This window comes from Melospiza melodia, chromosome 25, assembly GCF_035770615.1.
Source record: "Melospiza melodia melodia isolate bMelMel2 chromosome 25, bMelMel2.pri, whole genome shotgun sequence".
Taxonomy (NCBI): domain Eukaryota; kingdom Metazoa; phylum Chordata; class Aves; order Passeriformes; family Passerellidae; genus Melospiza; species Melospiza melodia.
In genome coordinates, this window is record NC_086218.1 from 8,139,194 (window position 1) to 8,269,641 (window position 130,448).

Sequence of the window (130,448 nt, forward strand, 5' to 3'; positions counted from 1 at the left end):
GGGGATGACCCCACCCACGGTACCCCAATTCCTACTCACCAGGTGCCAGCCCCGTCTCTGTCCCCACAGTGCCCGTGGCCAATGCCACCATCACCCCCGGCCCGCTGCCACACCAGGTGTGTTCAGGTGACAACGTGACACTGTCCTGCTCAGTGCAGGTGGGCTCAGCCCTTGTTGCCTTCACCTGGCTGCACAACGGGCAGGAGGTGGCCCGGGGTCCCCTCCTGGAGCTCAGGGACATCGATGTGGGACATTCGGGCACCTTCCAGTGCGTGGCCACCAACCAGCTGGGACAGGACGGGCACCGCGTGTTCCGGGCACTCAGCCCTGAGCTGGCCCTGGAGGTGACACCTGGCTCGCCCTGGGTCACAGGTGGGGTCACATGGGGTCACCAGGGAGTGCTGGTCTCCTGGGCTAATGGGTGACCTTGATGTGTCCCCCTCTGTTTCTTGCAGTGGCAGCAGGTGTTGGTGGAGCCCTTTTCTTCCTGCTCCTGCTTGTGGGTGTCATTGTGACCTGGCACCGGTGGCATCGTGTGGGTGGGTGACAATGGGGGGACAGGGCTCCCAGGGAGATGTAGAGGCCCCCAGAGGTGAGGAGCGATAGGGCAGCACCCACAGCCCCAGAATTGTGACCATGCCTTAGGGTCCTTAAGCAACTGGGGAGACCGTGGAGGGTCCTGCAGGAATGTTGAGGGTTCTTTCAGGAGTCCTGGGGGTATCTGGGGGTCTCTGTGCCTGCTAGGCTTTGTGCTCTTGAGACTGAGTTGGTCGAGGGCACTGGGGATGTTCAATTATTCTGTGGGGCTTCAGGGATGCTTGGGGGTCCTGAGGGGAATCGAGGGTTCAGTGGGGGTTCAGGAATCCTGAGAGGGGTCAGGGCCCTGGGGACCCCACAGTCACCTCTTCCCTCTTTCCTCTGCAGCTGCCAGGAAGCAGCAGGAAAGGTGAGTGGGGGGCTCAAACCACACTCTCCCATTTTACCCCAATCCCCAAGACCTCCCATTCCCTCCCCCACATCCCCTATATTCCCTCAGCACCCCCCGGATCACCCGGCTCCCCCAGAGGAGGGGGAGGTGCTGTACACCCACGTCGTGGTCACCAAGAGGCCCGGGGGTGAGTACGGGGGGACACACGCAGAGGGACACGTCACCCACCAGTGTCACCCCACCCAGATCCCACAGCCCGTGTCTCTTGCAGCGTCCCTCCGTGCCACCACCCTCCAGGATGCCCAGGTGACCTACGCGGAGCTGCGGAGACCCCAGGGGTGACCACGGGAACCCGGTGACATCTATGAGAATGTGCTGTGACACTGGGGGGAACTGGGGGGCACTGGGGGTCCCCACCCATGGGCACCCTCTCGTGTGTGTGCTGCCACTAAAAACTGCCCCTCTGCCTCCCTGTGGAGGCAAAAAATCCCAAAGTGCTCAGAGAACAATTTCCTAAAACAGCAATGAGAGCGAATAAAACCAACTGAAACAGACAACAAGGTTCAGAGTCCAAATGATCACACAAAGAAGGATTTCCAGGGAAAGCCACCAATAAGGAACTGGGATTTCCCAGAAATTTCCCCCACCACGTTTCCTCCAGAGGAAACCCAGCATTGTCCTGGACCTGCATTGCTCTGATGGCCAAATCAGCCTTCAGGAGGCTCTAGATTTTCTTCTCCCCTGTCCCAAACCCCTCCTCTGCCGTGTTCCCCACATCAGGATGACACAAAGGCCCTGAGGGGGTTCCAAAGCCTCCCCCTTTTACAGGACAGGCAGGATCAGTGCAGGGCACAGGGTGGGGTGTCAGAGACAGGAAAAGTTTCATGTCTGAAGACATTTTGGAACACCTGTGTGTGGCAGGGATGGGTCAGGCCTTGCTTTTGGTGAGACAGGGCTCCATCTGTCCATCAGTCTGTCAGCCGTGGCACACTGGGGACAGTGTGACGCTTTGCCAAAGCCAGCTCCTGAGTGGCCGAGTGACCAGACGTGCCGCCTGAGAATAGGGCCCTTGGTGTCCCAGCTGGCTTAAAAGGCAGAGCATGAGGTGGGCAAGTGCCTGACCGTGTCTCCTCTTCGGGTGTCTGTCCCATCCACGCTGGAACCCAGGAGTTGGCACCTCATTTAAATGAGAAATATCTGCCAAGGAAAGTAGGAACCTTCCTGGAATAAGAAGACCCATCTCTAAACCTCCTTTTTAATTTCCAAGATTTTGGGGATATCAGGCAAAAGTGTAGGAAAAGGAATACCAGCTCTGTAGTGGGAAATTTACAAAGCAGATCAGAACAAACCACACAAACCCAGAACTTTCCCTCCCACTCAGCGCTGTTGGTTTCTGTGGCAGTTATAACCGCGGCCAGCAGGGGGCGCTGCAGGGAGCACTCCCGGCCAGCAGGGGACGCCCCGGCCCAGCTCCATCCCCTCAGGGGCCATGGCGGACTCGGGCAGGAGGCAGGAGGGGAAATCGCTCCTTTTGCAAACTCACAGGCACCAATCGCTCCCGGCACCACCACCAGCAGTAGACAGAAGCCGCCAAGGGAGCAGGTTGGATCCCAGTGCCCACTGGCAGCGTAGCAGTGTCCCGAGGTCAGGCACGTGCCCTACGCAACACCCGCGTCTGCTCTCCATGATCCCCAATGGAAGGAAGGCAGCACCTGAGCCCAGGCAGGTTTTGAGTGCACAGCAGCACCTCTGGTGACTTTACACCACAATTCCTGCAAACCCTCAGCCTTTCACGCAGGTGAGGAGGGCAGGGATGGAGCAGCTTTGGGGACACCTGGAATCCACACAGCCACTCCCCACAGCCCCACCACGGCCACGGGTAGAGCCACTGACCGATACTTCCACACTTTTCTCTCTATTTTTGTGGACAAAGTCGGAATCCAAGCATTCTTTCCATGAGGTTCCTCAAGGCTGAATATTTTGTTCAAGAAGGAGGTTCCCAGGAAGGTTGTTGGCATATTGTTGTGCAATTTGCAGTAGTTTTGTGGTTCTCTCTGTCCCTTACAAAGAGTAACAAAGGATCAGTTGCTACATTTCCGGGCTGGTTCTCCCACAGCTGCCCCTGCCGGGAGGGTTTCCAGCCAGCCCTGCTCTGAAAACCATCAAAGGCCCTCACAGAGACACTGCTTGAGCTCCCTTTGGGTTGTGTGCTTCTTGCAGAGCTGAGCAAAACACCGGAAGGCCCTTTCCGCCCCCACAGAATTCTCACCTCTGCAGCAGCTCTGAAGCTGCCAGAATCAAAGCCAAGGGGCCAATGGGGACCCTCAGGTGCTGGCTGCCCCCTGGGGCTGGCCAGAGCAGGGCTAGGCAATGGCCATCCCTGTGCAGTGGGGCTGGGCCATGGCTTGGCCCCACCCTTGGATGGCCCCTGGCTTCAAGGGGCAGGAGTTTGGGACCTCCTTCCTGCCCAGGGTTCCATTCCCCAGCTGCTCTTGCTGGCTCAGATCCAGCAGGGGACGAGCAAAAATGGAGAAGTCTGGACCCCTCCAAAGCTGCCAAGCTCCAGGACAGGACCCTCTTCCCCAGCATGTGTCCCCCCTGGGACAGGATCCCCCCAGGACAGGAGCCCCCTGGATGTGCCCCCTAAGGACAGAACCCTTCCCCCATGTGAGATAGGTGTCAAATGGCCTTTTCCTTCTTCTGCAGTAGACAGAAAGTGAAAGTGTTGGGGGGTAAAAGCTGCACTCCCCCATCCCCCACAGCCTCCACAGCCCTCCCTGCAGACCCCTCATCCCTGCTTCCCCCACCCTGGGCTTCCCCCAGCCTGATTCCTGCTCCAGGTGCCCCCAAGGACCATCAAGGCACGAACTGGGGGGGATGAGAAATTGAGGGGTAAAATGATGGAAATGGATTAAAGAGAGGGAAAAATCACTGGGGGCTGGGGGACACAGACCCAGAGCAGCCCAGAATCTGTCTGGGGTGACACCCTGGACACCGGCACCATGTGGGGCTGGTGCTGGCTCTGGGTCACCCCAAAATCTGAAGCACCCAGGGAAGGAGCTGCAACCCATGGGCTCACCCAGCCACTGCCCATCCCTGGCACCCCCATATCCCCCGGGAACCGAAACATGGGACCTCCATTCCTTATGTCCCACTCTCTCTGCAGCCCCCATCCCAACACTGACATTCCCTAGCAACTCCATGACCCAGTACCCCATTCCCAAAGAACCCCTTCTCCTTCATTCCATCCCCTGAAATCTTCCTAGGACCCACGAATCTACCATCCCATGAAGTCAAATCCTTGGAGCCCACATTCCCCTGGGACTCCCATCCCTGAGTCCCCCCAGGTATGGAGACGCCCATTCCAATGGCACCCCCATTGCCGGATATCCCCCCTCCTCAGGACCCCATTTACCAGAGACCCCATTCCTGCCTCCCCAAAACCACCAAATTTCCAACTCCTGGGAACCCCATGACCCATTTTTTCCCACCCATCCTTGTCCCCAGCCTGTCCCCAGACTGTCCCCACCCTGCCCCCACCAAGGGCCACCTACACATGAGGTCGAGATGTGACCTCGCTTCCTTCCCTTTCATCCGAAGAGCCGCCAGCCAGGGGAGCAGTGGCCACAGCAGCGAGTGACAGCCAGTGCACATGGCTGGGGACACCGGGATGGCTGGGAAGGTGGCGCTGCTCCTGTGGGGTGAGTGCCCCAGGCACGGGCCTGACACCCTGGGGATCGGGAAGGAAGGGGGCACAGGGGTCTGTGGGGTCCCCTGAGGTCCCCATTGCCAGCAGAGCCAGTCCATGTTACCCACAGTGGAACAGGGTGTTTCTGGGGATGTAGGGTGGCTTTGGGGACAGGAAGAGGGGGCAGGAATTTGGGGATGGGGATGTGGGGACAGGAATGTGGGGACTGGCACCTTTGGGCTCAGGCAGCTCCAGGGATAGGGATGAGGGAACTGGGATGCAGGGACAAGAACCGTGAGGATGTGGCCATGGGGATGGGATCACTGGGATGGGATCATGAGCAGGTGGGGGTGACCTGGGCCAGCATGGGCTGTGTCCGTGGTGTCCTCATGCCCGGGGTGTTCTCAGTGTCCCCATGTTCTGCCTCAACCCGGGGTGGCCTCGGCGTTCCTGTTCCCAAAGTGTCTGTGCCACAGGGATGTGGTACACGTGTGGCTGTGACACAGACATGTCCCCCTGCCTGTCCAGACCTTTGGGGACCACCACACACTTTCCCACAAGAGCATCTGTCCCCACGGGGACACTTTGGGGACAGCCACCACACCCTGTACCCCGTGTGCCTCTGTCCCCATGGTGACACCCCCACTGAGCCCTGTCCCTTCTCCCTTCCAGCCCAGACCCTCGGCCTCGCTGGTGAGTCCTCAGGGGATGCCATGTACCCACCCCGCTGTCCCCAGCCCTGCAACGGCCCTGGCAGGCTGGTGTCCCCTGTCACCCGCAGGTACCCAGACCACCCAGCTCCTGGTGGAACCCTCCTGGAGGCCAGCGGTGCTGTGGGACCGGGTGACACTGACCTGCCAGGGCTCGGGGACTGCCGGTGCCACCACCTGGTACAAGGACAGTCAGCGTTGGTGGCAGGAGGGACAGGACCGCCTCACTGTCACCGAGAGTGGCACCTACACATGTGACAGACCCGGCACTGGGCGCAGCCCCCCCGTGACAGTCTTAGATGGTGAGGGGAGACCTTGAATGATCATGGGGGCCCCAGAGCGGTAAGGGTGGGCTCCATTCCGTGGATGGCCTCACACCCCTCGTGTGACAAGAGCCAGTCCCCTGCACACAGGGACATCCCAGTGCACCCCAGAGCACCCCAGGGCACCCACATGTCCCTAGTGCTATGGGCACCCACCTCAGACCAGTCTCATAGTGAGCTGTGACCTTCCTGTCCCACAGACCCACTGGTGCTGCAGGTGCCAGCGCGGGCACTGCTGGAGGGGGACACCTTGACACTGCGCTGCCGGTGCCGGCAGGGCAAGCATCTCAGCAGGGTGCGATTTTACCGGGAGGAGAAGGATCTCAGCAGGTCCCTCAAGGATACTGTGCTGTATCTTTCACCTCTGCAGCTGCACCACAGCGGCCGCTACAGATGTGAGGGCTTGGTGGGGTCTTGGCAGTCACAGTCAGCAGCAGTGACAGTGACAGTGCATGGTGAGCACCCACATGGCTGGAACTCCAATATCTTGACACCCCCAAAGCCACTTCCCAGTGCTCTCAGAGTCACAGTCCTCACCTCTCCTCTCCTTCCCAGAGCTCTTCTCGGTCCCAGAGCTGGAGGGTCCCCGCGAGCTCACTGAGGGGTCCCCCCTGACTCTCAGCTGCCTCAGCACCCCCAGCCCCCTGCGGCCCCGAGCCCCCCTCCTGTACGTGTTCTACCAGGATGGGCAGGTGGTGGGGGGCCCCCAGGGGTCCCCGCAGCTGCTGGTGCCCGCTGTGAGGGTCTCCCACTCGGGGAATTATGTCTGTGAGGTGCGCTCCCGGGGTGGGTCCGTGCGGAAGAGCAGCAACCGGCTCCTTGTCATGGTGTGCAGTGAGTGCTGGGATGGGCACGGGGAGCCCCCACAGATGCCTCGGGTCCCTTATACTGCCTGGCACCCTCCAGCCCTCCCTGACGCCGCCTCTGGGGCACCCAACCTTTTCCAGATCCCTCCCTGCCCCTCCCTCATCCTTTCTCGGGTCTCTCCCCAGGACCCCCAATCCGTACATGTGTACCCTCATCCTTCCCTGGTGCATTTTCTGTGTCCTGCCGTCGCTGCCCCGGGTTGCTCCTAAGCTTCCCCCATTCCTGGCTTGTGTTTCCCTCCATCCTTCGTTGGGTCCCCTCCCCCATCCCTGGGTCCCTCCACCCCTCTCTGAGGTCTCTGCACATTGCTCAAGTCTCACCATCCCCACCCATGGTCCCCGTACCCTTCCTGGTGTTGCCCACCTCCCTCTCCAGGTGTTCCCTCCCTGACCCCCTTATCATCCCTCGGGGTTCCTTTCTAAGCCCCCCTCCCCCAATCTCTGCACCCCCTCTCCCTCACTGGAATTCCCCTCCCCCTCCTTGACACCCCCCTGGTCCCTCACTGTCCCCTGGTGTCCCACTCTCCCGCAGGGGTCCCGCCCTCGGGGGTGTCCCTGTCAGTGAAGCCCCCCGGGGGACAGGTGGCACTCGGGGACAGCCTGGTGCTGAGCTGTGAGGTGGCCACAGGGACAGGTCCCCTGTCCTTCTCCTGGCACCGGGAGGGCTCAGGGGCACCGCTGGGCACCGGCCCCCGCCTGGAGCTGCGCCACGTTGGGGACAATGACAGCGGCCAGTACCGGTGCCGGGTCAGTGACGGGAACAGCGTGGCCGAGAGTGACCCCCTGAATGTCACCGTCCTGGGTGAGTGGGACCCTCGGGCTGGGGGTGACCCCACCCACAGCAACCCCATTCCACATCACCAGGTGCCAGCACCGTCTCTGTCCCCACAGTGCCCGTGGCCAATGCCACAATCAGCCATCGTCCCCTGACACACCAGGTGCGTGCAGGTGACAACATGACCCTGCGCTGCTCAGTGCAGGTGGGCTCAGCCCCTGTCACCTTCACCTGGGTGCACAATGGGCAGCAGGTTGCCTGGGGTCCCCTCCTGGAGCTCAGGGACATCGATGTGGGACATTCGGGCACCTACCAGTGCGTGGCCACCAACCAGCTGGGACAGGACGGGCACCGCGTGTTCCAGGCACTCAGCCCTGAGCTGGCCCTGGAGGTGACACCTGGCTCACCCTGGGTCACAGGTGGGCTCACATGGGGTCACCAGGGTGTTCAGGACTCCTGCAGTTCAGAGTGACCCCAATGTGTCCCCTCTGTCCCCAGCAGTGGCTGTGAATGTCGGCAGGACCCTCCTGTTCCTGCTCCTGCTCCTGGCTGTCATCGGGGGCTGTCACTGGTGGCACCGCCGGGGTGGGTGACAATGGGGGGGGAACAAGGTCCTACAGGAACTGGGGGGAAGCCCCACACACTGGGGGTCCATTGGGGCATCACCCAAAGCCCCTGAGCTGGAGGAAGCTGAGCCCCCAGTGACCTTTGCTTGGGGGTCTTTTGGAGGGTCCTGGGCTGTCCCAGGAAGGGCCTTGAGGAATATTGGGGTGACTCTGGGATCTCCTGGGGGCTTTTAGGGAGGTGTTGGAGAGTTGTGCAGGGATGTTAAGAGCTCCTCAGGGATTCTGAAGCAGTTTGGAGGCTTCTCTGCATTCCATTCTTGGGGTTCCTGGAGGCTTGAGGGGTGCTCAGGGGTTCAGGGTTCCTGGGGAGGGGGCTGGAGTACCTGGGTGCCTCAGGTGTCCTGGGGCTCCTCAGGGGTGCTTTGGGGTGCAGGGGCCTGGGAGTCCAATAGAAATCAAGTGTCTGGTGGGGGCTCAGGGGTCCAGTGGGCATTTAAAGGTCCCAGGTGGGGTTGGGGCCCAGGGGACCCCATGATCACCCCATCCTCTTTTTCTTGCAGCTCTCAGGAAATCCCAGGACAGGAGAGTGGGGAGTTCCAGCCATGACTCTGCCTGACCCCCTCCCCAGACACCCCTCAGATCCCCCTTTATCCCCACAGGGCCCCCCAGAACCCCCTTATCCCCTGCAGGTGGGGGAGGGGCTGGACATGAGGGGGCGGGGGGTGAGTATGGGGGATGGGTGGGGACATGGGCATGTCACCCATGGGTGTCACCCCAAGCCAGGTGTCTCTTACTGTCCCCCCCAAGGACCCCCAGGTGATCCACGCAGAGCTGCCAGGACCACATGGGTGACTGCAGGACACCAGTGACATCCATGGGAACGTGCTGTGACAATGGGGGACACTGGGAGTCCCCATCCCATGGCTCCCATGGTGGCCCATCCTGCCTGGGGTGATGGCCACAAGTCAGGGGGGCTGCACAGGGCACCCAGTGCTCCCCTTTCCCCCTCCCAGTGCTCCCAGTACACCCATGGCTCCCCAGGCTCCTCCCAGTGCCAGGGGACACTGGACCCATTTCCTTTGTATTTGGTCCAAAATGCAGCTTTTTGGTTAAATTGGCAGAGATGTTGTTTGTTCAGCTTTGTGGGGCTTTAGGAATGGGATTCTCCAGTTCTGGGCTGCCACTAAAACCAAGGGCTGCTGCCCCTTTCCCTCCCCATGGAGGCACAAAGATCCCAAAGGGCTGAGAGAAGAACAATTTCCTGAAACAGCAACCAGAGAACAAAACCAACAGCAACAAGGTTCAGAGTCCAAAGGGTCACACAAGGAATGATTTCCTGGCAAAGCCTCCAATGAGTTCCTGCTGGGGCTGGGCCTAGGAGGGGGCTCTGCTGGCTCGGCTCCGCGCCCTGCGCTCCACCTGGGCAAAATATTTGTCAGGAATTCCGGTGGCTCTGCAGAGGAAAGAATCCATCAGGCTGTAGTATATGGTAGAGATAATTCATGCTATTAATGTATAAAATATTGTAAAATCCAAGCTATGTCTTTTGACCACCCCAGCTGGGAGCAGAGTCTTATTTTCATTCAATTAGTTCCCGGACTACGTAAAGAAAATATCGAGTTTGTAAACGTAAAATGGAACCTTCCTGGGCCATGATCACTGACTTCCCTGGAATGTCTGGGCTACTCAAGAGTGATCTGCACCTTGAAGATAGTATCTACTACCATCACCTCCCTGTTACTTGTGAATGTGGAGTGCTCTGACAACATCTAGACACGTGGAACCAGACTTTTGTCTAACCCTGCACATGTATAGCCCCGATTCTGCATGTGAAGGGACACAAAGGAACATTCAGTCATCTCTGCCTCAGGTGGAATCAACTGTATAAGAGCTCGCTTCGTGTGAACCAGGGAGACTCTGACACCCAGAGGTCAGATCTGTGTTCACCCAGCACCAAACCCCGGCTCGACACTGCCTTGGCTGTGGTGGTTTTTTTTCCCCGATTGAAATTCTGCTTCGCTGACAATTTAATAAATCATTGCTAAATTTTCTTTTCAATTTGGCTCTCGGTTTGATCATTTATAACAAGGCTCCCGATGGATCTGGGACCGTGGCCCCACAGGATGGTCCCGTTTGCTGAGGATGCAGAAGGAGCTGGGTGGTCCAGCTGGGGCACCAGGAAGGAGCCCTGAAAGCAGCACTGACCTGAACTCCTGCAGCTTCTGCTGTCTGAAATGAGCGAGGCGCTGGCTGCGCTGCCGGATCTCCTGCTGCAGCCGCCGGCCCTCCTCAATGCCGGCCGCCCGCTCCCGCTGCCGCTGCTGCTGCAGCTCCTGCATCTGCCGCCGGAGATCTTCGGCATGGGCGCGCTGCCGGAGCTCCCTCTGCTCCTGCTCCAGCTGCTCCCGCTCCAGCTGCTCCTGATGGGCCCTGTGGGAGAGCCAGGCTGGCTCAGGGACCCTGCCACAGCCCCTCACACCTGGCACAGCACCTGGGCTGGCACTGGAGCTCCTAGAGCCACCAGCTGGAACTGGGAGCCCCCTGGCCACCACCTCAGCCATGCCTCGGTCCTGTGTGCCTCACCTGAGCATCCTCTGGAATTCCCGGTGGTCCTGCTGCACCTGCATGGCCAGGTACTGCTCCTTCTGGGCCACCTGCTCCAGCCGGTCCTGCTTCAGCTGCTGCTCCAGCTCGGCCTTCTTCCGTGCCTTCTCCAGCTCCCGCCGCCGCCATTCCCGGTCTGCCACCTCTTGGTTCCTCTTGGCTCTCAGAGCATCCTGCCCAAACAGGGGACAGTGCTGAGCTTCCCTCAGGGGCACCTTTGGAAGCCCTTGGCCTTTGGCTCTGCTCCAGGACATATCCTGGTTCCAGGGGCTGGTCCTACAGACCCCCCACATCCAGGGGTGCTGCCCAGTCTGGGGACAGGGACGGTGGCAGGGGAACACATCACCTGTTCCTGGGCCACTCACCTGCTCTGCCTGCCAGGCCTGGGCCCGCTCCTGTGTGGCCCTGAGCCGGGCCAGCTCCTTCTCCTTCTCCAGACGCAGTTGGTGCTGCTCTGCCTCCAAGGCGGCCTCACGCTCCTACGGGGGTCAGAGGCCCAGGGATGGGACAGAGCCCTGGGATGGGACAGAGCCCCAGGGTGTAGGAGAGAGACCCAGGGTGTGGGACAGAGCCCTGGGATGGGACAGAGCCCCAGGGATGGGACAGAGCCCCATGGTGTGGGACAGAGCCCCATGGTGTGGGACAGAGCCCCATGGTGTGGGACAGAGCCCCAGGGTGGGACAGAGCCCTGGGATGGGACAGAGCCCCATGGTGTGGGACAGAGCCCCAGGGATGGGACAGAGCCCTGGGATGGGACAGAGCCCCACGGTGTGGGACAGAGCCCCATGGTGTGGGACAGAGCCCCAGGGTGGGACAGAGCCCCAGGGATGGGACAGAGCCCTGGGATGGGACAAAGCTCCATGGTGTGGGACAGAGCCCCACGGTGTAGGACAAAGCTCCATGGTGTGGGGCAGAGTCCTGGGGTGGGACAGAGCTCTGGGGTGGGACAGAGCCCGAGTGGGACAGAGTCCTTGGATGGGACAGAGCCCAGGGTGGGACACAGCCCCAGGGTGTAGGACAGAACCCCAGGGTGGGACAGAGCCCCAGGGTGTGGGACAGAACCCCAGGGTGGGACAGAGCTCCGGGGTGGGACAGAGCCCCAGGATTGGACAGAGCCCCGGGATGGGACAGAGCCCCAGGGTGTAGGAGAGAGCTCTGGGGTGGGACAGAGCCCTGGGGTGGGACAGAGCCCCAGGATGTAGGACAGAACCCTAGGGTGGGACAGAGCCTCAGGACAGGACAGAGCCCCAGGGTGGGACAGAGCCCCAGGGTGGGACAGAGCCCCAGGGTGGGACAGAGCCCAAGCACAGCTCCTGCAGCCCCTGCCCACCCCACCAGGAGCCCTCTGCTCTTACAGCCTTCTGCCGCTGCTGCTCCAGCACCTGCTCATCCTCCAACCTCTCCTGCTCCCGCTGTTGATCCTTCAGCCTCTGGCTCTCCATGTTGAAACGTTTAATATCAGCATGGATTTGCTTTTGTCGCTCCTGTTTCTGCTCCCAGGCCTGGAAATGCCATGCAGGGTTGGAGACCACCAAGTTGAGTGCTCCTTCCTCCTCCTCCTCACCCAGGGCAGGGAGGCTTTGGGCCACCTCCTTGGGATTTCACAACATTCCCAAGGGACCAAAGCTCTGATCCTGCTGGCTGCTGTCCCCACTCCCTGAGTGTGGCTGATCCAGCTCTGCCAATCCCTTTCCAGCCAGGTGGAAACCTCCCTGCACCCCCTATTCCCTGCTCCCACCTTCTGATCCTCTCTTTTCATCTGCTCCAGTCGCTCCAGCTGCCTCTGGCCCTCCTGGTACAGCTCCTCAGCCCTCAATGCCCGCTCCTCTGCATTCTGCTCCATCTGTTTCACAATGTCCTGCCGGGCTCTGGGAATACAAGAGCAGAAGGGTTTCCTGTGGCTCCATCCTGCTCCCCATCATGGGCATGCTGGCATGGACAGGGCTGGTGTGGTTGGAATGGGCCAGATGCCTCCATGGGGAAGAGGGAGCCTCCTGCTCACCTCATCAGCTCCTGCTTCCTCTGGCGCTCCAGCTCCTCCTGGACCTCCATGCCCTTCTCCCGCTCCATTTCCATCATCTTGTCCAGGCGCTTCTCTTCCTCTGCCAGTTCCTTGAGGATCATCTGCTTCTCCAGGACTTGCTTGTCCCGGATCATGTTGCACTTGGCATTGAGGAACAGCTGTGGGGACAAGAGGTGTCTGTAGACACAGAGAGCAGGGAGGGCCAGGGAAGGAGAGGAAGAGCCTGGGCGCACAAGGAGCAGGGGAGGCTCAGCAATGCCAGGTGATAGAGGGGAGCGCCGGCCCTACCGCGTTCAGTTCCCGCACATCTTCCTCCTCCTCCAGCCTCATCCTCATCGCTCGCTGCAGCAGCTTCTGCTCCTCCTGCTGCAGCTCCTCATCCACGTCTCTCCAGCGGTTCCTCTTGTCCTCCAGCTCTGCCTTTCTCTGCTCCTCGATCTGGGCCTTTTTTAGGGCTTCCTATGGGTACAGAGAGCGCTGCCCAATCCTGGGCACCTTCCCAAGGGCTCGCAGGGGTCACACTTCAGGTGCTGCCCTCCTGACACTGAGTGGGAACATGTCAGGCTCCTGGCATGTCCATGGGCACCTCTCCCCACACCTCTGGGCAGACACCCCGTGCCCTTGGAAGGCTGGAAGTGCTGGGCACAATTTCAGGGATGCTGCCCAGCTCTCAGAGGAGCCCTGAGCCCTGCAGCCTCCCCTGTGCCCCAAAACATCAGGGACAAAAGGGACCCCCTTGTTGAAGCCACCACCCCTAGAGCCTGCCGGGGAGGGGGAAAAGGGAGAAGCAGGAAGGGAAATGCCTACAAAAGCAGCGTCCTGTCTGGCTCTCAGGGTCTTCAGCTTGTCCCAACGCTCCACCTCAGTCAGGGCTCGAGCTGATTCCTTAAGTTTCTCATATTCCTTTTCCCCAATGATGAGACACGGTTGGGGCTTCTCCTGGGGAATGCTGGGGAGCACAGGGAGAGAGCTCAGTGGCACAGAAACCCCAACAGGTCCTTGTGCTCCCTGAACTGCCCACTCAGCCAACAAACCAGGCCAGATCAATGTGGGAAGTGCTGGGGAAGCCGTGGGGACCCGGTTCTCTTGTTTTGGGGCGAGGCAGGAAGGGAAAGTGTGGTGAAAGTGGCACCAGGCTGGGATGCAGGGGGCAGGATCCCCGGCGGTGGTCAGAGCACACTGCCAGCCCCTGCTCCCCAGACATTTTGAGACGCTGCACTGACACCTGCTGGGCCCCAAAAACCCCTCAGGGCTGGGGCACAGCCTTACATGAGCTCCCGGATCAGGTCCTTGGTGATCACTTGGATGGTCTTGAGCTTGGGCTTGAAGGAGAGCAGCTCTCGAGGATGTTTTGGCACATCCTTAGAGATCACCACAGGGTCGCTGGAGCCCGTCACCTGCAGAATAGAAAAGTTTGAGGGATCTGAACCCCTCCCCTCTCCTGGCGCTCCCCGGACACCGAGGGATCCCAGCGGGAGCTCTGGGCCCTCTGCCGGGATCGGCCGCGGGGTGTCGGGGGCACGTCCGGAGGGGACAGAGGGGCCGGGGCTCAGCGGGAGGAGCTGGACATCCTGCGGGGTGTGGGGGTCTGGGGGAGCCATCGGGACGGACGGACTGAAATCCCGGCGGTGAAAGCTGGAGACGGCGGGCGAGGAGGGACCTCCGGGACGAGCCCCGGGCGCGGAGGGACCGGGATCCTGTGCCGGCAGTCACGGCTGCCATCCCGCTGCCACTGCCGGGGCTGTCGGTGGTATTTTTCCTGTTGTCCTGGAGCCACAATGTGGTGGAACCGACGGCTGGGATGTGTCTGAACCGAGGGTGACAGCGTGTCCAAAGCCACTGTCGCGATGTGTCGGGACGGACTGTTGCCATGGCAACGCCCCAACAGCTCGCAGGGCGTGACGGGTAGGGGTGGGGAATTGGGGGTGGTGCCTCAGGCAGGAGGGGCGGGACTTATGCTGAAATAGGCGGGGCTTGGCAGAGCTGTGTGTCCCCCCCCCTCCCTGGGGAACATCGGAGAGTCACCAGTGACGGCCCCGCCCCTCCCCATAAGCCCCACCCCTTATCCTTGCCCCGCCCCTCAACTCAGTTCTGCCCCTCCACCCCAGCCCCGCCCCCTCACTGCCCCGCCCAGTCCCTCCTGACTCCGCCCAAACCACGCCCCCCGTTGTGGTCCCGCCCCTCCACGCGGCCCGGGGGTCTCTGCACCCCCAGTCAGGGGTCTCCCCATTGTAACCCATCAGGAGCCCCCTGCCCTCCCCCAGCCCCAAATCATGACCATCCAACCCTGGAAAGAAGAGGATCCGTTTATTGGGGCGGTGGGGTGGGCGCAGCGGCACCGCACCCACCCAGCCAAATAATATTAATAAAAATTACTTTGGTCCTGACAAAACTGCGGCCGGGGCACACCCGGCTGGTCCACGGCGGGGGTTAAGGCAGGCAGAGCCCCGGAGGGGCTTAGAGGATCCGGCGGTCCCGGGCGCGGCCGGCGCGGTCACACAGGCGGGGTCGCCTCACCCTCCGTCCTTCCGCTGGGCTCCTGCAGGGCGGGCTGGGCGAGACCACCCTGCTGAGCGAGGGGGGCTCACTGAGCTCTGCCTCTACGAGTCGAGTTCGCCCGTGCCATCTCGCATCCGCTGCCTTCCGCATGCAACGGGGAGGCAGCAGCGAAACGTCCACTCCGCGCCCAGCCCCGCGGGACCCGCCGCTTCTCCTCCGGGGCTGTGCAGGGTTCCGTTCCTCCCCTCCGCACGGCATTGGGTGCGGCGGGCTCTCCGCCTCCTGCATTCAACGTCACTTCCCAGCCGAGCGCGCCATTGACGGCGGCGGCGGGGGGGGGGCGGTGTGGCGGCTCCGCGAGGCTCCAGAAGGTTCCGCCGCGATGATGGGCCCGCGCCCCGTCCTGGTTCTCAGTAAGTTCCGATCGGTTTGTCGTGCGCAGAGAGCGCTGGTTATTAGTGCACCTCATAGCTACGGTGGTGAAGGGGTAGTGGAGGTTATTTGATGCTGGGTTTATTGGAATAGTGGTTCGTATGATGCCGTAGCCTCCGAGCTTTAGGAGAGGGGCAGCTAGTAGCATGGAGCCGGCAATGGGGGCTTCTCCGTGGGCTTTCGGGAGTCATGGGTGTAAACCGTATAGGGGGGCTTTAACTATGAAGGCTAGGAGTAGGGCTGGGCTTGCCGCTAGGCTTGATCAAGAGGTTCAATGTGCGATGTGAGAGTTTAAATATTGGGAACTGTAATGCACCGATTTGGTTGTGTAGGTGGAGGATGGCAATTAGCAACGGGAGTTAGCTGGCGTGCTTGTAGAATAGAAGGTAAATGCCGCGTTTAGACGCTCTAACAATAGAGCGGGCCCGGCCCGCACTGCCGGAGCGGAGGGGCCGGTCCGGACCCCCGCCCCGCCGTGCCGCCATGTTGCGGCTCCTCATGGCCGGGCTCCCTTTCACGGCCCGTTCCGGCCGGGCCCGCCTGTCCTGCCGGGGATCCAGCTCTTGGGCCTCCGGAGCTGCTGGAGCGGGTCTAGAGGAGGCCACGGAGAGGCTCCAAGGGCTGCAGCCCCCTCCGGGAATCGCTGCCGCTCGGCGCGGCCCGAGCTCCCCCTGGCAGCTCCCTGCCCACGGCCGCTGGGATCCTGTGCCGGCAGGAGCAGGATCCCGGAGCCCCGCTGCCCTCGGACATTTTCTGGCAGCGTTCCGTGCTCTCGGCTGCCCTCGCATCTTTCTTAGCGCGTTGCTTTGTGTTGCCCCGTCTGAACCCCATGTGAACCCCAATTCTTGAGAGCTGCTGGAGCGGGTCTAGAGGAGGCCACAGAGATGCTCCAAGGGCTGCAGCCCCTCCGGGAATCGCTGCCGTCCCCGGCGTGGCCCGAGCTCCCCCTCACTGCTCCCTGCCCACAGCACAGAGCCCGCTGCCCTCAGACCTTTTCTGGCAGCGTTCCGTGCTTCCCGCTGCCCTCACATCTTTCTCAGCACGTTGCTTTATCCTGCCCCGTCTGAGCCCCATGTGAACCCCAGTTCTTGGGGAGTCAGTCCAGCGGAGGCCACAGAGATCATCCAGGGGCTGCAGCCCCTCTGCTCTGGACACCGTCTGGGAGAGCTGAGGGTGTTGAGCCCGCAGAAGTAAAAGCTCCAGGGAGACCTCAGAGCCCCTTCCAGGGCCTAAAGAGGCTCCGAGGGGGGTGGAAAGGGACTTGGGGCAAGGGTATGTAGTGATAGGATAGGAGGGGATGGTTTCCCACTGCCAGAGGGCAGGGTTACGTGGGACAGTAGGAAGAAATTCGTCCTTGTGACAGTTGTAGGGCCTTGGCACACATTGCTCAGAGAAGATGTGACTTCCCCATGCCTGGAAGTGTCCAAGGCCAGGTTGGACAGAGCTTGGAGCTTTACTCTAGTAGGTGTCCCTGCCCATGAAAGGGTTTTGGAATGAGATAGTCTTTAAGGTCCACTCTAGCCACTCAAACCATTTTGTGATTCTCTCAGCATCCACCAACATAAGGTATTCCTAGAGTTTTGGTCTTTTTTCTGTTTGGGTATCTCATTCTCTACTGCGTCTGTTCTGTTCTCTGTTAACCCAATAGGCAGCAATAGGCAGACTGTCATAGCCTACCACTCCTTTTCTGAGACTGCTTGCCTGAGATGTGGTGCTGCTCTTGCTGCTGTTTCCTTTTGTTCTGTCTTACACCTCCCTGTGCACGTGCATCTGCTCCTGAATAAATCGGGGCGTGTTCGGGCCAGGCTTGCAGTAGCAGAAAAGCATCCCTGAGCCCAAATATGCCCTAGGGCTGAGTTTGTGGATAGCTGCTCTCCAGCTGAGGTTGTGAACTCCAGCTGCTGCTCACCCTCATGTGCCAAAGTAACATTGATGGATTAACTGTAGATCACTCAGTTCTGCTTACTGTACCTGAACCTCTGTAACTTTTCTTGACTGAGCACTATTGTACAACAGCAGCTCCTCAGCTTTGTGAGAGCTGGCAGATCCTAGGGAGTCACTGCAGTTTGATTTTCTGGGGTAATAGGTTCTGTTTTGGGGTTGCAAAGCTTTGTCTCAGGATGCTAACAGGGAGTTCTGTTATAATAGGGAATGTTGGTTTTCACTGACAGTTTTCTATCAATGTAATTCTCATCATAACTGCAGTATTTGTATTGTAAACTCTGAATTTCAATCTGGTCACGTGTTGAATGTGTGACTGAGAGGTGACTGCATCCTTGATGTTTTGTACTTGATTAATATTATTTTTTCTGTATTCTTTAGGTCAGAATACAAAACGTGAGTCTGGAAGAAAAGTCCAGACAGGAAACATCACTGCTGCAAAGGTACCAAATTCTCAGGCTGTGTGTGTATTCATATATTTCAGAGGGAAAACTGAATATTTTCTCTATTTGATATGAATGTAGAGTAGAAGAAGAAGCAACGTAGAAAATAATTTTCTGTGTTAGCAGAAGATTTCTGTACTATTACATAAAAATTCTGTATCTAAACCAAAATATCTGCATTGTTCATGTAATGGGTTACCCTATAAATAACCATGGAGGGATTTAGCCAACCAAACTCCTTTTCTCTGCAAAGTCTGAAAGTCTCTCAGTTTTGACATCTGACTGAGATAATAATTTAGTGTGGTTCCAGTGTCTTGATAATCCCCATATTCTCATTTCCATACAATTCTTAACCTGCATCTCAACAACTCAATCAACTCCACAGCAGAGTTGTTGGATGACTTCAATTTTGCAGGGGCTGCTGATTTCACTGTGGGGGTTTTTTAGACTTTTTGCTGCCCTCCTGTATTTTACCTCATTTCTTTGATTCCTCCCAGACTATTGCTGACATTATCCGAACATGTTTGGGACCGAGAGCAATGATGAAGGTAAGAACTTGTCCTGCAGCTGATTAGAAGTGACACACACATGGGACAGAGCAGTCAAGTGTTGGTTCTCTTGTGGTTACAGATGCTTTTGGACCCCATGGGTGGAATTGTGATGACCAATGATGGCAATGCTATTCTTAGAGAAGTAAGTTTCTCCTAAAGGATTTTCTTGCTTAACATTAAGTCAGTGTGTGCCTGAATTTTGGGTGACAGTGGAACTGTGTGATCCCCCCACCTCTCCTGAGAGCCAGCAAGTGCTAACCAGCTGCTCCAGGAAAGGTTCTCATTGGGAAGAAATGAAACATACCCAGCAGGTATTCTTGCTCTACAGAAATGTAGATTTGATCCTAGAGTGGGAAATTTTCATGGAGTGTTTACAAGACTGATGCAAATTCTTTGGTAATTTGAGCTATTATAAACTGCATTGAGACTTTTTGAGTAGATGGTGTTCACAATGCCACATGAGGAGAGCTAGAAATCATTATTGTGTGTCTGTTAAAAGAACATCCTGAAAACTGAAATGCCTGAAAAACAGTGAAGAGACACAATCCTGTCAAATACAAGGGCTTGGTTTTGGTCTCGAAAAGGAAGAGAAAGCCTTGCTGTTGTTGGACAGAATGCCTTTGATTGTATTAAAGGTGTGGTATTAGTTCCATTGAGTGACATGAGCCATTTCTGCTTTAATATTCTGAGACAAATCCATGCCCCATCCTTGCTCCTACCTAGATTCAAGTCCAGCATCCAGCTGCAAAATCAATGATAGAGATCAGCCGCACTCAGGATGAAGAAGTTGGAGATGGGACCACATCTGTCATTATTCTTGGTAAGGAGAAAGACTCAAACACTGCATAAAGGCTAAAGTTCACCCTTTTTTGTAAGCAGAGCCCATGATGAGACACATCCTAATTATTTACTAATCTTGAAATGGAGAGGGGTTTTTACTGTGCAAGAGCATGCTAGGTTGATGACACTCAAAGGTGATCAGCTCCACACTTTGGAAAGTTGTTCTTTCCCCATGATAACCACAGTTAAGTGTAAAGAAAGGTATTGGTGATGTTAAAGCTCTCTCTGTGGATAGAAGAGATATTTTTTTTCTGGTATGTGCTCTCCTTTCTTGACTGTTGATTGTCCTACTAACTTGGAGAATTTTGACTTATTTTTATTTTTTTTTTTAGCTGGAGAGATGCTCTCTGTTGCTGAACACTTTCTTGAGCAGCAGATGCACCCAACTGTGATCATCTGGGCTTATCGTAAGGCTCTGGATGACATGATCAGTATTCTGAAGAAAATTGGGTGAGTATGGGCTGGTGGAAGTTAGAGAGGAGGGATGTGAACTTCCTGTACTGCTTTGAGCTGCTCCTTCAGGCACTTGTGCCAGTCAAACACAACTTAGCAAAACTGGAGAGGGAGTCAGAAGGGTTAGATTGTTGCTTGGAATTAACACTCAGTTTGCTCTTTGGTTTTTCCTTTATCTCAGCACTCCAGTGGACGTGAACAATAAAGAGATGATGCTTAAAATAATTAAGAGTGCAATAAACACCAAGGCAATAAACCGCTGGTCTGACTTGGCCTGCAGCATTGCTCTTGATGCTGTTAAGACTGTGGAGTTTGAAGAAAATGGCAGAAAAGAAATTGATATTAAAAAATATGCAAAAGTAGAAAAGGTGAGTTTGTCCTGAACTGTTATTTATCCCTGTGCTCCTTTCTTGTTCTAGACTAGTTTATTGTAGGGTGTGTTAGGAAGAATTTTGTGTTACAGAATTTTATGTCTGCAGTCTGCAGACATAATCCTTGAGGACATTTCAGTCAGTGTTGTCAGCCATGCTCATTTACAATGCCAACAGGGGCTGCTATTTCAACTCTTTTAAAAAGAGTACCTGTCAAAAATAAAATTTCAGTTGGATTTGGAAGATGGAAAATTAAACATGTTGTCAGCAGAATGTTTAAAAATTCTTAAGTTCTTTCATGGCTTCCCACTTAAAATCTAAATTAGTGTGTGCTTAAAATTAAACTTGTGTAGTGATCTGGATGCACTGGGGTTACTTGGGAGATGTTTTTGTAAACTAAACAGACTCACCAGATTTTCTGCCTTGTGTCTGTCAGATCCCAGGTGGGTTTAGTGAAGACTCGTGTGTTTTGCGTGGAATTATGGTGAATAAAGACGTGACCCATCCCAGAATGCGTCGCCTGATTAAGAATCCGCGCATCGTCCTTCTGGATTGCTCACTGGAGTACAAGAAAGGAGAGAGCCAGGTAAGAGACATCTGCAGGTCTTGATTTAGGATGAGTAAAACAAACAAATGCAGATGGATTTTTAAAACTGCAGGTGGAGAAAGGCTTTCTGTGTTCTACCTTTCAGAGGTCTGTTGAATGTGGGGGCTAATTCTGCTGTGGGCTCTAGAAAAATAGGAGTGAGGCTACAGCATTTTGACTCATTGAAGCAGCTACAGTGATTTGTGTATCTTAAGTGCTGGTCAAGAGCAAAAGAAATATTTCTGAGCTTGAAATAAGCTTAATGCTCAACTGGCACAGTGTCATAATTTATTTGATCGCTGGTTTTCATCCCTGACTCTTTCCCTGGTTGTACTGGAGGAGTTGAGCTGCTTGAAGCTGGGGAAGGTGTGTCTAATACTGTGAAGGTTGGAATGAACACCTCAGCTGTTTACACCTCTTTTGTACAGACTGACATTGAAATTACTCGAGAGGAAGATTTTGCCCGAATCCTGCAGATGGAGGAAGAGTACATTCAGCAGATGTGTGAGGATCTGATAAGAGTCAAGCCAGATCTGGTCATCACAGAAAAAGGAGTTTCTGGTAATGGCACACGTGATCCTTTGTGTTGAATTCATCTCAGTGAGGTTCACTGTGTTAAATGCACTGCTCAGGAACTTAGAAAAAACCCAACCAAAACTAAAAACACAACAGCAAACTAATACAACTCCTCCCAAACCTGGTGTACACCAGCAAATAGGGCATTGGAGTTCATCCTTGATGTTGCCTTTTGAAATTAGGCTCCTACAGTAATATTTTGCTTTTCCAGCATTTGGGAAAGATACCAAAATACAAGTGAAGCTGAGTCTTAACCCCTGGAGAGCTGTGCTACCATTTTGCCTTGCGGCCTGGTTTTAAAAGCTACATTTGGGTGCTTTTCTCCTGCATAACCCTTTTTGCTTCAAAGACTGGAATTAAAATAGCTGGGTTGATAACTGATAAACAGATGAAATTTGACATGATATTGCTGGTTCACTACTGAAATTCCACAAACCTGGTTTCAGACCTGGCCCAGCACTACCTGATGAGAGCCAACATCACCGCCATCCGCAGGGTGAGGAAGACTGACAACAACCGGATTGCCAGGTGGGTGTTGGCTCCTGTCTGGAGCCCATTCCCGCTGTGCCTGACACGGAATTGTTGTGCTCTCACTCTCTCAGCTCTGATTTTGAGTCTGATGCTGTGCTTTGCTGTGCCAGGGCCTGTGGGGCTCGCATCGTCAGTCGCACCGATGAGCTCCGGGAGGAGGATGTGGGAACTGGTGCCAGGCTCTTTGAAGTGAAAAAAATAGGAGATGAGTATTTTGCTTTCATCACTGATTGCAAAGATCCTAAAGCTTGCACCATCATCCTGAGGGGAGCCAGCAAGGAAATCCTAGCGGTGAGTGAGTGAGTGCATGGGCTGCTTCATCTCCTGTGCCAGCCACCTTCGTGGTGAGTCATGGCCAGCAGACTGGGCTGGGCTTTCGGCTGGTGTGGTGCTGCAGGTAATAATGGGAAGGGCAGTGGAGTGAGGAAGGGTCTGGAGCACAAGGAGGAGCTGGGGGTATTTCAGCAAGGACCTTATTGCTCCCTGTTCAGTACTACATCACAGAAGGGTCTAGCCAGTGGGGGCTTTTCATCCTAGAAACAGGGCAAGAGGTTTAGATTGGATATTAGGGGAAATTTCTTCATGGAAAGTGTGGTCAGACCCTGGCACAGGCTACCCAGGGCAGTAGTGGAGTCACCATCCATCCCTGGATGGATTTAGCAAATGTATGGATGTGGCACCTTGGCACTTGGGTTAGTGGCAGCCTTGGCAGTGCTGGGGGGAGTGTTTGGACTTGATTATGTTAGGAGAGCTTTCCAGCCTCAAAAATGTTGTGATTGTGTCCCTGTTGCAGGAGGTGGAGCGCAACCTGCAGGACGCCATGCAGGTGTGCCGCAACGTGCTCATGGATCCGCAGCTGGTGCCCGGCGGGGGAGCCACTGAGATGGCCGTGGCCCATGCACTGACAGAGAAGTCCAAGGGCATGACAGGAGTGGAGCAGTGGCCCTACCGTGCAGTGGCCCAGGCCCTGGAGGTCATTCCCCGCACGCTGATCCAGAACTGTGGCGCCAGTACAATCCGTGTTCTGACTTCACTCAGGGTAAGGAATGTGCCACCAGGAGAGACTCAGCCCTTTTCTGCTTCACCAGCTCCACCTGGGATCAGGCACCGTTCAGAACAGTGCCCTTGTTGTGCTATCAGTAACATGTTCTTGTATAAACTCCAAAAGCAAGAATATTCTCATGACCTGTTACAGTTTCCTCAGGCCATAGTTGTGGTGGGGTTCACAGGGGTCCCAGGATGAGGGAAGAGATGAGAATCTTGACTCCATGTTTCAGAAGGCTGATTTATTATTTTATGATATGTATTATATTAAAACTATACTAAAAGAATAGAAGAAAGGATTTCATCAGAAGGCTTGAAAGGAAGAGTAATGGAATGATAATAAAATCCTGTGACTGTGATTGGCCATTAATTAGAAACAACCACATGAGACCAATCCCAGATCCACCTGTTGCATTCTACAGCAGCAGATAACCATTGTTTACATTTTGTTTCTAAGGCCTCTCAGCTTCTCAGGAGAAAAAATCTTAAGGAAAGGATTTTTCATAAAACATGTCTGTGACACGTAGTCAGTTTAAAACTCCAGAGGGGAAATTGCCATCTCACCCACCCTGTCCTTCTGCTTCCAGGCCAAGCACACTCAGGAAGGCAGCCAGACGTGGGGGGTGAATGGGGAGACTGGAGCCCTGGTTGACATGAAGGAGCTGGGGATCTGGGAGCCCTTGGCTGTCAAACTTCAGACCTACAAAACAGCTGTGGAGGTAAGGAGAGGTGGAAACTTGAGTCTCTGTGGGTATCATCTGGGACAGGAGGACGTCCTTGCCTGCATGCTGGGGTGTTTGGGTGGGCATCACACCCATGCAGGGCATGCTGGTGTCTGAACTCATTGCTGGAGGTTGGATAATGAGGGATGTGGGAGCCCAGCCTCAGGCTTTCCCAGGGCTCTTGATCCTGCAGCTGAATTTCGTCATATTTCATCCCACCTTTTCCTGTAAACAGTGCAGAGTGCTCTCACTGCTTCCAGTGCCAGACAGAGCTGTGCCTGAGCAATCCTGTGCCAGCAATGTGCTGGAATCATTAGTGGTTGTTGGAGCTTTGTCCCTCTGGCTGGCTGGGGCTGCCATGTCTCTGCTGCCCTTCTCACTACGGATCCTTCCATTACCTTGCTGGTGTTGGATCAAAGGCTGTTCCTCTAGGGATACTGTGTCCCTTCTGTATCAGTCAACAAGAAAAAAGAGTGTCCTTGTTTCCATGGTGGTGGGAGAGCAGCCCCTTGCTGCTCCCACAACCTGAGACACCTTCCCCTCTCTTGTGCTGAAAGAGCCATTTCAGCCCAGGCTGATGATTGTTGGTGTGAAGGCTGGGCAGGTTGGGTTTTGTTTTTTGTCATGAGCTCTAAATGAGCTCTGGGTTTGGGGTTTCTCTGCAGACTGCAGTCCTCCTCCTCCGTATTGACGACATCGTTTCGGGACACAAAAAGAAGGGTGACAACCAAAGCAAGCAGTCTGCAGCACCAGAGACAGCCCAGGAGTGAGAGGTTGAGTCTTCCCAGGGGAGAACCAACTGCCTTGACCTTGGCATGGAGAGCAGCTCAATGCAGTGGCTTCAAGGCTGAGCCTGGAAAAGTTTGTTTCAAGTCCAGGAGGGATGGAAAACACCCTGGGCATGGGGAAAAGGCAGTGACAAGACTGCACTGCTTGTGGGGTGAGGGTTACTGACTGAGAATTCTCTTCACCTCAAAATAAATATGTTGTTTCAGGCTGTTTCTGTCTTTAATCCTTGTGCTGGGATGGGCTGGGCAGGGGGTCTGTGCCAAGCCCCGGAGGTTCAGCCAGGCCAAGGGCAGGTGCTGCACCTGCATTGGGGCACCCCAAAATACAAACAAGCTGGGGAGGATGGATGGAGAGCAGCCCTGGGAAGGATTTGGGGGATGGGACATTGACAAGAAGCTCAGCACGCCGTGGCAACGGGCACTGAGAGCTCTGAAAGCCAAAACTGCCCTGGGCTCATCTCCAACAGCGTGAGCAGTGTGTGAGGGGGAGGTTTCTGCCCCTCTGCTCTGTCCCCTCTGGAGACACCCCTTGTTAGAGCTTCCTCCAGCTCTGGGGTGGGGCCAGAGAATGAGATTCTGGGGAGGAACTCCTCCCTGTGAAGAGGGTGAGGCACTGACACAGGCTGAGAGAAGCTGGGGCTGCCCCATTCCTGGCAGTGTTTAAGGCCTGCTTGGGAGAAGACTTAGAGCAACCTGGGCTAGTGGGAGGGGGTTAGAACTGGACAGTCTTTAAGGTCCCTTCCAAACAAAAGCAGTCTGTTATCCTCTTATTCCATTATCACTTTACTCTGATTCTACAAGAGGAAGAAGAAACCCCCGTTGTGAGCCTGGCTGAAGAGATTTACTCTCACTGCACTCTGCAGATAACCTGGCTTTGAGAGCACAGTGGTGCAACCAACGTGTCACAGGGAGATTTTATGATGATGATTTATTCCCTTATCTCAGCTTTATGCCCAGAAAACCAATGCTGCAGCTTTAAGATGGAGCCAGAGGTGGGGTGGGCAGCCCTGAGCTCCTGGGCAGGCTCTGTTCAAGCTCCTCTCTGGGTTCTCCGGGAGGACCGGGACATTGTTCCTTTTCTTGGATTGGGTTGGTGTTTTCTGCTACTAAAGTGAAGCAAAAGGGTTTTTTTTTCCCTTCCCATCCCCTGCCTGGAGGCTGTACCGGGAATCCTCGGCGCTTTGTTATTTTTCTCTGAGCTATTCCCGCTTGCTTTTTTCTTTTTCGGCCGCTCGGGGGAGCCGGCGGGACCGGGACCGCCCCGAACCCGAGGCCTCGGAGGAGCTGAACCGACACAAGAAAGGAAATTAAAATTTAATCTTCAGCCGCTGCAAGAAGACCCTCGCCAGAAATCCAACAGGTTCCAGCTCCTATGAACACTTTTCTGCTCTGTCCTCATAGACAAAAAGGGCAGACACGACCTCTGCCTCTCAGCCACACAGTGAGGTGGGGTGCAAGTTTCAATTTTTTTCCCCCTCTTTTCCTTTTTATTTTTTTTTTTGTTGTAGTTTCTGTTTTTTCTGTTAATAAATACGGGTCTTTTCACTTTCATCCCCTGGTATCCATTTCCCTCACTGGCAGAAGAAAGAGGACTTACTGAAGCCCTCTCTCTTTTGACAAAAACAATCATTTTAAAGCATATTTCTTCTAGAATTTTCTCCAGACCAAGACACAAGGTTTGGGCCGGGCTGGGCAAGCCCAGGATGTTCAGTGAGGCCAAGGGCAGGTGCAATGCACACTGTCATGGTGTTCCTTTTATATTATTACAAAATCCTCAAACCCTCCACACACCAAACTGTGTGCAGAACAAAAAAGAACAGCAAGAACACAATCCTCTGCTCCACAAAACACATCATGGCCACCCAGAGAACACCAACAACCTCCCTTAGTGCTCCTTTTGGGCAAAGCAGCAGCTGTGACCTCCTCTGTCAAATCAGGTCTGTGGTGTCACCAGAGCCATCTCGGTCCCACAGGGTGGCAGCACCTGCAGGCGACCCTGAGATATGATACTGTTAGAGATACACATTATAATATTGGCTTTTTGCAAATATTTAAATTGATTCTATATGTGTAATAATAAAGTAAATTTGTTATAAAGATGTAGTTTTTATTTCTGTTGTTAATTAAGCTTAGACATAGCAGTGAAATAGCTGATATAAGGATGCTTGTGTTAAAATGCCTGCTGGGATGGGATAACATCCAATGAACACAGGAGGAGGACACCTCTACAGATCAGCCAACTATCAGCACCCACTGTCTGAAGAAAATATGGACCAAGGCCCAAAAAAACTGGAAGTGATAAAGGAGCCAAAACTACAGCCAAGAAACAGGCAAGCTCTAAAAAGGCAGACCCAAGGAGGAGCCATGTAAAATAGTTTCTGGAATATGTAAACTAGTTTATGGAGATGCATAAGGGTCTATGAATATGCTGATGTAATGGAAAATGTATTTAAGGGGTTTCCCCAAAGGTGACAGGGTGCTCTTGGCTCAGTGTCAAGATGCACCCAGCCATAATAACCTTTGCTCTATGGTCGTTATTTCCTACTGTCCTTTATTAAAAGTTTTAAATTTTCACAGAACAGGGAAGGTGTTTCAGAAAGCTGCAGCAGGCAGAGGAGAGCTGGAGGCAGCACAGGGGGCAGAGCCCCACAGACAGGCCCCTCTGGGCACCAGCACACTGCACTGCTCAGATTGCTGCAGCTGCACACGAGAGAGGGGCTGGACAAGGCAGTTTGGGACTTCTGCTTGTTCTCTTTTCTTGTTTCTCCATTAGAACACAGAGGACACCTCACAGCTGCTGCTGCAGCCACCGAATCCTTTGCCCAGAGGGCTGAAGCACCAGGCAGGCAGCACCTGGCAGGGGATGGATCCCAACCCAGCTGCTCTTCTTGGGGGCTTGGGGGTGTCCTTTCCCGAGCTCTGGGCTGCTGCTGCTGGCATTGGGCTCTGCTCAGTTCTTTTTGCTCTTGGGGGTGTCATACTTCCTCTTGCTCGAGTACCAGAGCAGCAGAGGGATCCCGATGGAGGGCAGGGTCATCACGCCAAACGCTGCCCAGTCCAGCTAGAGGGAGAAATTGTTAAAGGAAAAGTCAAAACAATCCAGGCCAGGGGAATCTTAGAGCAATGAGGTCAGAGGAGGAGAGGCAGGAGAGACCTCACACTGTCTGCAGCTTCCTCACATGGGGAAGCAGAGGGGCAGGCGCTGACATCTGCCCTCAGTGACCATGACAGGACCCAAGGGAGCACCCACAGCTGTGTCAGGACAGGCAGCATTAAAGGCTCTTTCTCCCACAGGATGCTCCCCCAGGCACTGCAAGAGGCTCCCCAGGAAAGTGGCCACAGCACCGAGCTTGACACGAGCCCAGGCCGTTTGGATAGGGCTGACAGGCACATGGTTGGCATTCCTGGGGTTGTCTCTGCAGGGCCAGGAGTTGGACTCCACAATCCTTGTGGGTCCCTTCCAGCCCAGGAGCTTCTAAAATTCTGCTCTCAGATTTTCTGCCTCAAATGCCACAGTGCAGCTCCTTCACACAGGGAGCTGGGATGGAAACTCAGCCGCTTCTGTGACAGTTCTCTGGAGAACTGACAGGAACCAACTCCAGCCCCCTCTGGAGCTCTCCAGGTGACTGCAGGCCAAGCCACACACCCCATGTGCAAGCAGGAAGCCACCACACTGGGCTGCAGCTGCCTGCTGCACTTTTCCATTGTCCATGGAAAGGTACTCACAAAGTGAGGGGAGAACCTCCTGTCGAAGTCACGCTGAGCCAGGATTCCTCCCTGCCCAGGAGCACTGGTGAAGCCAACCTGGAAAAGGCAGGGCAAAGACTTTGCCACCTTTCCTGCTCACTCCAAAGCTGGGCAGGCTGAGAGCAACACAGACATGCATCACCTCGACCATGCAGCTCTGGGAGCACAGTCAGGTGTGTCTGCAGGTGTCACAGACACGTTTTATGAAAAATCCTTTCCTTAGGATTTTTCCTCCTGAGAAGCTGGGAGGCCTCAGGAACAAAATGTGAACAATGGTTATCTGCTGCTGTGGAATGCAACAGGTGGATCTGAGATTGGTCTCATGTGGTTGTTTCTAATTAATGGCCAATCACAGCCAGCTTGCTCAGACTCTCTGTCCAAGACACAAGCCTTTGTTATCATTCCTTCTTTTTCTATTCTTAGCCAGCCTTCTGAATAAATCCTTTCTTCTATTCTTTTAGTATACTTTTAATATAATATATATCATAAAATAATAAATCAAGCCTTCTGAAACATGGAGTCAGATCCTCATCCTCAGACCCCTGTGAACACCCCCACATGCAGGGATCCCACAAATCAGGCACTTACCACCACCTGGGCACCCTCCTGTGCCAGGTACGTGATGGTGGCAGAGGTGAAGTTGAAGTACCCAGCCTTGAGAGGCCGCAGAACCACGGTGTGGGACACGTTGCTGGCTCTGGGAGCTGGATGTCAAGGAACACTGCTGCATTGCAGGAAGAAAAGGGAGGAGATGGGGAAGAGCAAGCAGGAGCCAGGTGAAAAAGTCAGTGCTGCTGACAGATCTGAGTGAGTGCTCGTGGTCACAGCCAGCCAGAGCCAGCCAAGGCTGACCCAGCTGCTCCTCCACAGGCACAGCAACCACCCCAGCACCTGCTCCTGTCTGCAAGGAACTTTGTTTCTACACTGCACCATCCAGAAGAGCAAAAGTTTGGATCTGGCACCCTGTCCAGGCTCTGGAAGGAATTTCAGGGACAGCAAATGAAGACAGGATGAAGCTGCAGGATGCTCAGGGGCAAGAGAGAGAGTTGGGAGAAATTTCCAAACATGAAAAGATACGGAGCAATCCTGTCCCACTTGACGTTGAGCATGCCAGAGACGATGCCAAAATCTTCTGGGGGGAAGGAATCATCCGACAGCTCCACGTCCAGGGCAGCACTGAACACAACAAAGAGAGGGATGAGACAGGAACCTTAAGCTTTGCCATCTGCCCACAGGCTCTGCAGCAAAGTGCACTGACACTTCCATCTTGACCAAATGGAAAAACTGATTTTTCAGAGATAAAATGTCATCAGTAGAAGGTGAGGAGGAGAGTTGAGGTTTCTTACAGGGAGACTGCAGAGGGAGGAAGGCAAAGCTGAGAGAAACAAACACAAGGACAGGAAAAACACCATTTTTTCCACAATACAATTTGGCAGTTTGCTGAACTTCAGATACCATCCCATGGATACACATGCTGGCCTAAATAACAACCAAATCCCACATATAAAATTACAGGATCTCATTAGTGTTGTATCAATTCAACATTACAGCACCATATATTCTTCTGTTAGCAGTACTGCACTCAGTATGCATTATTCTGCCTTTAAAAATAAAATATCTAAAAAAAACCAAAATCTCAAAGCCCTTTAATAGTGTCCTGCATTTGTTCATTCAGCTTTTCATTCTGCAAATGAAGCTTTTTACCAGCATGGTGGAAGTTCTGTTTTACCTTTGACAGGTCCTTAGTTAATCCTGACAGCAAGAATGAATTTTCAGAAAGCCAGGAAGGGAGCTGCATGCGTGGGGAACAGAGTGTCACAGGACAGGGCTTACCTGGAGCCAACATTGTAGATGTTGTACTGCAAAGTCAAGTCCTTGCCCTCCACTGCATATCTGTTTAACAGGGATTTGGAGGCCAGGAGCCTGGCACCATCCTCACAGCGAGCCACAGACACCAGAGCAAGCAGGGCAAGGAGAGGGAGCTTCATCTAGAAACACAAAGAAATGGAAGTGATCATCTGAAATCTCTGAACTTGCTTGTGAGGGTGTAAGAATTGGCACAGCAGTGTCCCAAATCTGCAGCCATGGAAGAAAAGCTCATGATCTTCTCCCCTTTCAAAGCCCTGGCCAGTACAATTCCCTTTTACAGAAGAAGGAAAGGAAAGGAAAGGAGGAAGGAATCAAGAAAGGGAGAAGAAAGAAAGAGAGGAAGGAAGGAAGGAAGGAAGGAAAGAAAGAAAGGAAAGAAAGGAAAGAAAGAAAGAAAGAAAGAAAGAAAGGAAGGAAAGAAGGAAAGAAAGAAGGAAAGAAGGAAAGAAAGGAAAGAAGGAAAGAAAGAAGGAAAGAAAGAAGGAAAGAAAGAAGGAAGGAAAGAAGGAAGGAAAGAAGGAAAGAAAGAAGGAAAGAAAGAAAGAAAGAAAGAAAGAAAGAAAGAAAGAAAGAAAGAAAGAAAGAAAGAAAGAAAGAAAGAAAGAAAGAAAGAAAGAAAGAAAGAAAGAAAGAAAGAAAGAAAGAAAGAAAGAAAGAAAGAAAGAAAGAAAGAAAGAAAGAAAGAATTCCAACATTATTCTTCCCCATTTCCAGCCACTGAGAACCACCAACTCCCTCCAGTGGCTTTTATGATCCTCTGCACAAGTCCCTGCCTCAGGCCACACGTTCTGACTGATCCAAACCCAGCGCTGAGAGGACCAGGGGACAACAGGAACGCCACAGATGTGACCGGTGAGGACACCTGATGGTGTTAAATGCAAAACCTGCTTCAATGTCAGGGCCTCTGCCCTCCACAGTCACGGGGAGGTGGTTGGGGTTGGACAGGGCAATAAAGAAAATGCAATTGCACCCCCCTGTCATGGGCAAGGACAGCTTCCACTAGCCCAGGCTGCTCCAAGCCCCATCCAACCCGGCCTTCCAGGGATGGGGCAGCCTCAGCTTCTCTGGACAACCTGTGCCAGGGCCTCACCTCCCTCACAGGCACCAATTTCTTCCCAATATCCCATCTAACTCTGCCCTCTGGCAGTGGGAAGCTTTGTTTTGTCACCCCAGGCCCTTGTCAGAGTCCCTCACCAGCTCTCTTGGAGCCCCTTTAGGCCCTGGAAGGAGCTCTGAGGTCTCCCTGGAGCCTTTACTTCTCTAAGCTGAGCACCCCCAGCTCTCCCAGCCTGTGCCCAGAGCAGAGGAGCTCCAGAGCCCTCAGATCATCTCTGTGGCCTCCCCTGGGCTCACTGCAGCAGCTCCTTGTCCTCCCTGTGCTGGAGGCAGCTCTGCAGGGCAGGGTCTCAGCAGAGCAGAGGGGCAGAATCCCGGCCCTGACGCTCCAGTCGGTCCTTCCTGGCCCCTCAGAGCCGATCCTCTCCTACAGACCCGTCCCGAGGGCCGAGGACACGGACTCCAGCGGCCCCGAGCCTCCCGTCCCTCACCGTCCTTCCCGCCCCTCACCGTCTCTGCCGCCGCCAACGCCGCAAAGACGAGTCAGCGCCACCGAGGCGGAAGTGACGCACCCGAACCGCGCCTCAGGAACGCCCTATGCCCCCTGGGAAATGGAGTCCTGTGCGCACGCAGGGGCTCCGCGCCTGCGCAGAGCGCGTTTCCTGCGCTGCCTATTGCCCACGGTGGCGGAAGCAGGGGCGGGCGCTGCTCTTAGTTATAGATGGGACTTTTAGTTGTACTGGGGACTTTAGTTGTAGTTGGTGCTTTTAGTTATCGTTGAGACTTTTAGTTATAGTCGGTGCTTTTAGTTATAGTTGGTGCTTTTAGTTGTAGTCGGTGCTTTTAGTTATAGTTGGTGCTTTTAATTGTAGTCGGTGCTTTTAGTTATAGTTGGTGCTTTTAGTTATAGTTGGTGCTTTTAGTTATAGTTGGGACTTTTAGTTATTGTTGGGGCTTATAGTTGGTGCTTTTAGTTATAGTTGAGACTTTTAGTTGTGGTTGGTGCTTTTAGTTATAGTTGGGACTTATAATTGGTGCTTTTAGTTATTGTTGGGACTTTTAGTTGTAGTTGGTGCTTTTAGTTGTAGTTGGTGCTTTTAATTGTAGTTGGTGCTTTTAGTTATAGTTGGGACTTTTAGTTATTGTTGGGACTTTTAGTTATAGTTGAGACTTTTAGTTGTAGTTGGTGCTTTTAGTTATAGTTGGGACTTTTAATTATAATTGGTGCTTTTAATTATTGTTGGGACTTTTAGTTGGTGCTTTTAGTTGTAGTTGGTGCTTTTAGTTGTAGTTGGTGCTTTTAGTTATTGTTGGGATTTTTAGTTTTAGTTGGTGCTTTTAGTTATAGTTGGGACTTTTAGTTGTAGTTGGGACTTTTAGTTGTAGTTGGGACTTTTAGTTACTGCTGCCCCATCCAGACTAGATCCTGTAGTTAGAGCATGAGCCATCTCCTGCAGGAAACGAAAACCTGTGAAATACAAAGCTGTGTTTGGTGTCAGGTACAAACAGGCGACGTGTGTATTTGTGATTGCGAAATGTGCAGAGACTGACAATGGGACAGTTGCGAATTCTAATAATAACTGAGGAAAGTAAAGCATGGAAAAAGGCCTCTGAACCTAGCTTTTGTTTGCAATTAACCTTGGTTGATTTGGGAGCATTGGAATTAAAGTGCTAAAGGTGTTGCTCTTTGCTTGTAGTTAATCCTTACAGAGTTCTGCAATAATAACCTTTTGAAGAACAATTTTAGAATATTGCTTGTATCCTTGAAACTATAGCTTTGGAATACAGATAAAGGAAATATGCTTATCTCACACCTTAATAAAGCAGAGAAAAACAGCTTGAGAAGGGAAGATGAACATCACCTCAAGGGTTTATGGTTTTGACCAAGGGAAGCTGGATATCACTGTTATGAGATTTATAGTCCTTGCAATTAAAAGGGGGACATGCATCTGGGGAGCTGGACCCCACCAGAGGGGATACATCCTGAGAAAAATTAAATCACAATAGTGTATAGAATTGTGATGTAAAAATCAGGAATAGGAACTGCTGACGAGTAAAAAAATTGGAATAGAAATTGCTGAGGAAGCTCATGAGTACCCCTATAAATACCTGTAAGCCTCAACTATCGGTGTGCAGAGGGAAAACTTCCCCCACTGCACCCAGCACTGGATTGCTCGTACTTTACCATATTAATTAATAAATTGATTGCTGCTTGAATATTGGCCTAGTCAAGCTTCTTATTGATAACACTTCTGCCTGGAACATCACTTCTGAGGATGGCACTAATTCACCAGTTCCTCAGCTGATGGCGCCGTGCTGGGCCGGGCTCTCACAGGAAGGCTCTGCAGAGGAGCAGCAGGTGTGTCTCGGCACCACAAGGAGCTCTGGCCACGCCAGCAGCCTGCCCAGGTGCACGGGGGATGTGTAAAGCACTGGGGAAGCAGTGAAGGAGAAGGAGCAGGACCAAATTCCTCAAAAATCAGGTGCACAGAACGCCAGGGCCTCCCTTCCTGCACTCAGGCCTCCCTGCTTGACTCACTCCTCAGAGAGTCAAACAAGACGTGTCCCCACCTCCCTGGTGCAAAGCCAGCAGCACAAGAAACCTTCTGGTGTTTCCAGCCCCGCAGGAAGCCCCCAGAGCTCCCCTGTGCCTGTGTCTATCAGGCAGATTACCTCTGGTGGGAGAAAGGCCTCAGGACCCTGCTCTGGACAGATTTTGCTCCGCACACACACGTGGAGCAGCAGCTGGGTCTGTTTGTTGTGTTCAGTGCTGCCCTGGACGTGGAGCTGTCGGATGATTCCTTCCCCCCAGAAGATTTTGGCATCGTCTCTGGCATGCTCAACGTCAAGTGGGACAGGATTGCTCCGTATCTTTTCATGTTTGGAAATTTCTCCCAACTCTCTCTCTTGCCCCTGAGCATCCTGCAGCTTCATCCTGTCTTCATCTGCTGTCCCTGAAATTCCTTCCAGAGCCTGGACAGGGTGCCAGATCCAAACCCCTGCTCTTCTGGATGGTGCAGTGTAGAAACAAAGTTCCTTGCAGACAGGAGCAGGTGCTGGGGTGGTTGCTGTGCCTGTGGAGGAGCAGCTGGGTCAGCCTTGGCTGGCTCTGGCTGGCTGTGACCACGAGCACTCACTCAGATCTGTCAGCAGCACTGACTTTTTCACCTGGCTCCTGCTTGCTCTTCCCCATCTCCTCCCTTTTCTTCCTGCAATGCAGCAGTGTTCCTTGACATCCAACTCCCAGAGCCAGCAACGTGTCCCACACCGTGGTTCTGCGGCCTCTCAAGGCTGGGTACTTCAACTTCACCTCTGCCACCATCACGTACCTGGCACAGGAGGGTGCCCAGGTGGTGGTAAGTGCCTGATTTGTGGGGTCCCTGCATGTGGGGGTGTTCACAGGGGTCTGAGGATGAGGGAAGAGATGAGGATCTGACTCCATGTTTCAGAAGGCTTGATTTATTATTTTATGATATGTATTATATTAAAAGTATACTAAAAGAATAGAAGGAAGGATTTCATCAGCAGGCAGGCTAAGAATATAAAAAGAAGGAATGATAACAAAGGCTTGTGTCTTGGACAGAGAGTCTGAGCCAGCTGGGCTGTGATTGACCATTAATTAGAAACAACCACATGAGACCAATCTCAGATGCACCTGTTGCATTCCACAGCAGCAGATAATCAATGTTCACATTTTGTTCCTGAGGCCTCCCAGCTTCTCAGGAGGAAAATCTTAAGGAAAGGATTTTCCATAAAACATGTCTGTGACACCTGCAGACACACCTGACTGTGCTGCCAGAGCTGCATGGTTGCAGTGATGCATGTCTGTGTTGCTCTCAGCCTGCCCAGCTCTGGAGTGAGCAGGAAAGGTGGCAGAGTCTTTGCCCTGCCTTTTCCAGGTTGGCTTCACCAGTGCTCCTGGGCAGGGAGGAATCCTGGCTCAGCGTGACTTCGACAGGAGGTTCTCCCCTCACTTTGTGAGTACCTTTCCATGGACAATGGAAAAGTGCAGCAGGCAGCTGCAGCCCAGTGTGGTGGCTTCCTGCTTGCACATGGGGTGTGTGGCTTGGCCTGCAGTCACCTGGAGAGCTCCAGAGGGGGCTGGAGTTGGTTCCTGTCAGTTCTCCAGAGAACTGTCACAGAAGCGGCTGAGTTTCCATCCCAGCTCCCTATGTGAAGGAGCTGCACTGTGGCATTTGAGGCAGAAAATCTGAGAGCAGAATCTTAGAAGCTCCTGGGCTGGAAGGGACCCACAAGGATTGTGGAGTCCAACTCCTGGCCCTGCAGAGACAACCCCAGGAATGCCAACCATGTGCCTGTCAGCCCTATCCAAACTGCTTGGGCTCGTGTCAAGCTCGGTGCTGTGGCCACTTTCCTGGGGAGCCTCTTGCAGTGCCTGGGAGAGCATCCTGTGGGAGAAAGAGCCTTTTCTGAATATGCAGCCTTTAATGCTGCCTGTCCTGACACAGCTGTGGGCGCTCCCTTGGGTCCTGTCATGGTCACTGAGGGCAGATGTCAGCGCCTGCCCCTCTGCTTCCCCATGTGAGGAAGCTGCAGACAGTGTGAGGTCTCTCCTGCCTCTCCTCCTCTGACCTCATTGCTCTAAGATTCCCCTGGCCTGGATTGTTTTCACTTTTCTCTTAACAATTTCTCCCTCTAGCTGGACTGGGCAGCGTTTGGCGTGATGACCCTGCCCTCCATCGGGATCCCTCTGCTGCTCTGGTACTCGAGCAAGAGGAAGTATGACACCCCCAAGAGCAAAAAGAACTGAGCAGAGCCCAATGCCAGCAGCAGCAGCAGCCCAGAGCTCGGGAAAGGACACCCCCAAACCCCCAAGAAGAGCAGCTGGGTCGGGATCCATCCCCTGCCAGGTGCTGCCTGCCTGGTGCTTCAGCCCTCTGGGCAAAGGATTCGGTGGCTGCAGCAGCAGCTGTGAGGTGTCCTCTGTGTTCTAATGGAGAAACAAGCAAAGAGAACAAGCAGAAGTCCCAAACTGCCTTGTCCAGCCCCTCTCTCGTGTGCAGCTGCAGCAATCTGAGCAGTGCAGAGTGTTGGTGCCCAGAGGGGCCTGTCTGTGGGGCTCTGCCCCCTGTGCTGCCTCCAGCACCCATTTGCCTGCTGCAGTTTTCTGCAGGGGGTCATATCTCAGCGTCCCCTCCAGGGGCTGCCTGCCCTGTGGGACAGAGATGGCTCTGGTGACACCACAAACCTGATTTGATCGAGGATGTCACAGCTGCTGCTTTGTCCTGTCGATGGTGTTCTCTGAGCCACCAGCCTGCCCTGGTCCATGGTGGCCTTGTAAAGCCATGAGGGTGGTGTGCAGGAAGGAGGATCAGGGATAAATTCCCCAAGAATCAGGTGCACAGGCTGGGAAACTCTCCCTGCACTGGGGATGCTCTGCTTACCTACACCCACCCACAGCCCCCTCCCCACGACAGGCTGCAGCTTTCTGCTGACACTGGATCAGGACACGTCCTGACCTCCCTGGTGAAAAGGCAGTAACAAAACAACCCTGCTGGCATTTCCAGCGCTGCAGGAAGCTTTCCCTGCGCCCTTGTTCCTCAGGCAGCTCCCTCTGGTGGGAAAAGTGCCCCAGGGCCCTCTTCTGTTCCCATTTTCCCCTTGCACACACCCAGATGAGCAGCCCATGGGCACCAGTGCAGGGCCCTCTCACTGCTGTGTGTGCTGGGAAAACCCTTTCACTGGAGGTCCCAGGCTGTACCAGCACCTCTTCCTACAGCCACTTTCTTCTTTCCCTGCTGCTTCAGGCAGAAATTCTCCAAGCTGCAGACAGTGAAATGCGGGACAGAAGTCCAATCCCTGTTGGCCGTTGAGGCCACTAAAGTATTCTCTCTCCCCTCTCACCCAACCTCGCTGTGTGGTTTGCTGCAGCCAGGGCAGCTCCTGGCAGTCTTGAAGCACTGATTCCACCCCTGTCCTGGCTCTTAGAACCTCAGACCCTTTTCTGTGGAGCAAGAGCATTTTTGGGAACTGTTTCATTCCCCCCCCAGTGAGCCCCTGTCTTGGTGCTGCTGGTCAGTATGTGATGGCTTTCAGGCCACAAGAAATCCCACAGCTCCATTGCCACCCACACAACTGTGTTCTGGAATACTCTGCCTTGGGTTAAGGAGCGGGGAAGCCACACAGAAGGGGTTCCAAGAGGGTTCTGTGGTTGCTGGCTGGGTCTGAGAGCAAAGAAAGATAGGATTTTTGGTATGGGGGTTATGGGGACAAGATGGAGGAATCTGGGCGTGTCCAGCCTTTCTTCTTCTTCTTGTTCTCCATTTTCTGCAGTGATGTTGGCACTTTGAGATTGGTTTAGAGTAGAAGTGCACTGTCTAACATAGGTGATAGGTATTGGGAATTAAGTGTAAATTTGTTATATTTAGAATATAAGCTCACTGTCTAACATAGGTGATGGGTATTGGGAATTAAGTGTAAATATGTTATACCCTTAGTTTGTAGCATAAAAGGACAACACAGAGAGTGACTGTGGCTGCCTTGCTGAGCAGATCTCAGCTGGGCAGAAAGAAAATTTCATAGATAAGAATTAATAAACAACCTCAAGACCGAAAAGTGAAGAGTCCAGACTCGTTCTTCATTTGCACGGGCCGAAGCAGAGACATCCTGCACATCTCAGGGCAGCAATTATCAACACAACCCGAGACTCCTGTGTGTAGTTTTGACTTTGGTGGGAAAGAGACCCCAGTGCAGCACATCTTCCAAACGTGGCTGGCATTGATTCTGCATTAATGGTCTCACTTCCAGTGTGTGTGTCCCAGCAGCATCTCTCTTGGCCAAGTGCAGATGTCTCTCCTAACTGTGTAACACAAAAACCCTTAATCAGGATAAAACTGTGTATTTTGGGGGAGAAAATTTATCAGTAGCAGTTTACAGCTGTGCAAGTTCATTTAATGCAAAAGGAAAATCAAAAACTTCTGTCATAGGAGTATTTTTACTAGGTGTGTATAACCACACACACCTCTCTCCTCAGGATAAAGTGAATTACTGAGATTTGTTCCTCATTTTACTCTTTAAGGTTTTACACTTCAGTTCCAGTTTTACTGTCCAAGCAAGAGTGGGGTGCAGCAGCAGTGCAAGGACTGGAGCTGCTGGGGGTGGGGATACCTCCCCTTGTTCTTGCAGGGGAGGAGTTTCTTAATTTTGAGTGGCATTGTTAAAAATAACGATCTGCTGGTCAGAGCTGTTTCCCTTGTTTTGTGCCTCTTTGTGAGGCTGGGGTGAGATTATGTCTGTTGGGACATCTGAATGTCAGAGTGGGAGGTGGGCAATGAAAGAGCAGGGGTGAGGAGGATGAGGGGATGTCCACCCCCAAAAGGTGCCTGTGGTGGTTTCAACAACAAATGAGGAGCTCAGCTTCAAACAAGCCACTGTCCTTCCCCTCCTGCTGTCAAGGGAGGGACAGTAAATCAGAGATGATTACTTAAAAATAACAATTTATTAAAGAATAAAATCATAAAGCAATGGAATGAGACATACACGACGGAAAGAAATTTGTACAGAAATAAAGGAAAATGTTTTAACCAGCAAAAATCAAGGTGTTTAATAGTTCCCTTGTAACAAAGAGAAAATGGCTGCTGCTTTCCTTAGCAGCTCTTGTGGCCCAGGAGGACAGAGGGTGGTGGTGAGGCTCTCTTGGCTTTTCCTCCCTGGAATTAAAAACCTGTGGTGTCAGGGGCTTGTGGAGTAATTCTGATGGTGGATGGGAGGTGCTGGCATTGCCTGGTGAGCTCCAGAGCTGCAGCATCAGTTTCCCTGCTCCCTCTCAGTGACAGCAGCAGAGTTTTGGCACTTCCCTGCCTCTTCCTGCCCTTTCTGCAGCAGCTGGGCTCTCCCTCAGCTGGGTTGGACTCAGCTGGGTTTGGGCTCTTCTGCTCTTGGAGCAGGAAGGAATTCCCAGTGGGGGAAGCCAGGCACTGAAAAATGCACCCCTGGCCCCACAGGAAGATCTTTCTGTCCTTGCTTCTCTTCTCTGGGAGTAATTCTTGGATGTAATAAATTTTGGAGGCAGTATCTAAATATCAGGGGTGGTTACCTCACAGAGAATGAATCTGGCTTTTGTCTGCGAGCAATCCTTGGGTGTATGGAATTTTGGAGGTGGAACCCAGTTTTGGCTATGGGCTCCTGAATGATAATGACACCATAGGAAGTTTTCCTGTGATAAGTGGAAGTTTCAGACAAGCCCTGACTTAGCCTCAGATTTTGGTTTAAACAGTTTAAATTTAAGGGATCACTCTGGACTGCAAATTCTAACAATGGCAAATCAGATCTATTTATAAAAATTAGTTATTTATCACACAGACAAGAGACAACAGATGAAAGATCCTAATCAGAATTACTTACTACACAGTAGAAAACTAAAGACCTACTAGTAGATTATAGCATAATATAAAACAGTGCACTATATCAAGGTAACTGTATTAAAGCTAGCAGAAGAAATAGTATTGATTAGGAGGCAAATGTAACTTACCACCAAAATGGCAATAATGCACAGAGATTCCTTCACTTAACCCCTGGGGAGTAACTGTGAAGCAGGTGTCTGCATACTCACAAGAGAAACTCCACACATTTCCATGGAAATGTATAGAAGATTTGTGAAAGTTTGGTATGGCTTTTAGAGTTTGTAAAGTGAGGTGTCTGTCAGTCAAAAATCTGACTTACATTGCCAGATCTCACTTCAACAGTAAGATATTTATTGGCATTTGGGGGATGCCAGAGCATTGTACCAGAATAACTCCCGACAAAACAGCTTTTGACAGTCCTGTTTGAGTTATCTGACTGTTAACAAACAATAAATTGTTTGTTAGCCCTTGTGGGAAGGTTGGACGCCCTGCTATGGAAGGAAATGATGTAGGCCTGAAGTTTCATGTTGTCCTAGGTTGCAAGGCAATGTGTATTCTATTTGCCACCTGTTAGTGGTGGGGCAGTTATCTTCTGTTCATTGGGCAGGTTTCTTTATCTCTTCCACAAACCAATCCTCCCTACAGGGACACATCTGCTGTTAATGGGCCAGTGAGTGTCACTGCATGGCTGATAAAAATTACAGCATCCCATGGGGAGATGCTCTGCCCAGAGGGAGGAGCCAAGCATTCCCAACTGGATATAACCTGAGATTTTGGGTCACCAGCACAGCCTTTCCACTGGATTCCTAGAGGAGGAGCTGCCTTTTCCACTGGATCTTTAGAGGAAGACTGCACCTTTCTACAGGATCCCTGCTCCAGCAGAGCCACCCCTGGCACTGCAGGAGGGCTGAGCCACAATTCCAATGGGACTGCTGCCAACAGCCTGACCCACAGGGTGTCAGGTTGGGTTCTGACTCTGGCAGTGTTGGTTTGGTTTACTGCATTGGTTTTTTTATTTATTTTCTTCCCTAATAAAGAACTTGTCTTGGTTTGGAAAGACAGGAGTCTGCTAAGGAAGGCAGGAGCCTCCCCTGAAATGGAGAATGTAAACCCTCCCCAACTGTCCAAATTGCTATAAATTTTAAATTAAGGGGCTCTCAGGCAAAAATATGGGAACAGGAAATAATAGTTCTTTAATAGGGAAGAAAAATAAAAGGATAAAATAAACAATGCAGTGCCCTAGAACAACACTGCCAGAGTCAGAATCCAACCTGACACCCTGTGGGTCAGGGTGTTGGTGGCAGTCCCATTGGAATTGTGGCTGCAGCCCTCCTGCAGTGTCAGGGGTGGTTCTGCTGGAGCAGGGATCCTGTAGAGAAGGATGTATTCTTCCTCTGAAGATCCAGTGGAAGAGGCAGCTGATGTTCCTCTGGGGAATCCCATGGAGAAAGCCGTGCTGGTGTCTCAAAAACCTCTGGATTATATCTGGGTAGCAATGCTTGGCTCCTCCCTCTGGGCTCACATCTCCCAATGGGATGTTATAGTTCTTATCAGCCATGCAGTGACATTCAATAGCTGTTATCAGCAGGTGTCCCCTCCCGAGGGAGGTGTGATTGTGGTCACTCAAAGACAGAGATAAGGCAAACTGCCCACTTGACAAAGATAATCTGCCATACAGATGGTAATTGAAAACATCTTGCATTGCAATCTGGAACAGAACTGTTATTCCCTGCTCCCATATCTTTGCCTGAGAGCCCCCCTTAATTCCAATTTTATAACAATTGGGAGGGAGGGGGTTCACAGTTTCCAGTTCAGGGGAGGCTCCTGCCTTCCTTAGCAGACACCTGTCTGTTCAAACCAAGACACAGGTGTAGATGAGAAGCAGCCCAGGGGAGGCCAAGGCCAGCCAGACCCATCTGTCCTGGCAGCTTTCACCTGGGAACAGTTCTCGCATGTGCTGCATTTTGGAGGTGGAACCAAAATTTCAGTCATGATCTCCTGGACAAGAATGGCAGTTCTTTTCCACAGGAAGGGAAGCACATAGCCCCAGTGTTGCAGGGGCAGATGAGAGGAAGCCCAGAAGGGATTAATGCCAGGCAGACCAGTCTGTCCTGGCAGCTTTTGTCTGGGAGCAATCCTTGGATGTACTTCTCGTTTGCTTTGCCTTGTGAACCCAACCTCTGACTTGCTTTGCTTACCTTGCACACCCATCCCCTCTGTCCTGACCTGTCTACTGCTTTCATTCCTGGCCTTCTCCTGCAAGGCTTGCCCCTCCTTGGATTTGCCTTCCCATGCCTACCCCAACCTTGCATTTCTTTGTGGACCCCTCTGTGTTCTTCCCTTGCCCTTCCTCCACTCCGCTGCCTTGCACTGCCTTGCTCACCCCTCTCCCAGGCTTGACAAGAAAAGGGCTCTTGCAGGTTTTACTCCTGTCCCTGTTCCACATTGGTTGTTTTTCTGGGGGAAGAGGGAGTTCTGTAAATCCAGAAGGTGCTTTGCTGTTTGTTTTTCATTTCTTCTCCTTCTCCACCACATTGTCAGAAGAAATGGACTTCTCCTCCATCCTGTCTTTGTTCCCTGGGCTACGTGGTCTTCTACAGAGGCTGCCATGCTGGGTGAGGGGGCTTCCCTGCCACACTGTCCTTGGACAAGGGACAAAGTCCAGTCCATCTTGGAGAGTGGTTTCTCTGACATTTTGTTTTCATTGTTTCTGGGGAACTGTTTCCGTCCTTGCTTTAGAGCCTTTGTATTTTTTGTTATTGCTGTTTCCTTATTAATTGATGCTTTGTTTTTTAGTAAACTGTTTTTGTTTTTTTTTACTTTTATCTTCTCACATTTGCCTCTCCTTCTGTTGAAAGGGGAGTGCTTAAAACTGAAGGAGAGGGTGGCTTGTTTCCCAGGCTCCACCCCATAAATAGTCTTAAACTAAGACGAATTTGGTGCACAGCTAAAGGGGCTTGAGAGAGAAAATTACAAAATAGCAATATTGTCCAAAACATTTACATATTGGGTACAGAACTCCCTGGTCACTGTGCTTCTGGTTATATGGATAACCAGACTAACTTTGCGTATGTGTTTGTACCTCTAGAGCCATTTGCCCACCATGGGGGATGTCATTTTTCAGATCAGGGAGAGAGAGAAACCAAGGTTGCTTTGTGGATACACTCTGTGATATCCGTTTATGGAAAGTCAACATCAGTGGCAAGGAAGATCATTTTGGGTGTGTTTTCACTGTTGTTTGCCTGTCCTGGTCTGGGGTGCTGCTTCTGGGGGTTTATTAATGATTGCACCCAGCCTACTGGGAGAACAGGAGAGGATGATTTTCCCCAGCCTTTCACCTCCTTCTCCCCTTGCAGGTCTGACACATCACTTTTTGAGAACGTTGACTTCCCTTATGACAACCATAATTTGTTGCTTCTTGTGGAGCAAATACAAGTTTCCACACATAAGGGGCAAAGTCCAAGAAAGCCTCTTTTCCTGGCAGACATTTATCTGTGTGAGATGCAGCTGAAAACTTTTCGGTTCAGAATCTGACTACAAGAGTGGCAGAATGTGATGGTACATAGATGTGAGAAGGAAAGTGCATGGCACTGGTGTGTCTTGGCAGAAGCAGTGTGCTCTGTGGCTCCTGTGCTGGCTCACTGTCCTGTGTGAGGAGTAGATGGGCATTTCACCCTCTGGGAGAATGAAAATGTGTGATGTTACACAGAATGAAGAAGGAGCCTGCAGAGCACCATGGCTGTGCCTTGGACCATGCCAAGGACCATTGCAGTGTCCTTGTGTGTGGCTGCCACTCAGCCGCCTGCCCCATCCAAGTTATCAGTGCCAGGGGGAAGGTCTACCACAGCTGCCTATGCTGATAAATATTCCTAACTCAGCCCCGTGTGGAAACAATTCCATTTGGCTTTAGGCTCTGGGATCCAGGGAAGGTGGTGGTTGGGGTAGCCAGGAAGGGCACAGGAGGATGAGCACGACAGGTGCTCCCTGCCTGAGCCCAGGAGCAGCAGGGATGTGCAGCCCTGGTCTGGAAGCTGGGGCAGAAGTGTCCAGCAGAAGGAACCAAAGAGCTGCTCACACCTTTTTCAGCAGCAAAGCATATTGTGATGAGTGAGCCCAGCAATGCATAAGCTAAAAATGAATGTGGCTGAGCTGACAGTCTCATGCTATAAAAGGCCAATCCCACATTTTCACAGAGAGGATTTCTAGCACACCCCCCTAAGGTGTGGGTGTAGATCTTTCCCATGACTGGGGATGCCCCCCAAGGTTACACCTCAAGGCTCAGTAAAAGAGATTTGCCCACATTTGCTGATGGAGGTGAGGAACATCAATCTCTGCTTAAAAACTGGGGTTTTCTCTAGCTTTAATGAAATTGCTTCAATATTGTTTCAAAAATAGAGCATTATGCTAGAAGTTACAGCTACCTGTCCTGTGTACTAGATAATTCTGACTAAGTTCTCTTTGTCTAAGCAGCATCAATATTGTAATAAAATTCAAGAAATTATTTTATTTGTATAAATATATTTGGTTAGCCATCCTTAATCCCACAAGACAAAGTTGTATAAAGGTAGGGTTACATCTGTGTTCCTTTAGAGATAAACCTTTGACCACATCTGGGCCTGGGACTGGATTTAGCCACACCCAGGCTCTTCTTCTACGAGGAGTTTAGAAAGCCAGGGCATCATTTCTGCACCTTGTGACACAAGCTGAGGGCTTCTCTAATAAATTTTGTCTGAAGCTCCCATCCTTCCTGTGACAAAGAGGGAGGTAGTTCATCAGTAATCAGTGTTAGAAAGTTACTCAGTGTGGAGCAGTCACTCTCAAATTCAAGGCAAGCTGCCCTGGATACCTAAGTGAAAGCTTCCATGCTAGCTGCTCCACAGTCACAACTCTGAAAAATACCAATAGGTTAGTTACAGTAAAAATCTACACACAGTTTTTATACTGTACTTGCAGAAATATATTCAAGTTGTGTGTTTGCTGTGTGGCCTACAAAGCACAAGGAGCCAGCTTGTGATAAAGGAGGAAAACTGGAGTGTCATCTCTGCCCAGTTAGACATTCAGTTTTGCCCCAGTTCCTGCAGCTAATACTGCTCTAGGCTCAGGAACTGGATGTGGGATAATTGCCCACAATGACTGAAGGGCTGTGAATTCTGCTTTTACAGACTGAACTTCATATTTGGTTTGTGACACCAATAACGGGGTTCCAGTGCTATCCCCCCTAAATGAAGCACAGGAAATCATCAAAGATACCTAAAATGCAGGAACTTGAGAATATAGCACTAACAGAGGATGTAGAAGGGGAGAATGCAGAGTGCAGGACCCTACTGCATTGTCAGGGGTTGTTATGTAAATGGTCATTTTTAAATTAATAAGTTGCAGTCCCAGCACAGAATCCATTGGTGTAAGCAATTCCACTTATTCTAACTTTTTGGAAAAGACACCATCTGAAAGAATTTCAGTCCTCACCATGTTTTATACTGGAGATACAGTCACAGTATTTCAGCCTGTAATTCTCTCTGTTTCTTGCAAAGCCCAAATTACAGCTTTAATTTATTTTTCCATTGGGTTATAATGTATAGCAGAGCTTAGTAATATCTTGGACCAAAATCCTAGAGATTTTTTCTGACTCTTCAGCCCAGTTGTCTGCCACAACCCCTGTAAGATTTTATCACCTAGAATTGTTACTTTCAATTCAAAAGGGTTTCCTTGCCTAAGAGTATGTAATTTGGCTTGCTCAATCCAAACTTTTTTGCAGGCATCAGAGGCTTCTTCTTCTTTCTTTGTCCATTGCCAAACAACTTTCTTCCTGGTCCATTTCTGCTGTTACAGCATTTACCATAGTGTCTTGCTGTGAGGTGAAGGGGGGTTGAAAGAGAAGAATTTTTGTGTATTAGCATTGACTTATGTAAATGATTAAACATTTTTGCTGTTAAGTTCCTATTTATTTCTGATCACGGGACGCTAACTTGCACAAGATCGTTCCACATTTGTTTCCCTGTCACACATCAGGTAAGTCTTCAGCTTTGCCAGATGATTTTCATTCACCACCCGCACAGCTGGTTCCAAAATTAGAGCCCAAATTTCCCATAAGGTACTTGCTAGGACACCTCTAGTACTGGTAGCACTGTGGTGCCTGGTGTAATCAAGGTCTTCAATGAAACAGGCACCTCTCTCAAAAGCTGTATTTTGATATTTGTAGTTACTACTGCCCCATCCAGACTAGATGCTGTAATTAGAGCGTGAGCCATCCCCGTCTGCTGCAGGGAACTAAAACCTCCTGCCTGGAACATCAGCTTCTGAGGGATGGCACTGATTCATCAATGCTGTTAGAACTGCTGCCCTTGATACAGCATGGGAGTGGCAAAGTCCTGCCAAACAGGACCCCTGACCCCACTTTGTCCCTGAGCACGTCCCCCCTACAGCGGATCCTTACTGCCTATAGGACTTAATAGATTTTTGCACCAATTAATAAGTGAACAGACACAGCCCCACTATTCCAAGCTCACAAAATCTATTATCAGTTTGTCTTCTCCTCTCTTCTGCTGATAGATCTCCAAAAATTACATGTGTAAGTGCACCCCTCCATCCAGGAGATCCCTCCATTTGTATTAGAGGTTGTGCTTCTACCACCTTCCTTCCTGCTAAATCTGGCTGAAGCTCAGCCTTGGAGTCTGAGGACTCACTCAAGACTTTTCCATCCCATTCCTCAGGATCCTGTGAATACGATTGGGAAATGGAAATCTTATTTTTCCCATATCTGTGCCTTTGCTTGTGAGCAATATGTGGCACCACATTTTGCTGCTCTACGCTGCATTGCTGCTCATAGCACCACTGTGCTGGAGTTTAATTAGATCTTGTGTGATTGTCTTTGCATTTTGTAAAGTCCTGACTTCCTTTTCCAACTCTCACATTGCTCTGCAAGGCTGTAACTTCATGGTCCAAAGCTCTAAGAAGCAGCTAGCAGCCATCTCCACCTGCCCACTGACTTGCAAGAAGGCTTTGATGCCCTTCAAGAGGGCACACACACAGTAAATATTCGTGCTCTGGATCTTTAAGAAGAGACAAAGGAAGTTTCAGCCCCTGGCTACAGCTAATCCATACCTTATCCACAGTTTTGGATTGTGGTGTTTATGGGAGATGTGGATCTTTGAAGTGCATCAAAGTAGGTGACTGGCACCTGAGGATTCACCTGAAGATGGATGGATGGGGGATGGATGATGGATGGATGGATGGATGGATGGATGGATGGATGGATGGATGGATGGATGGATGGATGGATGATGGATGGATGGATGGATGGATGGATGGATGGATGGATGGATGGATGGATGGATGGATGGATGATGGATGGATGATGGATGGATGGATGGATGATGGATGGATGGATGGATGGAGGGATGATGGATGGATGGATGGATGGATGGATGGATGGATGGATGGATGGATGGATGGATGATGGATGGATGGATGGATGGATGGATGGATGGATGGATGGATGGATGGATAATGGATGGATGGATGGATGGATGGATGGATGGATGGATGGATGGATGGATGATGGATGGATGGATGATGGATGGATGGATGAATGAATGATGGATGGATGATGGATGGATGGATGGATGGATGGATGGATGGATGGATGGATGGATGATGGATGGATGATGGATGGGTGGATGGATGGATGGATGGATGGATGGATGGATGGATGGATGATGGATGGATGGATGGATGGATGGATGGATGGATGGATGGATGGATGATGGATGGATGATGGATGGGTGGATGGATGGATGGATGGATGGATGGATGGATGGATGGATGGATGGATAATGGATGGATGGATGGATGGATGGATGGATGGATGATGGATGGATGGATGATGGATGGATGGATGAATGAATGATGGATGGATGATGGATGGATGGATGGATGGATGGATGGATGGATGGATGGATGGATGATGGATGGATGATGGATGGGTGGATGGATGGATGGATGGATGGATGGATGGATGGATGGATGGATGGATGATGGATGGATGATGGATGGATGGATGGATGGATGGATGGATGGATGGATGGATGGATGGATGATGGATGATGGATGGATGGATGGAAGGAATTACTGGATTGGCAAGTGCACTGTTGTTCTTTTTTCCTATTGCTTCTGCAAAGGTGTAGATTCATCAGTGTAACTGATCAGTGGGATCAATCTCCATGTAAGTCACAAGGAAACACTGGGCATTGGGCCTTGATCAATCAGTGGGATGGGAGCAGTGTAAATAAAGGGCCAAAACTTTTTACTGTGGAAGAAAAAAGAATGGTGTTAGAGAAGGAGAAAGAAGAGGGATGGGGTGGAGATTCAGGGGTCTTTGCCTGAATTGCTATCTGTTGACAGAAAGGGGTCATTATAAGAGGTAAATGTTATGATGGTGGAGGATTTTGACAGTGAGGGAAGGGGACCAGGGGAAAATATCAGGGCATGCCCAGTTGCAACTCTGGTTCCAGTAAAGCTGGGGAATGGAGCCACATCTTCAGAAGTAACTGGCTGCAAGGGCCTGCTGAGGAAAGTTCCAGTACAGATTGTTGGGGCAGCAGGAAAATGAGCTTTGTGACCACTCCTACCACCCATGGCATGTATAGTTGGTGACACTAAAACCAACTAATCCATTTCTCTATCCATTTCTATATATGCCATCAATGACCCCTTCCCTTGCTGGAATGAGATATATTTTTTAACTTAAATGCACAAAACCTTAAATCTTTTCTGAGAATACCATGGAGATTCACATTCCACCTGAGACAGGCTGGAAAGCTCAGATCTGCCTGTTAGTGTGTAAACCATCAGAGGACATTGGAGAAAATGTTCTGGATGCCATTTGAAATACAGTGATCTGCATGGGCCATGGAAAATGAGGTAAAGCAAAGAGAAAAAGCTCAGAACCAAAAGTTAAACCCTTAAGAATAAATAAATATCCTATAAAGACAGAAGCACAAAAAGGTCTGGAACCATGGACAAACACACTATTACCATTTGGCATACTCAGACAATGTCAATCTGAGTTTTAGATGCCTTCCTCCAGGTTTCAAAGAAGCCTCATTCTCAAGAGTGCAGATTAGTACAAGTTTAAGAGCAATCAAACATACACAGATATACACCCAAGCATACTAAATCCCTATGGCTTGTTAACCTCTGTGCTGGAAACAAACTCTTATTTTACTGTTTTGGCCTTAAAGGATATTTTCTCTTGTATCCCAATAGATGAGCAAAGCCAAACAATCTTTGCCTATGAATGAGAGAATCCTGTGGCTGGAAGAAAGATGCAGTGGGAAAGGATGCAGCGTTCCCTCAAGGATTCAAAAAATTAGCCCACTTTATTTGGTGGTTTTGGCAAAAGAAGGAGAGAAATGGAAAAAAGGTAACGGTGTTCTTTTATAGTGTGTAGGTGACATCCTAATCGAGGCTGACAAGGAACAAACCTGTTTGAGAGTGACCTGCTTGAAAGCCTACAGAACTTTTGGGACTTGCTGAAATTTCCAGAAAAAAAGGTAAGATTAATACCTTAGCTTTAAGGTACCAAAAGGACAATGAGCTCTGGGTGAAGGAAAAAAATAGTGATATTCCAAATTACAGCTCCTAGGACTAAAAGGAAACTATCAGGGGTTTTGTTAGTGGCAGGATTTTGCCCCATACATGTTCAAAATTTTGGACTAATAGCCAATCCTTTTTATTTTTCAATCAAAGGTCCTGAAGAATTCCTGGAATGGCCCCGACAATGTTGCACCAGTTTTAACACCATAAAGGATGCTCATGGAAGCACTGGCTTAAGGCCTTCCAGAAACAACTAAACTCTTCATGATGTGTGTAGAAAAGGCAACAAGTAGCTTTTGTTGTGTGTGACACAGCTTCTTGGAAGTTGGGAAAGGCCAGTGGCCTCCTTCTCCAAGCAACTGGATGGTCAGCATGCTTCTGGGCCGTAGCAGCCAGCACCCTAAAGATGCAGGAGGCACAGAAATTCACTTTGGGATGATCACTCACTGTGCTGGTCCCACGTGCCATTGCTGCCTGTTCGGAATCCAGAGGGACATCACTGGATCTCTCTAAGCTGACTGGCAAAATACCAAGCTGTGCTAATGGACCAGGGAGAGAAGTAGTCATGTGTGTGATATCAACCTCAAATGAAGCCATTTTGCTCCCTACTGAGAAGCAAGAACCTTTTCAATGTGACTGCCTGTACACTGTGGAGCAGTCAAGATGCCAAGATTTAAGGGATGAACCTTTACAGGAACCAGGTAAAAACTGTATGTGGATGGCAGCAGATTTGTGGACACAGGTAAGTTAGCCCTGGTGGGATGGAAGAGATCAGTGGTATCTCTGAGGGTCTGTGTCAAGGACCCCCAGGACGGCATTCACCCACAGAGCATCACCCTGTGCCCACAAGTCTCCTGCCCGCCACCAATTCCTGGGCATCCATCTGCCTGACCTGTGGAGCAGCCGGGTTTCAGCACCTGCATCCCACCCAGCTGCAAAGGCAGGAGCCTCCACAGCCTGGGGACCCCCTCCCCAGAAAATTCCCCCCTGACATCCCCATTTTCCACAGGGCTGTTTTGCAGCGACTGCTACAGAACCCTGAACAACATCTGCTCCGTGTGCATGGCCCCCCTGAGCTACCCGGACTCTGGGGACGAGGAGCTGTGAGCAGAGGGGTGCTGGGAGCCCACCCGGGCCTGGGGGGCTGCAGGGGGTGTGGGAGGGGGGGCTGCAGCTCAGCCCTGCCCTCTGTGCCCTGCAGGGACTCGAGTGAGGAGGAGACAGCAGGGCTGGGGGTGGTTGTGTGAGGGCGGCGGCTGCTGCAGTGCACTAAGGACATCATCAGGGGCTGGAGGGTCCCCTGCAGAACAGCTGCCCAGCTGTGAGCCCAGCTGTGAGCCCAGCTGGAGGAGGTGGAAAAGAGTGAGGAGAGGGATGTGGGCAGCAGTGGGGTCAACAAGAGCAGATTGCTCTGCGGGTGAGGGCTGGCTGTGGGGTGGCAATGCCCCTAGTGCTCCCCAGCACTGGGAATGCTGGATGCCAGCGCTGCACTCCAATCTCCCAAGAAGACTTCAGCTACCATCAGCAGGCCAAAAACAGTGAAAGAGAGGGCAAGGGCCCAGTGACAGCAGGACAGTGCCATGGGGCAGCAAAACCTCGGGTCCAGGTGCTGGGGTGTGCCTGGAGCCAGCCCCACCAGTGCAGCAGAAGCTGAGAGCCACTGGGTGGGGAAGGGCTGGTGAATAAACCACCTGGTCCTCAAGGCACCTGAATCCTGCTACTCTGAGCTGGCATCCACCATTCCATGATGTTCCCGACCTTGTGATACCCCCGCTCCTTGCTGCCCCAGCTCCATCCCTGCTGTGACCCCAGCCTCTCAATGCCCCCAGCCCCATCTCCACACCCACTGTGCCTGCAGCCCCTACACATCCCTGTCCCCAGCCTTTACGGTGTCCCCAATCCCACTCCTGTGGTGCCCCCAGCCCCATGGTGACCCCCACCCCCCGGTGTCCCCCTCCCCACACACGGTGCCCACTCCCCATCCCCATCCCCAGCCCCACAGTGCCCCCAGCCCCGAGCTCTTCCAGGGCAGAGATGCAGAATATGCAGAATGGACAGACAGCTGGACGCGGGGGAAGTCCCTGCTTCTCCGTTTATTACCAAGCAGCCTTCGTTTAAAAAAAAAAAAAAAAAAAAAAAAAAAAAACAAAACAAAAACAAAACACAGACATACAGACAGGCAGAGGCGGCCCGGCGGGGCGGGGGCCGCCCGCCCATGGTTTTTGTTTGGTTCCTGACACCAGAGAGGTTCAAGTAGCCGAAAAAGGTTCAAGTTCACCATAAGGCACTTTAAAGCCATGACGGGAGCAGAGCCCCCCCGGCCCCATCACCCCTGCGGGCACCCCATGGCACACGTGGGGGCCGGGCAGCGCTGGTGGTTGGCAGCGGAGGGGCTGTGGGGGGGAATATATTACATCATCTTTTTTTAAATATAGATAAAACTCTTATTTGTAGACAAATAGTGCCGGTCCCCTCCACCCCCGGGGAGGCTGCGCCCTGCGGGGGGCATGTGCAAAGGACAGAGGGGTGACCGTGGGGGCCCGGCCACCCCAGGGAAAGGAAGGGGGTCCCACAGGGCCGGGGGGATTTCGGAAGGGGAAAAGGGTCCGGGGGGGGCCGGGGCTGCCCCACACCCGGGTGGGCTCACCCGAATAGTGCAACCAAGAGAAAGCAGCCGGGAGTGCAGGGGCGAGGGGGGCTCGCCGGGGGGGGGGCTGCTCGGAGTGGGGAGGTGGGGACAAGCTATGCACAGCGTAGGGCAGTGCCCCCCTCCACTGGGGAGGATCGGGGGGCTCTCCCCACCTGGGGGGGGGGCCTTGGTCCATGGGTGCCCCTGCCCGGTCCTGGCACCCACGAGGGGTTTGGTGGGGGGGACATCCAAGTCCCGATCCCCCCATCATCACCCGCCCTGGGCATGACCAGGTGGGCCCGGGCACGGTGGTGTGGGGGGGGGGGTGATAGGGGCCCCCCACCCCCTTGTGCAAATCGGCCGAGGGGATTTTCCCCCTTTGCATAACTAGGAATGAACCGTGACGGGAAAAACAGGAACAGAAACCCCAGTGGGCACGGCACAGCTCGGCATGGAACGCCACGACACCTGCCGCCGCCGCATCGCCCCTACGCCGTCTCCACCGGCACGGTGCCGTCCGGCTGCGGCCCTTCCTCACCCTCCTGCTCCTCCTCCTCCTCCTCGGGCTGCCCTGGAGCCCAGTAGCGGGCAATGGAGAGGCGCAGCCCCTCCAGGCGCCCGTTGGAGAGGTCGAGGCCTGCGGGCCCGGTGGGCGGCGGGGCCGGCTCGTCGCGGCGGCGGCGGCGCGTCCGCACCTCCAGGCAGTTCTGGCCCTTGAGGTGCCGCTGGAGGTGGTCGTCCTTGGCGAAGGCCTTGTGGCAGAGGTAGCACTCGTAGGGCCGGGCGCCCGTGTGCAGGTGCATGTGGTTCTTCAGGTCGTAGCTGTGCAGGAAGCGGGCGCTGCAGTGCTGGCAGGAGTAGGGCCGCTCACCCGTGTGCTTCCGCATGTGGATCTTCAGTTTGTCGTTCCTGGAGGTGGGACAGACAGGGAGACATTGGCGTTGAGGAGCCAACATGGCATCCAACCACCAGGGGGAGGGGAATGGTGCTGGAATCCCGAGAGCAGGGGTGCTCTGTGGGGCACAGGGCTCTGGGTGCTCTGTGGGCACAGGGCTCTGGATGCTCTGCAGGGCTCAGGGCTCTGGAGGCTCCGTGGGCACAGGGCTCTGGGTGCTCTGTGGGCACTGGGCTCTGGATGTTCCTCAGGGCTCTGGGTGCTCTGTGGGCACAGGGCTCTGGGTGCTCTGCAGGGCACAGGGCTCTGGATGCTCTGTGGGCAACAGGGCTCTGGATGCTCTGTGGGCACAGGGCTGTGCAAGGCAAAGGGCTCTGGGTGCTCTGTGGGGCACAGGGCTCTGGATGCTCTGAAGGGCACAGGGCTCTGGGTGCTCTGTGGGGCACAGGGCTCTGGATGCTCTGAAGGGCACAGGGCTCTGGGTGCTCTGTGGGGTGCAGGGCTCTGGGTGCTCTGTGGGGCACAGGGCTGTGCAAGCTCTGTGGGGCACAGGGCTCTGGATGCTCTGAAGGGCACAGGGCTCTGGATGCTCTGCAAGGCAACAGGGCTCTGGATGCTCTGTGGGCACAGGGCTGTGCAAGCTCTGTGGGGCACAGGGCTCTGGGCACTCTGTGAGGCACAGGGCTCTGGATGCTCTGTGGGCACAGGGTTCTGGATGCTCTGCAGGGCTCAGGGCTCTGGGTGCTCTGTGGGGCACAGGGCTCTGGGTGCTCTGTGGGGCACAAGGACCATTGCACGGCTGCATGGCTGAGATGCAGCTGGCTGCTGGCAGGGGGGATGCTGTCCCAGGCTGCTCTGGCAGTGCTTACATAGAGCAGAAGACTCCCCTGAACCTGCACCACAACCATGAGAGATGAAGTGCTATGGGTGCCATCAGGTGTCAGGCCTTGTGTGATCTGGCAGCACTCACAGAGTGCAGAACACCCCATTGACCTGACTTCACCAGCAGCTACGGCAGAGGGACAGCAGCAGGGATGCTCCTGGGTACCTCAGGAGATGCTGCTGGCTACCCCAGGCTGGTCTGGCAGTGCTTACGTAGTGCAGAAGACTCCCCTGGACCTGCACCACAATCATGTCAGGGCTGACAGATGAGGTGCAATGGGTGCCTTGGGTGATCTGGCAGCACTCACAGAGTGCAGAACACCCCACTGACCCGACTTCACCAGCAGCTACAGCAGAGGCACACCACCAGGGATGCTCCTGGGTACCTCAGGTCAGCCCAGCAGCACTCATGAGGTGCAGAAGACCCCACAACCCCACTGCACCACAACAGAACTTACAGGGGGTGCCATGGAGGATGCCACTGGGTACCTGTGTTGGTGTCCAGAGCACTCATGGGATGCAGAAGACGCTCTGAATGTGCACCCCACTGGCAGCACTGGCAGAGGGGTGCTGTGCAGTGTGCCATCAGTTTGATCTGGCAGCACTCAGGGGATGCAGAAAACCCCATGAACCATGCCAGGCCTGTCGCCAGTCCCTGGTAGGACTGGCACAGGGTGGGGGTGCCATAGGGGATGTCATTTGGCACATGTCAGGCAGGGAGGGCCCATCCAGCAGCACTCAGGGGATGCAGAAAACCCCATTAACCCTGTGGCCAGGCCCTGGTAGGACTGGCACAGGGTGGGGGGTGCCATAGGGAATGTCATTTGGCACATGTCAGATGGGGAGAGCCCGTCCAGCAGCACTCAGGAGATGCAGAAAACCCCTGGTAGGACTGGCACGGGATGGAGGTGCCATAGGGGATGCCCTTTGGCACACCTCAGGTGGGCAGAGCCCATCCAGGGGCACTCACCGTGTGAACCGGACCCCGCAGACCTGGCAGGCGAAGGGTTTCTCGCCCGTGTGCGTGCGCATGTGGCGGGGCAGCTTGCCAGCACCGTGGATGACCTTGTGGCACACGGGGCACTCCTGGGGCATCTGTGAGCGCCTCTTCCTCACCAGCTTGTCAGGGCTGTCCAGCCCGGGCGCCAGCGACTCGTGGTGCAGCGAGCTCAGGTACGCCATCAGGTCGGGGTCGATGGGATCCTCGTCAGAAGGTGCCTCCTCAGGGGACAAGGGGGGCTGGTAGGGGAAGGGGAAGGAGTGTGGGGGCAGCTCCTCTTCCTCAGGCAGCTCAAAGCTGTCGTAGGGCAGGGAGAGCCCCTCGGGCAGAGGGGGTGAGGGCAGCTGGGAGGAGGGCGGCGGGGGGCTGCCGGAGCCTTCGGCCTCAGCTGCGGGCGGCGGCTCCTCGGCGGCGTGGTTGTTGAGCTGGGCACCGCGGGCTTGCAGGAACTTGCGGGTCTTCTTGCTGCGGCGCGGGGTGGGGCGGGGGGGCGGCGGGGCAGGCACCTCACCCTCGGGGAGGCTGGAGAAAGCCTCCAGGTAGCGGCGGGCGCGTTCGCAGTCGCCGTCATCGGGGCCGGGCGCCTCCAGGCCGCTGCCCTGCAGGATCTCCACGCAGGCAGCGATGACACAGGGGATCTCCAGCAGCCGGGCGGCGCGCAGCACCTCGCCCATGTTGGCGCTGCTGATGGTCAGCGTGGCCGTGTACGCGAACTCCAGCAGCGCTCCCAGTGCCTCCGGCCCCACAAAGTCCAGCTCGCAGACCTCCTGGCCCGGCCCCGGCCCGGCGAAGAGCTTCTTGAAATAGCGGCTGGAGGCAGCCAGGACGGCACGGTGGGTGCGGTACTCCAGCCCCTGCGTCTTGATGGTGACATCGCAGAGCAGCCCCAGCTGCCGCTGCTCGTTCAGGCAGCTCAGCAGCTCGCTGCTGTGCTCAGGGAAGGGGATGCCGATGAGGTCGTCCTCTGGGCTGGCCATGGTCCTCACCTGCAGGAAGAACAGGATGCTGCTTGACTGACAGAGGAACAAGCTAGGAGAGAGCACTTGGAAGGAACTGCAGCTGGAGTGTTGCTGCCATGAAGCCAGGGCACAAGGAACACTGTCTGTGCTGACAGAGGAACAAACTGGGAGAGAGCACTTGGAAGAAACACTGCAGCTGGAGTGTTGCTGCCACGAAGCCAGGGCGCAAGGAACGCTGTCTGTACACGCTGGGTGGCACTGGAGTTTCAGTGGGACACGAACTGGGGCAGGTTTGGGGCCCAGGGTCTGTGCTCAGTTCCCTCCACGCTGTACAGAGGTTGGTGGGTGTGGGCCCCCCACCACAGGCCCCCCACCACAGGCCTCCACGCTTCCTCCACTACCACCAGCACCCAGCCGCCCGCGCCGCCACAGCAAAGGGAGAAATCTCAGCGTGGTGCCTTTGAACAGCAGCGAGGTGCAGCGTTTCCTGTGCCAGCCCACCCACAATCCCCCCCAACCCACCGCCACGGCCCAGCACACCCTCTGGCTCCCAGCAGCCCCGTCCTGGGAACACGGGCCTCGCTGGCAGAGGCATGGTGGGCGGGCGAGCGCTGGGAAGAGCAGCCCGAGGGCCAGGGGGCCGCCCCGTGGAGCCCAGCTGGGCTGGGAACAGGGGCCACACTTCCTGCCACGGCAGATTAGGATCAGCACCTGTGCCACCGGTTCCTGCCCCCGCTCCTGGTCGGGACTGGGCCCCCTCCCTCCCTTCCTCCCTCCCCCCTGTGCCCCAGCCCGGGGCCACTCCTCGCCCAGCCAAGCCCAGCCTGCACCAGTCAGGCCTTTCCCACGCTGCAGCTGGCAGAGCTTGGCCTCAACGCTAAACCCAGCACGGCTCACACTCCCACTGTGGTGCCCGTGGTGCACCACCAGGGACACACGTGCTCCTGTGCAGCCAGCACAGGTGGGAAAGGGGAGCCCGTGACCCTCACAACCTGCAGGCAGCAGCGGCAGCTCCAGGGCTGCAGCCTGCCCTGTGACACTGGCACTGCTGGGTGACAGTGGAATGGGAGTCCAGCACCTGCAGCCTGGGGGAGGCAGATACCACCTCTCAAGCTGTGCCATGGTGGACAGCAGCATGTGGCACCGGCCATTGCCAAGCCGTGCCAGGCAACACTGAACCACGCCATGCCCATCCACCCCAAACCCACCAGGCCATGCCAAACCACACTGTGCTGGCACTGCTGCATGACAGTGGAATGGGAGCCCAGCAACTGCAGCCTGGCAGAAGCAGGTACCACCTCTCGAGCTGTGCCATGGTGGACAGCAGCATGTGGCACCGGCCATTGCCAGCCATGCCAAGCAACGCCGAGCTACCCCAAACCCACCGGGCCGTGCCAAACCACACTGTGCTGGCACTGCTGCGTGACAGTGGAATGGGAGCCCAGCAAGAGCCTGGGGGAGGCAGAGGCGGGTACCACCTCTTGAGTTGTGCCATGGTGGACAGCAGCATGTGGCACCGACCATTGCCAGTCATGCCAAGCAACGCCGAGCCACACCAGGCCCACCGGGCCGTGCCAAACCACACTGTGCCGTCGGCAGGCGGGCGTGGGGGACGTGCCCCCTCTTGCCCATGGAGGGGCGGCGCGGGCGACGGCCCCCGGCGCAGGGGCCCAGCCCCAAGCCGGCCGCTCCCTGCGCTTGGGCGGCCGCCAGCTGGGGCTGCCTCGGCAGGCAGCTGGGAACGGCCCCGGAGCAACCGGCTGCGGAGCCGCCCCAGCCGCTGCCGAGCAGGCCCGACCGGCAGGGCAGGCGGCAGCCGCCCCTGAAACCGGGAGCCAGCAGTGCCGACCGCCTGGGATGCTGGCGCCAGCAGCCACGGCCAAGCCCCCCTGGCTGGCAGGAGCCCATCCCGGCGCTGGTTGAGGTCCCCTCTGCCTGCCGAGGTGGGGGTGATCGGATTAGGGGTGATTAAACCATCAGGGCCCCCAGAGCCAACAGGCAGTGACAGCCCCCGGTGGGATTAGGCAGGATTAGCTGCAGGGGCAGGATTAAGCAGGGGGGTAAGTATCCCATGCCACAGCTTGGGCAGCTGGAGAGGGATGACAGGGATGGGGCACCTGCCGTGGGTGGGCCAGAGCCCCACGGACCCCCAGGACTGTCACAGGGAATAGTCACAGGATGGGGTGGCAGTGTGTCCTCCAACACTGCCTCCCCCAGTGATGGCACCAGGACAGCCTCCCTTCTGCCCTGGTCCCCACGAGAAACCTGGGCACAGGGCATTTACAAGACTGATGGCACCCAGTGGAGGTGTCTGGGCACAGGACAGCAGCTGAGACCCCATCACATCCCAGCAGGTGGCACGGTGCTCTGAGGGACGGGCACTGCCCTCACCATGTCCCGGTGCAGATGGGCACAGCCTCAGCGCTGCCAATGTCACAGAAATCACCAGCAGAGCTCTGCTAAGGCAGCTGGGACCCCACGGGACTCGGTGCCACCAGACAGAGCTGCAGGGCTGTGGGGCAGGCTGGGGGCGAGGCGGCGGCGGGCGGGCAGGAGGGGGATTTTCCATGGCCCCAAACCGCCCCTTTACGGCTCCTTTGCTGACACCCCCACCCCCCCGCACATCCTCCTCACTGGAGCGAAGAAATCACATGCTGAGCGGCTGCTGTCGTCGAGGAGATCACCGCAGTGATAAGGAAATGGCAGAGGATGAGGTGTGAGGGGACAGGAGCCGCCCCCGGGCCCCCAGCATTCCCAGGCTGCTGCTGGAGGTGATGGCCGGGAGGACACAGGTGGTGATGCCCATGGCCTGGCCATGCCAGAGCTCCCTCGGTCACCTCAGCGCTGTGGCTGGGCACATTTTGGCTGAACTGAGGAAAGGAAAGGGGGAGCTGCTCCCCGTGCTGAGCTGGCTGCCATGCAGGGCGGGTGGCAGCAGGAACAATGTCTGCCCAGGTCACCCTGACATCCCTGTGCCAGCCCAGGCTGCCTGGGACAACCATGGCCAGGCTCCACCCATGTGCCAGCTCCTCTGTGAGAGGGGTCCAGGCGCCCAGGCAGGGCCATGGGCAGCGGGCTGGGGTCCCTGCAGTGCCCCTCCTGCTTGTGTGCCATGCCACCAAGCAGGGATGGCACCTGGGTGAGGGCACAGCGCACTGGGCCCGGCTTGGGGACGGTGGGAGGTGGAAAGGGGTGTCCGGGGGGGATCTCCCGACATGGGGAAGGAGAGAAGGAGAGCAGAGGTCCCAGGGAGCACCGTCCCCACCCTGGACTGCTGCCAGGAGCCCCTGCTTTCGGTCCCAAGAGTCACAAATGCTGTCGAGGGACTTCACAGCCCCATGGGGAGAATGAGTCACCCCGGAAGGGGAGCGCAGCGCGGAGCTGCCCCGGCCCCTCACCCCGTGGGGCCCTTCACCCTTTGGGATCCAGGACGTGGACCCAGGGGTCTGGGCTGTGCAAGCCCCCCACCCTGCTGCTGCCTGGAGCCAGCTGGGAGCAGCAGTGGCCCTGGTGCTGATGGCCACGGTGTGGATGGAGGGTGGTGCAGGGCTGAGCAGCCCCTTTGTCTGCCCAGCAGGGAAGGTGGTGGCCGGGGTCTGGCTCAGCTGGTGACCCTGTAGCAGCACATGCTGAGGGTCCCAATGCTGGAGGAAGTGGGGAGAGCAGCAGTGCTCTTTGAAAGAAGAAAAGAACAAGTAGAGACAAAAGGAAATGGTTTGGAGATGAAAGAGGATAAACAGTCCCCCACCCCATAGCGCTGAGAGTGAGCCCCATGGCACTGCTGAGGCCCCCTGACACTGCCCAGCTCTCCCAGAGCTCCCAGGGACAGCCACCAGCACTGAGAGGGGGCTGAGCACCCTGGCACAGGGCTGCCTCAGTGCCCAGCCAGCACTGCACCTGGGGCCAGTGCCAGCCTGGCACAACAGCTGCCACGGAGGCTGGGCACAGGGCATCCCTGCCACGGCGCAGCAGGACTGGTGGCGTTGCCAGAGCCGCTCCTGGCATTTGTAGCAGGGAAAGAGGAGCAAAGTCTCCATCTCACCCACCCAGCCTGCTGGCACTGTGCTGGCATCCTGGCCCCCTCCTGCCTCCAAAACAACCCCACTGCCACATCCAGCTGCCTGGCATTGCCACTCTAGGATGTGGGCCCTGCTCTGCCAAACCAAAGTGACCCAGATCTCCCCACTCGTCCCATCCCACCCCATCCCATCAGCAGTGAGGGCAGCGTAGGGCTCAGGCAACACCAACGTCCCACAGCCTGCTGGTGTGAGGCACCTGGCCCAGATCTCCCAGTGCCACACTGGGTCCCCACCACCCTGGCATCCACCCCAGCAGCAGTGACGGCAGGGCGGGTCTGTGGCTCACCTGCCCCGTGTCCCGGCGTGGCTCCGCGCTCGTGGCGGCCCCGCTGGCGGCCCGCGAGTGGCAGGGAGGGGAAGGCAGGGTGCTGGTGCTGTGTGAACTTGGCCCCGCTCCCCGCTGCACTTGAGCTCAGGATCCCACCTCAAAAGGAGTCGACGCCCACACCCCGGGTCACGCACCTCCCAGCCCCGCTTCCCAGAACACACACGGCATTAACTCTTTGCGGCCGGCGCTGCTGCTGCGCCGTGGGGCGCCAACCCGGAACGGGGCAGGGGGCATCCCCGGCCCACTCCCACGGGACAAAATCCCCAGCGCCTCTAGGACAGGCACCCATACCTTCAACACGCCTTCCCCACCTCTAACAAGGTCTCCGAGCCGTCTGCCCCTGCCCCCCCGTGCCGTGGCACATCAGCCGGGCCCTCCTCACCTCCTCGTGTGCCCCAAGGCAGGGCGCTGGGTGCTCGCCACTGGCCATGGCCAGCCCAGCCGGGCTGCCAGGGCGCCTGTGCTCGGCGGCAGCAGGGCAGGGCTGGGTGCAGCATGCTGCAGCCTGCCCGGCCAGCCCTGGAGCCACCCCCCGGCCCTATGGATTCCTGTCCTGCTCTCCCCTTGGAGCAGGTTCCCGAGATCCCCGTGGAGAATGTGGGGAGCTGTGACGGCCCAGCTGGGCTGTGCTGCCTGACCCTCTGCGCTCCCTGGGCAGGGGCACTCGTGGGCTCCCCAGGCCAGGCTGCACATTCATGCAATGCCCCCATAATTACACCCTCGGTGTCCCCAGCTAAACAGCAATTAGCAGCCCGGAGAGCTCGCCCCACACCCCACCACCAGCACCAGCACCCGCCCAGGCAACCCACGCCAGACCGGTCAGGGGCACCGGCACTGTGGCACCCTGGCATGGCCCAGCAGGCCCCAGAGCTGGGGATGTGTGCAGCAGGCCAGGCAGAAAGGGGAAGAGCCCCACAGCAAAGCAGTGGAACAGCAAAGGGCTCAGCCCCAGCAGTGCTGACGGAAGGAGCTGGGTTGTGCAAGAGCTCCTGGGCAGGCAGTAGAGACGGGCAGAGGGCATCAGCAGTGTGCCCTCCATGGTATCCCACTGTGCCATCCTTGTGCTGGGCAGGAGCCAGCTGTGGAGTGCAGGCAGCACACAGCCAGCACAGGGCTGTGGGCAGCACTGTCCTCTGCACTGCCACAACGCTGCAGGCTGCTCCAGAGGGGGGCACAAAACAGGGCACAGCCCTGGACAGCGTCCATGAGAGGGAGGGAGGACAGGAGGGAAGGAGGAGGGCTGTGGCACCTGCTGCCAACCCTTCCCCTGCCCTTTGTTCCCCATAAAGGAGGGGAATGGCGCCAGTCCCCCCTGGCCCAGGTGTGCCAGGTGCTAAGGGCGGGAGATAAGGTGGGCGAGGCGGGCAGGGAGGGGCACGGCACGGCATGGGCACGCAGCCCTGAGTCAGGGTTCCTGCTGGTGGCCAGGATGGGGTGAGTCACCGTGGCCCCCCCACCCTGGGGGTGTTGCAACCACCCTGGCGCTGGCCACAAACTGCTGCTCACCCTGGCTGGGGGGCACCGGGCTGGGGGGGCAGGTGCTGGCCTTTGGGGAAGATGGGCTAACCTCTGTGAGTCCGTCCATCCATCCATCCCTTGCCCAGTGTCACCAGTGAGGGGACATGGCTTCATCCCAGCTCCTCTTCCAATGGCAGGATGGGCAACCCCATCTCCTGCATCACATCCTCACACAGAGCAGCAGCACCCTGACCTGCCAGGACAGATGTGGCCTCTGTGTGTCACCTCTGGTAATGGCTGAGGCACTGGTGGAAGGAAGGAAGGAAGGAAGGAAGGAAGGAAGGAAGGAAGGAAGGAAGGAAGGAAGGAAGGAAGGAAGGAAGGAAGGAAGGAAGGAAGGAAGGAAGGAAGGAAGGAAGGAAGGAAGGAAGGAAGGAAGGAAGGAAGGAAGGAAGGAAGGAAGGAAGGAAGGAAGGAAGGAAGGAAGGAAGGAAGGAAGGAAGGAAGGAAGGAAGGAAGGAAGGAAGGAAGGAAGGAAGGAAGGAAGGAAGGCTCTGCCAGCCACCAGCCTGGGACAGGCTCACCTACCAGTGGGCCTGCTGGCTGGCCCCAGGGTGAGCTGGCTCTGGAGCTGCTGGCCCCGCAGCACAGTCACGGGAACCCCTTGGAGGGCAGCCAGACCCCCTGGGTCCCACTGTGCTGCACAGCCCCGAGGGGCCCCCCCAGCTGGTGGCACCTCCTACTCAACATGCAGGGTTCATGTCCTCACAGCACCCCGGGGACGGAGCATCCCCAGTGGCACAGGCTGTGCCCCCAGCGCTCCATGCTGGCACCAGGGTGGCGCTGCTCCCGGTGGGGTCACCTGGCAAGGACAGTGCCAGCCCACAGCCCCCCCTCCACACCCTCCAAAATAGCCCGGCTTCCGCCCCCACGGCAGCTGCCTGCTGCCAGCTCCCCGCTGCCCACGGCTGATCCCGGGGAGGGAAGGGGGGCAGGAGATTCTAATCCCCCCCAGCCCCAGCCCCCCCGAGCCCACAGAGCACCGACAGCCAGGCCGTGCCCGCCACAGCCCACAGAGTGGCACCGAGGAGACCCCAGGCAGCCCTGCAGCGAGGGAGGGCAATGCCCCAGGGCTGCACAGGGCAGCCTCTGTGGAGCCCCTCTGTGGAGCCCCAGGGCCCGCCGTGATGTCCACACCACACCAGCTGCCCTGTGCCACCCCAGCAGGGCACAAGGGTCTCCTCCCTTCACTTCCTTGGCCCTGCAGTGGGGCTGGCAATGCTCCTGTCACCTTTGCTATGGCTCCAAGCCCTGATGGTTGCCCAGGGGAGGGGAATCAAAGCAAAACTGCTGGGGTGTCTCTGTACCCAATGAATGTCAGCCAGCACAGCCACATTCTCCACCCTGCTGGCGTTCGGTGTCGGCAGTGCCTGGCAGCCACCGTGCTCGGGACCCCGAGCCTGGCAGCAGGACCCCCTTACCCACTCCCCACTCCAGCTGCTGCCCACGGCGCCTGGGGACATGGCAGAGACAGCTGGGCAGAGAGGAGCACGCAGTGCAACCGAGGCTGCCGGGAGAGGCCAGAGCTCGCCTGACCTACTTCTCCTTCCGCATCACCTGCTTTCATTTTCCCTCACCCGGGCTGGTCCCCCTGCCTGCCCAGGGCTCCATCAAACCATGCCAGAAGCTCCGGGGATACAAATCACCATGGCTCCCACCGCACCATCCTGCATGCCAACCGACCTGCCCAGCCCCGGGCACACGGCGTGCCCGGGTGCACCGAAGGTCACCGGCCACAGCCCCGGCACCACCGCCTCCCTCCCCTGCCTGCATGGCTACCCAAGCGCCATCTTCCTGGCACGAAGCGAGTTTGACGGGTCTCAGCCCAGCCCCTCAGCGGGTCCTCTGACCGCCCTGGGGCTTCGCTGGGGTGTGGACATGCAGCTCTCGGGGCACGCCAGGGACGCCGGTGCTGCCACGGGGAGCCAGGCGGGCGCCAATCCTCCAGACGGGGCGGCCGCTCCCACCGGCGCCCTGCCTGCTCCCGCCGTGGAGTTACCATGGGAAGGCAGCGCTGGTGGCGCAGGGGGAGCGCAGGCTCCCGGGGGCTCCCGCCAGCAGCCCACACTGCTGCCAGGAGAGATTTCTCCCTGGTTTCATCATCCGCCGCCTGCCCTGAAGGAGAAGTTCCTGCTTCACGCACGGGGCAGCAGCCGCCCCTCGAGGGCTGGGGGTGCAGCGGGGGCCGCGCTGGGGCCGCAGCCCCGCCGTGCCCCTCCCGCCCCCGTGTGCTCGGGCCTGTCCCGTTCGTGCCACGTGTGCACTGAGGGTGCACGGCAGCAGCTGGCAGAGCCGCGCTGCCACAGCCTCGGGCTCGGCCCCGCAGCGCTGGGGGCAGCCCGCGCCCAGCCAGGGGGGCTCGGGGGGTCCCCAGCACCCGACACGGATGCGGCCCCCGACACACAGCTGGCACCTCCGCACCCGTGCCCGGCACAGACGCGCCTAGCCCCGCTCTCTCTGCTGTGCCAGTTTCCCCTTCTCCATGCGCCCACTTTTAAGTTGCCGAGCTCAGTCCCTCCCTCCCAGCACCAGCATCACCACCGAAGCCTTGAGCGGCGGCAGCTGCCACGTGCCCCCGGTAGTGCCCCCGGTAGTACCGGGGATCCCAGGCTGACCCCGTTCCTGCCAGCCCGGCTGTGGTGGGGGAAACTGAGGCACGGTGCGACTCACCCCGCGACAAAACCGGCGCTGTGACCCCTCGGCAAGTGAAGGCAGGCACGGATCGAGGGCGGCTGTGGCCCAAGACGTGGATCTGCTCCGGCGGGAGGGTAAATACCGCACCCCGCCCCGGGCAAACAGCGGCCGGGGGCAGCCAGCCAGGGGGACGAGGACAGGTACGGCAGGGCTGGGCGCACGGGGCAGAGTCCACCGGTGCTTGGCAGGTGCTACCATGACACCGATCCCGGGGGACCACTGCACAGCCGAGGAGAGGCACCCACTGCTGCTGCCAGTGCGCCAGGGCCGGGGCTCACCAGCGTGGCACAGCGTGCTGGGACACTGGGACACCTTCCAACTCTACCAGTATGGGTGCAGAAGGGACTCCTTGAGTTGCCTTCCTCCTGCAACGGCGCCGTCCCCACCCGGTGCGCCAGGCACGCCGCCAAGCTGCTCACCGGGTTGGGAAGGGGGGGTGGCAGCACCCGGTCACCCGTGGGAGACCTGCGGGGGACCCTGGCTGGATGGAGCAGCACCGCAACAGGAACACAGCGGAGCCTTGGCAGCCGCCCCGGCACGCAGCGGGGACCTGCCGATGTCACCGATTTCCCGCAGCCCCGTGCGCAGGGACCGGGAACAGCCCACGAGTGACACCCCCCGCCCCATGGGCGACGTGTCCACCGGCTCCGGCGGCGGGTGGGGACACGGGGGCCGTGCGGCGATCGCGTGCCAACCGCGCCCACCCGCTGCCCGCAGCATCCCGAATCAGCGCGACTCACCGCAACCGGGCGGCAAAAAGCGGTCGCCGCGCCGGTCCCCGTCCCGATCCCGATCGCGCTGCCGGTGGGTCGGTACCTCCGCGCAACCCCCGCCGGTGGGTCCGTCCGCTCCCACCCAGTGCCGCTCACCTGCGCACCCCGCCCGAGCCACAGACCGGTCCCGGAGCCACGGCCCCGCCTCCGCCTTCACCTGCCGCCGCCGCGCCCCGCCCGCCCCCCGGCCACTGCTGCCGCCGCCGCCGCCGCCGCCGGGGCTCCAGGAAGCGCCCGCCCCCGCCTCCTCATTGGGCAGCGCGCCGGCGGTCACGCGTCCCATTGGTGGAACGCCCCGCCCATCAGCCCCGCCCCACCCCCCTCGGGAGGGCGGGGGTCTTGCGGGCCCGCGGGACCGGGGCGCGCGGGCGGGGGGCGGCTGAGTCAGAGGCGGTTAACGGGATCGGGCGGGGGTCGGGCCCCGGCCCGGGCAGGAGAGCACGGGACGGCCCCGCCGCGGCCCCCACCGGCGCCGAGTGCGGTGCCAGGCGCCGAGCGCGCCCCGCCCGCTGCGGCCGCCGAGTGCCGGGGCCGGCACGGCACTGCCCGCTCCGCCCCGCGGACACGGGGGGGCGGGGAACCGGGCATGGAGGTGGGGGGGCGGGGGGGGTAAGAACCGAGAAGTGCGCACCGAGGGAGAGTTTCGAGTGCCGGGCACGGGAAACCGTGCGTAGAGTGAGGTACGGGGGATGGAGAATCAAGCTCGGGAACCGGGCACCGAGGAGCGGACACCGGGGTACTGGAGTGCCGGGCACGGAGGGATGGAGAGGTGGACACGGAGAACGTGGCACGGCAGGACGCGGCGCGGGGAGCAGCCCCCGGTTGTCGGCGGCGCTGGAGCGGGGCGCGGCGGCCCCCAGCGGGGTGGCTCCTCCGCAGGTGCCTGGGCGCGGGCCCCGCGCAACCTGTTTGGCCGCTGCCGGCTCACAGGGAGGCAGCGGCGGCCCCGGGGCTCACCTCGGCTCACCCCGGCCCCCCCGCGCCTGGCTCCGAGCGCGGCCACTGCCCGGCGCTAGCGGAAAGTGTGAGGAGCCACCGCCGCTCCGGGGCTGCCAAGGCAAACACGGCCCCGCGCAGACGTTATGTCAGTGGGCGGGGGGGCCGCGCCGGGGCACCGAGCCGTGGCCGAGAACGGGACCCCCACCCCCTCGCCAGGCCCCGGTACCGGGCACCTGCCGCCGCGCCTCGCCCAGCCGCCCGCTTGGCTCTTCCCGGCTCCGTCCCTCTGACCGCGCACCTGCATCCCCGTCCGGGGTACCGGCCCGCCAGGCTCGGGACTTCCGCGGGGCGGAGAGGGGAACCCGCAGAACAGCCTCACCCTCGGCGCGGCTGCCACCGACCCCCGGCTCCATCGCTCCCCGCCCGTCCCCTCGGGCCACGGTTCGCCATCGCCGCCGCTCTCCGCCGCTGCCCGCGGCTGTGCTCGCGGTGATTCTCTGTCCCCGCTTCCCCCGAGGCGATGCCGACGGTGCGGTCGCACTCACCTCTCTCGGCGGGGCCGGGAGCGGGGCCGGGCGGGGGCCGCGGGCTCAGCCGGGCCGGCGGCGTGGCAGGAAGGACCGGGTGGTCATCGCGGCCCGCGGCAGCCGCCTGCAGAGGGCACTGCTGGCTCCCGGAGCCGAGCCCCGTGGGCGGCACCGATACGCGGAGGGACACGGGGGTCTCTTGGTGCCCGTGGCACCGTTTATTTAGGATAAAAACAGCAGACACGACTCGGGCAATCCGGGATCCCCTCGGCTGCGCTTGCTCGGGGCTCCCCGCATGCTGCCAGAACGGCTGAAGGAGCCCCCGGGCCTGGGACCGAGCTTAGGTAACCCTGAACCTGTCCCCACCCCGGGGGTGCTCACCTGTCCCCCCCCATTGCACCTGCCCTGCACCTACCCAGATGTTCCAACCTTACCCCACACCTATCGCGATGTTCTAACCTATGCAATACCTACCCAGATGTTCCAACCTTACCCCACACCTATCCGGATGTTCTAACCTATGCAATACCTATCCAGATGTTCTAACCTGCCCCGCACCTGTCCAGATGTTCCAACCTGCCCTGCACCTATCCAGATGTTTTAATCTGCCCCACACTTATCCAGATGTTCCAACCTGCCCTGCACCTATCCAGATGTTTTAATCTGCCCCACACTTATCCAGATGTTCTAACCTGCCCTGCACCTATCCAGATGTTCTGACCTGCCTCTCACTCCAGCTGTGCTCACCTGCCCCACCTCCCCCCCCCCCAGCTGTACCAGCTCACTCCCATTCCCCTTGTCTGCAGTTACACCTAGACCCACAGCTTCCCCTTCCTCCCCATTCCCTCTCACCTCCCTTCTCTCCTGCTCCCCCTGTCCCCACCAGCCCTAGCTGCCACCCCCCAGGCCTGGCCCTGACAATGGGGACTCCTGCCTCATGCTCTGCTTTTTTTACAAAAATAGATAAATTAATATAAACTTAAACATTAAAATAATAATAATAATAAAAAGATATTAAATAGTGTCCTGTGTCACTGAGAGCCCCATGGCTGGGGGAAGCAGGTGCTGGCAAGGTGGTGAACCCTGCAAGAGGGGCACTGCATCCAGTCAGCACTGAGGCACAGAGTCCCCAGAGCCAGGACAATCCTGCTGCAACACAGCCCTGGAAGACACAGGCTGAGGAACAGTAGAAGGGCCCCCAGCTTGTCAGCCTGCTTTGGGAGACCTCCCTGGCACCCCCCCACCAGCTCCACTCTCAGTGTGGCTGGTTCAGCAGGACCTCAAGCCAGCACGGGCAGGAGGTGATGAACTGCCGGGAGTAGCAGGGTCCCCAACCCTTGGCAAAGCTGATGCGGATACTGTGGGGGTCGCAGGGCCCCTCCCCAGGCAGCTGCCAGCCCCCTGTGCCCCCTGCCCGCTCATAATCGAACACCTTTGCCGAGTAGCCGGGCAGCACCTTGAGGACAGGCAGCCCGGGGGGGCTCAGGGTGGGCGAGCTGACGAAGATGGGGTGCTCGCTGCGGTTGTAGGCCCACACTCCCCCCGGCTCCTGGCTCAGCTGCAGCCCCCGGCCGATCTTGCCCCGTGCCCGGCGCACGGCGCAGCTGCGGTAGGCGGCGGGCAGCTGTGCCAGGCAGAAGCCGCTGCCCCGGGGCAGCTCGCAGAAAACGTTCACCGACGCCTCGTGCACGGCGTACAGGCGGCCCACGCGCGTCCGGTACTCCCAGTAAGCCAGTTTGCACCAACAGCCGTCCGTGATGGTGCTCCACGAGAGACTGGTGTCTGGCAAGGGGAGAGCAGAGCTGTCACCGGCAGGATGTGACCGAGGCAGGCAGCTGCAAGGGCCAAGGGGAGTGGGCACAGAGGGCGTGTGAGGACAGATAGATGGACGTGGCGCACCAGGGATGCCTCAGCGCCGAGTCCTGCGCTGGGTGTGAGCCTCTGGAGCTGTTCCCAGTCCCCCGGTGCCGTGGTGAAGGGCTGGGGGAGGGCTGTCAGGGGAGTTGGTCCCTGAGCGCAGGGGAAGGTGGGGCAGTGGCAGCTGGTGGCCTTGGTGGCCAGCAGCCAGGCGGGAGCTGGGGCTGTGTGCGTCAAGGCACATTGTGTGTGTCCCCATAGGCAGCGCTTCCTCCAGCAGGGAGCCTGGCGCTGCCAAAAATAACAGCAGCTTCAGTGGCGGGGGGGCGTCTGGGCCAGAGCAGGAACCCCTCATCCCCTGTCGGAGTCTTTTCCTCCTGCTGGGAGTGACTGCTGGCTCCATTCCCTGATTTTCATGTTCTGTCCCCTCCAATCTCTGCTCCTGACTCGGGGGTTCAGCCCTGCCCAGTGCCCTCCTGCCTGCCGGGTGTGGCAGAGGGCTGTGCCCTGTGCGTCTCCCCAGCGGGCCGGGCCCAGCTTACCGCACCAGTCCCCACCGTCGTAGCTGAACTCCATGAGCTGGGGCTCCTCTGGCCAGGAGGGACCACAGGATGCCTTCAAGTACGGGGGTGGCGGGGTTTCTGCAGAGGAGAGAGAAGGAAATAGGAGGCTGGGAGTGCATCCTGCCCCCCATGAGCCCTGAGGCAGCCCCAGAGAGCAGGGGTCAGAGCCTGGCTGGGCGAGGCAGCCTCCAGCGTTGCCGCCGGCACTCACCAGGTACAGCCAGGCGGCTGAAGTGATGGGGGTTGCAGCACAGCCCAGCCAAGTCCCCGCAGGCTCCCTGGCCCCCAGCACAGCAGCAGAGGTGCTTGAGCTCGTGGGACTGGTGGAGGTCAGGCCAGCGGAAGAGGCGACAGAGCAGGACTTGAGGGGGGAGCCCCTGCTTGACCCCTCGTGGGTCCCCCCGTGGTGCCAGAACGCAGCCGGACTCCCAGGCGCCCCGGCTCTCCACCACCTGCACCAGCAGCTCCAGCTCCTCATCCTTCAGCTTCTTGAAGAGAGCATGCACCGCTGGCTTGAGGGCAGCGGGGCCGTCCTCGGGGCTGGCTGCTGCACAGCGCTGCCGCCACAGCCTCCGCACCAGCCCGGCTCGGCGCGAACGGAACATGCCGTGGTCGTGGGGACCACCTGCAGGATGGAGACAGGCATCACCCCCCGTGCCCTCAGCTGCGGCTCCAATGGGGTCCCTGTGCATCTTTCTGTGTCCACCCAGATCCCTGGCGGGGCTGTTCTGCCTGGATTTGCTGCTGGCATCCCCACCACGAGGGCACGGTGCTGGCATCCCCAAGGTCACAAAACCAACCCTCACTGCTGGGGAACCTGCCCGTGCTCCTGCCCACAGCACCCACCCGCTCCCCTCTCACCCCCTGTCTGTCTGTACTGGGGCTGGGGAAGGGGTCCCTGCACAAGAGGGGCTCACTCACGGTGGGCGGTGGAGGTGGGTGAGAGGCTCCAGGGCACTGCATGGGGCTGCGCTCTCGGGGCGGCCGGCACTGCTCTGCCCGTCACGCGTCACTGCCTGCACTTTTTCCTGTGCTCTCCCCTCCCCCGGACCTTCCCGTTTGGGGAATTCATTGATTTCCCTCATCCCAGCCAGCCCTGGGGCTGAGCCACCGCCAGGGCCAGCACATCAGGGCTACCACACCAGGACGTGGCACAAGATGCATGGGCTGCAGTGGTCAGGGATGCCCAGCACGGTGCTACCAAGGCAGCCAGGAGCCCGAAAAGCACCACAGACAGCAGTGCACAACCACAGGGCAGGGTCCAGCTGAGAGCTGATCTGGGCAGGGGGACACCACAAGGCAGAGTCTTTGCAGACCCCATCCCTCCTCATGTCCTCACAGGGACCATTGCAAGGACCACCTAAGCCCCTCGTGGCATTTTGGACAAGGGTTTCTGTTGCCCCTCAGATGCTGAGCTGGCCGGGGGCCCCCCCGCGGGCAGTGGGTGAGGGTGGGAGCCTGCTCCACAACAAAGGAGCTAATGTAAACGGGACCCTTATCCCGCGCCGGGCCAGGCTTCCTGCTCCCGACTTCCCGCCGAGATAAGGGAGGCCACGCTGGCGCCAGCGCTGCTGCCGAGGACGGGGCACGCAGAGCTTCCCCTGCTGGGGCCAGGCAGCAGCACAGGCAGCAGTGGGGCAGGGTGGGCTCACAGACCTTTGCTGCAGCTCACAGCCAGGCTGGGCTGATTGGAGATATTCTGCTCTAGGTGCTTCCCACAGAGTGAAACAGGAAACAGGCAGGAGTGGGGGAGCAGGCAGGAGATGCAGGCAGCCCCCCACTCTTACCCCTTGGCCCCAGGGGATGTGGGGACACTCAGTCCTGGACAGGGGCAAGGGGTGTGGTGGAGTGCCTGAGTGCTACCCAGGGCTGGGATCAGGAGGTTTGGGGACACACACACACACACACAGAGTCACACAGACATTGCCAGAGCTCTGCCCAAACAGATGCAGCCAGTCAGGCACTGCTCAGGTTTATTGGGGTCTCTGATCAGGGGGAGCACAGGCTGGAGCAGAGTCTCAGCGCCACAAGTCCATCAGCTCCATCAGCACAGGGCAAGAGGACAGTCCTGGGGAGGGGAGAGAGGCACAGGGGGTAACAATGCACTGACCAGTACCAAGGCCACACCCTCTCAACCCCCAGAACTGCCACAGCCAGGCTGCCTCCCCTCAGACACCACAGCCAGGCCCTTCTCACTCCAGGAGCACCATGGCTGGTTTCTGTCACCCCCAAAACACCACAGCCAGGCCCCTGTCACCTTCCAAGCACCATGGCTGGTTTCTGTCACCCCCAAACGCCACAGCCAGGCCCCTGTCACCTTCCAAGCACCATGGCTGGTTTCTGTCACCCCCAAAACACCACAGCCAGGCCCCTGTGACATTCCAAGCACCATGCCAAGTCAAGCTGCAGGCAGGTCACTCACCCACAGCACCAGGGCAGGCAGGGGCTGACGGGGTCCTGGGACACTCCTTCCCTAGTCCAGCATCTCACGGATGCACCAGCTGCAGAGAAGGAAGTAGAAGCATTTCCACAGAAGCCGCAGCAACCAGGAGCCCAGGCGCAGCCCCAGGGAGGTGGCAGTGGGTGCTGGCAGTGCCAGGGCCTGTACCCGTGCCACCTGCTGGGGGGCACCCTGCAGACAGGCTGCCATGCTCCAGAGGAGGCGCATGGCCCGTGAGGAACCAGCAGGATCTGACACAGTGGGAGAGGCAGCAGCGCTGATGTGTGGGGCCCTGGCAAGCACTGGAACCTGCTACGTTCTCTGCATTTCCAAAACTCCCACAATAGTGGGTGCAGGGACAGGGCACAACCTGGGGACCCTTTTGTTCCTCCCGCTCCTGCCCCATGGAGCCCTCAGGGCTCAACAAGACCACGTGCCAGCGCAGTGCAGACTGCAGCAGGTTTATTTAGTGCTGACAGGCAGCAGCTTTATTCAGTGTCACTCTCAGCAGCATTCCAGGGGAGGAGGCTCCCAGAACGTGGCCTTCACTGGCGGGAGGTGCGCTCCTCTTCCTCGTTTTCCAGCTCGTAGGCAGGCCTGTAGCTCTCCCGGCCCTGAGCATCGGTGCAGCGTAGGGCCGGGTTCTTCTTTGTGTTGGTCATGCTCCCCAGGGATGTGTAGCTGTGGAGGGAAGAAGCAGCTGCAGGACTGCAGCCAGGGCCACTGGCTGTGCACGTGAGAAGGGCAGCACTGGGCACTCACCCCCTGTCATAGAGGATACAGTAAGGGACAAAGAGCTTGCGCAGGAACTCCCAGATGTCCCGGTAGGTCCAGTCCTGCAGGCAGAATTGGGCAGGGATTGAGGCAGAGGCAAAATGCTGCTCCCTTGAATCCCAGGGTAGCAAACCAGACCTTCCTAGAGAGCACCTGGGAGAGCCAGGTGGTCATGAGAGCACCACCAGCCCTCCCAGCACCTCCCCAAACACAGGGCAACCCCCCCAGCAGGCAAGAACGAGCCCTGCCCAACAGCACCCAGCAGCATCACTGCAGCAAGGGGCACCCACAGCTGCACAGAGCGGCAGCAAATACTCTGGGGGAGTGAGAATTGTGAGAGAAGCCGTCCAGGATGGGGGTGGATCACTGCTGGTTCCCAGCCCCATCAGATCCCCCTGGCAGGCCCTGTGGCGACAGCTCCAGCCCCACAGCAGGGTGGGCTCACAGGCCACGTACCAGCAAGGGGTTCACCCGCATGTAAGGGGGCCAGTCGGGGTCTGTGGCACACATGGGGGTCAGGGTGCGTGAGTAGGGGTCCGTGCGCCGCGTTCCCATCAGGACAGCCTCCAGCTGGGGCTGCTGCTCCTTCAGCTGGACCAGGGCCTCCCGGATGGAGCCCTCCACAGTGCAGAGCTGCACCCCGTACCTGCACGGGCAGGGTGGGCAGCTGGCTGCAGGCTGCACTGCACAGCCCCCGGGCAGCTGCCCACCCCGCTGCACCTCCTACCTCTGCACTGTTGCCTGAATGAACTGCTCCATTTCAGGGAATGGGGACACAATGCGGATGTAGAGCACCTGCAGCTTCTCCTTCCTTGCTGGGAACCGCCTGCAGAGAGACCCAGCGCAGCTGGACTCTGACCCATGGCAACTGGAGGCAAGGCGGCGTCCAGATCCGACCAGCTAGAGCCCAGGAATCTGCTCATCCCCCAGGGTGGAGCAAGCAAGAGCCCCAGAGCCCTGGCCAGGGTCTGCAGGACCCCTGGGCCTTGCCCCAGCCTGGAGCCCCATGCGTGGGTACCTCTGCACTGCAGCATGGACGAGGTGCAGCAGGGCTGTGCAGTCCTTGCCCCCGTTGAAGCCCACGCAGAGCTGGACCAGGCTGTACTGGTCCAAAGCCTCCTCGATGGTTCTCAGGGCTGCTGCCACCTTCTGCCCCAGGGCCGAGCCTGCCAGGACAGGACAGTTGGTGCCTGCCCAGCTCATGTTCCCTTAGCACGGCCCCAGGGCACTTCACCCTCTGGAACCACAGCCAAGAGCTTGTTCAGCCCAGGGACCTGGGCCACAATGTGACAGGGATCATGAGGGCACTGAGGAACTGTGGCACTGCAGCTACTGCTGCACACTGTGCTCTCAGAGCCTGCCACCACCAGCTCTGAGTTACAGGTCCCATTCCCACCTGTATGGGATGAAGCCCACTGCAGCTGCAGCATGCCTCAAGTCTCCCAGCACACAACAGGCAAACTTTGCTGCCAGGCTGGCGTTCCCACTGCCCCGGCCCTGCTAGGCTGCACAGGAGAAGCACAGAGCTGTGCTGCAGCACCTCTTCCCAGTACCTGACTCAGCCAGGCCATAAACCTCCACAGCTGCTGGAGAGACACAGTCTGTCACCAACGGCACGGCAACACCCGCTGGCAGCTCCCTCATCAAGAAGCCATACGCTTCCTCCAGGTCCTGCTCTGACTCTGAGTCCAGGGTCAGCTTCACACGGTAGTAATTGCTGGTCCAGTCTGGGTACGAGCCCAAGCTGACACGGCCCCGGAAGGCGGCATCAGCCCTGTCCAGCACCGGCGTGATGAGCATCTCATCAGACGCCACGTAGACGGTGCGGGAGTGGAAATGGGTCTGCTTGCTGCGGAAGAGGTGAGCGAGGCCATCCAGGGCCCGCTCCATCAGCGCCGGGATGCCGGGGAAGATGTACACATTGCGCACACTGACCAGCGGGTACTTGAAGGCGCTGCCCGTGTGCCCGTCCGTGCCGTAGTTGAGGCGGGAGGACTCGGGGATGCGAGCCAGCTTCATCTCAGGGCACTGCTCCTCCGTCTTGCCGAAGAACTTGTGCACCAGCGCCACCAGCTCGGGATGGAGGACGACCCTCTCCCCAAAGGCTTTAGCCACGGCCTCGAAGGTCACATCGTCGTGCGTGGGGCCGATGCCGCCCGAGGTCAGCACGTAGGTGAAGCGAGCAGCAAAGGCGGCCACCTCGCTGGCGATGGCCTCCACATCATCGGGCACCACGGAGATGCGGGCGACGCTCACGCCAAGAGCCCGCAGGCGCCGGCACATGAAGGAGGAGTTCGTGTCCTGCGTGTAGCCCTGAGGGGACCGCAGACGCCCGTGACAGCGGAGCGCCGCAACCCCACACCCCAGCCCGCCCCATGCCCGCAGCCCAGGCCCGTCCCCGGCCGCACCTTGAGAATCTCATCGCCGATGATGATGATGCCGGCGGTGCTGGCGGATCCCTGGGTCACCGCTGCTGCCGGGCTCGAAGCGGCCATGAGGCGGCAGGCGGCAGCGCGCAAAGGCCCGCGCACCCTCCCCGCAGCGCGCAGCACCCCCCACATGGAGCCGCCCGGGCACCTTCGCACACCGCGACACCGCCCCGCACGCTCATAGGTCGGCCCGCACGTCAGTCACACGGCCCCGCCAGATCTCATTGGCAGAGAGGCGGGACCTGCGGGGACGGAACCATGGCAGGGCCCGGGAGAGGGGGGTATCGGTGTAGCTCCATCCACGCCGTGCCCTCTCCGGTGAGCCCGGGAGGCTCCCCCAGATCCCGGGCAGCCTCCTCGGGAACCCCCGCGGGACCAACTCCACGGGACCGGACCCCTTCGCCCTCCAGCCCAGCTGCCCCCGGTACTGCAGACAGACAGCTCCCAAACATCACTTTATTGAAGCTTTAGAGGCATCGCAACGGGAAGGGCCCTCGGAACCGGGACCGAGCCGACAAAAAGACGCTCAGGCAGCGTCGAGGGTCAGGGGGTGAAGCCCCGGAGAAATGCCGAGAAGAAGGAGGAGAAAGGTGTTTCCTCAGAGTGGAAGGACTGAGAGCTTCGGCAGACCAGGGGCCACTCACTTTTCTGGCTTCTTGGGCAATGGCCGTCGGAAGAGCAGGATGTGAGGCTCTGCGGGGCAAAAGAGGGGGTCAGGCCGGGCCGCCTGGGCGCCACCCGCTCCCCCGCGGGGCTCACCTGGCTCGTGGATCATGTAGTGCACCCAGCCCTGGCTCTGCTGCACGCCCAGGTTCCGCCACTCCGACTCCGACAGCAGGTGGGTCTTGGGCACCAGCTTGGCGATGTCCTTGGGCAGCATCACGTGCCTGCAGCCCCGCACCTCTCAGTCAACACCGGGGCACCCCCAACACCTCCTCATTCTCTACCGGAGAACTGTTACCGGCACCAGCGCCGTGACCCCATACAGAGCCCTCACGGGGACCCCCTGAGTTACCAGGATAATTCCCCTCTTGCCTCACCAGCGACTCACCCCCCGCTCCCCTCCCACTCGCGAGCCGTTAATCCTACACTACCGAAGCATTTCCCTCCCTCACCGCAGCAAACCTTAACCGAGACCCCCGCATCCTTATCAAGCGGGTGTTACCGGCACCGCTTCCCCGCTCCTTACCGGTACTCAAACTCCTCATCGTCGTACTTGTCCGAGTAGTAGATCTGTTTGTGCGCCATGACGGGACAGGCCCACCGTGCCCTCCCTCGGCGGCCGTTGGCGCCCCCCGCCCCCCCGCGGCGCTTTCAAACACCGCCGCCTCGCGCTCCCATTGGCCAGCGCCGCGCCGGGGGCGGGGCGAAACGGCCGCCCATTGGCCAGCACGCGCGCGAGGCGGCGGGGCCGCCGCGCCGCTTCCCGCGGGCCGGGTGCGGCCGGTGATTGGCTGTCGTGGGGGTCACGTGGCGCGGGCGCGGCGGGGCCCATGCCGGAGGGGCGCGGGCCGGAAGTGAGTGGCGGTGAGGGCGGCGGGAGGGGGGGGGGGGGGGAGCGGCGGAGAGCGAGGCCCGCGCGTGACCGATGGTGCCCGGTGAGCGCGCGCCGGCCGGGGCGGTGAGGGAGCGCGGACGGAGGAAGGGGTGGGGGGAACCCGCGTTAAAGGCCCGGGACTCTGGGCCAGGCCCCGCCGTGCCCCCCCCCCGCGGCCGCTGTGTCGCCGGACTGAGGCCGCACCGCTCGCCGCCGCTTCGCCGCCGCCGCTTTCCGCGGAACGAGTTCTGGGGGGTTCTACCGCCGCCGCCGCTGCCCGTGCTGTGAGGGCCGAGCCGCCCTTCGCAGCTGCCTCGTTCGCCCGGTGTGGGGCAGGCCCGGACCGGGGGGCGGAGGAGCCGGTGCCGCGCCGTGCTGAGACCGGGGGTGACCCACCCGGTGTGGCGGCTGCTGCCTGTGCCTCGGTGCGGGAAGGACACCGGCTGTGGAGGCGCCGCACGGTCTGGGGACAACCCCGAGCCTGGCACGACCTCCGGCAGGGACGGGGCCCGGCTGGGGCTGGAGGGTTCCTCGTTCTTGCCGTGCTGGGCGCTGCCCTCCCGCCCTCTGTGCCTCAGAGTAAGGCAGCAGCGAGCGCCTGGAGCGTACCCAGCTGCTGAGGAGCTGCTCCCCCTTGGAGATGTGTGTGTCTGCTCTCCCATCTGTTCTTGCTTCTCCCCTTGAATCTCTTAGATGGGGTCACCCACGCAGAGTGTAGACCACGGACACGGCTTCCAAGGAGAGCTGACCTGGGCCCTGCTTGCCACGTTGGCGCTGCAGAAGTCTGTGGGCAAAGGGCATTTCTTTTCCATGCTTGCCAGCCTGTGCCAGAGGGGCTGGAGATGCCATCTCCTCTCAGCCAAGCAGGGCTTGAGGATCCACCCACTGTCCTTTGGTGGGGGGAATCCCCTCTGGAGCTGTGCAAAGCAGTGTTCCGTCCTCGGGAGGGACACAGATGGCCTTTGGTAAGGCTGAGCCCCCTGGCTCTGGGTCCAGGTGCTCCTTCCCTGCCACCAGCCTCGGTGTCCTGGTCACCACCTCTGCTTGGCAATGGTGTGGTGCTGCAGGGGTCAATCTGCACAGCCATGGCCAAGGACAGCCCTTCTTATCTCACTGCTTTCCGAGCTGCTGGTGACAGCTGGCACGGGCAGATAAAGGTACAAGTGCTGCCAGCAGTAAATCATGGCTGCTGCCCTGCCCTGCTCCACCAGCCTCGGCTGGGCAGTGGCGGTGAGAGGAGTGGGAAAAGAGCTTTCCTTGCCTTGTTTTCCCCTCACAGAGCTTCCTGCCTCTGCCAGCTCACCCCTTGTAGACTCCTTCCATGACTTTTGTCTTCACTGGTCCCCTGGGAGGAAGGGACACAGCCCTGGGGGCTCTGTGTATAGTTTTGCATCAGGGTGGCAGCTGAATGGGGTGCAGGAGGGGGCAGCTCTGCCCCCCTGGTTGCCTTTGTTCTTCCTCCTTGTGTGTGGCTTTCCTGTACTGGTTTTTGGGCTAGACAGGGTCACAGAGTGACTCTAGGCCCCCAGTACCATCTGAACCAAGCAGTGCCAGGCTCAGCCTGGTGCTCCTGTCCCAGCACATCCCATCTCCATCTTCTTCCCAATGGCAAGAAGGCAACTTCCAGGTTTCTCCTACTCTTTGTGCCGGCAGCGTGGCACGGCAACCACAACCCCAACCACCTGTGGACAGCATGGAGGAGCAGGGTCTGCCTCTTGGCACCGTGGCCACCTCAGCAGGCTGGGACAGGGCTGCCTAACTCCCTGTTTGTCCCTGAACCACAGGTTGGAGTGCCAGACGAGAGGGGCTCTGTGTCTGCTCCCCGCCCGGGGCCCGCCCTGCCCTCCGCCGCCGATGGAGTATGTGGTAAGGACCTCGGTGGAGGGCTCAGTGGCTTCGGTGGTGGATCCTGCCTGCCTCCTCTGCCTTCTGGGAGGTCTCCAGCCTCTTCCCCACGTCTGCACTGGGATCTCCTAACCCCCTTCTTCAGAGTGAAGGAGAGTAAATGTTGTTCGGTGCTGCTGTGATGAGTGGGGGAAAAAATCAGCTGTTGGCTGGATTTGAGTGTTTTCCTTTGCTTCCCCCCTGCCTCAGAGGTTCAGCATTGGACAGAGGGCGTCTCCTGCCCAGTGTGAGGTTTGTATGTGTGGCCGCCTGCACCTTGCTGTGATTTCTTGCCAAACCACTGCTGTGTTCCAGGCCTCTGACTCGGCTCCCAGTTTTTTTCCCAGGGAGGATGTTGGTAGCATAGCCCTGAGCATCCCCACTTTGCTTCTCTTCCTTGCCCCAGCTGCTGTGTGAATTCCCAGTCTCAGGTGCCTGAAAGTGGTCCACATCCCTCTGTTCCTCATGATCCAGATCTTTCTGTGGTGGCAGGGCACATGGAGCAGGACACGTCCCCAGAGCTCCTTGGGGGCAGGAGCTCGTGGCATCTGCCTGGCAAGGGGCAGGGCTGCAGCATGGGGATGGGCTTTGGGACTGCCTGTTGAGGCAGGGCTGCTGTTCGGTGCCTTTGCACATCTCCAGGTTTGCCTTGTGCACTCAGAGCCCGCTGAGGGGCAGCTCTGATGTAACACAGCTCTGATGGGGCTGGGGGGCTGTGATGGCAGCACCTCTGGTGTCCAAGAGCTGCTGTGCATCTTGTAATAGGCTGTTACAGACTGGCTTCGAAGGTTCTGACAAAATCAGGAGTTACTGTAGCTAATAAAAGCAGAGATGTGCCTGTGACCGTGTTCACAGGGGTTTTTGGATTGGGGAAGAGACAAGGATCTGACTCCATGTTTCAGAAGGCTTGATTTGTTATTTTATTATATATATTACCTTAAAACTATACTAAAAGAATAGAAGAAAAGGTTTCATCAGAAGGCTGGCTAAGAATAGAATAGGAAAGAAAATGATAACAAAGGTTTGTGGCTCAGCTCTGTGCAAACCAGCTGGGCTGTGAATGGCCATTAATTACAATTTAAGATGGGCTAATCAAAGATCTACCTGTTGCATTCCACAGCAGCAGATAACCATTGTTTACATTTTGTTCCTGAGGCCTCTCAGCTTCTCAGGAGGAAAAATCCTAAGGATTTTTCATAAAAGATGGCTGCAACAAGGTGTCTGAGCAGGAGCTTCAGCTGGGAGGCTCATGAGCCCTTTGCTGCCCGGAGGTGATGGCAAAGGGGCCAAGGAGACCCTCCTGCCCCCTTGCAATTCCCTCCTGCTCTCATCCTGGGGAAGCATCAGGGCTCACAGAGCTGCCGTGCCAGGCAAGCCCAGGCCCACATCAACCATTCTGTCCATCGTGGGCAAACCCCAGTGCTCTGTGGCTCCCCTGGCAGCAGGGCTGCACTGGCCCCTCACCGGGCCAGCAGCTTCCTGCCTCCGGGCTTCCTGCTTTTCTTTAGAGGAGTGCTGCTGCGGCCACAGGAAGGTCACAGCTCTGACTGAGCAGCCAGGGGCCCCCGGAGGGGACAGGCAGTGTGGAACAGCCAGCACGGGCTCCCTGTGCCTGTGGGACCAGGTGGCTGAGCTGGGGGGCATGGCCAAGGAGCTGCTTCAGTGACGGCCCCACTCGTGTGTGCTACAGGCCCTCACATCATAGAGGTGGCAATTTCCAGCCCTGTGGTGGCTGTCCCTGACCCCATGGCAGTGTGCCAGGCTTTCTGTGCCTGTGGGACCACCGTGGCTGAGCTGGGGGGCTTGGCCAAGGAGATGCTTCAGTGATGGCCCCACTCGTGTGTGCCACAGCCCCTCACATCATAGAGGTGGCAATTTCCAGCCCTCTTGTGGCTTTCCCTGACCCCATGGCAGTGTGCCAGGCTCTCTGTGCCTGTGGGACCAGGTGGCTGAGCTGGGGGACATGGCCAAGGAGCTGCTTCAGTGATGGCCCCACTCGTGTGTGCCACAGCCTCTCACATCACAGAAGTGGCAATTTCCAGCCCTGTGGTGGCTTTCCCTGACCCCATGGCAGTGTGTCAGGCTTTCTGTGCCTGTGGAACCAGGTGGCTGAGCTGGGAGACATGGCCAAGGAGATGCTTCAGTGATGGCCCCACTCATGTGTGCTACAGGCCCTCCCATCATGGAGGTGGCAATTTCCAGCCCTGTGGTGGCTTTCCCTGTCCCCATGGCAGTGTGCTAGGCTCTCTGTGCCTGTAGGACCAGGTGGCTGAGGTGGGTGGGCTTGGCCAAAGAGATGCTTCAGTTACACGCTCACATGGTGCCACAGCCCCTCGAATCACATGGGGCAGTTTCCAGCCCTGTGGTGGCTGTCCCTGTCCCCATGGCAGTGTGCCAGGCTTTGTGGAGTGGGGCAGGCAGCTGCCGGTGCCAAGCAGTGCTGGGGGAAGGCTCCGAGCAGGGAGAGCCTTTTCCTTGGCCTGAGTTTACCCAGTTTTGGTTTGTGGACAGAGCACCTGGTGGTTCGTAAGGATCTGGCTTGTGATCCTGGGTTCTGTCTGAACTCCTTGCCCCATCCTAGAGGGGATGGGGGGAACGCTCATCCCTCAGTGGGGCCGGGGCTGCGGAGGGCAGCGCAGTCGGGCTGGCCCAAGTTCCTGCTGCGTGCAAGTGCGCCGAGGGTGTGACAGCAGGGGAGAGCTGCCCCTGAGCCCCCTGATCCACAGGTGGGAGTTTCACCCAGCTCCCCCACGCCGAAGGGGCCAACTTTTCCTCCCCCCGGCGCGTTCCTGCCGCCCTCTCCCGCTAGCTCCGCCTGCGACCTTGATTTTTCTGCTCCAGATAAGCGCGGCGTCCCCACCCCTCGCCGGGAGCCCCTCCTGCGCTGCCGCCCCAGCCCCAGCCCCAGCGCGGGCGGGCAGAGCCTGCCCCGCCGCCCGTGAGTCAGCACAGCTCTTCCGATCGGCCGCAGCCCCTCCGTCTCCGCTCCCGGCAGGAGCAGCCGGCATGCGGGAAGCAGCAGCGATTCGCTGCGGCCTCTCCCACGGGCTCCCCGCCGCGGCTGGGGCTTTGTGCTGAGCCCTGCCTTACCTGTGTCCTGCTCCCGGCCGTCCTCTGTTCTCCCAGCAGCCCTCCAGGCAAGATCTGTGCTGTCAAAGGACTGCACGTCCCCCGTATTGCAGGAAGCTGCGAGCGCCGCTGTCATCTCAGCATCGCCGCTGCTCCCCCCGGCAGAGCCCGGCAAGCCAACAGCAGCTGCTCGCCGCCGGCACGTGGGTTGGGTGGCGCTGGCTGCCACACAAGGACCTCGTTCCCTCCTGGACAGTGCTCGGAGCAGGGCTGGGATGGGCTTGGATGCTCTCTGTGTCTGCCTCATCTCCGGGCTTTAAATATTCATGCTTTTGATTTCCTCTTAGCGGGCAGCGGCGCAGGGGCTGGAGCGAGCTGTGGGGAGGAGGAGGAGGGTGGCCGTGCCGAGCCCAGCAGCAGGGCAGAGGGAGCTGGAGCTGGATGAAGACAATGGGTTTTGTTGCTTGAGGACCTCCAGGCTGAGCCCAGAGCGTTCTGAGCTCCCCTCCCTGTGCCAGCAGCTCCGCGGCCCCGTTTCCTCCCGGCTGTGGCGCGTTGCTCTCAGTCTGAACGGATCTGCACATCCTTCTGCTGCTGATCACGACTGATCAGCTGTGCCAGGCAGCCCCTGGACCTGCTGCCCGGCGTGCCAGGCCCAGCTCTCCCTGCCAGCCATGTGGGGCTGGCGTGGATCTGGCACAGAGTTCAGCCAAGGCTTCTGCTTGGGGGCAGCTTCCCGGCGGCTGCAGGCTCTTGGACTCTCTGTGGGGCCCCTGTGAGGCCCAGCTGGCTGCATCCACCCTACTGCCACAGGGACAGGGCGCCTGTGGCCCTTCTCACCTGCCTCCAGCATGGATCTCCTGCAAAAGAGCAAATACAGCCACCTGAGGAACGAGTCTGTCTCCTCTCCGGAGGAGGCCGTGCCAGGCCTGCTGCCCTCCCCAGTGGAGTCCCTTGCAAGCATGCAGTCTCTGCCTGATTCCCTGTCCTCCTCCCTCAGCCACGCTGCACCTCTCGTGGAGCTCTCACCTGACTTGGAGGAGAGCCCTACCACCCTCTGCTCCTTCTTCCCCAAAATGGCCAACCTGAAGCTCTCCAATCCCGCCAACTTGCTCAGCTTGCGGGGCTCTGCAGCCAGCAGCAGCCCAGGGGAGCCTGGTGCCCCTGGGATGGCAGCACTAGTGCCAGGGGGTGGTGCCAGCTCCGGCTCAGGGAGACCTGTCACTGTCTGTTCCCAGGATATGAACAAGCTGAGCTGTGGGAAGAAGACGCGGGTGGAAGGCGGCCAGCTGGGGGGTGATGAGTGGACCCGCCACGGCAGCTTTGTCAACAAACCCACCCGCGGCTGGCTGCACCCAGATGACAAAGTCATGGGCTCTGGGGTCTCCTACCATGTCCGGGTGAGTGCTGGGGACACTGGGAAGGGGCACTGTGGGGATTTGGGGACCTCCTGGTGGGAGGATGCACCAAGATCTTTGGGAAGGGTGGGGGACAGGGCAGTGGGATTCCTGGGGAAGTGACTGCTGTGAGCTGGGGTGCTTGGGGGACAAACTCCATGGCTGGCCAAGCTCACCTCGCTCTCTTGCACAGTACATGGGCTGTGTGGAAGTGCTCCAGTCCATGAGGGCTCTGGATTTCAACACCAGGACACAGGTGACCAGGTGAGCTCTCCCTCTCCCCCAGGGGCTGCTCATTTTGGGGAGGGGTGAGGAAGTTGTCTGGGCCTTTCAGTGGGGGCCAGGGGCTGCTGCAGCCCATCAAACACTAATTCCAGTGCACTTTGCCCACCCAAAGAAACTCTCACTTTGCCTGAGAGTTTCCACTTTGTCACCCTGTCTCTCCTGTGCTGATCCCTGTGTCCCCACTGTCCCGAGTGCTGTGTTTGTTTGGGGGGGCTCTTGGGGCAAGGCAGGCACTGTGGGGGCTGACATTTCACTGCATTCCCTGCAGGGAGGCCATTGGGCTGGTATGTGAGGCTGTGCCTGGTGCCAAGGGAGCCGTGAGGAGGAGGAAGGTGAGGCCTGGCTGGGAAGCTGCTGGGGGAGTGTTTGTGGCTGGTTTGGGCACAGAGCCAAGGACCAGATCCCAGCCCAGCTGACTGAGCTGTGCTGTGCTGCTCAGCCCAGGGCTCTGATCTCCCAGCTGAGGCTTGGGGCAGAGCCACTGCTGAGGACAGGGTGCCCATCTCTGCTGGCAGCAGTGGGATGTGCCCTGTCCTCCTGCTGCTGGGGAGCCCTTTCTCTATGCCACCATTTGCCCCTAGCCCTGCAGCCGCTCCCTGAACTCCATCCTGGGCAAGAGCAACCTGAAGTTTGCAGGCATGCCCATCACCCTGACCATCTCCACCAGCAGCCTCAACCTCATGGCCTCAGACTGCAAGCAGGTGAGAATGGGGAGGGGTTGATTTGGTTTGGACAAGCAGGAATCCTCATGTAGCTCAGATCTTGCTGGGGCAGGGGGTGCCCCCAGCCTCCCCAGGGAATGTCTGCATGGGCTGTGAGATGAGTGCTCACCTCCCCACAGTCCCTGGGGCTGAAGAGGTGGGAGGAATATCCCATGTGCTTTGTGGGATCTCTCCTGGAGACTGTGAGACCCAAATCCCCTTGATCTCCTGGTTTTGACCCCAGTCCTGGTGATGTCCCAGTCCTTTTCCTGGTGGTCTGTGGCTCATAACCAGGGCTCTGGAGGATTTTGAGCCCCCATGGCAGGTCAGCCCTGGGGAGGAGCAGGATGTGCCATCCCTGGGTAGGTGACAAGGCATTCCTGGCTGTGTCCAACAAGCTCTCCACCTTGCAGATCATCGCCAACCACCACATGCAGTCGATTTCCTTCGCATCAGGGGGAGACCCGGTGAGTACCTGCAGGACCCCCATCCGTGCCCTCTGCCCAGTGCTCCCCAGCTGCCCCGGCCTCACTGCTGCCGTCTCACCCACAGGACACAGCTGAATACGTTGCCTACGTTGCCAAAGACCCCGTCAATCAGAGAGGTGAGGGTGCTGCAGGGGTCCTCGATGCCAGAGCCCCACTTTGGAGGTGGTCAGGATCAGCTCAACGTAGGGGGGAGCTGGGTGACCCCTAAAAAAGCTCTGGGGTGTACAGGGCAGGCTCAGGGGTGGAGAACCTCGGTGCTGGAGTTGCACAATCCCAGCCCTGTGTTTCCTACCCAGCCTGCCATATCCTGGAGTGTCCTGAGGGCTTGGCCCAGGATGTGATCAGCACCATCGGGCAGGCCTTCGAGCTGCGCTTCAAGCAGTACCTGAAGAACCCTCCAAAGCTGGTGACCCCCCATGACAGGTCAGTGTGACAGTGTTCTCAGGGGCTCTTGGAACAGGAAAGAGACAAGGATCTGACTCCATGTTTCAGAAGGCTTGATTTATTATTTTATTATATATATTATATTAAAACTATACTAAAAGAACAGAAGAAAAGGTTTCATCAGAAGGCTGGCTAAGAATAGAATAGCAAAAAATGATAACAAAGGTTGTGGTTCAGGCTCTCTGTCCGAGCCAGCTGGGCTGTGATTTGCCATTAATTACAAACATCCAAGATGGGCCAGTCACAGATGCACCTGCTGCATTCCACAGCAGCAGATAATCATTGTTTACATTTTGTTCCTGAGGCCTCTCAGCTTCTCAGGAGGAAAAATCCTAAGGAAAGGATTTTTCATAAAAGATGTCTGCAACAGGTCAGAGCAGGGTGGTGTGACTAGGAGGAAGGTGGTTCTGGAGAGGGGATGCAGCCCTGGCTTATCTGTGCTGTGCTCCCCCAGGATGGCAGGGTTTGATGGCTCTGCCTGGGATGAAGAAGAGGAGGAACCAGCCCCAGATCACCAGTACTACAACGACTTCCCTGGCAAGGAGCCTCCCATTGGGGGGGTCGTGGACATGCGGCTGCAGGATGGGGCAGCTCAGACCCCAAATCACTTGGGTGCCACACTGGTGAGGCTCTGGGCACGTCCTCTTGGGGAGGCACCACCTGATAAGGGAGATGTAGGGAGCCTGAGTGGGCCATGGGCTCTGCTGAAGGTTGTTTGTGTCTCCCTGGTGTCTCTGGGGTGTGGGGAGCAGGAAGGGGGGTGAGCAGGAAAAGGGGATGGGGGCTCATCTCTGCCTCTCCCTGCAGCCTGTTGGCCAATCCGGTGGGGAGTTTGACCCCCAGAAGCAGCACACTCCTGCCCAAGGTAATGTGATGGGTGTCTCCATCCTCTCCCATGGACCCCCCAGTGCTCTGATGTGGGGGGGCCAAGGTGGGCTGAAGCCCACCCTGCTGACCACAGTGCTCCTGCTAGCAGGGAGAGAGAAGTACCCAGCTCCAGCAGGCACAGCTGGGCGCCCAGACCTCTTTGATGACCCGTCCTACGTCAACGTGCAGAACATAGACAAGACAAGACAAGCTCCAGCTGCCAGCACCCCTGCCACAGCCAACGGCAGCACTCAGAGGGACCTCTTTGACATGAGTGAGTCAACAGCCAGGGCTGTGTAGAGGTGGCTCTGGGATTGGTCATGGTCCCCCTGCTCTGAATTAGGAGTCTCCTCAAGCTAGGTCTCATAAGCTCTTGGAGGTTTATATCACACCCAAGATAGCTCAGCTACCTTAGAAGGCATAAAAACAGCAGGATGGCTTCTGTGGTAGTGCTGGAAACAAAATGTTTCAACAAAAGGCAAAATAACAAACTCTTTACAGAGAAAAACCAATCCAAGTACAAGAAGCCCTCCTGCCCCTAGTAAAACAAAAGCCCCTCACAAAAGCAATTAATTTCTTTGTTCTCTTCTTTTTCTAGTAAATTGCCCAAGCAAGACTTTTTAGCTCCTGTCCAGTTAGCTATCCTTAAGTTTGAAGTGAAGTTCTCCAAGTCCTATGAGATGCCTTTTAATCAAAAAGAGAAACTTCTGGGCCTATTTTCTTTTTAAAGGGACAAAGGATAATTTTGTCACTCCCTCAACAAGAGGCACATTCAACAAAGCTCCTCTGTCGTTGCAGAGCCCTTTGAAGATGCCCTGCGTGTGCCCCCCTCTGTGCCTGTGGGGCTGCCCCCTGCCCAGGTTGTGGCCTCCATGGAGGAGCAGCTGAGGAGGGAGCCCTGGTACCACGGCAAAATGAGCCGCAAGGAGGCCGAGAAGCTGCTCAAGGTCAACGGGGACTTCCTGGTGAGGGAGAGCACCACCACCCCGGGCCAGTATGTGCTGACTGGCCTGCAGGGTGGGCAGCCCAAGCATCTGCTGCTCGTGGATCCCGAGGGAGTGGTGAGTCCATGGAGGGGATGGAGATTGGGGCAGCACGGGGTGTCCTGGGGGTTACAAGAGCCACCAGAGCATTGGGGCTCTGCACTGCTGGACTGGCTTTGGGGATGGGCAGAGCATGGGTTGGAGCCTGCAGTGGCCAGCCCGTGCCATGCAGGGTGGTAGCTGTGGCCTCGCGTGGGCACTGACAGCAGCCTGAGCACCCGTTTTCTGTCCCCTCAGGTGAGGACAAAAGATCATCGCTTTGAGAGCGTCAGCCACCTCATCAGCTACCACATGGACAATCACCTGCCCATCATCTCAGCCGGCAGTGAGATGTGCCTGCAGCAGCCCGTGGAGAGGAGGCTGTGAGCGCCCAGGGCACCCCAACGCGCAGCCTGCGCCCTGTTCCGTGCCCCAGGGAGCCCTCAGACTCCCCAGGTGCTCCACCGGGACTGAGCATGGACTTGCCTGAGGACAGGGCCTCTCTCCTTTCACCACGTGGAGCTGGTGGCCATGGGGGGCTCAGGCTGTGAGTGCCTGCAGGGTAGGGAATTGTTCCAGCCTTTGCAGAGCAGCTCAGCTCCTACCAAAACCCAGCCCGTTCTTGTGCTCACCAGCACGAGCTCAGGACTGGCAGGGCTGAGCCCCCCTGAGCCAGAGGCAGCCTGTCCTTATCTCTGGCCCCTGGGCCAAGGAGGGGGCCCGTGGGGGGCTCTGCTCCCCCAAGCACGAGGCCCTCGACTGTACCGGATCACTTTACGTGTTAACTCTGTGCCTTGACCCCGCAGGTCCCACACTCTTATGCAAGGGCAGGGGCTGGTTACAGAGCCTCCCCCGTGCTCCCAGCACCCTGTACCCCCTCCGTGACATGCTTGTGCTCCAGGACACGTTGCCACCATGTCCCCTTCCCTCCCTGCCCGTGCCGGCTGGGCAAGGGCAGCTCCGGGCAGCCCCGGGGGGTTGGCGGGAGGACCCCCCTGCATGCACAGTGTAACTCCCCCAAGCCAAAGCGCAGCCTCGCAGCCCCTGCCCCGCTATACCAAAGGAACTGGCGGTTGTATTAAAGTTGGTATTTCTCTAGGTCCTGCCTGGTGTGAGCTGGGAGGGGTCGCGGTGTGAGCTGGGCGGGTGGTTCCCCCCCCCCGAGACCTCGTTCGTGGTTTGTCCCGTCTGGTCACCCCAGCCCCCCCATCGCGCTGCATTTGGTTTGGTCCGGCTGGCGGGTGGGGCGGGAGCCTACGGTGATTGACGCGTCTCGCGCACGTCGCTCCGCCCCTCGCGCGCGCTGTGATTGGCCCCGCGCGGGTTCCGGTTCCGCTCGGGCCATGGCGGCGACGCGCGCGCTCTGAGGGCTATGGCGGCCCCTCACGCAGAGAAGCTGGAGGGAGCGGTCCCGGCCCCGCCGGCCCCGCCGGGGCCCCCGCACCCCGCGGGCAGCGCTGCCGCCGGCGGGCCCGGCCGGAAGCAGGGCAAGGCAGGTGAGCGCAGGGGGGACCGGGAGCGGAACCGGGAGCGGGGTTGGGTGAGGGTCTCCCCGGCTCCGCTGACGCGGCCTCGCTTGTCCCCGCAGGGCTGCAGATGAAGAGCCCCGAGAAGAAGCGGCGCAAATCCAACACGCAGGTAGGGCCGGGCTCGGGGCGGCGCGGGGGCCGGGGACGAGCCGCAGCAACCCTGACCGCCACCTTCTCCCCGCAGGGCCCTGCCTACTCGCACCTCTCGGAGTTCGCCCCGCCGCCCACCCCCATGGTGGATCACCTGGTGGCTTCCAACCCCTTCGAGGATGATTTCGGGGCCCCCAAGGTTGGGGCGGCGCCCGCCCCGTTCCTGGGCAGCCCGGTCCCGTTCGGCGGTTTCCGCATGCAGGGGGGGATGTCGCCGCAGGTGCCCCCCGGTTACGGCGGGGGTCCCCAGCCCCTGCGGAGGCAGCCGCCGCCGTTCGCCCCCGGGCAGATGGGCCCGGCCTTTAGCATGCCCCCCCAGAATCCAAACTACGTGCAGCCGGGGGGCTTGAGCTTCGGCGGGCAGCCCTTCAGCCAGCCCCTCGGACAGAACTTCAGCCCCCCTATGGGGCAGCTCATGCAGGGGCCCGTCGGGGGCTTCGGGCCCATGATGTCCCCCACTATGGGGCAGCCCCCGCGGGGGGAAATGGGACCGGGGCCAGCCCTCAACCCCCCCGGGGGACCAGCGGTGCCTCAGCGCTTCAGCCAGCCCAGCAACCTCTTTGGACAGTCGCCCATGCAGCGCCCCGGGCAGAACATGCCCCCGCTGCCCCCCACGGCCAGTCCCTTCCCGGGGGCAGATCCCGGCTTCCCCGCCAGCAGCGAGGAGGGCGGCAAGAACCCTCCCGCCAGCACCTTCGCCCCGGAGCAGCACTCGGGCTCGCCCGCCACCGTTAACGGGGCACAGCCCGGCTTCGCCCCCAACAGCGGCGGCCGCGGCGCCGGCACCCCGGAGAGCAACAGCCTCCCCCTGCCGGCCCCCGGCAAGGCCGGCAGCGCCTCGGGCCACCAGCCGCCCCCGGGGCTCGTCTACCCCTGCGGGGCCTGCCGCAACGAGGTGAACGACGACCAGGACGCCATCCTGTGCGAGGCCTCCTGCCAGAAGTGGTTCCACCGGGAGTGCACGGGCATGACCGAGAACGCCTACGGGCTGCTCACCACCGAGGCCTCCGCCGTCTGGGCCTGCGATTTCTGCCTCAAGACGAAGGAGATCCAGTCGGTCTACATCCGGGAGGGCATGGGACAGCTGGTGACCGCCAACGACGGCTGAGCCGCCCTTCAGCCGCCATGTATAGCTTTCCCCACACTGATTTAGGACCAAACACCCGTTTTTTGTAGCTGTCGCCCCTCCCTGCCAGCCAGAGAGCCGCTGCTATGCGCTGGCTGTGGCTGCTCACCGGGCACTGCCTGGCACCGGGACATTCCAGGGGACCGGGGACGGTGCTGGCCGTGCCGGTGTCAGCCCTTTGCTGTGGCCCCAGTGTACCGGCTCATTGAGGGCTGCGGCTTCCTGGTGCTCCACAGTGCTGCCCCCATTTGGGTCTTTACCCTTGCGGGGGGCATCTCCCGGGATGTGCAGCGCTCCTGGTGCCCCCTTCCACATTCACGGGACAGTCCCGGTGTCCCCTGCTCCGGTGCTCGGGATGCTCCCGGTACCCGCTCCCCAACCCCAGCTCCGTCCGTTTTAGCCAACCGTTAATGGAAATTTTTGTACCGTCGTTATAAAACTCTGAAACGCGCGTGTCGGTGTCTGTCCGGTACCGGGTTGGGGGGGGGGGGGCGGGTGTTCAGTAGCGGCCGCTGGCCCCGCCCCCTCCTCGCGACGCTGCGCCGCGGGCTGTGATTGGCCGCCGCTGTCACGTGCGCGGGGGCGGCGGCGGCGGCCCCGGGGAAAGTTCCCGGCAGGACGCGGCGGGCGCAGGTACCGGGAGCGGCGGGAGCGCTGCCCCTGCCGGGCCCAACCGGGGCCGAGACGGGGCCGAGGGCGCGGGCACAGCTCGGAGAGGCCGTGGGGAGCGGAGAGGAGGGGGTTGTCCGCTACCGCGCCGGTTCTGAGTCCCGGACGGGGAACCGGGAGGGGAAGAGAGGGGCGGGGGCTGCTCGAGACCCCCGTCCGGTGCTGCCGGTTTGCTGTGGGGCGGTGGGATCCCGACCGGGGCCGCTGGTTCCCCCACTCCGGGCCCTGAGGCTCCCGTCCACCTGCTGGGTCGCATCACCGGCTAAAAATACCCCGCAGCGGCAGCTGGTGGCGGGGGGGAGCAGCCCAGAGCCGGTGCACCGGGACGGCTCCCAGAAAGCCTCCTAGCTACAGGCCGGAGGGATGGGCTGGCACCGGCACCGTGGCTCTCCTGGTCACATCCAACCCGTCCTGGGAGCTGAGTTGTGTCCCGCTGTCTGTGTGTCCGCCCGTCTGTCCCCTTGCAGGTAGCGCTGGACTGTCCCTATGGCGGAGAAATTGGATTCCCGAGATTCAGAGAGCAGCTGGGTGCTGGCAGGCAGTGAGGTGAGGGCTTGTAACCCCCAGAGCAGACCCCGACTGCTTGAGATCTCCAGGGCTCCATCCTGACCCAGTGCCTTGGGGGCAGCCCCCCAGAGCTGGAGACCCCCGGGCACACCCCACAGTGCCCACCTGGGGCTGCAGGCAGAGTGGGCACATGGAGGTCAGGGCTAAAGGGGTCTCCCTATGTACCCCCTCCCCCAGGGTCTGCCCATTGACACGGTGGGCCCAGAGCAGGACTCGGCCTCCCACGGGTCTGACGATGAAGAACCAGAGGAGGAGGAGGAGGATGAAGGCACCCAGGACACAGTCACAGGCAGGCAGCCACCAGGGGTATGGGGCAAGCCTGGTGTCATCTTCCTGGTGTCTCATGACCTTGCTCTGCCTCTCTCCAGCTGTGACTGCCAATGGTGCCACCACCATCCCCAGCCAGAGCTTGTGCCCTGAGGGCCGCGAGCAGGGGGTGAGTCAGACCGGAGGGCTGGGGCTGAGCTGGAACTGCTGGGCTGCTCCCCACACAGGGATACCCCAGTGCCTGTGTCTGCAGGAGCCAGAGCAACGTGAGGACTCCAAGGCACGGGCAGAGCCTGCCCTGGATGGCTCTGCAGAGCCCAGCGTGTTGGAGGACGATGAGCAGGAGAAGCTGAAGGCTGAGGCTGAGCCACAAGCCCGCCCTGACACCCCCCCAGCAGGTCAGGCCTCACAGGGGGCTGGCCTGGGGGAATCTCTGCTGGCAGTATTTAGGTGTAGACCCTCCCTGGAGGTTCCCCCATCTCCCTCTAGGGCCAACAACAGAGGACATGTCCTGCACCAGCAGTGACGACAACATGGAGGGGCTGCGGTGGCGGCCGGGCCACAAGCCCCGTCCTGAGCCCGCCACTGTCACACCTGCCCCACAACGGGGGACACCACACACTGGTGATGACGGGCTCAGTATGAGCACGTACCTGCTGGGGGCCTTGGCCGTGGTTGTTGTGGGGCTGCTGATCATCACTGGTAAGTGGGGTCCCGGTGGCCAAGGCCCCAAGGGACAGGATGGGGTCCAGATGTCCCCTCATTGTCCCCTCCTCTCCCCAGGTGGTATCTACGACGTGGCTGACGGTGAGTAGAGGTGACAGCCCACCTGGGCAGGGGGACATCACACAGCAGCCTGGACATTCAGACCCGTGTCCTTCTCTGCAGGCCCTGTGGAGAGTATGGGGAGCTGGGACGTGGCTGCTGGGGAGCAGGAGTCGCTGCTGTCCATAGACAGCAATGTAAGGAGGGGTCTTGAGCAGGGCTGAGTGTGGGCAGAGGGTGTCCCCAGCGCCCCCAGGGCTCCCAACCTTCCTGTCCTCCAGGACTCCCAGCAGCAGCAGCCCCCTCTGCCCGACGATGGGGGCACGCAGAGCATGGAGTCCATGAGCCAGCTCCTGGACAAGCTGGCCAAAGAGAACCAGGAGATCCGGCTCATGCAGGCAGAGCTACAGGTTGGTGCCCAGCACATCTCTGTGCTGCATCCCAGTGCCGCTCTCCCGCTGCCACCTCTCACAGCCTCCCACCCCTGCCCCAGGCCCACAAGGAGGATCTGCAGGCGCTGCTGCACAAGAGCCAGGGCGAGGCGGCGGCGGCCGGGGCGCAGCAGCAGAGCCTGGCCACGGAGAACGCGCGGCTGCGCGCGGCGCTGGAGCGGGAGGTGACGGCGCTGCGCCAGGCCCAGGCTGAGCTGCGGCGCCTGCAGGCCACGGGGAGCCCTGGCAGCCCCAGGGAGCCACGGGCAGAGCAGCAAAGTGCCACGGGTGTGCCAGGGCACGGCAAAGCCGCGGCACGGCGGCACGGCAGCCTGGACTCGCTGCGGCAGGAGCTGGCGGACACCCTGGACCGTGTGCGGGGCTCTGGGGATCTCAAGGGGCTCGTGGAGGAGCTGAGCGCCCTGGAGCAGCACCTGGCCCAGGTGCTGGAGGCAGACAGGTCCTTCTCCACACCCTGGAAGAAGCCATCCAAGGTGGAGAAGGAGAGCAAGTGGCACAAGCAGCATGGTGCCAGGGGATCTCCCCACGAGCAGGAGAGGAGAGAGCAGGGCAAGCCCCACAAGAAGGAGCCCCGAGCCCCCCGTGAGCACAAGGCAGGCAAAGCCTGGGGGAAGCCATCTCACAGCCACCCCCGGCACGATTCCCATGAGCTGCCCTGGCTCAAGCGGTACCGGGCACCCCAGGGCTGCTCTGGGGTGACTGACTGTGCCCACAAGGAGGGCCGGGAGGTGCTGGGGGTTGCCCTGGAGCCGGTGCAGAAGGTGCAGTTCCTGCAACTGCTGGAGAGCTTCATGGGGCAGCTGGGCTTGGGGAGACAGTTTGGGAGGCTGGCACCGCAGCTCGATGGCGCCTTCAGGGCTGACGGCGTCTTTGCCCACGACCGCCTGCGGTTCGTGGATTTTGTGGATGATGTGGAGGATCTGCTGGAGGATGTGGCGTGGCAGGAGCAGGGTGACAAGAAGGCAGCTGACGGCTTTGAGGAGTTCATGCTGCAGCACTACAGGGGGTGAGCTGGGGTGGGCAGTGCCAGGGGTCCCCAGGGATTCCCTCCCACTGCTGCCCATCACATTTTCCCTTCTCTTGCAGCGCCTCCGGGAACGTGTGGAGCCAGAGAGCCCCAAGGCAGCATGGCACGCGTGGGTAGAGCCAGGGGGGCATTTGTGTGCCAGCCCCCCCACACAAGGGCTCCCCACATGCTGTTTATGGGATCTAGGGGTGCCCCACACCCTGTAGGGCCAAGTAGGGCCACATCCCTAACCAAATGCACTGTGTGACGCTGCACTGCCACCTTGAATAAAGTCACTGCTGGGCAGAGCTGTGTAGATGTGGGGAGAATGGGGCTGGGGGAAAGGGAGGTGCTGAGAGAAGAGGGCTGGAGAAATGGGGGTTCAGAGGTGGAATAGGGCGTGTAAGGGGAGAGCAGAGGGGACTCAAGTGCTGTGAGCTAGGAAGGTGCTGTGGGAGGGGAGGAAGGAGTGCAGGGAGGAGGAAGGGCTGCTGTGGGAGAGGGGGTGCTGATGAAAAGGCAAGGCAGAGAGGAATGTGGTGTGTTGGAGGGGAAGGGGGTTCCTGGGGGAGAAGAATGGGTATTGGGGGCACTGGGGGAAATTTATTTAGAGAAGGAACAGTGAAGAGGAGAGGGGGGTGCTGGAGTAAGTGAGGAACAGTTGAAAAAGTGGGGTGCAGAGGGGACATAAGGATGTTGAGGAGGAAGGGTGCTCGGAGAGAAAAGAGGCTGCTGGGGGAAATAGATGCTGGCAGAAAGCGGGGCGCAGAAGAGGAGTAGGGATTGTGGGGGGAAGAGTGCTGGGGAAATGCAGATGCTGGGAGGAGCAGGAGGAAAGGGAGCATCAGAGGAGAATGAAGGGTGTGAGGAGGAAGTGAGGGCGCTGCGGGCAGAGGGGCAGAGAAGTGCCCGGGGTGCGGGATACCGGAGGCAGGGGAGGGCAGGGGGCAGAGGGGTGCGGGATACCGGGGGCAGAGGGATGAGGGGTGCCGGGGTGCGGGATACGGAGGGCAGAATGGTGCCGGGGTGCGGGATACGGAGGGCAGAATGGTGCCGGGGTGCGCGGTACCGGGGCCAGGGAGGGCAGAGGGGGCAGAGGGGTGCCGGGGTGCGGGGTACCGGGGGCAGGGAGGGCAGAGAAGTGCCGGGTGCGCCGTACCGGGGGCAGAGAGGACAGAGAAGTGCCGGGTGCGCGGTACCGGGGGCAGAGAGGACAGAGAAGTGCCGGGCGCGCGGTACCGGGGGCAGGGAGGGCAGAGAGGTGCCGGGTGCGCCGTACCGGGGGCAGGGAGGGCAGAGGGGTGCCGGGGTGCGCGGTACCGGGGGCAGGGAGGGCAGAGGGGTGCCGGGTGCGCGGTACCGGGGGCAGAGAGGACAGAGAAGTGCCGGGTGCGCGGTACCGGGGGCAGAGAGGACAGAGAAGTGCCGGGCGCGCGGTACCGGGGGCAGGACCCGCCGTGTCCCCGGGGCAGCCTCGCTGCGGTGCGGGCTCTGCCCGGCAGGGGGCGCCATGAGACGGGCGGGATGCCGGGGGCGGGGCCAGCAGGGGCGTGGCCGGGGGTGTGGCCAGGGGTGTGGTCAGGGGCGGGGCGGAGGCGCCGATGGCGGCGCCGCGCTCGGTGCTGCTGCTGAGCGGGAAGAGGAAATCGGGGAAGGATTTCGTGGCCGAGGAGCTGCGGAACCGGTACCGGGCCGGGCGGGACTGGGGCCGGGCGTGTGGGCGGGGAAGGCGCGGCGGGCGGGGATGGTACCGGAGCACGGGGAGGCCGGGACTTGGCCGAGTGGAGCCGGTGCCAGTGCCCGTCCCGCTCACTCCTCTCCCGCAGGCTGGGCCCTGATGTCTGCACCATTCTGCGCCTCTCCGGGCCCCTCAAGGAGCAGTACGCCAAGGTACCGAGCCGTGTCACACCCGCCGAGCTGTGCCGGGACATTGCCGTGCTGTGCCATCCCACGCTCGTACTGTGCCACACAGTGCCACACCATGCCCGAGCTATGCCAGGACACTGCCGTGCTGTGCTGTGCCGTGCCCACACCGTGCCACACCGTCCCGAGCTATGCCAGGCACTGCCGTGCTGTGCTGTGCTGTTCCATGCTGACACCGTGCCACACCATGCCCGAGCTATGCCAGGACACTGCCGTGCTGTGCTGTGCTGTGCCATGCTCATACCGTGCCACACAGTGCCACACCATGCCCGAGCTATGCCAGGACACTGCCGTGCTGTGCTGTGCCGTGCCCACACCGTGCCACACCGTCCCGAGCTATGCCAGGCACTGCCGTGCTGTGCTGTGCTGTGCCATGCTCACACCGTGCCACACCATGCCCGAGCTATGCCAGGACACTGCCGTGCTGTGCTGTGCTGTGCCATGCTCACACCGTGCCACACCGTCCCGAGCTATGCCAGGCACTGCCGTGCCGTGCTGTGCTGTGCCATGCTCACACTGTGCCACACCGTCCCGAGCTATGCCAGGCACTGCCGTGCTGTGCTGTGCCATGCTCACACTGTGCCACACCGTCCCGAGCTATGCCAGGCACTGCCGTGCTGTGCTGTGCCATGCTCACACCGTGCCACACAGTGCCACACCGTCCCGAGCTGTGCCGGGCACTGCCGTGTTCTACCACGTGCTGTGCCATCCCACGCCCACACCGTAGCACACCGAGCCGTGCCGTGCCACACTGAGTTGTGCCAGGGCATGTGCTTGGCTGTTCTCTGCCTTCCCTGCTGCTCCGTGCTGTGCCATCTGATGCTGTGCCATGCTGTGCCATGCTGCACCACACCATGCCATGTCAGGACATGTTGTGCCATCCCACGGTCACGCTGTACCACGCCGTGCCAAGCTGCGCTGTGTTGTGCCATCCCATCCCTGTGCTGTGGCGTGTCACGGCAGCCGTGCCATGCCATGCCATGCCATGCCATGCCATGCCATGCCATGCCATGCCATGCCATGCCATGCCATGCTGTTTGCCCAGGCCGTGCCCACTGATCCCTCCTTGCCCGCAGGAGCACGGGCTGGACTTTGAGCGCCTCCTGGATGCCAGCGCCTACAAGGAGAAGTTCCGCCAGGACATGATCCGCTGGGGCGAGGAGAAGCGGAGCGCCGACCCCGGCTTCTTCTGCCGGGCCGCGGTGCAGGGGGCGCTGCAGCCGGTGTGGGTGAGCACCGGGAGGGCACCGGGGGCTCTGTGCCGGTGTGGGTGAGCTCTGTGCTGGTGTGGGTGAGCACCGGGAGGGCACCAGGGCTCCTGTGCCATTGTGGGTGAGCACCGGGAGGGCACCGGGGGCTCTGTGCCGGTGTGGGTGAGCTCTGTGCTGGTGTGGGTGAGCACCGGGAGGGCACCAGGGCTCCTGTGCCATTGTGGGTGAGCACCGGGAGGGCACCGGGGGCTCTGTGCCGGTGTGGGTGAGCTCTGCAGCCGGTGTGAGTGAGCACCGGGAGGGCACCAGGGCTCCTGTGCCATTGTGGGTGAGCACCGGGAGGGCACCGGGGACTCTGTGCCAGTGTGGGTGAGCACCGGGAGGGCACCGGGGGCTCTGTGCCGGTGTGGGTGAGCACCGGGAGGGCACCGGGGGCTCTGTGCCGGTGTGGGTGAGCACCGGGAGGGCACCGGGAGCTCTGTGCCGGTGTGGGTGAGCTCTGCAGCCGGTGTGGGTGAGCACCAGGAGGGCACCGGGGGCTCTGTGCCGGTGTGGGTGAGCACCGGGAGGGCACCGGGGGCTCTGTGCCGGTGTGGGTGAGCTTTGCAGCCGGTGTGGGTGAGCACCAGGAGGGCACCGGGGCTCCTGTGCCATTATGGGTGAGCTCCAGGAGGGCACGGGGACCCTGCAGCCGGAGTGGGCGAGCTCTGGGGGTGCTGCAGCCCTTGTGGGTGAGCTCTGGGGGTTCCCTGATGCCCTGTGCCGCTGTGGGTGAGCTCTGGGGGTGCAGGGGCTCCCCGGGGGCGCAGGCCAGGTGCTGATGATGGAGCCCTGTGCAGGTGGTGAGCGACACACGGCGCCTCTCAGACGTGGAGTGGTTCCGGGCCGCCTACGGGGATGTGGTGCAGACCGTGAGGGTGGTGGCTACGGAGGAGACGAGGAAGAGGAGGAACTGGGTGTTTGTCACTGGTGAGCGAGTGCCTGGTGTGACACCGGACCTGGGGCTGCTGCCTCCACTGCCCTTCCTTGGGAGCAGGAGGCTGGGGATCAAGGCTCCCCCCTCTGGGCTGTGAGGCTGTGGTGGGGGTGCAGACAGACACATCCTGACCATCCCTGGGGCCTCCCTGGGCTCTGTGCCACCAGGGGTGGACGACGCCGAATCTGAGTGCGGCCTGGACCAGGGAGTGGCCTTTGACTGGGTGATCACCAATGACGGGGATGAGGTGGCCCTGGGCGAGCAGCTGGAGGAGCTGGTGCAGTCTGTCCACAGGAGCCTATAGCTCCATGTCTCTCCACTGGGGCTTGGGGGCTGCATCAGCCCCCCAGCCCCTCATCTCCACCTCCTGCTGATGTTCCCTGTTCTGGAATAAAGCTCTGACACTGAGAACCACTGCCACGCTGGGCCTGTGTCTCATTTCTGGGGAAGGGACACACAGGTGATCCTGCCCCACGGTCACCATGGGTTTCCCAGCTTTCAGAGGTCAGAACTTCTGTCCTGCAGCTCTGTCCAAGCTGGGGTCACCAGCTGGATGTTCCGTGGTGTCTTTTAATAAGGTTTCTAGCAGCCAATTCCCTCCAGATTATCTGCTTCCCAAACTCCTACACTCACATCTGCTCCTCTCCTGCAACAGCTGGGCACGGCAGGGGCTGGGGGTGCCTGGGTGGGCTGGGGGTTTTGAGGGGGGATTGGGGCCCCATATAGATCTGTGTGTATATATCCCATACTCTGGCTCTACCCCGACCTTGGGGACACCGTGGACACACACACTGTGCCCCCCGTCCGTGGGGTGACCCACCCCGGCATGGGAACACCTGCTCCGGCTGCCGCTGGTAATCCCCGGCCTCTAAACGGATTAAAGGGATCATATCAAAGGAGGGGGGATGCCCGTGGGGGAACCCAATGGGTTAAACAGATTTGGGGTCGTTCGGGACTCGCCCATCGGCGCAGCCCGGTGCACTACAAGTCCCGAACGACCCCGCAGAGATGCAGGAGCCGGGGGTGTGATCTGGGGGGGGAGATCCAAAGCGGGGAGCGGGCGGGGATGATGTCAGCCTGCGGGGAGCCCCGGCGTGGCCAATGGCGCTGCGGGGCCGGGCCAGCGGCAGCGGCGGGGGCGGTGGCGGCGGCGATAGCGGCGAGAGCAACGGAGCCCATTCATGATCCAGCGAACGGCGCCGGTGGCGAGTAAAGCGGAACCGGTGCCCCGCAAAGCGGCGCCGGTCCCGCCGTCATGGAGACATCGGGGCATCTCCACGATTCGGGCGTGGGGGACTTGGAGGAGGACGGTCGGTGTCCCTGCCCGTTACCGGGGGATGAACGGTCACCGCCGCCGCCCTCCGCGCTGCCGCCGCTCCAGCACAGCCTGTTGCACTCCTCGCCCGGGTCGCTACGGGCCCCTCCTCCTCCTCCCGCCGCCCCCGCCGCCCTCCACCCTTCCTCCCGCCACGGCAGCCAGCTCAACCTCGGCGACCACCCCGCGGGCTCCGGGGTGCCGAGCGGCAAGCACCGGCAGCCCAGCCCTCTGGTTCACCGGCGGGACAGCAACCCCTTCACCGAGATCGCCATGAGCTCCTGCAAGTACAGCGGCGGCGTGATGAAGCCCCTCAGCCGGCTCAGCGCATCCCGACGGAACCTCATCGAGGCCGAGCCGGAGGCGCAGCCCCTGCAGCTCTTCGGTGCCGGCGAACCCCCCGAAATTGTCGTCTCACGAGAGGACAACCATGCGCCCGCCGCCCACCGTCCCAGCCGCCCGCCCGCCCGCCCGGCCCCCAGCACCTTTGCCAAGGGGCCCAAGCGCAAGGCACAGAACATTGGGTACCGCCTCGGGCACCGCCGGGCACTGTTCGAGAAGAGGAAGCGCCTCAGCGACTACGCGCTCATCTTCGGCATGTTTGGCATTGTCGTCATGGTCATTGAGACCGAGCTCTCCTGGGGGCTCTACTCCAAGGTACCGGCGGGGCCGGGGGTGTGCGCGGGGCTGGCGGGGTGAACGTGGAGCCATTTGCCCCATCTGTGCCCCGGGGTAAATATGGAGCTCCTCTGGAGCGGAGGGATGTTCCTGGGGACTGGAGGGATGTTCCCGGAGCTCTCTGTAGTGGATGCCGCAGCCACAGGTGTTGGGCAGGGTGAGCACCCGGCTGGAGGTGCAGGAGCTCTGTGCTGGTGGCTCCGGCAGCAGCAGGCACCGACCCGCTGAGGTTTGTGTGCCTGTTGCTGGCACGGCACTGCACTCCTCACAAGCACTGTGCCCCCGGCCGTGCAGTGAAGCACCCCCTCCCTCCTCCTCCTCCTCCTCCTCCTCCTCCACACCCCTTCCTGCCTTTTTAAAATTTTTTTCGCCTTTTTTTTTTCTTTTTTTTTTTTTTTTTTTTTTTGCAGGACAGTGCCTTTTTATTTATAATTCTCCCCCCCCCACGTCCCTTCCAGCAGCTCCTGCTCCCAGGGCTGCGCTGGTTGGCAGCGATATGAATAACTCTTTGTATAGACATCTGTCATGTTATTTATACTTATCCAGAGAAGGGGGGAAGGCATCGGCACCCCCACCAGCACCCATGGGCGTCAGCGGGGCCGGCGCTGCTGCCGAGGGGGCTGGGGGGCAGCCGGGGGGGTCCCGGTGCTGCCCGGGGAGGGGAAGGAGCGGTGGGAAGGGGAAGGAGCGGTGGGAAGGGGCTGCTCCCCCTTCCTGCCATGATCCATGGGCACTGTCAGCACGGGAGGGGGAGGAGGGAATGCATGCAATCGGGGGTCCCTGTGGTTTTGGGGACCCTGCTGCCTCCCCAGTCTGGTTTGGGGGGGTCCTGAACCCCATCTTTGCACGGGTCAGCGGGCACAGGGGGGTGCAGGCGGCAGGTCCGCCGCTCTGTCTGAGGCAGGGGCACGCCAAGCTGGCATCCTCGCCGAGAAAGAAAGATGCTCCAAAGCCGGAGCCTTTTCCTGGTGGTTCCCGCTCCCCCTTTGGCAGGAGCGAAGCCAAACCAGCATCCCCCAGCTGCATCTGGTACCTGTTGAGCCGCAGCCGCCCCGGCAGGCTCCGTGCGGCGCCGGGGGGATTGTCCAGGCTCGCCAGCAGAGCGCTGCCATGCTCAGTGGCCCCAGCACGCCGAGCTGCTGTGTCAGCTGGGGAAGACCCCGTGAGTCAGCGCTGCTGCCATGCAGCAGCTGTGACACGCTGCTGCCCCTCTGTCACACCAACAATCGCGCTGACAGCCCCGGGCAGGCTGCAGGAGAGTCCCTGGCTCCGGCCTCCGCAGGCCCCTGGGCCAGGTTTGCAGCAGCTGCGTGAAAATCCCCCGGTGGGAAAGCAGAACTCGGTGGCAGGGCCGTGATCGCGGGTGTGGGAGTGCCTGTGGTGCAGATGGGGTGCAGCTCCAGCCCTGCCCCGCGGCCCCAGCCGTGCCACCACGTGCTGCCAGGCACAGGGTGCCAGGGCTGGGCTGGGCACCAAGGGCACGGTGAGCAGGGTTTGCCTGTCAATTGGCTGTGGGCAGCACAGGGCCTCTCGATTCTGCGGCTCCCACCACCCGTGTGCAGCATCCTGCCATCACCTGGTGCAGCAGGACGCGTGCCAGGGGTGCCAAGGTCCTTCCCCGCTTCAGCCCAGACCCCACGGTGCTTGCTGTGAGCATGGGATCCAGGAATGGCCTCTCCTGACAGCTCTCCTCATGCAGGAGGCATTGGTGCACGATTGTGACACTCACCAGGTGCCCCACGCAGGGTTTGTGCCCCTGAGGAGGGTCTGGCCAGAGCCACCTTGGCACAAGGCTGCCCTTGGAGCTTGCCTGTTAATAGTAGTGTTTAGTCACAGCACTTTTCTTAGCACCAGCCATTATATCCACACAATTGCACAGCCAGAGCCAAGTCGTTAACAATGCGGAGCCGCCTCCACAGCAAATAGTCCCTTCTCTGCGTGCAAACAGCCTGTGGGGATGAGGAGCAGGGGGAACGGGGAGCCAAGGCAGGCCAGAAACAGCCCAGAGCCAGGCCAGAGCCAGCCCAGCACGCTGGGGTGCCAAGGGTTGGGTGCCATGGGCCAGCTGGGCCTTGGCAGGCCGGCTGTGCCAGGCCTCAGCACGCTGGGGGTGGCACTGAGGTGTGGCATGGGGGCTGAGGGGGGCTGGTTTGGGGGCAGCATCCCGGTGAGGGGCTGCCAATGCTCCCCATCAGTGGGGCTGGCACACACATGGGTTAACCAGCATCCAAAGGGAACACTGAATCCTGATTTTCACAGCCAGTTCAGCCATCAGGGAATCAGGGGCTGGGTTAATTTACATAAGATTAATTAGCTTCAGGGTCTGGTTGGATTTTCTGTGTAGATACCACAACACTGGGCTCGGGCTGGATGGGGCTGGGGCACTGGAATCTCAGAGGGGAGGTTGGGAACTGCACTCAGCAGAGCAGAAAACAGAATTAAAAAAGAGTTTTTGTTTATTTTTGCTGGTGGTACCAGTGGTGGCAGTGATGCTGGTGCTCTGGTGGTGCCCTTACTACTGTGTCAGGCTGCTCAGGGGGAAGCTGAAGCAGCACAAGAGCTGTTGAGGATGGGATAGCAGGGAATGGGGGCTGGGTTAATTTACATATAATTAGCTGGAGGGTCTGGTTGGATTTTCTGTGTGGATGCCACAACACTGGGCTCAGGCCGGATGGGGCTGGGGCACTGGTGTTGCACATCGCAGAGGGGAGGCTGGGACCTGCAGAACAGAATTAAAAAAGAGTTTTTGTTTATTTTTGCTGGTGGTCCCAGTGGTGCTGATGGCTCTGATGGTGCCCTTGCTACTGTGTCAGGCTGCTCAGGGGGAAGCTGAAGCAGCACAAGAGCTGTTGAGGATGGGATAGCAGGTTTTGGGGGTCAGTATTTCCTTTGGGGTGTGGAGCCCACAGCTGTGTGCCCCTTAATGCCCTCGCTGCTTTCCCCCTGCAGGACTCCATGTTCTCCCTGGCCCTGAAATGCCTTATAAGCCTCTCCACCGTCATCCTGCTGGGCCTCATCATCGCCTACCACACCCGGGAGGTGCAGGTAGGTGCTGGCATCGCCACTGAGGGGCTGTGGGGTTCGCCAACCGCCTGTGAGTGGGGCACAGCACCTGAGCTCACATCCTGGAGCATCCTTCCTCTTTGCCAGGGTCCTGGGGGGCAGTCCTTGGTCTGTCTGGGCCCCAGGTGCTGGGCAGATATGCTGGAGGAGACCACAGCCAGGAAGGGCTCGAGGCAGTCAAAGTGCCAAGGAAAGCCGAGAAATCCTTTCCTAATCAGGGCTGCACACTCTCTTCCTCCCTGGGAAGTTGAAGGGCTCCCAGTTTGTTCCAGGAAGGCTCTGCTTCCCTGGGCCTCGGCACAGTGCCAGCCCGCTCAGGGCCTGGGAGGAATGAATCACCAGGCAGGAGAAGGAGCATCCTGGGCAGGGATGTCAAACCCCCAGCCCTGAGTGCACCAAAACCCCACCTTGTCCCTCCTGGGGCTGGGGGGCTTTGCCATGGAGGGTTGGCAGCAGCATCCCACTCCCTGTCTGCCCCCACGGGGACCAAGCCTGGGGGGGGTTGAGTTGCTCAATGCAAATATTTGAGAGCTCTGCTTGTTGCTGCAATAATATTTACCCCAGGATGACGGTGGCTGGGGTCAGCAGGGTGAGCTGTGCCCTCCCTGCTCGCTGTTTCCTCTCTGCTTGTTGTTGCTGGCAGGGATTTGGGCAAACACAGCATCCACCCAGGCAGCACACAGGTCATCCCACATCTCCTGCCCTGACCAAAGTGCCACTGCTGTCCCCCTGCACCTCACCGTGATCCCAGTGCTCTGCCAGGCCACTCACGCTGGGAGACAGGGAATGAGATAAGTGTGACTTGATCTGCTCCAAACAAAGTGGTGCTGGCTGCTCGTTGCCCTGGGTGTTATAAAGTGTGATAACGAAATTGCTGATAACCCAACAGAAATCGAATGGGGCTGCCAGAGCTGTAAATCCTCAACTTCTTGTACCTCTTGGCCAAGGTGTGTTCACCTGGCCATGGCACTTGTCAGACCTCCCAGCCTCTGGGAAACAATCAGCCTCTTCCCTCAGGATTCCCTCTTCCTCTCTTGCCCAGAGGAGCTGCCTCATCACTGGAGGTGTTCAAGGCCAGGCTGAGTGGAGTTTGGAGCAGCCTGGTGTAGTGGAAGGTGTCCCTGCCCATGAAAATGGGTGGAATGAGATGAGCTTTAAGGTCCTGTTCAACCCAAACCAGCCTGTGATTCTATCATCCTACTAATTGTGTTAATTAGTCCTTTGAAGGCCTTCCTGTGCCTCAGTTTCTCTGGGGCTGAGGCATCACTCAACCCCACGTTATATCACAGCAGGTGAAGGAGAGCAGTGCTGGCAATGCTGCCAGCTCCTGCCAGGGTGTTCTGGAGGGGCAGAGACTCCTCATCCCTGTGCTTTGAGTGCCTGGAGCTGCTCAGGCTCCTGGAGAAACTTTAATCCTCATGAGGCGTCCTGGTAGCTTTTCTTGGCCTTTGTTTTCCTGGAGATGTGGTGGCTCTTGCTCCCTCCCCTGCTGGAGCCAGGGATGCTGCATGTGTTGGGAAATGCCCCCCTGGGTACCACTGAACCACTCTAGGTTTCCATGGAAACCCACTTTGATGCTTTACAGGTACAGAACAGAGAGGGGCTGGCTCAGGCTCGGGGGAATCCTGCCCAAACCTTGCTCCTTCCCCTCCCCGGCCTGTGGCAGTTCCCCATCACACAGGCAAAAGGCTCCTGCCTTTTCCGCCTGCTAATTTGTTTATTTTAACACCCTTTTCCAGGAAGGAATAGGCTGTCAGCTTGCTAAATGCCTGAGGATCTCCCTTGACAGCTTGGAGCATTTTTGTAAACAATTTCTCAAACAAAGCAGCTAAAAGGAGCAGAGTTTTCCCTACAGAAAGGGAGGTGGCTGGGACAGCCACACCGTGAGTCAGCCCCGGTGGCTCCTGCCATCCCCAGGGAGAGCCCCAGATGCCAGGCTGGGCTGGCACAGGTGCACTGGGGCCTCTGCAGGGTCGTTCCTGGGCTCACGGCCAGCTGGGGTTGAGCTCCCCACTCACCCCTCACCCTCTGCCCAGGCCTGGCTCTGTGAGCGAGCCAGCGCCGCTCCGTGAGTGAAGGATTGAGGACACTGGACAATGGCACCACTGCCACATCCCCCCCTTGGATCCCTTCCTGGTGCTTTCTTTGGCAAGTGCTGCTGGCAGAGAGGCCCTGAGCAGGTCCCTCCTGCTGGGTCACGCCAGGGAGGAGCCAATGGCAGCCTCAGCACTGCCCCTGCCCAGTCACCTGCCTGGGTGACTCGCAGGGCTCTGGTGGCATCCCAGAGAGGCCAGCTGAGCTGTCACCTCCCCGGCTCCTGCAGAGACCCCAACTCCATCACTGAGGATGGGAGAGGAGCTGCTGTACCCAGGATGAACCGTCAGTTGCCATGACAACTGGATCCCATCTCCGCCAGCAGCTGGATGCTCCGACTGTGCTGTTCACTGCCCAGATACTGCCCTGGCACTCGGGGTGTGCCCACTGTCAGCGAAATCAGTGCAACCCCAGGGGCAGAGGGACTGGGGTGACTCATGCTGGTGCTCTGTGGCACCATGGCTTGCCCATTTCTGTGGCCTGGATGAGGGGGACGTTTTGGGAGGTGGGCTCCTGCCAGCCAGATTTTGAGCCTGGGTGCTCAAGGCCGGGCACCTTAAAAGTTTTGGTGGCCGTCCCTGGCGCACACCAGCAGGGCAGCACAGAACTCGGTGGTGATTCATTCCCATGTTTTTCCTCCCCATCCATCCCCAACGCTTCTGGCTGAGCCACACCCAGCTCCCCTGAGCTCTGACCCCCAGATCCTGTGGAGGGAGGGTCAGGGATGGCAGTGGGCAGGTTGTGGGGCCTGCGTGGTGACTGTTTTGCATCCTGGCAGCTCTTTGTGATCGACAACGGAGCTGACGACTGGCGGATAGCGATGACGTACGAGCGCATCCTCTACATCAGCCTGGAGATGCTGGTCTGTGCCATCCACCCCATCCCCGGGGAGTACAAATTTTTCTGGACAGCTCGCCTGGCCTTCTCCTACACCCCATCCCGGGCAGAGGCCGATGTGGACATCATCCTGTCCATCCCCATGTTCCTGCGCCTCTACCTGATCGCCCGGGTGATGCTGCTGCACAGCAAGCTCTTCACCGACGCCTCCTCGCGCAGCATCGGGGCGCTCAACAAGATCAACTTCAACACCCGCTTTGTCATGAAGACTCTCATGACCATCTGCCCTGGGACAGTGCTGCTGGTCTTCAGCATTTCCCTCTGGATCATCGCCGCGTGGACAGTGCGTGTGTGTGAGAGGTGAGCGGGTTTGTGGTGCTCGGGGGTTCGGGGTGTTTGCAATGAGCTGGGGCTGGGGGTTTGTGGCAGCTCAGGTGCTCAGGGCTTGGGAATGCCTGGTGGTGTGGGGTGCTCAGCTGTTGAGGATGCACAGAGGTTTGGGATGCAGGGGGGTTCAGGATGCAGGGAGGTTTGGGATGCAGGAAAGTTTGGGATGCTCAGTAGTTCAGGACACGAGCATGACGAACAGCAGTGTAGAGGTTTGGAAAGCTCCACGGTTCAGGATGTGCAGCAGTTCAGAAATGCACAGAGGTTTGGGATGCAGGGAGGTGTGGGATGTTCAGTAGTTCAGGACACGAGCATGACAAACAGTTTGGGATGTGGGGAGGTTTGGAAAGCTCCACAGTTCAGGATGTGCAACAAATCAGGATGCAGGGAGGTTCAGGATGCATGGAGGTTCAGGATGCAGGGGAGTTCAGGATGCAGGGAGGTTTGGGATGCAGGGAGGTTTGGGATGCTTAGGACAGGAGCGTGACAAACAGCAGTGTGGAGGTTTGGAATGCTCCACAGTTCAGGATGTGCAGCAGTTCAAGATGCAGGGAGGTTCAGGATGCAGGGAGGTTTGGGATGCAGGGAGGTTTGGAATGCTCAGTAGTTCAGGACACGAGCATGACAAACAGTTTGGGATGTGTGGAGGTTTGGAAATCCCCATGGTTCAGGATGTGCAGCAGTTCAGGAATGCACAAAGGTTCAGGATGCATGGAGGTTCAGGATGCAGGGAGGTTTGGGGTGCATGGAGGTTTGAGATTCTCAGTAGCTCAGGACACGAGTAGTTCAGGACAAACAGCAGTTTGGGATGTGTGGAGGTTTGGAAAGCTCCACGGTTCAGGATGCGCAGCAGTTCAGGAATGCACAGAGGTTCAGGATGCATGGAGATTTGGGATGTAGGTGGTTTGGGATGCTCAGTAGTTCAGGACACGAAATAACAAGCAGCAGTTTGGGATGTGTGGAGGTTTGGGAAGCTCCACGGTTCAGGATGTGCAGCAGTTCAGAAATGCACAGACGTTGAGGATGAATGGAGGTTTGGGATGCAGGGAGGTTTGGGGTGCATGGAGGTTTGGGATGCTCAGTAGCTCAGGACACGAGTAGTTCAGGACAAACAGCAGTTTGGGATGTGTGAAGGTTTGGAAAGCTCCACAGTTCAGGATGTGCAGCAGTTCAGAAATGCACAGACGTTGAGGATGAATGGAGGTTTGGGATGCAGGGTGATTTGGGATGCTCAGTAGCTCAGGACACGAGCATGACAAACAGTTTGGGATGTGTGGAGGCTTGGAAAGCTCCACGGTTCAGGATGTGCAGCAGATCAGGATGTGCAGCAGCTCAGGAATGCATGATGATGTGCAGCGGCTCTGGGAGCTCAGCACTTTGTGGTTTGGGATTCAGGGCAGTTTGGAATTCTCAATGGAGATGTGATGTCCCAACAGCCTGGAGGAGGGGGTGTTGGGGCCTCAGTGGCTCCCTGCACTGAGCCCTGCTGTCACAGATGATAAATGGCACAGGCAGGAAGCAGAGCAGGCTCAGCCCTGTCCTCACAGGTCCTTGTGCAAGAGAACATCTGTGAGAAGCCCCAGGAGCACGAGAGGGGGACAAGGAGAGTGGCAGGAGCTGGGGGCTGCCTATGGGGAGGGCCCAGAGGTGCTGATGGGGAGTGACAGGGCCTGGCTCAGGCTCCAGCATCGCTGCAAGTGACTGCCATGACAACACTGTGGTGACATACCCACAGCTCGATGGCATCGCGCCAGCGCCAGCGTGCTCAGCACCGGGGTTGCTGTGGCGACCAGCCTGGTGGGTATCACTGCACCTCCATCTCCCGGGGACCTGCCACCACTCTTTGTCTGCTGAGGGAGCCGGGGGGCTGTGCTGGTGGCAGCCCAGGGCTGTGCCAGGAGGTTTTCTCCACAGGCTGCCAGCAGCACCTGGGAAGAGAGGGCAGGTCCTTCATGAGCTGCCCTGCTGTGGCAGCTTTGTGTCATCCTTGGAGCTGAGGTGTGAGGGATCACAGCAACTGGCACCCCGGGGTTACCTGGGACACCCAGGTTGCTTTCAAAGTGAGAGGAAGGCCACCCCCCTCCTCCTCAGGGTGGGACCCGTTGCTGTGGTCACGCTGCAAAGGGGCATTAGGGCAGCTGGAAATGCTGTGGCGGTGGCGTGGGACGGCACACTGAGATTTTATGAGCTTTTACTGCCTGCATTTGCCTTCCTGCCTCCCTTAATGATGCTCTCCTTATGAGCTGGAAGCTCAGGCACTGCCTAATTGTGTTTGAGAAATTGTGGTTTGTGCCTCCTCAGCAGGGAGCAGGAGGACAGGCACCCAGGACACACACACAGGAGGGTAACCCAACCCCTGCCAAGGCTCGGGCTGCAAGATGCAACGAAGAGCTCTCAGGAACAAAAACTCCCCAGAAATTATGCAGACGAGGCACTGCAGATCATTGGCAGTTGCCATCACCTCCCTCAGTGTACAGAGAGAGGCAGAAGAGAACCCAGGTGGGCTGGAGATGCGTCAGTCCTGGGGGATGCAGGACTGGGGGAACGCAGAGCCCCTGGGACACGCTGTGTGTGTGAGGGATGCCACATCCCTGGGGGATGCACCAGCCCTGGGGGGGGTCACACAGCTCCCACAGGGGCTACCCAGGACGTGTCCCCCTGTCCCCACTGCCCACTGGCACTGGAAAACAGTTTGCTGTGGTTTGCAGCACCATTCCCTGGGCAGTTTAGAGGTGGTGGTGCCTCTCCAAGATGTGCTCCTGGGGCTGGGCTGCCACATTTTATTGGAATATTTACCAATCTAGCCAGACAGGACGTGCCTGAGCTTGTCTGGCCCTTGGTGCTGAACCAAAAAGCAGCAACTGTGGTGTTTCACCCCAGAGACACTTTGGGCTGGCTGGATTTGTGGTGTTTCACCCCAGAGACACTTTGGGCTGGTTGGATTTGTGGTGTTTCACCCACAGACACTTTTGGCTGGCTGGATTTGTGGTGTTTCACCCCATTTTTGGCTGGCTGGGTGTGTGGTGTTTCACCCCACAGACACTTTGGGCTGGCTGGGTGCTGCAGTTGGATGCATGGAGACAATTCCAGGCCTGCAGGAGCTCTGGTGGTGCTGGGATGGAGCTTCCCTCCGTAACAGGGGCTGCTCCTCAGGTTTCCCTCTGTGGAGAAGCTCTAAGGTGATGATGAAGGAAAGGAGTCGGTTCTGATGGAGGGTTGGGATCCAGAGCTTTATTCTCTGAGTGCAGCACCAGCTCCAACAGAACTCCCTGAGCCCGTGGTTGCTGCTCCTTTGAACCCCAGGGAAGGGGCAGGGAGCCACCAAGCAGGGACAAAGGGACAAAGGACACCTGGATGGCCCAATGCCCCCCAGGGGTTTGAATGTGCCAATCCTTCGGGAATTCCAGGACTGACAGACAGCGCTGGGAGGGGAAAGCAGAGGTGACTGACACACCTGGGAGGGAATTATCAGTGAGGAACCCGAGGTTCTGAGCTAAACCCTACAATCACAACGCGACAACGGCACCGAGCCGCGCTCTCCGTGGCTGTGGGGGCGGCAGCAGCATCCTCAGCATCCTCAGCATCCTCAGCATCCTCAGCATCCTCAGCATCCTCAGCATCCTCCCGTGCGCCGCGGGGCCGCTCCTCTCGCTGCTAGGCAACCTCGCCCGCCGCTCCGGTGTGCCCGCCCGGCCCCACGGAGCGCACGAGTGCCCCAGCCTGTGCCCGGAGCAGTGCCCAGAGCCCCAATGTGTGCCCGGAGCTGCCCGGAGCCCCAATGTGTGCCCGGAGCTCCAGTGTGTGCCCGGAGCAGTGCCCGGAGCCCCAGCGTGTGCCCGGAGACCCGATGTGTGCCCGGAGCCCCGATGTGTGCCCGGAGCCCCAATGTGTGCCTGGAGCCCCAGCGTGTGCCCGGAGCTGCCCACAGCCCCAGCGTGTGCCCGGAGACCCGATGTGTGCCCGGAGACCCGATGTGTGCCCGGAGCCCCGATGTGTGCCCGGAGCCCCAGCGTGTGCCCGGAGCTGCCCGGAGCCCCAATGTGTGCCCGGAGCCCCAATGTGTGCCTGGAGCCCCAGCGTGTGCCCGGAGCTGCCCGGAGCCCCAGCGTGTGCCCAGAGCCCCAGCGTGTGCTTGGAGCAGTGCCCGGAGCCCCAATGTGTGCCCGGAGCTGCCCAGAGCCCCGGTGTGTGCCCGGAGCAGTGCCCGGAGCCGTGCCCGGAGCCCCGATGTGTGCCCAGAGCCCCAGCGTGTGCCCGGAGCTGCCCAGAGCCCCAGCGTGTGCCCGGAGCCCCAATGTGTGCCCGGAGCCCTGATGTGTGCCCGGAGCCCCAGCGTGTGCCCGGAGCTGCCCACAGCCCCATCGTGTGCCCGGAGCTGTGCCCGGAGCCCCAGCGTGTGCCCGGAGCCCCAATGTGTGCCCAGAGCTGCCCGGAGCCCCAGTGTGTGCCTGGAGCCCCGATGTGTGCCCGGAGCCCCAGCGTGTGCCCGGAGCTGCCCAGAGCCCCAGTGTGTGCTCGGAGCAGTGCCTGGAGCCCCAGTGTGTGCCTGGAGCCCCGATGTGTGCCCGGAGCAGTGCCCGGAGCTGCCCGGAGCTGTCACACACAAGGCAGGTGCTGTGGGTGATGCTCAGGGCTCCAGAGAGGTGAGGGTGGCTGTGTGCAGGTCAGGGCATGGCACAAAGTGCCTCGGACCCTCTGCTCTGCAGCCCAGAAAGTGGTGCTGCTGTCTGAGCAGGTGGCCCCTCTTTCTGCCCAAGAGTTGATAGACCAGGGCCAAACTCTCTGGTTTATCAATCTTGCTCAAAGTGCTGCTCAGTGGAGAAAATGTCCCTCTGTCCAGCAGGCCTGGAACCCCCCTGTCCAACATGATGCTCCCTCAGGACATTCCAGCCTGTGGGATGAGGTGGGCTCAGCTCTCCTCAGGACACTGGGTGGGAGAATTGTGTGTGCCCCACTGCTGGCACTGGAATTTTGGGGAGTTTATGGGCCCTAACTCCCATAGAGCCCACAACCTATCTAACTCTGGAGTAATTCTGTGATAATTCCACTGCTGGCACTGGAATTTTGGGGAGCTCCACTGTGGTTATGGGTGCTAACTCCCATAGAGCCCATAACCTATTTAATTCTGGGAGAATTGTGTGTGCCCCACTGCTGGCACTGGAATTTTGGGGATTGCCACTGAGGTTATAGGTGCTAACTCCCATAGAGCCCATAACCTATTTAATTCTGGGATAATTGTGTGATAATTCCACTGCTGGCACTGGAATTTTGGGGAGTTTATGGGCCCTAACTCCTATAGAGCCCATAACCTATCTAACTCTGGAGTAATTGTGTGATAATTCCACTGCTGGCACTGGAATTTTGGGGAGCTCCACTGTGGTTATGGGTGCTAACTCCCATAGAGCCCACAACCTATCTAACTCTGAGATAATTGTGTGATAATTCCACTGCTGGCACTGGAATTTTGGGGAGGTTATGGGCTCTAGCCCCCCTGGCCAACCCACCCTCCCCATGGCTGAAGGTGCTTTCTCCTGCACCAGGACCTCATTTGAGTCTCCAGCTGAGGGAAAAACATTTCAGAAGAGGAGAAAACCCAACTGCTCTGCGAGCGATGCTCTTGGAGCTGGGATTGCCAAAAGCTCCATCTGTTTTCCCTCTCCAGATCCTGTGAAGAGGCTGGGAGAAGCCTGCCAGGGAGAGGCAGGAGAACAACCATCCTGCTCATGGTGGGGTGAAGGCACTGGCTGCCCCTGCCAGCTCAGGGCTGAGTTTGGCTGCCAGGGCTCAGCACCACGTCCCTGGGAGCTGTACCTGCCTGGCTTGGCTGTGCCTGCCCAGCCCTGGGAGCTGGAGGCAGCTGGGGCTCCTCTTTGTGATTTCTGGAAGAGCCACAGCCAGTCTGGGACAGCCAGAGTGGTCATCACTGACCTCACATCCCCAGCAGCAGGGACCTGGAAAATCTGCAGCATTCCCAAAGCTGCAGCCACTCCACATGTGCCGTGTCTGGAGTGTGTGGGAGCTGTTCCTGTGCTCCTGGAAGCCAAGGCTGTGCCAGAGGCTCCACAGGACCCATCCCCAGCAGTTCTGCTGGCAGCTCTGCCCTCTGGAGTGCCACAGCACCACAGGGATGCAGGGGGGATGCCAAGGGTGAGCTGCTGTGGTCAGGGCCTTTGCAGAGCCACAGCTCTTTGTCCCATCAGCACCACATGGCACGGGGGACACACAACAGCACTGGGGTGTGGTGACAGCTCTGACTGAAAGCAGAAGCCCTTTCCACCGAGTTTGTGCTCTCATTTTGTCCACGTGGGTTTTCCAGTGCCAGAAATTGTGCAACCACTGCAACTGTGGCGCATCCCACCGTGCTGTTAATCCTGTGCCCCCATTCCTGCCCCATCCACCCCTGTCCCCTGCTGTGACACTCGTGTCCCCATCTCCCTGGCAGGTACCACGACCAGCAGGATGTAACCAGCAACTTCCTGGGTGCTATGTGGCTCATCTCCATCACCTTCCTCTCCATCGGCTACGGGGACATGGTCCCACACACCTACTGTGGCAAGGGAGTCTGCCTGCTCACTGGCATCATGGTAAGGGTCGTGCTGAGCTGGTTTCCCTCCTGTGGGCTCTGTCTGTCTCCATTTCAGGAGGAGAGGCCGCTGGAATTTACCAGGGGCTGTTTCTCAGCTGTTTTGTCAATGTGCAAGGCCCAATGACTTCAGCTCTGAGGTCTCGCAGCCTGGGAGTTGATGGAGCTGTCTGAGCTGATGGATTTGGGGTGGATTTGGGCCCACACTCAGTAAGGGTGGAGTCAGGGAGCAGAAGGGCACCTGAGCATCCCTTGGCCATCCTGGTCCACACCATCTGGTTTCCACTGCTCATCTGCCAGGGGTTCCTTTCCTTCTTAGCCAAAAGGCCACCATTCTCCAGTGCCCCCATGAGCCCACCACGAGATCTCCTGGCTTGTGGGGCTTTCCTTTCCCTTTCCCTTTCCTTTTCCTGAAGGAGCAGCTGGGGGCTCCTCACAGATGTTCCCCAGCCATCAGCTCTGCCCACCTCAGCTCCAGGCCCTGGGGATGGAGCCATCCCTCCTCCCAGCTAGGGCAGACCCCATGCCATCAGCTGGGGGGGCTCCACCAAGAGGATTTCATCCTGTATTTTCTGCAGATCTCTGATGTGTCTTGGATGAGGCCAGATGCAGCAAGGCTGGTGTTGCTGGTGGGAGAAAATCCCTGTGGATGGGGGTGATGCAGCAATTGCCAGCAGAGGAGGAGCTGCTGGCTCAGCTGAGGGGGTTCCAGGCTCCCAAAACTCTTCCCCAGCCAGTGGTGACTCTGAAGTGAGGCCCAGTGCAGCCCCCCACCCCTGGGAATGGGGACCCCCACGCCCTCTGGGGTTGGAGGCTTTGCTGGGCACTCAGCACCAGGGGTAATCACCCATCCAGGAGCAGAGGGGTGGTGGCAGCCAGAGAGTGCAGCAGGACCTTTGAGGACACTGAAGGATTCAGGCCACCAGGTTAATTAATGACTCTTTGAGGACAGAGAGCTTGCCAGGCTGGCAGCACTCTGCCAGAGCTCTGGGGGCAGGCAGGGACCCAGCAGAGCTCGGCAGGGAGGCTCTGGCAAGGACAGCTCAGCACAGATGTGCACTGGGAATGCACATCTGGCCCTGATTGCTGGCATAAGGGAGCTCCCAGCTGCACCAGTTTGATTTAGGGTCCTGATTTGGGGCCCTTTCTCTGCTCTCACTGGTGTTGCCTGGTGTTTCCCCACTGCTCTCCCAGCCCAGACCTCTCTTGGGAATGGAGGGCTCTCCATCCCACAGGGCTCTGGCACAGGGCAGATCTCTGGCACAGGCTCCTCACCAAGCACTGCTGACCTTGCCAATAGCCCTGGCCTCTCCCATTAATTACAGAGCCCTTCACCAGCCACCCAAGGACACCCAGGCTCTGTAAGATCTTGTCAGGATAACAGGGAGGACATGTAGCTTTAGCAATCTGCAGATTTCAAGGGTGAGGGTGGGAGTGCTGGTGTTACAAACCAGAGACAAACTGTGCTCCCCAACTGATGTCCCTGCACAGGGTGCTGGATGCACAGCACTGGTGGTGGCTGTGGTGGCCAGGAAGCTGGAGCTCACCAAAGCTGAGAAGCACGTCCACAACTTCATGATGGACACACAGCTGACCAAGAGGGTAAGGTGACATGGGGGCATTGCTGTGTGCCAGGAGCTGGGGGTTTGGGCCACCGTGGCAGGAGAGAGGTGTCAGCACCTCTGGATCTGTGGGAACCACAGTGGGAGAAGGTGCCAGCATCTCTGAGTGAAGCTACAATGGGGTTTGGGCTACCATGGCAGGAAGGAGATGTCAGCACGTCTGGATCTGTGGGAACCACAGTGGGAGAAGGTGCCAGCATCTCTGAGTGAAGCTACAACGGGATTTGGGCCACTGTGGCAGGAAGGAGATGTCAGCACCTCTGGATCTGTGGGAACCACAGTGGGAGAAGGTGCCAGCATCTCTGAGTGAAGCTACAACGGGATTTGGGCCACCGTGGCAGGAGAGAGGTGTCAGCACCTCTGGATCTGTGGGAACCACGGGGGGAGAAGGTGCCAGCATCTCTGAGTGAAGCTACAACAGGAGAGGAAGGTGTTGGCACCTTTGGGGGTAAATCCTGTGGGTACCACTGCTGAGGAAGTTTTCCAGATGCTGTGGATGTTGCACAGGCAGCAGCGTTACACTGAGACAAAGAGCAGCAGCTGTCTTCCAGGGATTGAGGTGATTTTGGGAGCACACTCCCTCCTCTTCCAGAGCATGATCTCACTCCTCTTGCTGTCAGGAAGACAAGTGGATTTCAGTGATTTCAGTGTCCACCACGGATAAGAACCATACTGTGAGGCTCCTCTGAGGAGAGCCTGCAGCAGGGTGTTCGTGGGGTCACCAGAACTGGTGTCACATCCCTGGGAGCGTGGAGGAGCTGCAGGAGGTCGCTGGTGTTGGCAGCCTCACCATGGCAAAGCATCAACAAGCCAACAGTGGGTGTCACATAATGGGCTCTGCTCTGTTTTAGAGGGGATGGTGGCAAAACAAGCCTGGGAAAAGGCAGCTACTGGTGGGCTGCAAGCAGGGCACGCACTTCACCCCAGAGAGCAGAGCCCCAGCCAAAGCCCTGACACCCCAGGAATAGTCAGGAACCTTGGTGTGACCAGGCTGGGAGAGCAAAACAGCTGCTGAGCCCCTCTGCAGTGCCATTGATAGGGATCTGCAGGCTCCAGGCCAGGCACAGAGCAGCCAATTGCTCCTGGAGTGAGCAGCTGAGCTGTGCTTCAGGCACAGAGCTGCAGAAATCACATCCCAGCATCAGCAGCACAACTGGGACCTGCTGGCCTGGGACCTGCCAGGATTCACAGATGGGTGCCCCCCTGTCCATCCTGCCCTGCAGAAGCTCCTGATGATCTCTCTCGGGAGGTTCCCAGCATAGCAATGTCAGAAATTCTGAGAAAGAGCCTGAAATGCAGCATTTCCCCTGGCCTGCAGGCAGCTGGTGGAGAAAAAACTTTGTTTTTTTTTTTTTTCTTGAGGCTTATGGTACAACTTTGTGCGTGGGCAAAGAGCCAGGACTGGGATGTGGGTGCAGCAGGGGCCAACAGCTCTGCCCTCTCTTGCTGCTTGAAGTGCTCAGCATCCCCTGGAACAGCCCAGGAGAGTCTGTGGGTGCAGAGCCTCTCTCCAGCTGGGGCAGGGGATGTGCAGCACTGGTTCAGTGTCTCTGAGGTCCCACATGCCTGGGGACCTGCAGCCACTCTTCCTTTTCAGATCAAGAACGCTGCGGCCAACGTCCTGAGGGAAACGTGGCTGATCTACAAACACACCAAGCTGCTGAAGAAGATCGACCACGCCAAAGTCAGGAAGCACCAGAGGAAGTTCCTACAAGCCATCCACCAGTAAGAGGCTGTGCAGGGGGCTGGGGGCAGGCTGAGCTCCAGATAAAGCAGGATGCTGTCCCTGGCAGGGCTGTGGGGGCAGTTTTGCCTTGCCCCAGATGCAGGCAGGTGCCCAGATGCAGTTTGGAAGAGGGGAGGGAGTCCAGCCACGTGCTCTTTCCTTCCCCCCAGGTTACGGAGCGTGAAGATGGAGCAGAGGAAGCTGAGTGACCAAGCCAACACCCTTGTCGACCTCTCAAAGGCAAGTCCCACAGGAACCCTGTGGCTTGGCCAGACTCGGTGTTTCTCCTCACTCGGAATAACTAAAGCAGACTTGGCTGACCGCAAAATGCTCCGGCTCTGTAAATGTCAGCAAGGAATAGCTGCTGTGGGATGGCTGCCCTTGCAAAGCAGGAGATACACATTCATGAGCCAGAGGTTCCCTGCAACCCTCTTTTTGCAAGGGGTACCACTGCTCAGCAGCACAGATTCAGCAGAGTTTCCTTGCTTTGATGGCCAGGGATGAGCCAAACTGCAGTGGCAGAAGCCTTGGAGAAGCTGGGGTGGGCTGAGATGGGGCAGCTCTCAGGGATAAAGGGATAAAGGGGTGAGCTGAGCCAAACTGCAGTGGCAGAACCCTTGGAGAAGCTGGGGTGGGCTGAGATGGGGAGCTGAGCCAAACTGCAGTGGCAGAACCCTTGGAGAAGCTGGGGTGGGCTGAGATGGGGCAGCTCTCAGGGATAAAGGGGTGAACTGAGCCAAACTGCAGTGGCAGAAGCCTTGGAGAAGCTGGGGTGGGCTGAGATGGGGAGCTGAGCCCAGCTACAGTGGCAGAACCCTTGGAGAACATGGGGTAGGCTGAGATGGGGCAGCTCTCAGGGATAAAAGGGTGAGCTGAGCCAAACTGCAGTGGCAGAACCTTGGAGAAGCTGGGGTGGAAAGAGATGGGGCAGCTCTCAGGGATAAAGGGGTGAGCTGAGCCCAACTACAGTGGCAGAACCCTTGGAGAACATGGGGTAGGCTGAGATGGGGCAGCTCTCAGGGATAAAAGGGTGAGCTGAGCCAAACTGCAGAGGCAGAACCCTTGGAGAACATGGGGTGGGCTGAGACGGGGCAGCTCTCAGGGATAAAGGGATAAAGGGGTGAGCTGAGACAAACTGCAGTGGCAGAAGCCTTGGAGAATATGGGTGGGAAGAGATGGGGCAGCTCTCAGGGATAAAGGTGTGAGCTAAGCCAAACTGCAGTGGCAGAACCTTGGAGAAGCTGGGGTGGGCTGAGATGGGGCAGGTCTCAGGGATAAAGGGGTGAGCTGAGCCCAACTACAGTGGCAGAACCCTTGGAGAACATGGGGTAGGCTGAGATGGGGCAGCTCTCAGGGGTAAAATGGTGAGTTCTGTGGCACTTACCCCTCCAGCCACGGTACTAACTGTCCCCTGTGTCCCCTGCCCAGATGCAGAACGTGATGTACGACCTCATCACAGAGCTAAACGACCGCAGCGAGGACCTGGAGAAGCAGATCAGCGGCCTGGAATCCAAGCTGGAGCAGCTCAGTGCCAGCTTCAACTCCCTGCCCCTGCTGATGGCCGACATGCTGCGGCAGCAGCAGCAGCGCCTGCTCAGCGCCGTGCTGGAGGCCAGAGGGGTGGCTGTGCCCGTGGGCACCCCCCCGACACCCCTCTCTGAGAGCCCCATCGGGGTCAGCTCCACCTCCTTCCCCACCCCTTACACGAGCTCGAGCAGCTGCTAAAACACAGCCCCTGAGCCCTGCTGGGGACGGGGGAAGCGTTTCCACACGGATCTGTGAACTTCCCTCTGGCCCTCGAGCCGCTGCAGGAGCCTTCAGCTGGAGCCAGTAGTGGGACCAGCAGCGCCCGAGCGCCGCTCGGAGCTTTGCCAACGCCTTGGTTTGGGGAATTGCATCCCTCTTCAGGTGCCTCTACACGTGGTGAAGGAAGGGGACGGAAGGTGATGCCTTGGGCCGGCCTGTGCCGCGGCGTCCGGTGGCAGAACGGGAAAAAACCCACGCTCAATCTCAGGTCTTCACGTTTGAAAACAAAACAAAACAAACAAAACAAAACAAAACAAAACAAAACAAACAAAACACCGAGTCAGAAGCACTGAAGCAACGGAGACACCGGAGGGAGAGGTTTTTTCTCCCTGGGCCCCCTGCTCCTCTCAAGATTGCCAAACCTCGCCAGGCAGGTGCCAGCGTGGGGAGGTTGGTGATGAAGGCTCTGGCTGACGCTGCCCGTGCTCCATTCCATCTCCTAGCCACAGGACAGCCCCCTCACGCTGACAGCTGGGTGACAATGTCTGACTGTGACCTTCCTGTGGAGTTCTCTGGAGCTGTGAGTGTTTTCTACCCAGAGAAGAACAATGGACGCTTCTTCTTTCTGGTCCTCAGTGTCATATTCTGCCTGGAGACAATGCCAGAGCCAGGAAAGCAGTGCCTACAGCGTGCAGGGCCGCGCAGGGCTGTCCCCAGCCCACGTGTTGGTGGCCAGGGATGGGGCTGGCAGGCCAGCTCGGGCACTGAGGGGGTCTCCAGGTGCTCACATCACTGCCTGCTGGGAGCCTCCCAGCATTCTGCAAAGCCAGTGGGCTCTTTGCAGCAGCCTCAGAAGTGCTGGATGAACACCCCATCAGCTCCAACTGTCTCCACTCGTGCTGGGAACATCCATGCCTGAGCCCAGCTGGCAATGTCCAATCCACCAGGATCAAGCAGGAGCTCGCTGGCAAGTGATGTGGTAGCAGGGGCAGGTGCTTCATCTGTTTAAAACAAAGCCCACGGCCTTCATGCCACTTCTGCTGGGTTTGGTGGAGGGCAGCAGCACTCTCTGGCACCGTCTGGCACAGGCACTGCTGCCCATGCCTGCCAAAGTGCAGCACCTCAGACCCCATTTTACTTTTTTGCTGGTGTTCAGCTTCCTGAGGTACCCTTGGCATCACCTGGCTGCTTCTGGAACCAGCCACTTTCTGGTTTGCTTTCACCATTTCTCCCTTTTCCCTCCTCAGTTCTGCCCCAGTGTCACGTTCTGGCTTTCCTGGATCCTTGCATGGAGCCATGCCAGGCTCTGACTTTGGGGCTGCTGTTTGCTGCTTTCCACGAAAACTCAGCAGAGAGAATATTTCTATATTTTTTAAACAGATGAAGTAACCGTGTAATGACTCTGCAATATTAATTACGCCTCACCCAGCAGTGTCAGTAATTGTAATCAGTCACTGTGTTACTCCAGGTATACTCGGCCTGTAATGCTCTCCTTTGTAACTCCTTCCCTTCCATAAATAATGCTGGATTTTGTGCACACCTAGGGGTAGAGACCCACCACCCTCCTGCAGCACCACCCCTACCCCCCCAATGCTGAAGCATTTCCTTGCTGCCAGTGGTGAGAGGTGGTTCCACTCCCTGTGCCCTGCAGCTGCAGTCACATAGAAAACAAGCAGCAATTAGTGAGGAGTGCTGCCCCCATGCTGGCCCTAGGAGGAGGAGGAGGACGAGGAGGAAGGCTGCAAAATGGGATCCCCGTGCTGCAGAGGTGTTGGGAGCAGGGGACAAACACACTCACCCCTGTTGCCTTCACGTGCCCATTGCTGCTGGTCCTTGGCCAGTGGGAGATCCCTGCCTTTGGGGAAGAGCTGCTCCTCCAAGCTCTTGTAATTGGTATAATTAATATCCCGCGGATGGCTGGGGATTCACTGCTGCCTTGGAAGCCCCCCATGATCTGTTCTCAGCCCTGTGTGCCTGTGGGTGCCCCCCTGCCCATCTTGCCCTGCAGAAGCTCCTGATGATCTCTCTCAGGAGGTTCCCAGCATAGCAATGTCAGAAATTCTGAGAAGGAGCTTGAGATGCAGCATTTTCCCTGGCCTGCAGGCAGCTGGTGGAGAAAAATGCTTTCTGGGCTTCAGGATAGGAGCAAACTGCCCCTGGGATGGTGCTGTGCGTGGGATGAGGTGTGGAGATGTGTCCTGGGGCAGCAGAGAGCCAGAGGAAGTACTGATCCTTAAAGATCAATATTGCCAGCAGGAACCAGGAACCTCCCTGCCAGGCACACGACCGAGTCTGGGAAATCCAAAAAGTGAGACAAGAGCAGGAGCTGCCAGCTGCAGGCCCCAGGGTGCTCAGGACCAGAGCAAGAGTGCTGGGATTGCAGCTGGAGCAGGAACCCCCTGCTCTGGGGCACAGCAGCTGCTGCTGCAGTGGGATTTCAGCAGGGCTGGGGCACTGGGTCCCTGTGCACCCCACAGCCTTCCTCCCCCTGGCCTCATCTCAGCACAGCCTGCAGTGCAACCACCCCTGTGCCTGTGACCTGGGGTCTGCACTGTGTGCCCTGCACCTCACACCCTGCAAACTCCACATCCCACCCCTGCATTCCCCATTCCACACCCCTGAATGCCCATCCCAGCCCCCAAACTCCATATCCCACCCCTTCATCCCCCATTTCACACCCCTGAATGCCCACACATCCCTATCCCACCCCTGCACCCCCCATTCCACACCCCTGAATGCCCAAAGCCCATATCCCACCCCTGCATTCCCCATTCCACACCCCTGAATGCCCATCCCAGCCCCCAAACTCCATATCCCACCCCTTCACCCCCCATTGCACACCCCTGAATGCCCATCCCAACCCCAAAACTCCATATCCCACCCCTTCATCCCCATTCCACACCCCTGAATGCCCAAAGCCCATATCCCATCCCTTCATCCCCCATTCCACACCCCTGAATGCCCATCCCAACCCCAAAACTCCACATCCCACCCTTGCACCCCCCATTTCACACCCCTGAATGCCCAAAGCCCATATCCCACCCCTTCACCCCCATTCCACACCCCTGAATGCCCACACACCCCTATCCCACCCCTTCACCCCCCATTCCACACCCCTGAATGCCCAAAGCCCATATCCCATCCCTGCACCCCTCATTTCCACACCCTTGAATGCCCATCCCAGCCCCCAAACTCCACATCCCACCCCTTCATCCCCCATTCCACACCCCTGAACGCCCATTCCAACCCCAAAACTCCATATCCCACCCCTGCATTCCCCATTCCACACCCCTGAATGCCCAAAGCCCATATCCCACCCCTGCATTCCCCATTCCATAGCCCTGAACGCTCATCCCAGCCCGCAAACTCCACATCCCACCCCTTCACCCCCCATTCCACACCCCTGAATGCCCAAAGCCCATATCCCACCCCTGAATGCCCAAACTCCACATCCCACCCCTGCATCCCCCATTCCACACCCCTGAATGCCCATCCCAACCCCCAAACTCCACATCCCACCCCTTCATCCCCCATTCCACACCCCTGAATGCCCAAAGCCCATATCCCATCCCTGCATCCCCCATTCCACACCCCTGAATGCCCATCCCAACCCCCAAATCCCACATCCCACCCCTTCACCCCATGCCAGTTTTAGCGGTAGCCCTGACCCATCGCTCCCAGCACCAGACTCCACCATGGCCAGCAGTGGGACCAACCCACCTCCAGCCCTGCTGCCAGGAGCCCAGAGCCCACCTGAGGCCACAGGGGGGGCAGGAAGGGTGAGCAGCCCCCAGGGCAGGGCAGGGCAGCCCAGCATGCCCACCCTGATGGCAGCTCCTGGTCACCAGCGGCCTTGGCTGGCACAGCCCCGGTGAAGAGCTCCAGGAAATGCTCCCCAGCCGGCCCAGCCCAGCCCACACACCTGAGATGATCATTTTGGGTGCCCTAAGAGACATCAGGACAGAGAGAAGAGATCAGCAGCCAAGGTGGAAGAACAGCACAAGAGGAAAACCGCAGAGATGCCGACCTCCTGCAAGCTGGGAACCATCTGATCCCACAGCCCAGTGGGGCCAGTGCCCCTCCAGGACCCACCTGACCCAGCCAGTCCCATTTTTGGCACAGCCTTGGGGGCTTTTTTCTGCTCCACGAGTCTCCTTCCTGCTCTGCCTGCAAGGAACTATCCTAGAAATACCAGAAAATTTCCACAATCTCTCTGCAAACTCACGGATCTTTCTGTCCAGACTTAAGGAGCTTTGACCTGGGTTTGCATCTTGCCTCTGTACTGCTCGCTTCTTTTTTTAACGATAGGGGAAAGTATAATAGTTTATTTTAACTATGAAATATATTGCTATATTATGATGGTAATGGTAACTTTCAATTATGGTTTTGTACCCAACACGGTTGTTAGCAGGCAGCAACGCCAGGCTGCTGCCAAAAATGTCTGTTTCTGAGTACAGCTACTACTGCCAGTGAGGATGGGGCACAGGGAGAGGTGCAGAACCCGAGCTGTTGTCCTTCATCACCCTTGTACTCATTTCCAGTGCTTGGAAGCTGACCTCTGGCAGGTCTGGAGCTGATCTGTGTGCAGCCCAATGGCACCAGAGCTTTGCTTCTCCCTACAGAAAGGTCAGGGTTTTTTCCCTTTGTTCCCAGGTTCTGGAAAGCCATTTTGCCCCAGGCTGCCTCCTCCAGCAGCAGGAGGGACTCTGCTGCCTGGGCACAAGCTCTGCAAGAGTCAAAATTCCCCTTTTCCTCCAGGCTTTGTTTCCTTTTTACTTTGTGGCTCTTGAGAAAGCACTGCTGCAGAGCACATTTTCATAGAATTATGGAATCGTTGAGGTTGGAAAAGTCCTCTAAGAACATCAAGTCTGGCTGTTAAACCCAGCAGCACCACCAAGCCCACGTGCCTGAGTGCCACAAGCACAAATCTTCTAAATTCCTCCAGAGATGGGGACTCCACTGCTGCCCTGGGCAGCCTGGCCACACTTACACACCAGAAATTTTCCCAATATCCAACCTAAACCTCCCCTGGCAAAACTTTCAGACATTTTCTCTTGTCCTTTCACTTGTAACTCGGGAGAAGAGACTGGGACATGTCCAGTTCACATTTCACACCCTGCCCTGGGAGCTGCAGCTTTTGCTCAGCCTCAGGATACAATGGCATAGGAGGACAAAACCCTGGGCATGAAAGAGAAGTGAGATGAGGTTGCAGGGATTGTTCTGTCTCAGCCTTCCAGCTGGGAACAGGCTGCCCAGAGTTGTGTCTGCCCCATCTCTCTGGAAGGGTTCAAGGCCAGGTTAGGTGGGGCTTGGAGCAACCTGGTCTAGTGGAAAATGTCTCAGCCCATGGCACGGGGACTGAGATGAGCTTTCAGTCCCTTCCAGCCCAAACTGTTCTGTGATTCCATGATTCTGTGATTCCATGGACTCCCTGAGCCTCAGAGAGCATCACTTCCTTACCTCCTGAGCTGCTGGACCTGATCCCTGCTGGATCAAAAGTCTTAAACTGCTCTTTGACAGCCACACTTTGTCCTGGCCAGTTTTCACAGAGCATGACGTGTCAGGGAAAGAGCAGCACCTATGGAACCAATTCCTGCTGGTTTTGTCCAGAGAAAGTCCAAAAGTCCCTGCACTGCTCAGAGCTGCAGTCACTGCCATGCTGCCACTGTAGAGCTGTGCTGGCCTCATCCTTCCAGGCCAGTCCAAGCCAGCAGAGCCCCAGCAGCAATGAGCTGCCATGAGGTCTGGATGCTCCTTGCTGGACCCCAGACCTGAAATCTCCCTGCAGAAACCAGCTCTGATGGAGGAAAGAGGCTGGTTCTTCTTCTGAGAGGCCAGGGCTGAGCCTCTGCTACTGCCAGGGGATTCCTGGTCCTCTCCCTTGGGCTTGTCCTGCCCAGCACCTCCCAGGCAGCCCAGAGCCCTGTGCCTTGGCCACCAGGTATGTTTGCTGGGGGGCAATGGTGGTGATTGCTCAGCAGTTTGGGAAGATTCTGCTGCCAGGCTCTGCTCTGAGCTTCTTCTCACCTAACTCCAAGCTCCCTCCTAAAAGGTATCCAAAGGGTCTGAGGTTGTAGAGAGGGGATTTAGCAGGAGAGAGAAAAAGCTTCCAAAGCTTCTTCTCCATGGCATTAGTTATTTCCCTATGGGATGAGCCACCTCAGAGCCCCACGAGGCACCAGGCAGGGCTCCAGAACCACCTGCCCCAGTGGGTGCTCTTGGCTGGGGGCCCCGGTGCTCTGTGCACCCAGCTCTGCTCCTTCTTCCACCCAAAGTGTTCTTCCCCCCACTGGGGTCTCAGCACTGCCCATGCACCTTCCAGTGGGAGCTGCTTGCATGTTCTCTGTGGTCAGGATCCAGTGCTGGGCTTTACCTTCCTCCCTCAGGGCCGGTCTCTCAGCTGGAGGACAGGAGTGGGGGCTGGCCCGTGTGACAACAGCCCATCCCCACAGCATTGCCATAAACCCGAGCTGTACCCAGAAACAGGCATGTTTTAAACTATGGCTTTAACCTGTTCACTGTAAAAAGTGCCTTGGACTTTAATCTGAAGAGGTCACTATCTAGAAGTATTTACCTGTGCGGGTGTGTAAGGATGCAGCTCTGTGTGCAGAGTTACACACACAAATATATGATCTATACGTACAGCCACCAGTGCCTCGGAGCCTCTGTTCTGCAAGCTGCAAAAGCTCCTTCCTTTCTGCCCCTGGAGTGATGTTGGAGGCATTCCTGACCCAGGGATCCCTTGCCAAAGTGAAACAAGGGTTGTGCTGGGTGCAGGGATTGTGCTGAGCTGTCCTGTTCATCCCCAGGAAGCAGCTTGGTGCTCCTCAGGGTCTGTCTGCACAGTCTGGGAATCCCCCAAGGAAGGGATAAATCCCTGTTCCCTTGTGCACAGGGGTCACATCTCTGGACTCCCCATGCCAGGAGCTGCTGGGCACTTTGTAACACCAGGGGGAACACCCAGATGTTTTGTTTTATGGCAGTGATGATGGGTTTTCCAAAAGGATTTTTGGTTCCCCTGTTCTTGGGCTGTGGCTCAAGAAAGGAGTGGAGGAGGTTGCTGACATGGCAGATGATTTTCCTCTGGCTCCCCATGCTCACCCAGCTCTGCTCAAACATCAGAGCTGGGCTGCTCCCTCCAGTTCATCCCTCTCTAAAAAACAAGGATAAAAGTTGTCTGGGGGTGCAAAGAGCACACAAATAACTTTCCCAAAGTGAATGCATTGGTTGAGATAAGGGGAAGCTTTCCTAATGAGCATCACTCTGAGCCCAGCAATGGAGCAGTGCTGAGCTGTCCTGTTCATCCCCAGCAAGCAGCTTGGTGCTCCTCAGGGTCTGCACAGTCTGGGAATCCCCCAGGGAAGGGATAAATCCCTGTTCCCTTGTGCACAGGGGTCACATCTCTGGACTCCCCATGCCAGGAGCTGCTGGGCACTTTGTAACACCAGGGGGAACACCCAGATGCTTTTTGTATGGGAGTAATGAGGGGTTTTCCAAAAAGATTTTTGGTTCCCCTGTTCTTGGGCTGTGGCTCAAGAAAGAAGTGGAGGAGGTTGGTGCTTTTTCCTCTGGCTCTGCACTGAGGCTCCCCATGCTCACCCAGTTCTGCTCAAACATCCTTCACCTCTAAAAAACAAGGATAAAAGTTGTCTGGGGTGCAAAGAGCACACAAATAACTTTCCCAAAGTGAATGCCTTGGTTGAGATAAGGGGAAGCTGGACTCTTTCCACTCTGGGCCCAGCAATGGGGCACTGCTTCAGCTCACTCTGAAGATGGCACCCCAAATTTCATCCTCATATTCATGCTGGGAGGATGGCAACAGGAACAGCTCCCCCAGCTAAACGTGGTGTGGTGGAGCCAGCAGAGGAGGAGGGTGATGTGCAGCAGCTGAACTGTGATTAATCAATAAATCAGGCTTTTTTAGTTTTGAGCTAATACCTCTAAATCCTAAAAATACCTCCAGCAGCCCGGGGGGCTCTCTGATAGGTGATTAAACCCTTGGAGCTTCATTTCCAGGATTAATGGCTTAGAGCAGCAGAGCCCTGCTGTACAAAGGCAGCTCTAGTTCTGATACTGCCCATGAAGGCAAGGCAGAATATGTTAATCTTTATGTGCAGCATGAAATCTGTTTTAAATAATGGCCCAGGATTAAAGTTTCCCTGAGCAGAAAGGCAATAATGGCCATAGGGTGGATCTCCACCTCCCTGTGTCTGCCCTTTGCTTTCCCAGTCCCAGGGGTGAGAGGGAGGAAGAGGAGGGTGCTGTTGGTGTGAAGGTCTGGGCACCTTTACCCAGCCCAGTGCAATGTGCCTGCATCAGTGCTGGCATGTGCAGAGACAGGAGGGGAAGTGCATTCTGAAAAAAATGAGGGCAAAAAAGGAGGAAAAAAAAAATTTAAAAAGCTGTTGTTTTGTTAAACAGTTCCTTACAGATAGAATTTTTAAAAACAGTGGGGAACTACTGGCCTTCCACAAGGCAGAGGAAAATCCCAGGCAAACTGGCTCCACAGGGCACAGCTTTGAATCAGCATCTGCCTGCTGGGAGTGAGCAGATGTGGGAGGCAGCTCCTGGGGGCGAGGGAGGGCCAGGCAGGGAACAGGGGCTTTGGACCAGGCAAGTGTTCTGTGCTGAGCTAAGGCCTCTGAATGCTGGCATTTCCCCAGTCAGGAGCTGGGAGTCACTCCCTGCAGAGAGGCTTTTGCTTCCCAGGGGATGGGGTGGGTGGGCAGTGAGCAGGAGAGGTGGATTCCAGCTGGGCAATGCAGGTCTGGTGCCCAGCTCCTCAAGGCAGGAAGAAAATAATTCAGGAAAGCCTCTTCTGCACTTGCTGCAGAGAAAAAATGAGGTGGGGACCTGTCCTGGAGCTATTTTCGTCTTGGCTGTGCTGCTCCTGCTCTAAGGTAAAATTGAGGCTGCTGTGCTGCTAATTCACCTCCCCAGCCTTGGAGCTCCTGGCACAGAGGGGTTCATTGATTATTGTCCTTTACCAGCAGTGGTGTGAGGTCTGCAGCCAGATCAGAGTGGGTAACATCAGCCAAACAGCTTGGCACCACGAAATCTGCTCCTGAGCCCTCACAAACCCACACAGGGCTGCTCCAGCTCTTGCTACAGACCATTCCAACGGGATCAGTTCACTGCTGGAGCCCGTGGCTGTGCCAGCTCCCCTGCCCAGTGAGGAGAGCACGGCTGGGATTCCATGCAGGGGCTGGGAGGATGCTTCTTCCCTTCTCAGCTTCCTGCTCAGCCACAGCATTTGCATTTCAGCTTCCTCTTCTCTGCCTGCAATTCCTGAGAGCACCTGCAAAGGATGGAGCTGCCTGATGAGAGGCCAGGCTAGACTTAGCATCTGTGCCCCTTCACATGTTAAACAGATGGAAGAAGCCATCTCAGTTCCCCAGAGGCTGCTGGCCTGGTGCTCCCACCATGAGAAAGGTTTTTCAGCAGGGATGGGCTAGAAAATGACACTTTGCTACTCAAATTATTATTTTGGGGTTTTGTGCTGGGCAGCAGTCACTGTGCTGGAACAACAGCAGCCACCCCAAGGCAGTTGGTGCTGGGGGCTTTGCTACAAAACCCACAGACAGGTGAAGCTGTCACTTCATCCTCTATGGCATTTCAATAGAACTAGCAACCCAGGAGAAGAATCCAACTCCTGGAGAAGCTGTGAGGGGACAGGAGAGCCCCCACAGCCACCCTGCACCAGGGGAAGCCCTTGCACACGTCACAAGGACCAAAGAATTAAAACCATAAGGTGGCATTGCCAAAAGCATTTGAGGAGCAGGGGACAAGGTTTGACATTGCCAGCTAACCTGTACCAGGCAGTGCAGAGCCTGTTCTCATGGAATCACAGACTGGTTTGAGCTGGGAGAGACCTGAAAACTCATCTTGTTCCACCTCCTGCCACGGGCAGGGCACCTTCCACTAGTCCAAGTCTAACTGGCCTTGGGCACTGCCAGGGATGGGGCAGCCACAGCTGTTCTGGGCAGCCTCTGCCAGGCCCTCCCCACCCTCACAGCCAAGAATTCCTTCCCAATATCCCACCTAACCCTGCCCTCTGGCAGTGGGAAGCCACTCCCCTTGTCCTGTACCTCCAGACCTGTGACCAAAGTCCCTTTCCAGCTCTCCTGGAGTTCATTTAGGCACTGGAGAGGGCTCTAAGGTCTCTTTGGAAGCTTCAATTCTCCAGGCTCTCCCAGCTCAACTCCAGTGCAGAGGTGCTACAGCCATGGAAGCATCTTCATGGCTTCCTCTGGAACCTCTCCAGCAGCTCCATGTCCTCATGTTGGGGCCCCAGAGCTGGGCACAGCCCTGCAGGTCCCCAACACAGGCAAGGTTTTGAACATCCATCCAAAACTGAAGAGGCAAAAAGCAGAGAAATCATTTCACTGCAAACGAAGCCGAGCTCTTTCCCATTTTAAAAATAACTGGATTTGTGGGAGAAGCGGTGAGCAGTTCCCAAGTGAGGTCAGGCACAGGCACAGAAATCCCTGTGAAGTCTCAGTTCATCCCAGCCAAGTCCCTTGCTGCAGCTCAGTGTGCAGCAGACACTGACATGCTTGGCTCTCCTTCATCCTGCTCTTGCTGCCTCCAAGAAAGTTGTAGGAGCTGGAGTTTGCCTGAATTCCCAGGTGTGGAAGAGGCACTGTCAGCTCCACATGGCTCCCTGAGGTTCCTCTCCTCCCTCCATGCCAAGCTGTGCTGGTACAGGGCCAGGGAAGATGCTGCTTTCTCCAAAGCTGGCACTGAATGCTGCTTGAGTGCAACAGGTTTTGTTCTAATTAAAGAGGAATCAATTAGGCTGCAAGATATTCAGCCACCTGGTGCTTCTGACTATTTTTTCCTCCTCCTTCTCTTTTTTTCCTTAACATGCTGCTGCTGCCTCCAGGGAAGCCATGAATGAAGCAAGCCATGTTCCAGTTTCTTGCATTCTTTTAGATTAAAAAATGCTGTTTGGGAGGAAATCTGTGCAAGCCAGCCAATGACAGTGCTGTGCATGTCCCTGTGATCTGCAGCTGGCATCTCCTCTGCCATCCATTACTCCCTCCACTCAAGCCTCCTGTGTCTCCAGCAGCACATGGCACTGACTCCATCAGCAGTCAGTTTGTGCTGCATGAAAAAAAAAAAAAAAATCATCTGCAGCAATTAAAGAAAAAGCAGTGGAAGAGGTGTAATGGGATCTCATGGGAGGCACAAAGGAGTCCTACATGCAAGGAAGTCCTTTGGAGATCCAGCTGTGCCAGGCTTTTCCCTGGGAGCTGGTCCTTTAGAATCTCTCTGTGCTCAACAGCACATAAATCATGAGAGGAGAGGAGAGGAGAGGAGAGGAGAGGAGAGGAGAGGAGAGGAGAGGAGAGGAGAGGAGAGGACAGGACAGGACAGGACAGGACAGGACAGGACAGGACAGGACAGGACAGGACAGGACAGGACAGGACAGGAGCAGCTGCTGCCTTAGGCAGCTTTGGAGTTTGCTGAGCACTGAGCTCCAAGAAAAAGATGGGGTCAGCAAGTACCTCAAGCAACACAGGTAAAAAATCAGGCACAGGAGGGGTGCTCAGTGCCATGGGAGCAGTGGTGGAGAGCTCTGTCCTCAGTGCATGTGATGCTTTTACCCTCAGGTCAGTGCTTTTCTCCTCAGGGCAATGCTTTTCCCACCCATGGCTCTGCCTCGGGGATGGACTGTGAAATCCCTTTGACTCGTCTGAGCACATGATAAAGCCCCCTTGCAGCTAAATCAGATTTAATATTAAATATGAAAGGGCAAAAAGGGGAGCCTGGGCTTGGGTGGTGATGTAAAGGTCACAGAAGGGAGTATTAATGCCATGTCAGCTGACGTGTACTAGGAGGATCTTTGAATTCTGGCTTTAGGAATGATTCATTAATTCAGCTGATTGACTCTCTGGAAACCTCTGCATCAGATGTGCCCAGAGCAGTGAAAGGAACTCCCTTCTCCTCACTGATCCCCCTCCAAGAACAAGCTGGGAGCTTCATGATGTGTCTAGGATCCCCACCTGACCTCTGCAGCAATTCTTTGGCCATCACCTCAGCCAACACCTCTGTAAGGGACAGGCTGACCATGGAGCCATGCCAAAGAGACATTTGGGCAGTGTCCTCCACAGCTCCTTCCCAAGCTGAAGGAGCCCCTGGCCATCCCAGCACTGGGAAGGAGGCCATTCCAGGGGAGATTTGGCCACACGTGCTGTGATGGCTCTAAAACTACACAAAAAGAGCCCCTGAGCGTGAAAAATGCCAATCACCTGTTTTTAAAATTTTAAAACAGTAAATAAAATAGTAATAAAATTAAGTAGTAAATAAAATAGTAATTAAATGGTTATAAAAACAGTAATATAATTAGAGTAATAATAATTTGGACAATTTGAATTAGGACAATATGAGACAATAAATACAAAGAGTTATGGATGACCAGGTACCCCTTTCTGGGCAGCAGGAGACTGAAAAAGGACCCACGTTAACAAAGGATTAACCCTTAAAATCAACAGCCTGTTGCATATTCATACACCTCATACATGATGCATAAATTCCATTCAAACACAGGATTCTGTCTGGTCATCATCAACTTCTTCCTCTGAATCCTGACAGCGCCTTTGAGGTGGGAAGAAGTTCATTTCTCCTGATAAGAAAGCAATAAATTTATTTTCTCTGAAAGATTCAGGTGTCCTGTGGCTGCTATCTCACTGCAAGTCCTTTCTTTAAAGAAACTATCCTACATAGCACAGTTTCTATTTTAACATTTTTTTATAACCTAAAACTCTATTTAACACTCTACTTAAGAGAATTAATACAGCATTACTTTCTAACACAACACACATCATATTCATTTGAATATTTGAGAAAAGCCAATCATAAAATACACATTTTTCACACGAGCACCCAAGAACTCAAAGAGGAGGTTGTGCTCATGCAGCGTGTGGTGCCTGAGCCCTCAGCCTGCCTTCTGCCTTTTTTCAAGGGTACCTTTTGTGCCAGACAGAATAAAACCTGTGCTGCTTCCCACCCCTGCAGCTGCCGTGGGAGTCAGCGTTGCTGCCTCCTCCTGCTGCAGATGTGCCAGGCCCAGCTGCCTTTCCCTCCCTGCTGGCCTCCACTGCAGCATGCTGCCCACCCCTGGGGCACACTGCTGCCTCAGGTGGGTGAGTGCCACGCAGACAGAGGTGCCAGGACACCCCCTTTCCCCTCTGATCCTCACTGGGAGCTCTCAGTGTGAGTAATCCCCCCTTGGGGATGTGGAACCACAGGCATGGCAGCTGCTGGGGCTGTAGCAAAGCTCAGGTTTGCTCCTTGGCTGGGCAGCAAGGTGAGGGTTTGTGCAATTCCCTGGAGAGCTCTGCTGCTTCCCCAGCTAGCTAGGAACATGTCTGTTGGGAGCAATAGAGAGCAAAGCAGAAAAAAAGGACCTTTCTGGAAGCAGCTCCTTGCTCTGGTGCTCATACCAGGGCCACAGGCTCAGAATGGAGCAGCACCTCCCAGGTATTACCTGCTCCATAAAAATCCACTGGAAGGAAATAAAGCATTTTTCCCTCCTAGGGGAACGGATGCTGTAGGGTTAGGAAGATTTTCCATGTCAGTTCCCAGCTGTGCATGTGCAGACAGACCGGAGAAAGTGCAGCACTTAGAAGGACGTGGGAACCAGCTCAGCCCAGCTCCTCACTTCTCATATGAGGAGCCTGGAGTGTTTGATGGGAGCTTCTGCAAGGGGGCCAAACCCTAATTGCACCTCTTAGCAGCAGTGTGAGAGCACAGCCTGGCCCTGGGGCAGAGAGGGGATCAAACAGCAGCAGAGCAGGTGAGAAACCACCACTCCCAGGGCTGCCTTCCCTTGGAAACCACCATCAGCTGACTAAGAAGCACAAATCTCTCCTGCAGGAACAG

General features: G+C 57.9%; 13 protein-coding genes across 27 annotated transcripts; 7 read left to right on the forward strand and 6 right to left on the reverse strand.

The window, feature by feature from the left end:
- Window positions 1-9,099: 9,099 nt before the first annotated feature.
- On the reverse strand, window positions 9,100-14,370 carry LOC134429133 (cilia- and flagella-associated protein 45-like). The gene is made up of 11 exons (XM_063176235.1): window positions 14,095-14,370; window positions 13,753-13,880; window positions 13,291-13,432; window positions 12,772-12,942; window positions 12,463-12,641; window positions 12,199-12,328; window positions 11,816-11,962; window positions 10,826-10,939; window positions 10,440-10,633; window positions 10,062-10,286; window positions 9,100-9,309 (listed from the first exon to the last, which is right to left on the reverse strand). Exons 1-11 carry the CDS (start codon window positions 14,353-14,355, stop codon window positions 9,231-9,233), a joined length of 1,770 nt encoding a protein of 589 aa, XP_063032305.1. The 5' UTR covers window positions 14,356-14,370; the 3' UTR covers window positions 9,100-9,230.
- A 929-nt stretch (window positions 14,371-15,299) lies between these two features.
- On the forward strand, window positions 15,300-24,471 carry CCT3 (chaperonin containing TCP1 subunit 3). The gene is made up of 14 exons (XM_063176640.1): window positions 15,300-15,395; window positions 17,737-17,798; window positions 18,296-18,346; window positions 18,429-18,491; window positions 19,073-19,169; window positions 19,522-19,639; window positions 19,824-20,010; window positions 20,450-20,599; window positions 21,028-21,160; window positions 21,622-21,703; window positions 21,817-21,997; window positions 22,500-22,745; window positions 23,338-23,469; window positions 24,138-24,471. Exons 1-14 carry the CDS (start codon window positions 15,365-15,367, stop codon window positions 24,240-24,242), a joined length of 1,638 nt encoding a protein of 545 aa, XP_063032710.1. The 5' UTR covers window positions 15,300-15,364; the 3' UTR covers window positions 24,243-24,471.
- Window positions 24,472-26,793: 2,322 nt separating this feature from the next.
- LOC134429464 (translocon-associated protein subunit beta) lies at window positions 26,794-31,541 on the reverse strand. Its single transcript, XM_063176641.1, has 6 exons — window positions 31,443-31,541; window positions 29,841-29,995; window positions 29,085-29,183; window positions 28,596-28,704; window positions 27,987-28,064; window positions 26,794-27,321 (listed from the first exon to the last, which is right to left on the reverse strand). Exons 2-6 carry the CDS (start codon window positions 29,993-29,995, stop codon window positions 27,211-27,213), a joined length of 552 nt encoding a protein of 183 aa, XP_063032711.1. The 5' UTR covers window positions 31,443-31,541; the 3' UTR covers window positions 26,794-27,210.
- On the forward strand, window positions 30,626-35,925 carry LOC134429073 (translocon-associated protein subunit beta-like). Its single transcript, XM_063176162.1, has 6 exons — window positions 30,626-30,728; window positions 31,347-31,495; window positions 33,597-33,799; window positions 34,180-34,288; window positions 34,832-34,909; window positions 35,593-35,925. Exons 1-6 carry the CDS (start codon window positions 30,626-30,628, stop codon window positions 35,701-35,703), a joined length of 753 nt encoding a protein of 250 aa, XP_063032232.1. The 3' UTR covers window positions 35,704-35,925.
- A 15,047-nt stretch (window positions 35,926-50,972) lies between these two features.
- ZBTB7B (zinc finger and BTB domain containing 7B) lies at window positions 50,973-64,828 on the reverse strand. 3 transcript variants are annotated; one of them, XM_063176484.1, is made up of 3 exons: window positions 64,743-64,828; window positions 54,266-55,281; window positions 50,973-52,427 (listed from the first exon to the last, which is right to left on the reverse strand). In XM_063176484.1, the coding sequence occupies exons 2-3, from the start codon at window positions 55,270-55,272 to the stop codon at window positions 52,007-52,009; spliced, it is 1,428 nt and encodes a 475-aa protein (XP_063032554.1). In that variant the 5' UTR covers window positions 55,273-55,281; window positions 64,743-64,828; the 3' UTR covers window positions 50,973-52,006. The 3 variants fall into 3 exon arrangements, with proteins under 3 accessions (XP_063032554.1, XP_063032556.1, XP_063032555.1); XM_063176486.1 differs by lacking the exon at window positions 64,743-64,828 and adding an exon at window positions 60,044-60,123; XM_063176485.1 differs by lacking the exon at window positions 64,743-64,828 and adding an exon at window positions 59,620-60,033.
- A 1,478-nt stretch (window positions 64,829-66,306) lies between these two features.
- LOC134429144 (mothers against decapentaplegic homolog 6-like) lies at window positions 66,307-69,835 on the reverse strand. 5 transcript variants are annotated; one of them, XR_010030532.1, is made up of 5 exons: window positions 69,454-69,835; window positions 68,744-69,157; window positions 68,512-68,610; window positions 66,671-67,894; window positions 66,307-66,582 (listed from the first exon to the last, which is right to left on the reverse strand). XR_010030532.1 is itself a non-coding variant. In XM_063176246.1 (4 exons), the coding sequence occupies exons 2-4, from the start codon at window positions 69,135-69,137 to the stop codon at window positions 67,368-67,370; spliced, it is 1,020 nt and encodes a 339-aa protein (XP_063032316.1). In that variant the 5' UTR covers window positions 69,138-69,157; window positions 69,454-69,835; the 3' UTR covers window positions 66,307-67,367. The 5 variants fall into 5 exon arrangements, 1 of the variants encoding a protein (XP_063032316.1); XR_010030531.1 differs by having other exon boundaries at window positions 66,307-66,571; window positions 66,631-67,894; XR_010030530.1 differs by having other exon boundaries at window positions 66,613-67,894.
- Window positions 69,836-71,417: 1,582 nt separating this feature from the next.
- FLAD1 (flavin adenine dinucleotide synthetase 1) lies at window positions 71,418-74,312 on the reverse strand. Its single transcript, XM_063176244.1, has 7 exons — window positions 74,155-74,312; window positions 73,300-74,059; window positions 72,765-72,912; window positions 72,474-72,572; window positions 72,203-72,392; window positions 71,735-71,808; window positions 71,418-71,653 (listed from the first exon to the last, which is right to left on the reverse strand). The coding sequence occupies exons 1-7, from the start codon at window positions 74,305-74,307 to the stop codon at window positions 71,518-71,520; spliced, it is 1,560 nt and encodes a 519-aa protein (XP_063032314.1). The 5' UTR covers window positions 74,308-74,312; the 3' UTR covers window positions 71,418-71,517.
- Window positions 74,313-74,617: 305 nt separating this feature from the next.
- CKS1B (CDC28 protein kinase regulatory subunit 1B) lies at window positions 74,618-75,473 on the reverse strand. The gene is made up of 3 exons (XM_063176208.1): window positions 75,365-75,473; window positions 74,935-75,062; window positions 74,618-74,868 (listed from the first exon to the last, which is right to left on the reverse strand). Exons 1-3 carry the CDS (start codon window positions 75,421-75,423, stop codon window positions 74,816-74,818), a joined length of 240 nt encoding a protein of 79 aa, XP_063032278.1. The 5' UTR covers window positions 75,424-75,473; the 3' UTR covers window positions 74,618-74,815.
- A 178-nt stretch (window positions 75,474-75,651) lies between these two features.
- Window positions 75,652-86,967, forward strand: SHC1 (SHC adaptor protein 1). 8 transcript variants are annotated; one of them, XM_063176663.1, is made up of 13 exons: window positions 75,652-75,692; window positions 81,904-82,065; window positions 82,256-82,326; window positions 82,616-82,679; window positions 82,929-83,048; window positions 83,462-83,515; window positions 83,601-83,652; window positions 83,833-83,959; window positions 84,435-84,603; window positions 84,788-84,845; window positions 84,954-85,121; window positions 85,646-85,908; window positions 86,128-86,967. In XM_063176663.1, exons 1-13 carry the CDS (start codon window positions 75,669-75,671, stop codon window positions 86,254-86,256), a joined length of 1,461 nt encoding a protein of 486 aa, XP_063032733.1. In that variant the 5' UTR covers window positions 75,652-75,668; the 3' UTR covers window positions 86,257-86,967. The 8 variants fall into 8 exon arrangements, with proteins under 8 accessions (XP_063032733.1, XP_063032736.1, XP_063032734.1 ...); XM_063176666.1 differs by having other exon boundaries at window positions 75,687-75,702; XM_063176664.1 differs by lacking the exon at window positions 75,652-75,692 and adding an exon at window positions 75,728-75,773.
- A 335-nt stretch (window positions 86,968-87,302) lies between these two features.
- On the forward strand, window positions 87,303-89,125 carry PYGO2 (pygopus family PHD finger 2). The gene is made up of 3 exons (XM_063176222.1): window positions 87,303-87,365; window positions 87,458-87,507; window positions 87,583-89,125. The coding sequence occupies exons 2-3, from the start codon at window positions 87,466-87,468 to the stop codon at window positions 88,654-88,656; spliced, it is 1,116 nt and encodes a 371-aa protein (XP_063032292.1). The 5' UTR covers window positions 87,303-87,365; window positions 87,458-87,465; the 3' UTR covers window positions 88,657-89,125.
- A 121-nt stretch (window positions 89,126-89,246) lies between these two features.
- Window positions 89,247-92,706, forward strand: PBXIP1 (PBX homeobox interacting protein 1). Of its 2 annotated transcripts, XM_063176408.1 has the most exons (11): window positions 89,247-89,307; window positions 89,811-89,889; window positions 90,088-90,199; window positions 90,279-90,346; window positions 90,416-90,575; window positions 90,667-90,879; window positions 90,961-90,984; window positions 91,066-91,139; window positions 91,224-91,352; window positions 91,436-92,400; window positions 92,481-92,706. In XM_063176408.1, exons 2-11 carry the CDS (start codon window positions 89,830-89,832, stop codon window positions 92,536-92,538), a joined length of 1,863 nt encoding a protein of 620 aa, XP_063032478.1. In that variant the 5' UTR covers window positions 89,247-89,307; window positions 89,811-89,829; the 3' UTR covers window positions 92,539-92,706. The 2 variants fall into 2 exon arrangements, with proteins under 2 accessions (XP_063032478.1, XP_063032479.1); XM_063176409.1 differs by lacking the exon at window positions 89,247-89,307 and having other exon boundaries at window positions 89,485-89,889; window positions 90,431-90,575.
- A 709-nt stretch (window positions 92,707-93,415) lies between these two features.
- PMVK (phosphomevalonate kinase) lies at window positions 93,416-96,925 on the forward strand. Its single transcript, XM_063176163.1, has 6 exons — window positions 93,416-93,426; window positions 93,983-94,084; window positions 94,227-94,290; window positions 95,400-95,552; window positions 96,374-96,503; window positions 96,678-96,925. The coding sequence occupies exons 1-6, from the start codon at window positions 93,416-93,418 to the stop codon at window positions 96,812-96,814; spliced, it is 597 nt and encodes a 198-aa protein (XP_063032233.1). The 3' UTR covers window positions 96,815-96,925.
- Window positions 96,926-97,659: 734 nt separating this feature from the next.
- On the forward strand, window positions 97,660-118,098 carry KCNN3 (potassium calcium-activated channel subfamily N member 3). Its single transcript, XM_063176309.1, has 8 exons — window positions 97,660-98,482; window positions 101,453-101,548; window positions 104,439-104,857; window positions 111,327-111,468; window positions 112,959-113,069; window positions 114,687-114,814; window positions 114,986-115,055; window positions 116,244-118,098. Exons 1-8 carry the CDS (start codon window positions 97,766-97,768, stop codon window positions 116,538-116,540), a joined length of 1,980 nt encoding a protein of 659 aa, XP_063032379.1. The 5' UTR covers window positions 97,660-97,765; the 3' UTR covers window positions 116,541-118,098.
- Window positions 118,099-130,448: the final 12,350 nt, after the last annotated feature.

Excerpts from the sequence above, each read along its gene's own strand:
- CKS1B (XM_063176208.1), bottom strand. The coding sequence starts at position 75,423 with ATGGCGCACAAACAGATCTACTACTCGGACAAGTACGACGATGAGGAG. Across the intron at positions 75,063-75,364 it reads GATGAGGAGTTTGAGTACCG|GCACGTGATGCTGCCCAAGG; the intron begins GTAAGGAGCGGG and ends GCGGGGCTGCAG. Across the intron at positions 74,869-74,934 it reads CTACATGATCCACGAGCCAG|AGCCTCACATCCTGCTCTTC; the intron begins GTGAGCCCCGCG and ends TTTGCCCCGCAG.
- FLAD1 (XM_063176244.1), bottom strand. The coding sequence starts at position 74,307 with ATGTGGGGGGTGCTGCGCGCTGCGGGGAGGGTGCGCGGGCCTTTGCGC. Across the intron at positions 71,809-72,202 it reads TGCGGGTGAACCCCTTGCTG|GACTGGACCTACCGGGACAT; the intron begins GTACGTGGCCTG and ends TTCTGCCTGCAG. Across the intron at positions 71,654-71,734 it reads TGTATCCTCTATGACAGGGG|CTACACATCCCTGGGGAGCA; the intron begins GTGAGTGCCCAG and ends TTCCCTCCACAG.
- LOC134429144 (XM_063176246.1), bottom strand. The coding sequence starts at position 69,137 with ATGTTCCGTTCGCGCCGAGCCGGGCTGGTGCGGAGGCTGTGGCGGCAG. Across the intron at positions 68,611-68,743 it reads CAGCCGCCTGGCTGTACCTG|AAACCCCGCCACCCCCGTAC; the intron begins GTGAGTGCCGGC and ends TCTCCTCTGCAG. Across the intron at positions 67,895-68,511 it reads CGACGGTGGGGACTGGTGCG|ACACCAGTCTCTCGTGGAGC; the intron begins GTAAGCTGGGCC and ends TCCCCTTGCCAG.
- ZBTB7B (XM_063176486.1), bottom strand. The coding sequence starts at position 60,091 with ATGGCCAGTGGCGAGCACCCAGCGCCCTGCCTTGGGGCACACGAGGAG. Across the intron at positions 55,282-60,043 it reads GCCTTGGGGCACACGAGGAG|GTGAGGACCATGGCCAGCCC; the intron begins GTGAGGAGGGCC and ends TTCTTCCTGCAG. Across the intron at positions 52,428-54,265 it reads TGCGGGGTCCGGTTCACACG|GAACGACAAACTGAAGATCC; the intron begins GTGAGTGCCCCT and ends TCCCACCTCCAG.
- KCNN3 (XM_063176309.1), top strand. The coding sequence starts at position 97,766 with ATGGAGACATCGGGGCATCTCCACGATTCGGGCGTGGGGGACTTGGAG. Across the intron at positions 101,549-104,438 it reads ACCACACCCGGGAGGTGCAG|CTCTTTGTGATCGACAACGG; the intron begins GTAGGTGCTGGC and ends GCATCCTGGCAG. Across the intron at positions 114,815-114,985 it reads TTCCTACAAGCCATCCACCA|GTTACGGAGCGTGAAGATGG; the intron begins GTAAGAGGCTGT and ends CCTTCCCCCCAG.
- LOC134429464 (XM_063176641.1), bottom strand. The coding sequence starts at position 29,995 with ATGAAGCTCCCTCTCCTTGCCCTGCTTGCTCTGGTGTCTGTGGCTCGC. Across the intron at positions 28,705-29,084 it reads AAGTGGGACAGGATTGCTCC|AGCCAGCAACGTGTCCCACA; the intron begins GTATCTTTTCAT and ends TCCAGCTCCCAG. Across the intron at positions 27,322-27,986 it reads GGAGGTTCTCCCCTCACTTT|CTGGACTGGGCAGCGTTTGG; the intron begins GTGAGTACCTTT and ends TTCTCCCTCTAG.
- LOC134429073 (XM_063176162.1), top strand. The coding sequence starts at position 30,626 with ATGATCCTCTGCACAAGTCCCTGCCTCAGGCCACACGTTCTGACTGAT. Across the intron at positions 31,496-33,596 it reads TCAGCGCCACCGAGGCGGAA|GCAGATTACCTCTGGTGGGA; the intron begins GTGACGCACCCG and ends TGTGTCTATCAG. Across the intron at positions 34,289-34,831 it reads AGGAGGGTGCCCAGGTGGTG|GTTGGCTTCACCAGTGCTCC; the intron begins GTAAGTGCCTGA and ends TGCCTTTTCCAG.
- PMVK (XM_063176163.1), top strand. Across the intron at positions 95,553-96,373 it reads GGGCGCTGCAGCCGGTGTGG|GTGGTGAGCGACACACGGCG; the intron begins GTGAGCACCGGG and ends AGCCCTGTGCAG. Across the intron at positions 96,504-96,677 it reads GAACTGGGTGTTTGTCACTG|GGGTGGACGACGCCGAATCT; the intron begins GTGAGCGAGTGC and ends CTGTGCCACCAG.
- PYGO2 (XM_063176222.1), top strand. The coding sequence starts at position 87,466 with ATGAAGAGCCCCGAGAAGAAGCGGCGCAAATCCAACACGCAG. Across the intron at positions 87,508-87,582 it reads GGCGCAAATCCAACACGCAG|GGCCCTGCCTACTCGCACCT; the intron begins GTAGGGCCGGGC and ends TTCTCCCCGCAG.
- PBXIP1 (XM_063176408.1), top strand. The coding sequence starts at position 89,830 with ATGGCGGAGAAATTGGATTCCCGAGATTCAGAGAGCAGCTGGGTGCTG. Across the intron at positions 89,890-90,087 it reads GGGTGCTGGCAGGCAGTGAG|GGTCTGCCCATTGACACGGT; the intron begins GTGAGGGCTTGT and ends CCCCTCCCCCAG. Across the intron at positions 91,353-91,435 it reads TCATGCAGGCAGAGCTACAG|GCCCACAAGGAGGATCTGCA; the intron begins GTTGGTGCCCAG and ends CCCCTGCCCCAG.
- LOC134429133 (XM_063176235.1), bottom strand. The coding sequence starts at position 14,355 with ATGGCAACAGTCCGTCCCGACACATCGCGACAGTGGCTTTGGACACGC. Across the intron at positions 11,963-12,198 it reads TGAAAAGAGAGGATCAGAAG|GCCTGGGAGCAGAAACAGGA; the intron begins GTGGGAGCAGGG and ends TGGCATTTCCAG. Across the intron at positions 10,287-10,439 it reads GAATTCCAGAGGATGCTCAG|GGCCCATCAGGAGCAGCTGG; the intron begins GTGAGGCACACA and ends GCTCTCCCACAG.
- SHC1 (XM_063176658.1), top strand. The coding sequence starts at position 81,517 with ATGGATCTCCTGCAAAAGAGCAAATACAGCCACCTGAGGAACGAGTCT. Across the intron at positions 83,653-83,832 it reads AGACCCCGTCAATCAGAGAG|CCTGCCATATCCTGGAGTGT; the intron begins GTGAGGGTGCTG and ends TTTCCTACCCAG. Across the intron at positions 83,960-84,434 it reads CTGGTGACCCCCCATGACAG|GATGGCAGGGTTTGATGGCT; the intron begins GTCAGTGTGACA and ends GTGCTCCCCCAG.
- CCT3 (XM_063176640.1), top strand. The coding sequence starts at position 15,365 with ATGATGGGCCCGCGCCCCGTCCTGGTTCTCA. Across the intron at positions 15,396-17,736 it reads GCGCCCCGTCCTGGTTCTCA|GTCAGAATACAAAACGTGAG; the intron begins GTAAGTTCCGAT and ends TGTATTCTTTAG. Across the intron at positions 19,640-19,823 it reads AGTATTCTGAAGAAAATTGG|CACTCCAGTGGACGTGAACA; the intron begins GTGAGTATGGGC and ends CCTTTATCTCAG.